At 49.8% G+C, this 127,625-nt stretch overlaps 4 protein-coding genes and 1 long non-coding RNA gene across 8 annotated transcripts; 2 read left to right on the forward strand and 3 right to left on the reverse strand.

The window, feature by feature from the left end:
• The first annotated feature begins 414 nt into the window (after positions 1 to 414).
• Positions 415 to 39,867, forward strand: CDC6 (cell division cycle 6). The gene is made up of 12 exons (XM_045888952.3): positions 415 to 589; positions 2,076 to 2,357; positions 2,482 to 2,681; positions 2,932 to 3,107; positions 3,515 to 3,621; positions 4,519 to 4,658; positions 5,655 to 5,755; positions 6,900 to 6,964; positions 9,989 to 10,191; positions 10,857 to 10,997; positions 11,520 to 11,700; positions 39,737 to 39,867. The coding sequence occupies exons 1-11, from the start codon at positions 415 to 417 to the stop codon at positions 11,607 to 11,609; spliced, it is 1,680 nt and encodes a 559-aa protein (XP_045744908.1). The 3' UTR covers positions 11,610 to 11,700; positions 39,737 to 39,867.
• On the reverse strand, positions 2,352 to 18,929 carry LOC123854023 (uncharacterized). Of its 2 annotated transcripts, none has more exons than XR_006793236.3 (3): positions 18,596 to 18,926; positions 15,044 to 15,223; positions 2,352 to 2,538 (listed from the first exon to the last, which is right to left on the reverse strand). It is a non-coding gene; the product is annotated as an uncharacterized LOC123854023 (long non-coding RNA). The 2 variants fall into 2 exon arrangements; XR_006793237.3 differs by lacking the exon at positions 2,352 to 2,538 and adding an exon at positions 14,195 to 14,265 and having other exon boundaries at positions 18,596 to 18,929.
• Positions 39,868 to 40,101: 234 nt separating the features above from the next.
• Positions 40,102 to 62,128, forward strand: RARA (retinoic acid receptor alpha). 3 transcript variants are annotated; one of them, XM_045888954.3, is made up of 8 exons: positions 40,102 to 40,279; positions 54,217 to 54,365; positions 55,624 to 55,765; positions 57,669 to 57,829; positions 58,070 to 58,246; positions 59,571 to 59,775; positions 60,606 to 60,764; positions 61,362 to 62,128. In XM_045888954.3, exons 1-8 carry the CDS (start codon positions 40,102 to 40,104, stop codon positions 61,577 to 61,579), a joined length of 1,389 nt encoding a protein of 462 aa, XP_045744910.1. In that variant the 3' UTR covers positions 61,580 to 62,128. The 3 variants fall into 3 exon arrangements, with proteins under 3 accessions (XP_045744910.1, XP_045744913.1, XP_064438462.1); XM_045888957.3 differs by lacking the exon at positions 40,102 to 40,279 and adding an exon at positions 48,279 to 48,679; XM_064582392.1 differs by lacking the exon at positions 40,102 to 40,279 and adding an exon at positions 48,528 to 48,683.
• A 4,417-nt stretch (positions 62,129 to 66,545) lies between these two features.
• Positions 66,546 to 70,746, reverse strand: GJD3 (gap junction protein delta 3). Its single transcript, XM_045888072.3, has 2 exons — positions 70,657 to 70,746; positions 66,546 to 69,824 (listed from the first exon to the last, which is right to left on the reverse strand). Exon 2 carries the CDS (start codon positions 69,818 to 69,820, stop codon positions 68,984 to 68,986), a length of 837 nt encoding a protein of 278 aa, XP_045744028.1. The 5' UTR covers positions 69,821 to 69,824; positions 70,657 to 70,746; the 3' UTR covers positions 66,546 to 68,983.
• An 8,576-nt stretch (positions 70,747 to 79,322) lies between these two features.
• On the reverse strand, positions 79,323 to 109,452 carry TOP2A (DNA topoisomerase II alpha). The gene is made up of 35 exons (XM_064583590.1): positions 109,287 to 109,452; positions 107,852 to 108,007; positions 107,549 to 107,639; positions 107,216 to 107,279; positions 105,424 to 105,569; positions 105,179 to 105,276; positions 104,742 to 104,954; positions 104,217 to 104,390; positions 103,927 to 104,028; positions 103,684 to 103,821; positions 101,097 to 101,235; positions 99,112 to 99,269; positions 98,703 to 98,828; positions 98,316 to 98,426; positions 98,071 to 98,176; positions 97,870 to 97,979; positions 97,534 to 97,626; positions 96,678 to 96,792; positions 96,454 to 96,575; positions 94,929 to 95,077; positions 93,000 to 93,231; positions 92,671 to 92,805; positions 92,341 to 92,541; positions 91,965 to 92,160; positions 90,182 to 90,273; positions 89,917 to 90,081; positions 89,704 to 89,787; positions 88,343 to 88,525; positions 87,918 to 88,008; positions 83,246 to 83,398; positions 82,888 to 83,014; positions 82,723 to 82,766; positions 82,182 to 82,319; positions 81,540 to 81,739; positions 79,323 to 80,420 (listed from the first exon to the last, which is right to left on the reverse strand). Exons 1-35 carry the CDS (start codon positions 109,305 to 109,307, stop codon positions 80,292 to 80,294), a joined length of 4,602 nt encoding a protein of 1,533 aa, XP_064439660.1. The 5' UTR covers positions 109,308 to 109,452; the 3' UTR covers positions 79,323 to 80,291.
• Between the last annotated feature and the right edge of the window lie 18,173 nt (positions 109,453 to 127,625).

The raw sequence follows: 127,625 nt of genomic DNA on the forward strand, positions 1-127,625 counted from the left end.
AATAAGGGTAATAAGAGTGCTGACCTCTAGGGTAGTTGTAAAACTTAAATGAATGAGTGCCTAAGGGGCGCCGGGGTGGCTCAGTCGGTAGAGCGTGCCACTCATGATCTGGGGTGGGGGTGGGGGGTCGTGAGTTCGAGCCCCACGTAGGGTATAGAGATTCCTTAAAAAAAAAAAAAAGAATAAAATAAAAGTAAAATGCATAACAATAGTCTTTCACATAGTAGGTAGACAATAAGTGTTTATTATTGCTCAGATTTGGCTGTGAAGCAGAACTGAATGCTAAAATATTGTTATAATTTACTTATGAAATGTTGATCATTGGTATAAATTCCACGTTAGCTATATTTCCTTCATTCTTAGCTATTGACTGGCTGTCCTGTTCTTTTTTTTGTACCCAGCCGTGTTGCTGTCATGCCTCAAACCCGATCCCAGTCACAGGCTACAATCAGTTTTCCAAAAAAGAAGCTGTCTCGGACATTGGACAAAGCTAAAAACTCTGGTGACACCAAACTAGAACTGACCTATGTCCAGGCCACCCACCGTTCTAATGTAAAAATTCTGCCTCTCAGCCCCAGAAAACGTCTGGGTAAGCAATCCATTGAATATAAGTACAACTTTTGGGCTGGTAGCTGTTGACCCCTCTTTTCTCAATAATAAGATGCCTAGTCCTTTGAAGCAGCTTCCTAAGTTCGGTTAAGACCACTTTGTTCACTTTGGTTATTTTCAGAATGATTGCTGTGTTCATTTACTGAACTTCAGAGTTAAGCCTCTTGTTGAGACCATTTTCTGAACTGCTTCACAGTTCTGGTGTTCAATTCCTTAATTTTTTTTTTTTTAATATTTTATTTATTTGACAGAGAGAGACACAGCGAGAGAGGGAATTAATTCCTTAATTTTGAACTTAGTTCTGTCAGTATTGTAAGTGACTTTGCAGTTAGCTACCTAGTATTTTGAAGCTTTCACCTCATTAGTGGTGAAATTAAGAGAAGCAGGTGATATTCTTGTTTTAGAACACTGGTTTTTTGTTCTAGATCATTTTTTTTTTTAAAGATTTTATTTATTTATTTGAGAGAGAGACTGAGAGAGAGAGAGCATGAGAGGGGGGAGGGTCGGGAGGGCCAGAGGGAGAAGCAGACTCCCTGCTGAGCAGGGAGCCCGATGCGGGACTCGATCCAGGGACTCCAGGATCATGACCTGAGCCGAAGGCAGTCGCTTAACCAACTGAGCCACCCAGGCGCCCTAGATCATTTGTTTTTAAAGATTTTATTTATTTATTGTTAGAACAAGCACAAGCAGGGGTGAGGGGCAGAGGGAGAAGCAGACTCCCTGCTGAGCAGGGAGCCCAATCAGGACTCAGTCCCAGGACCCTGGGATCATGACCTGAGCTGAAGGCAGACACTTAACTAACTGAGCCACCCAGGCGCCCAGATCATTTGTTTTTAATGAAGGGTGATGTGGCAGTATCTGAAGACATTTTTGGTTGTCACAACTGAGGGAGTGCTACTGGCATAGTGGATAAAGGCCAGGGATCCTGCTGAACATTTTACAATGCACAGGACAGCCTCCAACAAGAATTAATTGGTCCGAGATTACAATGGTGCCAAGATTGAGAAACAGGGTTTTAGAACAATCTTAGCATTTTCATCTCACTTAAACCCCTTTGCTCTCTACCAAATAGTTGTAAGATTCAGTGGTGCCATCTGGTGACCAATATTTGCTTCTTGATGAGAGGCATTCTGTTTTGGTGGTTTTGACTATAGAGATTTGCCTCTTGGGGGACCTGGGTGGCTCAGTCACTTAAGAGTCTGTCTTCGGCTCTGGTCATTATACTGGGGTCCTGGGATCAAGCCCCACGTGGGGCTTCCTGCTCAGCTGGGAGCCTGCTTCTCCCTCTTCCTCTGTCTCTCCCCCCTGCTTATGTTCTCTCTCTCAAATAAATATATAAAATCTTAAAAAAAAAAAAAGAAAGGAAGAAAGAAATTTGCCTCTTTCTGGGAAAAGCAGAGATCTTTGCAAGTCCTTTCACTGTCCACTACTACGAATGACCATGTTTTGATTTTAATATATTTCAGGTGATGACAATCTGTGTAACACTCCCCATTTACCACCCTGTTCTCCACCAAAGCAAGGCAAGAAAGAGAATGGCCCCCCTTGCTCACGTTCACCTAAGGGGCGCAGATTGGTATTTGACAATCAGCTGACAATTAAGTCTCCTAGCAAAAGAGAACAAGCCAGATCTCACCAAAACAAAATCCATTCCTCAGTTCGAAAAGGTCAAGAGATCACAACAAATTCTGAGCAGAGATGTCCAGTGGAGAAAGAATCTGCATGTGTGAGACTGTTCAAGCAAGAAGGTTCGTTCTTACATGGCAACCGTTAATGCAGCCTTGAAAACAAGGCTGTTGACTCCAAATGAAACCCAGTGGATCTTCTCAGTCATCTCTGTTGTATCTAATTGTCCTTTCACATCTGACACAGGCACTTGCTACCAGCAAGCAAAGCTGGTCCTGAATACAGCTGTCCCGGATCGGCTGCCTGCCAGGGAAAAGGAGATGAATGTCATCAGGAATTTCCTGAGGGAGCACATCTGTGGGAAAAAAGCTGGAAGTCTTTATCTTTCTGGTGCTCCTGGAACTGGAAAAACTGCCTGCTTAAGCCGAATTCTGCAAGACCTCAAGGTACCCTAAGAGTCTGAAATACGATGCTCTTGCTAAAATGACACTTGGTTATTAAGGGTTAAGAAAGGTAGACGCGCTTAGGGGATTGAAGTCTCCCCTCAAATAAGATGTTTTTAGTTTCATTGTCTAAATCTTCCCAAATGAAAGTAGAGTTTATTCTCTTATATGCTGTTAACTCCCCAAAGACACTTCAGGTTCCATCAAATCCTTATCTGAGGGCAAAATATCTCTCATATTTGCATTTTTCTAGAAGGAACTGAAAGGCTTTAAAACTATCATGCTGAATTGCATGTCCTTGAGGAGTGCCCAGGCTGTATTCCCAGCTATTGCTCAGGAGATTTGTCAGGAAGAAGTATGCAGGCGAGCTGGGAAGGACATGATGAAGAAACTGGAAAACCATATGACTGCAGAGAAGGGCCCCATGATGTAAGTACAGCTCTGCTGCATGTTGTTCCATGAAAATCTGCAAGGTCTGCTGCCCACAAACTCACATTCTAGTCTCTTGAATTTATCAGTTTGTACAAGAAAAGAACATTTCCTATATTTGCTGTATAAGAGATAGTTACATATGCTTAAAGGGAAAGAAGAGAGGAAAAATACACCTTCTAATTTTAAATTGGAAAAAATGTTCTTAAACTAATTGCTTGAAAAACCTGTATGTTACTTTTGTGTGATGGTAGGGGTATCAGTGTAACAGTGACTGGAGAGAGGATAGATTATGACCTTGAAACTGGTGTCAGCTGTAGGAATGTGAGCTGCAGTCAGCCCTGATCTAACAGATGGGAAAGTTAAGAAGGTGAACATGGATACTAATTGTTTCTCTTTCTACGTAGTGTGTTGGTGCTGGACGAGGTGGATCAGTTGGACAGCAAAGGGCAGGATGTATTGTACACACTGTTCGAATGGCCATGGCTAAGCAATTCTCGATTAGTGCTGATTGGTTAGTGCTCAGTTGCTAATGTTACAGGATGGGTCTAAGGAATTCTTTTTTTAATCATCTGTTCATCTTACTTATCACCTATTTTATCTTAAGCCAGCTTTCTGCTTTTTTATTTTTATTTTATTTATTTTTATTTATTTTTAAGATTTTATTTATTTATTTGACTGAGAGAGACACAGCAAGAGAGGGAACACAAGCAGGGGGAGCGGGAGAGGGAGAAGCAGGCTTCCCGCGGAGCAGGGAGCCCGATGCGGGGCTCGATCCCAGGATTCGGGTATCATGAGCTGAGTCGAAGGCAGACGCTTAAGGACTGAGCCACCCAGGCGCCCCTCTGCTTTTTTATCAAAATGAACAAATTATTATAAAGTAATAGTAGTTTTAATCTAAAATCAATTTTGTTAAGTCTGAATAGAAATGACATAATACTTCATTTCAGAGACAGTTGATTTTTGGAGTATCTGGTCCTGCTTATCAGTGAACAATTCTAAACCTAACTTGAAAAGAGCATTCTAGGGGCGCCTGGGTGGCTCAGTCGTTAAGCATCTGCCTTCAGCTCAGGTCGTGATCCCAGAGTCCTGGGATCGAGCCCCGCATCGGGCTCCCTGCTCAGCGGGAAGCCTGCTTCTCCCTCTCCCACTCCCCCTGCTTGTGTTCCCTCTCTCGCTGTGTCTTTCTCTGTCAAATAAATAAATAAAATCTTAAAAAAATAAAAGAGCATTCTAAAATGGCTATGTATATCTTACCTAATAAATGTGGGGGTGGGGGTGGGGTGGCGAGTAGGAAGCAACAGTTAGAATGCTGGATTATAACTGGAAATTGTATTAAGCTTTCAGAGGGTTTAGTTTTCTTTTGAGATGATTTGACTGTGATGATTGGTAGTATTTATCTCCTCCTCAGGTATTGCCAATACCCTGGATCTCACGGACAGAATTCTGCCGAGGCTTCAAGCTAGAGAAAAGTGTAAGCCTCGGCTGTTGAACTTCCCACCTTATACCAAAAATCAGATAGCCACTATCTTGCAGGATCGGCTTGATCTGGTAAGTGCCACCCATTGTACTACATTATGTGTCCCTTGGATCACCTCTGGTGGGGAAACCAAACAGTCCTTCTAAAATATTTTTGCGTAGAGAGGTGCCTGGGTAGCTCAGTCAATTGAGCATCTGACTCTTGCTCTCAGCTCAGGTCTCAATTTTAGGGTTGTGAGTTCATGCACCACTTTGGGCTCCACACTGGGCATAGAGCCTACTTAAAAAAAATTTTTTTTTTTTTGCTTAGATTGCTTTCCTCAGCAGGGAGTTCTTATGGGCCATCGTGAGAACATTTTTATATGAATTCCCACCCAAGGCTCCATTTATTGGATGCCTCAGTGTTGGAATAAAAACAAGAGAGGAGGGGCACCTGGGTGGCTCAGTCACTTAAGCACCCCACTCGATTTCAGCTCAGGTCTTGATCTCAGAGTTGTGAGTTCAAGCCCCACAGTGGGCTCCACGATGGGCAGAGAGCCTACTTTTAAAAGGGGAGGGGTGGCATCTGGGTGGCTCAGTCGGTTAAGCCTCTGACTCTTGATTTCGGCTCAGGTCACCATCTCAGGTTCTTTTTTTTTTTTTAAGTTTATTTTTAGTAATCTCTACACCCAATGTGGGGCTTAAGCTCACAACCCCAAGATCAAGAGTCGCACAGTCTTCCGACTGCACAGGCCAGGCACCCCTCAATACTCTTATAATGACCTGTAACAATAGGGCCTGCGAAAAAACTTTCTTTTGAAAATGACCAAAGAAATTTTAGTTTAGTTTAGTTTTGCTGATTTCTGGTTTCCTTTTTTCCCACTACTCATGAGCCTCTACCACATGCCTACAAAATGTTTAATTGTGTGAAATTTCCATTTATTTATGAACAGAAAAGGCATCTCTTAGACCCTAAGGGGAGGCCAGTCAAATTTAAACTTAATGTGAAAATATTTATGTCTGGGACCTAAATTACAGAGAGGGAGAATCTTATAGTTCATGCTGTCATCTCCTTTGTCTTGTCCAAAGGTATCTAGAGCTCAGGTTCTGGACAATGCTGCAATTCAGTTCTGTGCCCGAAAAGTCTCTGCTCTTTCAGGAGATGTTCGAAAAGCGCTAGATGTTTGCAGGTGAGTTATGGCACTGTTGGCTGCTTTTATTAAAAAAAGAGATGCTGTTAATTGTCTCATGTAACTCAAGTGAATATGGCTTAAGAGGCTGTATTCTGCCACTTTTTACACTTGGAAAGGGGGACTTGTTTCTCAGTGGGGAGCTCTGCATTTCCACCGTGTTAATGTCTGAAACATTATCAGTCCATTACCTACAGAGGGAGAAACAAATGAGATGTTGCTGGCACTCCCTGTGGTGATTATAGATTGGTTAATTACATTTGTATTAAAAAAGACTCCAGTTTACTTTTCCATTAGCTGGTCTCAAGCAGGTTTATTTATGGACCTGAACCATCTTTGCCTTTAGACTTTTTCCTTCCTTTGCTTTTGTGAGCACCCCTTCCCCCGGTTGGTGGTCTCCCACACTTGTACTCCAGACCTCTCTCTCCCTTCCCATCCTCTGCCCCTCCTGCTGGGGAAAGCCTCTGTGCTGACGGATGAAATTTCTTCTTCCCAGTAGGGACACTGGGTCCATTAAAATGATACTTACTGTGCTGGCCCACTGGTCCAACCTCCCCCTACTGCCATGCAAAAGATCCAGGTCTGGCTTATGGCTTCCTGTGGGCAAAGTGCTTTGGAGACAGCAGTGGGAGAGTAAGCTCTTCCTATTGCTAGATGGCATGATCCTGGATTTGAAAGTTTCCCCTAGTCAGCAAACTACTTGAGTAAAGACTGCAGCTATGAGCAATAGTCATGTAGGCTGGTGTGGTTTAGCCTACACATAGCATATGTATATAGAACTGAGGACTCCCCTTTTAGGTCCAGTGTGTATGGGTGGTACTGGGTCTCTGTAGGCAGTCACCCGCCCACATAGCCTCTCTGCTATCCATGACATTTTTTCCTCCTTCAAAATGTTATTATTGGCTTAATGTATGATGACCTACTTGGCATCTATAAGAGGAAACCATATCGTGTTGAAAGTTTCTCAGATTCCCTGGTCCATGAATTATTTCAAGCTAACTAAATCCCCTTTAGCTGAGACATAACCCAGTTTTGTTTGGGGGCTTTAAAATTATAAAACATGTGTCTGTTTTTGAGCTTGGTGGTTTGGTGGGGTGTTTGGTTTGGCTCAGCCTAAATTAATTTTAGAAATTTTTTTTTATAGGAGAGCTATTGAAATTGTAGAGTCGGATGTCAAAAGCCAGACTGTCCTCAAACCGCTGTCTGAATGTAAGTAGTTTATCTCTTTCCCGTCTTCCTTTATAACTGGAAGCTTAACTTTTCTGGGGAAAGAGGTAGAAAGATGAAATGAACATAGTTAAATCCATACTTACCCTTTCCTGTATGTCTGTGTTTTTTGTCAATTTCATCTACTTTACTTCAATCTGGCCTGTCTGTGCTATAGTCCATGCATTGCTGGAAACAAGTTCCCCAGGGTGTTACATAAAAGGCTGGATCATAGTAAGTTTTCTTTCTAAGCTCTAGAAATGAAAATTGTGGATGGTAAGGCTTGATCAGCTTCTCTCTGCGTTCTTCTGTTGAGTTAACTTTAGGTCTTGATATAGGTGAGAGGAAAGTTAAGTAAGAGTCAGACAGTGAAAGAATCCAGTTCAACTTGGGATATCTCAAGCCTTTAGACAAGTCTAGGAGGGTGGAGGTACAAAGATGATATTGCTATAGTAGGCTGTTAGAAAAAGGACAAAATTATTTTCCTTTCCGTTAGCCTTGTTCTCTTAGTCATGGCAGATGTAAAATGGCCATGAACTACATATCTTGTCAGTATTTAATATCCAGTGTTAATCTTTAGAAACAGAACAGTCTGATTTGATTGTTTCTTTCCTCTTTCACTCCTGCACTGGTTGAGATTATCAAAATTGTTTCTAGCACTACAGTTCGACAGAAAACAGTTTCTTTCTTTCTTTCTTTTCCTTTCTTACTTTCTTTCTTTCTTTCTTTCTCTTTCTTTCTTTCTTTTCTTTCTCTGTCTTTCTGTCTTTCTTTCTCTCTTTCTCTCTCTTTCTCCCCCTCCCTCCCTCCCTCCCTTCCTATCTTTCTTTCTTTCTCTCTCTCTCTCATCAATTTGTTGAAAGAAAATTAATAAAAATATTTCAGAAGTAGGGGCACCTGGGTGGCTCAGTCATTAAGCGTCTGCCTTCGGCTCAGGTCATGGTCCCAGGGTCCTGGGATCGAGCCCTGCATCGGGCTCCCTGTTCCCCGGGAAGCCTGCTTCTCCCTCTCCCACTCTCCTTGCTTGTGTTTCCTCTCTCGCTGTGTCTCTCTGTCGAATAAATTTAAAAAATCTAAAAAAAAAAATCATGTAAAAATATTTCAGAAGTAGCCAAACTGCTTAGGCTGACAGTAGGTAATATATACCAATGCATAGATGAGATACTGGTTTCTCTTTAACTTTTCAGATTATTCCTTTTTCTCCTACCAACGACATTTAGGCTTGTCATTGTCCCTGTGAGCACCACTGGCATACACATAGCTAAAGGAGTTTGTAAGTTTCTGGCATAAGTTATTAGACTAACCTAATTCCTGTCTTTTGACCTCTGGTATGTGTGATTAGTTTTTGATGGTTCTGGAAAGCTCTATGGAGGCTGACTTCAATTAAATATAAGAAGGCACTTTTTTTTTTTTAAGAGAAGGGGAGAGAGGGAGTCCTCAAGTGGGGAGGGGCAGAGGAAGAGAGAGAGAGAGAAGCTTAAGCAGGCTCCACACTGCGGGGCTTGATCTCACGACCCTGAGCCAAAATCAAGAGTCAACACTTAACTGACTGAGCCCCCCAGGCACCCCAGGATGGCACTTTCTAATAAATAGCACTAACTGGGCTTCTGTAACACATAGGTGGGTTCATTAGCTTTGAAGATGTTCAAACAAAAGCTGGATAGATGATCACTAGTTGGGATTGTTTTGGGTAGGGAGCAAGAAGAGAACTCCAAATTCCTTCCAACTTTAAGATTCTGCTACTTGATCAGTGATGTCTAGTTTTCCCGCTACCGTTAGTTCTTTTTTTTTTATTTTTTATTTTTTTATTTTTTTTTAAAGATTTTATTATTTATTTGAGAGAGAATGAGAGACAGAGAGCACGAGAGGGAAGAGGGTCAGAGGGAGAAGCAGACTCCCTGCCGAGCAGGGAGCCCAATGCGGGACTCGATCCAGGGACTCCAGGATCATGACCCGAGCCGAAGGCAGTCGCCCAACCAACTGAGCCACCCAGGCGCCCCTACCGTTAGTTCTTTGCAGCATCCCGGTTATGGTCATAAAATAGAAGCAGATTGCTTTGGGGTAACTGCACAAGGTCTAAGGAAGTAATTTAGGCAAAGGTTGTTACAGAGCAAATCCCTCCTCTGTCTTGCAATTCATGCATCTCCAAACAATGAGGCCACAGGGCGCCTGGGTGGCTCAGTTGGTTAAGCGACTGCCTTCGGCTCAGGTCATGATCCTGGAGTCCCGGGATCGAGTCCCGCATCGGGCTCCCTGCTCGGCAGGGAGTCTGCTTCTCCCTCTGACCCTCCTCCCTCTCATGCTCTCTGTCTCTCATTCTTTCTCAAATACATAAATTAAAAAAAAAATCTTTTAATAAAAAACAAAAAAAAAACAAAAAAAAACAATGAGGCCACAGTCCTAGGCATCTTGTTGGCAGTTCCCCAACCTCCGGCCTCTGAGATGGTGCTATCTGCTAAAATATCCAATGACATTTTCTCAAGTGTTGCTCTATTGTGGATCGTCTTAGGCAAGTGAACCTACTCAAGGGTCATTTGGGGAAGCTATCTAGAGGACTTAAGTAGGATTCACTTTACTATCCACATTTAGCCCCTCATTTGAAAGTATTAGGTAATTCTTACAACTTTTTTTCCTTTCTTAATTAGCAGGCACAATCATCTTTGCTTCACGGTTCTATACTTTTTCATCTTCAGGATACTGAGAATTTCCAAGGCAGAATACAGTAGTCCTCTGTCTAGTCCTTATTCTTTCATGAGGTGGATTTTGTCTGTCTGACATTAAATTGCATTCTACATGACCTAATAGCCTACCATTCTGCTCAGAAAAAGGATAACCCTATTTTCCAAGTCATCGTCTTTCTGAAGGTAGCACCGTCTCTCATCCTTTGGCTTCTAGTTACAGAGTTGGAACCTGCTTTGCCACCACATGACTGCACTTGAATTTCCTTCAGCTAAAACTTAGTATCCTCTGTCTCAGTATACACAATATTTTAAAAATCTAATGAAGCCTGATTTATTTACTTTTTAGGCAAATCACCCTCTGAGTCACTGGTTCCCAAGCGGGTTGGTCTTATTCACATATCCCAAGTCATCTCAGAAGTTGATGGTAACAGAATGACTTTGAGCAAAGAAGGAGCACAAGATTCCTTCCCTCTTCAGCAGAAGATCTTGGTCTGCTCTTTGCTGCTCTTGACCCGGCAGCTAAAAATCAAAGAGGTCACTCTGGGGAAGGTGAGTTGAGAATCTCAGCAGATGGAACTGGGGTGGAGATGAGACTGCTTTGCGGAGCAGATATTGTCCAAAGGGCCTGTTATTATGCTCCAGCTGATAGGAATTAAAAATGGGTTTTTATTTTTATTTATTTATTTAAAGATTTTATTTACTTATTTGACAGAGAGAGAGAGAGACAGCAAGAGAGGGAGCACAAACAGGGGGAGCGGGAGAGGGAGAAGCAGGCTTCCCGCTGAGCAGGGAGCCCGATGCCGGGCTCAATCCCAGGACCCTGGGATCATGACCTGAGCCAAAGGCAGACGCTTAACGACTGAGCCACCTAGGCGCCCCTAAAAGTGGATTTTTAACAGTAAGAATAAATACTGGTCCCATATAAAAGGCAAATGATTTTATTTCCCTTAGGTTGTGGTTGAAAATTTCCCATTCATCTCCTCCCCTTCTTTTCTACCTCTCCCTAAGAAATATATAAAGCTCCTCTTCTGCCTTACAGTAGAGGTTTTGGCAATATCTACAGAATGCCCGTTCAAGGATTTTATTGAAAAGAGGGAAAACTGTGGTATTCAGATAACTTTTACAAATGCAAATTCACATTTTTAAAAAAGACTCTAAGGTGACAAGAGATAGAACTTTTAAACAACTTTTGTGTTCTCCCTTGTTCCTCCCAGTTATACGAAGCCTATAGTAACGTCTGTCGCAAACAGCAGGTGGCAGCTGTGGACCAGTCAGAGTGTTTGTCACTTTCAGGGCTCTTGGAGGCCAGGGGCATTTTAGGATTAAAGAAAAACAAGGAAACCCGCTTCACAAAGGTACAACTAACTGCTTCTTTGTGACAATGCTCTTAATTGTCCTGTTCTGGAGAGCTTATCTTTTCTTGCTATTTAAATATGACCACAGTTAGGTAAACAATTTGGTTTTTGTTAGGTAGAGTTTAAGATCTGTGAGGATGGGACTGTGGTATGAATGAGGTATTTTCTTTTTTTAAATTTTTTTTTTTTAAGACTTTATTTATTTGCGAGAGAGACAATGAGAGACAGAGAGCATGAGAGGGAGGAGGGTCAGAGGGAGAAGCAGACTCCCTGCTGAGCAGGGAGTCTGATGTGGGACTCGATCCCAGGACTCCAGGATCATGACCTGAGCCGAAGGCAGTCGCTTAACCAACTGAGCCACCCAGGCGCCCTGAATGAGGTATTTTCTGCAGGCCATTGAAAAAGCAGTGTTTAACTTGCTTGCCTCTCGGGACAAAAGTTCAACATGGTAGAAGTTTATGTAATAAAAACTTGGCTTTTGTGAGTTGTCCACCATGAAAAGTCCTTTTCTCTTCTTTCCAGGTGTCTTTGAAGATTGAAGAGAAGGAATTAGAGCATGCTCTAAAAGACAAAGCTTTAATTGGAAATATCTTAGCTACTGGATTGCCTTAAATTATTTTCTTTTATACTAATATGCTACCTGAAAGTACCCAGCTGGCGTTGAGAGCTCTGGAGTCTTCATTTTAGTACTTTATCCATTCAGGTCTGAAAACAAATATGACCTTTTTTTTTTTATTTTTTATTTTTTATTTTTTTTTATTTTTATTTTTTTTCTTTTTTTTTAAATTTATTTGAGAGAGAAAGAACGAGAGAGAGCACATGAGAGGGGGGAGGGTCAGAGGGAGAAGCAGACTCCCTGCTGAGCAGGGAGCCCGATGCGGGACTCGATCCCGGGACTCCAGGATCATGACCTGAGCTGAAGGCAGTCGCTTAACCGACTGAGCCACCCAGGCGCCCGACCTTTTTTTTTTTAATCTTAAGTAATCTACACCCAACATGGGGCTCGAACAAAAGTTGCATGCTCTTTTGACTGAGCCAGCCAGGTGCTCCTAAATATGACCTTTTTTAATGTGAAACTGATAAATTTTAATCTATAGACTGATGAATATTAACACAATAATAATTTTGGGTCTTATTTTTATGCATTAAAAATCACCAAGTAGACTCTTTTTAATTATATTCACTATCTCCACCTCTTGTGTCTCGAACCAGTATGCTTGTATTACAGTATACAGGATTTATATGGTGGAATGTGCCTGTATTTACCTCTTAGTTTCTTCAAACATTGGTGTATTTTAAAGAACTTTGGGGCTAGAGTAAGAAGAATGAAAAAGGATGTTCCAGGAAAATAAGCAAGTCTACGTGGAGATCTGAAGACACTTTGATCAAAGAATTTCTTTCTTTTTGGAGTATACTGTGTTCACTTCACACATACTTCCACACTGTGACATTTTAGAGACTCATTAAGTTTCTTGGGCACTCCTAAGGTTGTGGGGGTGGTGAAAGGAATGTAAATGTACGGATTGTGAATATATTTATTTCCTAGTTGCATTCTTTGTCTTTTTAAGCATGCACATTTCAAGAGAGCTCCAACTTTCAGCGAACAATGTGAATATTTCTCCCCAGACTGTCCCACAGTCTTAGGTGCCCTCAGATGAAGCCGCTTGTTTCCAGATGCCCTCATTTGGGGTTGGATTTTCATCTAAAACCTCAGATTTTTCCAGTCTTATTAGATAAATTAATCCATATGGCTACTCAAGTCTCCCTTTTTCTGAGTTTGGCTTCCAGTGGCATTCAGTGGTAATTTGCGGCGGGGACACCAGAGGGCACCATTCTAACACTGAGTGCCTTGAAAATTCAGGCAGCGGGGCTGGGGTAGTTTTGAGGGAAGGGGGAGAAATCGTAAGTTTGATCCTTTGGGGAGATGGCTATGTTGTATAACTCCAGCAGATGCCTGGAATGCAAACCATGTGCGATAGGAATGGTCTGAGAGCCAGTGACCAAGTCTGTGCTGCTCCCTGAGCGCTTTGGCCTCTCTGACATGACTTGAGTTTAGGAACTTGATATTGTACAAATGATCTGTTGGTCACTGTTTCATTCATGCTGCCCACTGTATCCTTGCAATGTGATCTGGGCCGCAACAGATGGTATGGGCTAGAAGGACACACAGAGAGAGCCCTCTGAAATGAACACCACCCGCCAGTGGGTGTGGCAGAGCAGTCCATAGACGAGTCTGAGTCTGAATCTGAATGTCATTCTCGCCCTCTCACCTTGACTAGAGCACTCACTCCCTGTGAGGGTCATTTGTGAGTGGAAAACACAGTTCCATACCTAGGAGCCCGAGAGTGTCTGGGGCTACAAGGGTTAACAAGCATAATTGCAAAGACTGTCCGAAGGCTGATGGAAAGCAGAGACTGAATGGGATTGAGAACAGATGCGGGGCTTGATTTAAATTACATTTTATTGGATGCTGCAGCCTTAAGAGACGTGACTGCTTTACAGTTTGTTTCCACACTGTGGGCAGCTGCTGTCTCTTCTGTGTCCACAGTAGGATCCTGCCCAGAAAGGAGTGGCCTCCCCACCTCGTTGTGTTTGAGGCTTGGCGCCTTCCTCTTAACTGTAGGGCTTGAGTCAGGAACATGGCTTAACTCGCAGTGGGGCTGCTATGTATCCTCCGTGGCTCGGAGCCAAGATCGCATTTGCAGATTCAAAAGGGCCAAATTTCTTTCCCCTCTACCTCTTTTCTCCCCCTTTCCCCTGGTATTTGGAAATAGGGTTTTCTCTGTACTGGGTTGTTAGTTTCCTTTCCTTCAGTTCTCCCCCCACTGTCAATTTCTAGGTCATTGCTGCTCTTAAGACTTCAGCAATTGGAGCAGGGTTGGTTCTGTCAATGATGCGTGAAGCAGACTTAGAGTCCCTGCTTGGCTTCCGCTGCCCTTGTGGGAGCAAAAGCTGATGTATGTTTGTCAGTGAAGTCTTAAGGGTAATTCACATAGCCAGGGAGCAGACAGAAGAGGAAGAAAAGTCCTTTTCTTGCTGGCTTTTCTCACTGAAGCTCAGAGCTATGGGAAGCTAGTGGGATTTTTAGAAGGATGGGCTGGGCTTGTGGTTACTGGTTTCTGCCAGGATCGTAGCCTGTTTCACATGGAGTAGAGGCGAAGATGCTGACCCACATTCTTCCTCTTGAAGGTGGTGGGGTGTGTGTCTATATCCTGATTTATTTTTCTTCAAAGAAGCAGATGAAGCTTCCATAGAATGTTAGTGGGTACTGCCATGGAAAGAACATAGACGCAATAAAATTTTGGTGTGAGTTTCAACCCCAGAGCTGCCACTGACATTTCTGGCTCAGTGAAGACTTGCCTGTGGCTAGATAACTAACTGGGAAGAGTGTGTGAGGTCCGGGCTTCCCAGAGATCAAAAATGTTGGCAGAGCTCTATTTGCTACCCACCCTCCCACCCGTTCCATTGCTCCCTGCCTTTATTAAGTGCCTTTTAAGATCTACCAATGAGGGTCGCCTGGGTGGCTCAGTCGTTAAGTGTCTGCTTTCCGCTCGGTCATGATCCCAGGGTCCTGGGATCGAGCCCTGCATCGGGCTCTCTGCTCCGTGGGAAGCCTGCTTCTCCCTCTTCCACTCCCCCTGCTTGTGTTCCCTCTCTCACTGTCTCTGCCAAATAAATAAATAAATAATCTTTAAAAAAAATCTACCAATGAGGGGTGCCTGTGTGGCTCAGTCGTTAAGCGTTAAGCGCTTCCTTCAGCTCAGGTCATGATCCCAGGGTCCTGGGATGGAGCCCCGCGTCGGGCTCCCTGCTCTGCGGGAAGCCTGCTTCTCCCTCTCCCACTCCCCTTGCTTGTGTTCCCTCTCGCTGTCTCTGTCAAATAAATAAATAAAATCTTAAAAAAAAAAAAAAATCTACCAATGAGACCTGGAAGGGAGGGAGGATGGAGATACATCTTGGGGATTTTCAAAAATATCTGTTGAGAGGTGTTGCCTTGACTACCGACGGAGACCAAAAGAAAGAGCCAAGTTTGAGATGTTACTTACATTTGTGTCTGTCCCCAGCACTTAGGACAGTGTCCGGGACCTGGTAGGTATTCAGTAAACGATTGTTGAATGACTGGACAAATGAACTGAGGAAGGCGCTGCTTTTCCCTCCATCTCCGGGTCGGTTCTCTTCAGGAGGTACACGTTGCTGGTGTTTCTGCACGGAGGTGGAGTGGGCCCCTGTAAAGGAAGGGCGCTCCATTGTACAAGATGTGTCTTGACATTGTGGAGCGTTTATTGGCCTCACAGATGCGTACCCATCGCTCCTGATGTAGTGGCATTTTGCTTGAGGCAACTTCCATGTTGCTCCCAGGAAGCCTTGGGTTTGGGGACAGTCCTAGTCCTACCCGTGGGCTGGGAAGATGGGGGCCTGTCTGGAGGTTCCTAGTGTCCCCAGAGATTGGCCAGAAGCTGTGCCTCTCATTGGAAAGGGATTGGGGAGGAACACACCTTTGGTGTCCCACTTTTTAACTCCTGAGGGAAGTTGTGGTCTCGGATTCCTCCTGAAAATGTAAGGTACCCTCTAATACATTCTCTTGTAAAGCTGCAAACAGCGCAGTTCTCCCTCTTCTCAGAAGTGCATTCTGTAGGGGGAGAAGGTGTGCCCTCTGGCCTCCCTTGATTTTCAACCCCAGCCCCAAGGAACTGGCAGTAGAAGCTAATTGGGTGCAAGGGGCCTAGGTAGAGGCTGTCTGAAGACTGGCGAAAGGAGAGAGCCAGCTCCTTTTTAAAAAAGCTCTAATTGCGTTCTGAATCAGCCTCCCTCTCTTTGATCCCTCCTCTGTTTCCCACACTGCCTGAAAGAGCTAGATCAGCACTTTATAACAAGGGTGCGCCTGCTCCCCGCACAGCCCCCCTCTCCCGACGCTCCGCTGCCGCTGCCGCCATCCACTGCTTGTCTCCTTCAGTTAAGATAATGAAGATGCTGAGAGATAAAATGTGTATTTAATAAGGGTGGGGGTAGGGAGGCGGAAAGGGGCAGCCAGGGCCTTCCCTAGTTTGGGGCCTAGCCAAGACTCAAGCTGAAAGCAAAGCTGGAGTAAGACTTGGCCCCAGGGTGTGGGGGTTTCTGGGCCTCAATCCAGCTGACTTCACTGCCTGCTGTTTGCCCTAAATTCCCCCACCTCCACCCTCTCATCCCCACACTCCTTCCTTTCCTCTCTCCTTGCTCCTGATGGGGAAAGGGAATCTTGCTTCTACTTTATTTTCAGCTGGTGACTTGGCCTTTGGTGCGGTGCCCCCCACCCCCACCCCCGAGTCAGCTGCAAGGTCGGGCTAGGGCAGCCCCCTCTAGCCTAGGCCTGTAGAAGCCATGGGTTCACTGTGGGGGGTGAAAAAAAGCTAGAGTTAATGAAGACCAGCTGCTAGTCTGGGTTCTGCCTGCAGTTAGCTGGAGGCCAGCCTTTGGTGGTGGTTGGAGGTACTGGGGTGTGTGACCTCCATCCCTGGGCACCAGGATATCCTGTGGCAGCTGAGGCTTGTGCTCCTCTCTGAGTTTGGTTTTATCCTTAGTTTGTAAGAGAGTAGTCTGTTTCCCTGTTGCCCTACTCCTCCCCTCTCCAAATAACACTCGGCCTTATTGGGCTTTATAACTGTTGTGGCGGCCCAGCTGAGATCTGAGGATCTCCAAGTTCTTTTGTAAACACTCATTAACTGCCTGGGAAGAACCAAGAGCCCTGGTTAACAGCTGGGAGGGAACTGAGGCACGTTAGGGAGAAAGGCTTGACCTGAGCTCACCCCATGGACTCCACCCTGGGGCCTCCATCCTTCCTATCTGGCTCCTTTCCTCAGTTCTTCCTGAAAGACCGAGAAAGAGGTAGATGCAACACGGCTGCCCTCTCCCCTTCTAGGCCATGCTTTCTTCCTGCCCTCGAATCAGTCCCTGACTTCCCCCGGCCCTTCACCCCATGACACTTTCCCTGCTCTGCTGCTGGAGATCTGTGCAACTCTCCTTGCAAAATATTCTCACTCCAGCCCTCTGCAGCCCTCCCATCCATCTTTCCCTGGCTCACCAGACCCAAACCCCAGTGCCTCCTTTTGAGCTGCTGAGAAGATCGTCTGTCCTAAACTGGGTCTGTAACCTTGAAGTTGATCTAATTGTGCTAAGAGGCCCCTCTGCCCCCTATATTTATCCCAAATGATACCTGGGAAAAGATTCTCTTTCTTTACCGTATTCATTCTGGTAAAGTTTCAGGATCCTATTCAGGGCTGGGTAGCAGCACTAGGGCCCTAGTGGACCCCTAGGTTCTACATCTCGTTCTTCCATTGACAATTGCCCTTTCTGGTGATGGGTGTAACTCAAAGTCCCCCAGCTCCACCTGCTCACACTCTCACCTGTTTGTGCATGTCTGCCCACTTCCGACACACTCCCAGGTCCACACACCCCCGCCAGGGTACGAAACTACACAAGTCTCCAACTGTCATCCATGTCTCACCGCCCTGTTGCCATGTAATTTGCTGGGGGTGGGGCTGGGGGAATCGCCCCCCTCCTCCCCTGGGTGGCCTCCTAGGTATTTAGGAATAGTGAGGAGGGATCTGCAGACTGTGCTATGTCTATGAGGGGGAGGATAGGAGTGAGCACCTGTCCAAAATGAATGCCTCTATCCCCAAATTCTCAATGGCTAGGTGGTTTAGCAGAAGTGATAAGGAAGGAAATCTTAACCCCCATCTTCAGCACCAAAGCCCAAATAATCCGCTGGGGACAGGCAGGAAGAAATGTCTTTTTCCTCCTGTTGAATATTATCCTATCCTCGGCTAAAGTCATCCCTGTGCTGTGTATTTGAGACTGAGGACTGTTCCGGTCCCCAGCCCATGACTCAGACCGCCGGCTTTCTCCCAGTGAGTTCCTTCTGCCCCATCAGTCAGCTCTGTACCCGCTGACCCAGTCAGGGAGGGTGGAAGAGGGCGGGGAGAGCCTCCTCTCTGGAGAGTGGGCTTTAGGACCCAACGGGAACCCGTGCCTCTTGCAGCAGCCTAACCCAGAAGCTGGGGGGAATCCTGAATCGAGCTGAGAGGGCTTCCCCGGTTCTCCTGGGAACCCCATCGCCCCCCTGCCAGCAAGCACCTGAGCAGGTAGGACCGCGCGCACCCCTTCCCAACTCCCCCTCGGCCGCCTTCCGTCGGGCTTCCCCGCTGCTGATCTGGTCGTTTCCCTCTCGCCAGTTCAGGCTTTCCCCATCCCTCCTCCCCCACCGCTCCCTGTGGTCCTGGGAGGTGGGGGCCTGGGAACAGTGGGGTGTCTGAGAGCTCGGAGCCCCCGCGCCCCACAGCGCCCTTCCTGCACTCCCCCCCAGGCACTGCCGGATCTCAGGCTAAGAATGGAAAGTGGGGGGAAGGTCTGCCCAGGCCCCACGCCCTTGCACCCTCCTTTGCAGTATTGCTTAATGCCCCTTCCCCCACCTCACCTCGGCGGGTGGAATTGGCAGTGCCGGCCGATAGCTGACCGAGCGGGAGAGGGACCCGAGCCTCCCTGGGGGATTTCTCTCGGGCTTCCTCCCGGCCTCCCAGCCCCAAGAGCTTGGGACTTCGGCAGCCCCCCAGCTCCCTACTCACCTTGTAGGGGACCTAATACCCCTTTCCAGGCTCCTCTCACACTTGGATGGCTAAAGGCTTTGCTGGAGGGCAGTGGAGCTTGTGAGTGGTTTTTGGCGACCTGTTCCTCTAGGGAAAGTTCTTTCAGCTTAGAGCCCCCATCCCTGCCAAGACCTCAGCACCTATTGCAAAGTCCCCCACCGCCCCCGTGTTTGTGTGTGTGTGTGTGTGTGGTGTGGACCATGTGGTTTTAAGATCTATAAGCTTTGGATAAAGGTGGCTGTGTGCATTGAAGGCGACAGGTCCCAGAGTGTGCCCAGGCCAGAACAGGCTCAGCCCAGATGGCTGGGGAAGGGGGTGTGGACCAGATCTGGGAGGCCACCCAGCCATGCCAGCTCCCTGGGTTCCTTGGCTTTCAGAGCCTCAGGCTCCTGGTGGTGTCCCTGAAGCTTCTGCCCTCCTGCAGGCTCTCTGGGAAAAGGCTGAACGGTACCTACTGTTTACAGTGGCTGATTTTTCCCTCCAGTTGGGGGCTGACAAAGCCTGCTCTCTGAAGATCTAGGGCATCTCATTCTGGTTTAGTGGGTTTGCAGGAGGGGTGTAGGACTTGTCTGAGTAACCGTGTGAATGTGTGTATTGCCTCTGAGCGGAGCTGACTGGGGAAGAGAGTGATAGGAAAGACTGGTCACGCTTTTGGGGAACCCCTCTAGCTCTCTGTTTGGTGGAGTGGGCGGCATGTCCCCACCTGGTAACTCTGTCGGGGTATGGGGTGTGCTTTGCATCTCTCCATGACTCCCCAGGTCCCCTAAGGGTTGGTTTTGGAGGAAAGGGTGGATAATGGAGCGACTTCAGACCTAATTCTGCTCTTGACCCAGGAAGCAGAGATTCTGACCGTGAGTGGGTATGTGCATTTATACTGAAGACTCAGTCTTTTTTTCTTTCTTTTCTTTTTCTTTCTTTCTTTCTTTCTTTCTTTCTTTCTTTCTTTCTTTCTTTCTTTCTTTCTTTCTTTCTTTCCTTTTCTTTCTTTCTTTCTTTCCTTTTCTTTCTTTCTTTCTTTTCTCTTTCTTTCTTTCTCCTTTCTTTCTTTCTTTCTTTTCTTTCTTTCTTTTCTTTCTTTCTTTCTTGTTGTTGTTTTGGTGAGACAGGAAAATAATTTATTTCAGTGAGGCCCACACCAGGAAGACAGCTGACTTAGTTTCTTCATTTGTAAAAATGGCTATCAGTAGCAAGCCCCACTGGCCTGATAGCGACACCAAAATAAAGACCCCATAAGACAATGTATCAGACAGACCAGTGCAAATGGTAGTTATGGCTAGGGGGGGAAGAGTGGGACTTCTAGGACGGGATTCTCTTCCTAAATCTAGGTCAGTCTCTCTGCCTTGGCTTTCCTTCCCCCATCCATGCCCATCTGTGGGATGGCAGAACCAGGCAGGCCATTGCCCCCAGGGCTGCGGAATTACCCTAATGCAGGTGGTAGCTGTCGCCAGAGAGCCTGTGGTCAGAGAGGACAGATCTCTCCACCAGGATTTTCTTCGTCTGGGGCTCCACACCTTCTCCCCCTGAGCCCTGTCTCTACCTTCCTTCTGCCATTCCTGCTCAGCGTCCTTGTCCCCGTCTCCCCTGCCCAGTGGCCTCCTTGTCCGGCTCACTGGACAGGGGCCCTAATCGGATTGGACAGCTGAGATCTGTGTGACGGCTGAGAGCAGGCGGGAGGGAAGCCAGTGTGAGGACCGGTATGAGGGCTGCCCCTGGCACTGTCCAGGCCTCCCAGGCACCACCTTGGGCCCACGGACTCCAGGCTTGGCTTGGCCCCGGGGAAGGGGTGCCAGAGGACGCAAGGAATGAAGATTAGGGGAGGGGGAAACCCCAGGACCTCTTTGATCTTTGGTGGCCTTAATGTCGCTATCTCTGACCGTGACCTGGAGGAGAGGACAGCGGGTGAGAACCAGGCTTGCCCTGCCCCCTCCCCCGTCCCCATGGCCCCACTTTCTTCTCTCTTCTTGTTGGGAAATGTGTTCACTTTCCCCATCCAGCCCCTTTGGCCAGTTTCCCCTTACGGGTCACATCTGGGAGCTGCTGGGGGCACCGTGTGTCTGCCTCACTGTGGGCCATTTCCTCCCCTCCAAGGTATTTCTCTCACTCACTCTCTGGGCTGGGCGCCAGGACTCCTGGGTTTCCCGCCTGCCTCCTGGTGCAGGGCTGCCCTGCAGGCCTCCAGAGAGTCCCTAAGCTGGTTTCCTTCCTCCTGTGTGGGGAGGGCCTTCTCCCTGGGCTGGGAGGCGTCAAGAATCCCAGGTGGGATAGGGGTGGGGTGCCACAGCCCCTGTGCGCAGCACCCCGGCTCCTCCCTTCTCGCCTCTAACTCAGCTTGGGGGCAGCACATGTCCTGCCTGGTAGGCATGGCCTGTTCTCGCCTCCAGCCAAGGATCTTGGACAGCCAAGATCTTCTGCTCTTCTTTTTAGCTTTTTTTCCCCATGGTATCTGGGGGTGGCCATTGAAACCCCTATGTCTGTACCCACACATTTTGGGGAACAGGGGATTAGCATCATTGAGGCTAGGGCACTATTTTGTCTTCTCTCCAGCTGGGCCAGGATGAAGGAAACCAGCACAAACTTCCCCATGCCAATTCCCTCTGCCCTTAAAAGACCAGTCAGTGGAGCCAGGCCCTGCCCTCTCAGTGCCCACAATGTGGTTGGCACTGATTTGTCAGAAATTGGGAAGGTTTCCCTCTAGACTGCTTGCCTCCTCTCTCCTCCTCTTGGAGGGCAGGGACAGCTCTAGGATTGTAGGCACTTATGGGCAGGCCTCCCCCTAGGGAAGGGGTGTGGGATGCCCCTGAGATGGCCAAGTTGGCAGGATCCCCAGGCTGGAGTGCTGGACTTGGTTTGGAGCTGGGAGTTTATGGGGGAGAGCAGGACATGGGCCTCCCTGCCCCCCTCATTTCCTGCTCTTTGGGCAGCTGTGGGCGAGAAAGGCTACAGGGACTATTTTTAGTTGGTCTGTCCCCTGGCAGGAGGGACGTGCAGAAAAGCACGGGGCAGCAGAGGGACTGGCCAAGGTGAGGGTGAGCAGGCAGGCGGAGGAGTGAGGAAGAGCCAGAGGGGCAGCAGACCGGGCAGAGAGGCGCGTCAGGCTGGGGCAGGGCCTTGCAGAGATGGTCCTGACCCAGGTAGATGGGCCAGGCTGGGCGGAGGAATCCTGGGGACCCCTCAGGGCTCTCTGTCCTACTAGACTTAGAACCGGAAGGGGCTTTAGGGACTGCCTAGACAATCCCTCCCCGTTACAGAGGGGCAGACAGGCCTAGCCAGGGGGATGTCTCTTGCCCTAGGACACTCAACCAGTCCTCGGTCTGCACTGGGGCCCCAACCCAGACCCCTTGCGCCGATTTTCTCCTGTCGGGGTCCCTCACGGCACCTGGTTGTGCCTCCCTCCCCTACTGGTCTATTTCCCTCTCTGCCTGTTTATGCAGGGTCTCTGGTAAACCCCAGCTTGGTTTGTTTATAAATCTCCACCGTGTGGAGAGAGCCTGTGTCCGGGCTGGAAGGAGGTCAAGTGTTGGGGTTTGTTTCAGTGGCCTGTGGCCACTGGTGTGAATCAAAGTGCTGGGCATCTTCCAACAGGCTCACAGGCTGATGAGCCTGGGCTTGGAGACACCTTAGGGAAGGGGCATCTGGTCTTCTTCCATCTTAGAGACCCAGAGAGGGCCTGGATTTGTCCACAGTCCTAGGAAGAGTTGAGGACAGACCAAGGACTAGGATGTAGTTTTGCAGGATCTCCAGAGCCCCCATCCTGCCCCGCCTAGGTCCTTCTGGTTGTTTGCCAGTGCCCCCAACGAAGGAGGGGAGCAGGCCGAAGAGTGGGTAGATTACCACAGGCTTCCAGTCAGAAGTCAGAAGTGAAGTCTCCTCTGAGGCCTGGGGGCAGGGGCGGCTGGTTGAACTTCAGGAGAAAGTTCAGTGGAGAATTATGGTCCCTCAGAATTCAGTGTCCTGCCTCGGCCTCATCCCCAGGGCCGCCATGTTGTACACGGACTATGCTGGGAGTGGCGCCCCCTGGAGTTGTTCAGGGCCCTGCCTATGGAGCCAGAGGTGGCGCTTCTGTCCTCCACCTTCTTTCTTCCAATCAGCTGCAGAGGCAGCTGGAAGGAGGTGTTCCAGGTAGGCTTGGGCCCAACATGCCCCCCCCACCTCCTGCCACTCCGTGTCTCCCAGTCCTCTGTTGCGCACCCCCTCCCCCCCAAGCCCAGCGCAGTGGGCCACAAATTGCGGCACAGGAGCCCCTCCCCCTCCTCCACTCAGTCTCTCTGTCTCTGGGGGGCTGATTTATCATGCCCCCCCTCCATCAGGCCTGCTGCAGTGTGTGAGAAATCAATAGCGCAAATGGATTGAGGTTGTTCAGCCTGTCGACTCCCCTTGGGCCCCCCCCCCCACTCTCCTGGGACTTGGCGAGTTACTCAGTCCCTTTCCAGCTCCACGTACACGGAGAACTACACACCTAGCGGTTGTGGGTTGTGGCTGGGGCACCGAGCGCAGGAATGACTCTGTCCATCTCTGTCTCTCTCCCTCTATTCTCCCTTTCTCTCCTAGACTGGGCTGGCCTTAGCATGACAAATACTTTTGAACATTTATTTTCTAGCTTGGGTGGAGTGGGGGTGGAGGGGCTTAAAGGGCAGTAGGCTGCCAGCCAGAGGTGGGGGGAAGCAGGTGGGTGAGGGAGATTGTGCCCAGGGAGGACTAGCTGGGGAGGGATTGGGTGACAGCCCACCCCATCAGCCTCTGGTAACCCAATCCCCGCACCCCCCCCCCATTCCCCTCCTGTTCAACAGCTTCAGCAGCTGCTGGCTGAAGCAGGGCTGGCAGAAGTGTGAGTGCATGTGTGTGCGCTGGGGGTGGAGAAGGGCTGTGGGGGCAGGAGGTGCTGCCAGGACATGTTAAAGGAGCCGCATAGCCCGGGTACAACTTGGGTGGCAGGAGGAGGTGGGGCTGGTGGGAGAGTGGGTGGTGAGTGATGGGCAGGGGGCAGGCCGCAGGGGGGCAGGGCAGCCTAGGGGTCTCACAAAACTTGTCTGCACTGGAACAGGGCCTGGTGAGCTGGGGGTGGGCCGTGATGGGGGGGGAGGGCAGGGGCGGGCACAGCCACGGCCCTGGGACGCCTGTTCTTCGCCAGGGGGCGCCTGTAGCCATGGAGGACGCAGCCTGCCCCTGTCCCCAATCCCTGGGCTGTGCCTGCTGGGCATTACAGTCTTGGTGACTAAGTCACTTCTGTCCTGGGGCTGGCAAGGTGCCAGGCTCAGCTCTTCTCGGTAGGTGAGTCACTGCCCTGGCATCTCCCCCGGATGCAGCTGAGTCACCCGGCCGTGCCTGCTGGGCAGGTGGGCACCATGCTTGGGGTGGGGTTGGAGGGGGGCCATGTGTGTAGCCCCCGGTGTCTTCTCTGATCTGTCTCTGGCATGTCCTGGCGCCACCCACAACCCTGCAGCGCTCGCACAAGGATGGTGTTTGTCCCATGTGCTCTATGGAGGGGGTGAAGGAGGACGCAGGAAGCAGCAGGGTACTGTGTGGAGATGTTTGATTCAGAGCGGAGTGGGGCGGTTGAGGAGGGGACTGTGGGTCAGAATCTTAGCTCTGCCGCTGGCAAGCTGGTGACCTTGGGCAAGGCAATTTCCTTTCTGCACCTCAGTCTTCTCATCTGCACAATGGCAGCAGGATCCCTGCCCCAGATGACCCTTCAGGACAGTGTTAATCAGATGGAGTGGGGCAGGAGTGTGCTTGCAGGAGGAGCTCCCCTTGGGATGAGGGGGCTGGAGGGCAGCCAGGGAGGGGAAGAAGAGTGAGGGGCTGGGCAGGTTCCAGCAGACATTTCCCACCCCGCCCGCATCCAGGTGGTCCTGCTTTCCATCCTCTCCTCACCCTACCAGGAGTGCTATTCTTTAGGAGTTCCTCAGAGGCTGTGAGAGGGAGGCCTTGTTTTGCTGGAAGTGTGGGCCTTCCTGGGGGGCGTCTCAGGGCTATTTTGTATCTCCTTTGGCTGCTGGGCGCTCTCTAGGGTTTCCTCTAGTTTGGAGAGGGATCCCTGTCTTGGGAAAAACAGTGGCTCGGGCTCCTTCCCCAGCCCATCGCCCTCTGTGTGCGGGAGGAGTAGGGCAGGCCCCAAGAAGGAGTGTCTTTCTTTCTTTCTTTTTTTTTTTTTTTAAATTATTTATTTATTTATTTGACAGAGAGAGACACAGCGAGAGAGGGAACACAAGCAGGGGGAGTGGGAGAGGAAGAAGCAGGCTTCCCGCAGAGCAGGGAGCCCGATGCGGGGCTCAATCCCAGGACCCAGGGATCATGACCTGAGCTGAAGGCAGATGCCTAACGACTGAGCCACCCAGGCACCCCAAGGAGTGTCTTTCTTAAAGAGTGAGGAGCCCCTGGGCCTGTGGCTTTTCTCGGTCTGTTTGCCTCCTGCTGCCTCCTGCACTTTTCTCCCCTTCTGTGTGAGGGTCCCTGCAGGTTGGGGGTGCGGACCCTGCTGTGGGTCCAGCACAGCTGGAGTTCAGCTGCTGCAGATTGAAGACTCCTCGCGTCCCACCTGGGGACCTCTCCTGTTTCCTGGAGTCAAGCCTGGGTAGGGCTAGACACTGGACAGGCAGGACTGGGTGCCCTGAGCAGGGGAGGGGGGGAGGTGCCCCAAAGGCCTGTGGGCTGTGCGCTTATTCTTATGGGTGTCTTGAGTGTCTGGACCCCTGTGGGGAATGGGTGTGTGGGTGCATGAATTTCTTCCTTCATCTGCACATGGGCCTATTCTATGTCCGTTCAGGAGTCTGCCCCGTGACCTTGTGTGTGCACAAATGCATCTTATATGAGCTTGTTCCGTTCTACTCAAGAATGTGGATACATGTGTGTCCTGCGTGTGCATGTGGGGGTGCACAGATGTGTGCTCTGAGGGTGCACATGGGTGTGCACATATGGGTGTCCTGCATGTGCGTTTACACCTCTGAATCTCGGTGTGCACGGGTGTACATGACTATGTGCTGGGGGGTGTATGGGAAGGCTGCCGTTCGCGGGAGGCAGCGTACCTGTGTTTATGCATACTTGCCTTTTTGTGTTCACGGTCCTTCCCCTCTAGCCTTAGCTGGAAGGGATACTGGTAGAATCTGGGGCAGGAAGAGCCTGCGCGGGCTAGGGGTGGCTGGCGCTGAGCCCCCTCCCAGGCTGGTTTCTCACCCCCCGGTGACGCCCCCTGCTGCTGGTTAGGCTCAGGCTGGAAGGCTTGGTGGGGGCGGGGGGGCGCTGGGGGGGAAGGGGTTAAGCGTCGGCGTCCACATCTGGGAGCCATTGGCGCATTCCTGCCCGCTGAGCGCATGTTTGCGGATGGATCTGGACGGGACAGGACGGGAGGGGCTGGGCGGGCGGTTCGCACCGGTGGACGGAAATCCAGACGAGAGCGAGAGACAGCCGGGCCTGGAGGGCGGGCAGGGGCTTGGAGAAGCCCGGGCACCCTTCCCCGGTGCGGAACCTCAAGCAGAGCATCCCGCCGACCCGGCGTGTCCTACCTTACCAAGGCTAAAGCTGGAGGGAGGCAATCAGATACCTCAGTTCTCCCCCCAGCCGTGCAGCCAGTGCGATGGCGAGCAGAACCCCGCGTCCGCTCCCGACCTCCGACCTCGGGTTCCTAGTCTGTACAGCGGGGGCCCCGTCGGGCCGGTGGCTTTGAGAGCTCTGCCAGCCGGGTCAGCCTGAGAGTCTCCTCACTGGGGTGGAGGCCTGGGAGTGTGACACTTCCCCTTCCAGTGGGAAGTCCTGTGGGGGCACTTGTGGCCACTTCTCTGACCAGGGAAGCGGGGGTTGTCCCTTAGTGATTCTGCTTTCATCCCCCAGTAGGCTGCTAGAGGTGGGGACGTGATCCCTCCAAACGGAGCGGCAGGCTGGGAGGCTGCCTGTGGCTGTGTTGGGGACTGGGGTCTCTGCAGATGGAGAGTGATTCAGATCCTGTCCCCCCTAAAACCAGAACGTGAGCTTTCCTGGCTCCTCCAGCCTGGGCCAGAAGAGAGAAGCTGGAGTCTGAGAGTCCTCTGATATGGAGGGGTGCTCCTGAGCGCCCCCTGCTAGCCTCTTGGAAGCTCCAAGGGCCACAGCCCTTTCGGGGGAAGGGTACTTGGCGGGGAGATGCTGGGGATTGGGTTGGGACCGAGTTCCTGCGACAGCTGGAGAGGTGTTTGGGGGAAGAGGAGAGCAGTTTTTACTCGAGGGAGGTCTACCTACTCTTGCACTTCCTTTTTTGCAGATGAGAAAATTAAGATTCAGAGAAAGGAAGCGACTTATTCAAGGTCGCACAGCTCTCAGTTCCAATCGATCCCTGGAGGATTATAACTATGGGAGCCAGGGGCTTGATAGCCAGGGCCAGAGTCGCTGTATTCAGTTCCATATTATGCCCTCTTCCCGATTTAGGTGTGGGGCGTGTGTGCGCTGTGTGTTGTGTGTGTGTGATCCGTGCCCCTGCGAGTGTGGGTGTGTGTGGTTGGGGGCAAGGGATTGCGACACCACACACTGCTGTCCTTTCTCTACGGAGCCCTCTTTCCGTTCTTTCTGCAGAACTTCTCCTCGCTCTGAGTCTCCTTTTGGGGCAGAGGGAAGGAATTCTCCCAGATTCCCACGGTTCAGCCTTCTGCTAGGCACGTCTCCTTTAAGACTCGCCCTTCCCTGGGTCTGGTAAGGAGAGGGGGCGTGACCCTGTGGGCCCGCCCCTGGCTGGTGATAGGTCAGTGGGCGGGCGGAGGCGGGCCGGGGGAGAGGGCCTCCCCTCTTGCTCCGTACCCTCCGCCCCCGCGCCCCCCCCCCCGTCTGGGGCTCCGGGTAAAGTTTCAGCCTCCGCACGTGACTCGCCATGGCCGCTGCCTTCGCCCCGCGCCCCTGAGCCGCGGCCCCCCAGACGGCTCCTCTCCCGGGACCCCGTACCCCTGACGCTTAGCAGCACCGAGGCGCCGGGTCAGGGCAGACGCCGAGCCCGCGTGCTCCCTGGACGGATTGCTTCCTCCCGCTGTGAGGTAACCTCTGCCCCGGGGATTTTGGAGAGCCCCCTGCTCCCGCGGGCTTCGGGGCCCCGTGGCCGGCCCCTGATAGGAGCTGCGGACGGGGGACCCGGTGCCGGGCGGGTTCCGACGGAAACCCGGGGTTTCCTGGGCTTCCTACCCCGCCGCCGCCGAGCCCAGGGTGGGGGAGCCCGGTCTGTGCGTGTGTCTGCGCCCGAGTGTTCGCGCGCAGCCGTGGGGCATCTGGGGCCGTCTGCCGCGCGTGTCCCCGGCGCCCGAGCTGTGGCAGAACCGCCGCTGGGAACTCCCACTCTCTCGCTTTTCCCTTCAAAAACAAACAAAACAAAAAGACTTTCAAACCTGTTTGGGAAGAGATCGGATGCCCAACGGACTAGCCCCCTCCTTTCCCTCCTGTTATCTGAGCTGCCCTGTGGTTTGGGGGGAATCAGCCCGGAGGCCCACCCCCACCGGAGCAGCGGGCTGGGGGGCGGGGCCCGCTCAGCTGGTGTCCCCCGTGGAGTGAGGGGAGCCGACTGAATTGGGTGCGGGAGTCAATGCAGTCAGGGGAGGCAGGTCTCTGGGTCTGGTGCTACCATGGGGTTGTGGGAGCTTTTTGGGATGTGGGGAGGACGGAATGGACTGGTTGTCTTTGCTCTGCTGAGGGTGTCTGGGACCTGGTGCCACCCACAAGGAGGGGAAGCTGCTAGCCAGATGTGTATGTGGAAGGGGGGGCGCTGGAAAAATCAGCTTGGCTGTGCCCCCCCTTCTCTGGGCACTGCCCTATTGTCAGGCTGCTCAGTGGGAAGGGGGGCAGGCCACCAGTGTGCTAGGCTGGGGATGGGGACCAACTCCTATGGAAATCAGACAGGAAAAGCCCGGCAGTCTTGGGAGAGATTTCTCTGCCTCTCTCCATCCTCTCTTGGATAGGATGCCCATGTGCTGGCATGATGGGGTACCCTCCACACTCACCTGGTGCCATCTCCCTCCCCTTTTACCAGATTGCCTTCTGTCTGCGGGCTGTGTGCACTTGTAGGTATTTATATGTTCTTAGAGGGACTTGTTCCTGAGAACACTCCCCCACTCCCCCACCCTCTGCTGCTAACTCCCCCTCACTTTTGCTCCTGACCACCATCCCTCCTCCACTTCCCTGGGTGGCAGATTCAGGGATGTCTCTTGTCCCCTTCCCTGGCTGCAGTGGTCATAGGGCAGGGTCGTTCTAGGGAAGTAATTCAGTAAGGATGCCAGGTCTTGCTATAAAAGTGCGCTCAAGCCCCAAACTCTCCTCCAGGGCCTTGTGCTTGATGGGGAGGCTGGGTCGGGGAAGCCCCAGATTGGAGTGGAGGTGGCTTGGCACCTTGGGGCTTCCCCCGTGGGGGGTGGAGATGAGTCTGGGGTAAGAACAAGAAAAAGAGTATTTGGAGCTGGAGGAAATTGGGGAGGGGGGTCAGGGAGTTTGCGGCTATGAAAGATTTTAGTGCACTGGGAGGGGCTAGGACATCAGTTTGCTTGGGAGTCTGGGCCATGTTGGTCCTGAGATGGAGCGGTCGCTAGGGTCAGACTGCAGTAGGCCCTTGGGAGCTGAGGATCTTAGCTTTGGACTTTGAGGGTGTGAGTGAACATGCATGAAATGGTCAAGGCAGGAATTTCCCCACCAGACTGGTGAGGGCAGTGCAGATGAAGTAGCAGTTCAGAGAAGACCCTGGGCTTGGAATGGCTTAATCAAGGCCATTTCCTCCTATAACCCCTAAATCTCCATCCTTTGACCCTAAATGCCCCTGCTACCATTCTCGGACACTTCTCTGGTCCACCTCCTACTCCCAACCATGTGGCAGCCTGGCAGGAAGCTAGCTGTGGGCAGCCCCATCCTGATCACCCTGTGCCTCCCCCGCTGGGCACAGTCACCCACATGTGCCATGACGTGGTTCCTGCCACCCCCGTCTGGTGTGGGGGGGAGAGGACACCATCTGAGTGGCCCTTCAAGTCTGTTTTCGGGGCATTGACCCAGACCCTAATTAATTAGCTCCCCTTCCCTAAATCCTTTGGTCTTAGAAGCTGGCTCTGCTCTCTGGAACCTTTTCCCCCAACCCACTTCTTGCTCAGACTCTAGGTTTTTTAGTGGGGTAATTCTCAGAACTGTGCCACATGAGGGTGGGGCCTGCTCCAAAGTATAGAACCTCAGTGCCCAGTTCCCTGTCCTTTGGGCAGCACGGGCTGGGGCAGGGCAGGGCAGGGCCGGACCTGGGCTGGGCTGAGGGGTAGGTGTGTTTGGGCCTTTCTGGAGGTCTGTTTAGGAGCGGTGTCTGAGATCTAGGGTGGTGGGCATCTGGGGAAGGTAATCCTATCCCTGTGACGAATGAATGTGGTAATCTCCACTTGCCCAGTGCCCCACGCCCCTTTCTGGTGGCAGTGGTTCTGGGACTGTGGGAAGCTGGCAGGGTCCCTGGCAAGACGACCAGGGTTGTCTTGACTTACTGGGTTTTGGGAAAGGAGTGTGGCAGCTGATACCCCAGCTCTCGGGGCTTTGGCTGCGTATCCCCTCTGCTGCTGCTGTCTTTCTTCCCTCTGTTCCCCTCTCCACGCTCGCTGCTGTCTAGAGCCCACACGGTTTGTAGGGGGATGGAGGGTGGGGGCGAGGGCCTGGATCTCTGCGTGTGTCCAGGGAGTGTTCTGGGGATTGGCAGGATTGCCTGAGAATGTCTGGGTGTCCCTGCAGGGTGGGCGGCGTGCGGGGACCAGGCCCAAAGTGTGAGAATGTGTCAGCGTTGGTGTGTCTGTCCCCCGTCTGGCTCGGGTGTGGGTGTCTCTTGCTCGTCTGGATCATGCCTCCGCTCCAGTCCCCACCCCCCCACCCCCCAGCTGGGACCGCCTGCTTGCTCTCCCTCTCTCTCCGCAACTGGAGCCTCCCTTGCCTGTTCCTGGAATTTGGAGAGGAGGAGGAGGAAAAGCAGGCAGACAGACCTCCCACACTCTAGCCCGCCCGCCTGGCATCATGGGGAAATGAACTAGGTGCTGGAGAACGCAGGTTTCCCTGCCTTCTCCAGACCCACTGAGCCAGGTCATACAGAAGGGCCTTGAGCTGTCCCCACCTCCACCTGCCGGGCAGTGATGCCTCCTTCTTCTACCCAGCATCCTGCCTGCCTGGCCCCTGCCGGGACCTCCAGGCACCACTGTCAGCCCTGGGGAGCCGGTGGGGGATTAGACTGCTGCCAGCCTGGCCAGCACCTGTTGCCAGCCCCCAGCCCTGTAACTGGAGCCGGCCATGGAGGGGGCTACAAATGACAGGTGGAATTTCTGCAACCAGGCAGCCCCCCCCAAACCCTCTGGATATGCTTTTCCCTTCCGGCCGGAACAAGGAAAGCCTGCTCCCCCAAGTGTCAACCTGATCTCATGGATGATGTCCCAATCCTGCCTGTGGGGGCAGGGCCTGAGAGATGGGCAAAGGAATGAGTTTATTGGTTTGCCCAGTGACCCCCCACCCCCTTCACTGGCTGCAGAGCTGGGCTGGCCTTGTTTAACTTAACTGAGCTCTGCTGCTCTGGGAGGACTGGGGGGCATGGGGGTTGTGGATGGGGGTGGTTCTCTGTTAATGTTTTAATTGCATAAAAACTGGGAGCTCAGCTCCCGACCAGTGGGGAGTCTGGGTCTGGCTGGCCGCCCGGTTTGGGCTAAATATAGTCTGGGACATCTGCAGAGAAGGGGAGGGGGGTGGAGGGAGGTTCCATTCCCCCCACCTTCCGCCAAGGTGCCCTCGTCTGGGCGGGCACCTTGGAGCAGGGAGGGGGGATTCCTCAGCACAAAAGGCAGGGGAGAGGCGGCGGGGGCTGGGTACAGTTGGGATCTCGCCTGTCTGGCCGCCAGTAGCTGCCTGAGATGAACCCGGAGGCTCAGGACAGGGCTGGAGTGGGGCGCACGGGCTGGATCCAGCGGCTCTGCTCCCCTCCCCCCAGAGCTGCTTGAGGTCAGGCAGTCTCTGCGTGTCACTGCGCCGGGCCCGTGTGTCACTGTGACCCACTCGCTATGTGCCTCTGTGTACACACCTACCTAGGAGTGGCTCCCTCCCGGCCCCTCCCCCGGAGCCTTTGTCCCCTGGGTCCTACCGCAGATCCCCAGCCCTCCTTCCTTCTGTCCCTCGGCCCACGGTGAAACCTCCACCCCAGGAATCGAGACTTGAGAAGGGGAAGCTGCGGTGGGGAGTTCTCTGATCTCTAGTCACGGCAGGAAGTGGAGGGGAGGGGGAGCCAGGGGGAGAACCGTGAGTGGCAGGCTGGGAGGGAGGGCACGTCAGCCCTGCGACCCACCTCGCACGCTGCACGCTGCGGTAGGGGGTGGCCACCCTCCCGGCTGCCCCCTCCCATCCAGCTCCGAGTGGGGGAAGCTTAGGGCACAGCTGATTCTCCAGGGGCTGCTAACGATCATTATCAACCCCCCCACTGAAAAAAAAAATGTCTTCCTGTCACGTGCCTGTCACTTCCTGTCCCACTGTGGTTCCTGGGATGTTTGTTGTTGGTTGCCATGGAGATGGCTGCCGTGGGCACTACCCTGGTTCTTGTGGGGAGGGAGCTGCTCCTCCCCCCAGACCCACAGTTGTGGGGGGGCACTTGAGGGGCCTGCCTTGGGGGCTATTTCAGGCTGAGTGTGTGTGGTCTCTGATGCCCCAGATCTCCCAGGGCCCCCCAGATTTCTGTCTGTGGGAGGGAGTCGTAGCCACCTACTTAGACCGAATGTTGGGGAGAGTGTGACCGCGTCTGGCTGTGCCTGACTGTGGCTGACTGTGAGTCTGGCCGATTGTGCAGACGCTGTCCCCTCCAGCCTGGGTCGTGCTGCCTTAAAGATGGATCACGGAGGTTCGAGGAACCTCTCTCGGCTCCCAATCTCCTTTTACCTTTGGAACCTTCTCCCATCTTGTGTTCTCATGGAAACTGCCTTCCTCAGGGAGCTTCTGTGACTTCTTGGGGTACAGGCTGGAGTGGGAAGGGGCTCTGGGCAGGTTGCGTGTGTGTTTTCAGGGGTGGGGAAGTGGTGGTCTGCAGACCATCCTCACTCCTGCACATGGCCTGTACTAGCTTCTGTCTGGGCGTGCAGGCCCTGTACTTTAGGGGGAAGGCCGTAAGACTTTGTGACCCATTCTTCCCACCCCCTCGTGGGCTTCCCTTTTCAGCCAGGGATGGAGAGGAGAAGAGATTCCCCCTAGTTCTAACCCCCAACTGGTAGGCGGGTGTAGAGGAGGAAATTCCTGGGGGGGGTCGCTGAATGGGGGGTATGTGGGGCGGGGTACAGTCTGACTCAGGCCTGGTCTGGGGTCAGAGCCAAAAGGATATCCTGAGGCAGGAGGGGGGGGGCGTTTCCAGCTTCCCTGCAGTCTGGGTCCCCAGGGAGGGGTGCTGGGAGGGGACTGGTAGTACACTGTCCTGCTGACTGTCTGTCGTGGGATTCAGAATCTGGCAGTCTCAGCTGTAGGGCAGAGCTGAGGGGATGGGCGGGGGGATCGTAGACACACACACACACATGCACACACGCATGCACACGCACACCCACACCCTTGCTCTGTGCTCCCGTGGTGAGAGAGCTGTGCTTCCTGCATGGCGGATGGGCAGACGAGTGGTGAGGGGGCAGTTGCCAAGGTGAGGGTGGGGAAAGCCCCGTGCCAGGCTGGGTCTAAGGACGGTGGTTTCCAAGCTGGGGGGTCCCCTTTGTCTGTGCCCCTTTGGTCCCCCCCAGACAGAGGTGCCTTTGTTTGGTCCACACACTCCTGTGGTCTGGCTGTGGCTTCAGCAGGCTCATCTCTTCCTCTTCCTGTTTTCTTCCTTCCCCGGAGGTTGCTCCCTCTCCTTGAGGCCTGGGCTGCCCCCTGCCCTTTCACCTACTCTCTGCTCTGAAAGAAGACCCAGTGGGTTCTGGGTGGCGCCTCAGCCACCCTGAGCCTCGGAGGTCCTGAGCACAGCTCCCAGGGGGCTCTGGGGTGCAGTCCCTGGGGATGCGGAGTTGGAGGCACCTCTATGCCCTCAGAGATGAGCATTTCCTCCCCCCAGCACCTGGCCTGTCCTGGGCTTGGGCTTTTCCAGTTGCCCTTTCTGCTTGGTATTCAGTTGCTGCTGAGCCTGTGGCATGTGCAGGTCAGGTGGCCCTGTGTAGCTGGGGCAGAACCTTGGGCCAGGCGGGGCGCCGAGTGAGGAGACATCAGACGCACTCTTCTGGGGCTGAGTGCGGCCTCTGGAGGCACTTGGGCAGTGGCAGCATCCCGAGGAAGATGCTGGACTTGAGCCTTCCCCGAACCCCGTCTGAGGATGTGCTCAGGGCATGTGCAGGTTTGGGGCAGGTTTTCAAACAAGTCCTAGCTCCAGTGAGGCAGGCCTGGGGTCCCAAGGGTCTGGTAGAGAAGAGGTGCCCTGCACCTGTTCTAGCAGAGCCCAGGTGATCCTACTCAGGCCCTCTTGGGCTGCTGATCTCTTTCCAAGTGGGGCTGGCCTTGCTGGCCCCCTGCAGCTGGGACCCTGGTGAGCAAAAGATAAACAGAGGACCAGAGTGGCCAGATTGTGGGCTTGTGGGGGATGAGAGGGCTGAAAGCCTTGGCCAGAGGAACCTTTGGAAAACGGAAAGGGAATAGTGGTCATCACTGCTCCCCAAACCTTGCTGAAGATCTGAAGAACTTGGAGGAGGGGAGAATTGTGGCTCTGTGTGTGTGTGTGTGTGTGTGTTTTCCTGGAAAGTTTATAAATAGTTCCAGCCCACTGTTCTGGTTTGAAATCTGCCCCGTCCCGCCCTGTCCTGCCTTGCCAGCTCCTGGTAGGGTGGGGGGTCCAAAGGGGCAGGTCTTTGTTTTCACCAGGGCTCATGTTCTGTGTCCCCTTGCCCCCCACCCAAGTTGAGCTGAGCTTTGGGTGTCATTTGCCTATATGATTCACTGACTGTCTAGAATGCTTAGGAAAGTCCCTGTCTCCCCTTCTTTTAAGCCCCCCAGTCCTGATCGCCGTCTGTCAGCCCCTCCTGGACTGCCTGACTTCTGTTCCTTGGGAGCCACTGTTGGAGGGGAAGCCTGGGGAGCTGAGAGGAGGGAGTGAATGAAGGAGGGAGGCTGGACCAGCGGGATCTGGGGACCCCTGGCTCCTCTTCTCTGGGGATAGGAAAGGAAATAGTCTATTTCTCTTCCCCTCCTCCCCTCCCCAAATCCAAAGGTTTCCCTTTTTTGGTTTGTGAAATGAAAGAAGGGAATTTGAGAAAGGGTTGTGGTTGGGCCTCCACCCACACCCGAATATCCCTCACCCACATCCCTCTCCTCAGTCTGGGGGGAAGCAGACCCTGGAAAATGGGTAATTCTCTGTCCGGGGCCTGTCCACAGACGCTAGCCCTGGCTGGGGAGAGGGAAGGGAGAGCAGACACGTGGCCCCGGGAGGCACGGGTGGTGGGGAGAGGTGTGGGGACAGGGGCCTATGGCCCAGCACCTCCTGCGTGCCCAGTGCTGTGCTACAGTGCTTTCCAGACTTGTCCATCTGAAACCACACCCCCAGTTGTTGCGGGGGAGCAGCTCACAAGTGAGTAAACAGATGCTTCGAGAGGTTAAGTGACATGCATAAGGTCACCCAGAGTGGCAGAGCTGAGATTTGACCCTTCAAACCTCTTATTCTCTCTACCACCTTCATGGCTCAGCCAGCTCGTCTTCTCTGGGGGTGTGAGTCTGGGGAGGTAAGGACTGGGCAGCTGGGGACGCCTGGCAGCAGGGAAGGTATCCTGGCACCTTTTGGGAGTGAGGGACGCCACCGTGGGCTGGGTGTGTGGTTGGTGGCCGGCACTCCAGCCCCCAGCCCCTTCTCCTGTGCCCAGGCGAGGCTCAGCGTATTGGAGGCATGGGCCTGTGGTTTTCTTTCCCTTGAGGGAGGGTACCCATGGGCAGTGAAGCTGGCGGGCATAGGGTGGAGGTTGGATGTGGGTAGTTTGTTTTCCTTTTCTTTGGTGCTGGTTTTGATTCTCTGACCGCATCTTCTCTCCCCCTGGGTGCAGGGAGCTGGGGCCCACGTGCTACCCCAAGGGTCATGGCTCTGGAGGGATGAGGCAGGGCCTGTGCTCTTTGCCCCTGCCCCATCGTCCCTGCCCTCGCCCATCCCTCTTCCCTGACCAGCCTGGCTCTTGGCCCATTTCTGTGACCTTTACCTCCTCCCATGGCTCAAGGCCCTCCCCCGGGAGCTGAGTAACTCTGTACCAGAGTTTGCAGGCTGAGCTGGGTTAGGGATAGTGAGGCTCTGATGGGTTTGGGGAGGCCTTTCAGTCTCTCCCTGGCGTGTGGATTTGGTGGTGGTGGTGGGGGCGGTTTGAAGCTTGGTCCAATGCCTAACTCCTCACGGGCAGAGTTGAGGCATTAAGGTGGCTATATTTCTCTCTCCTCTGGAGGCAAGGGTGGGAGGCAGAGGGTCCAGATTGGACTGACTGAATCCACCCTCCACCCCTAAAAGCTGGGTCAGGATGCCTGGGGTCTGGAGTGAATGGCTTTTGGGCCTCAGCCTCCTAGGCCTTTCCTCAGGGAGGCAGGCCCCTGTATGGATGTGAACCCACCTGAGTATTTGTCAGCGGGTGCACCTGAGTGTGTGTGTTGGGGGCTGGGCCCCCAGGGAGGCAGATACAAAGGCCAGCCTGGCTGTGGAGGGCCAGGTTGTGTGTCTGTGGGGAGCTGTGTCCTGGGGCCGTGCACACAAGCCCCAGGACGTATTCATTGTGTGATGAAGCCCAGGTGTGGAGAGATGGTATCTCCAGGTCCCCTCTCCTCACGGGCACACGAACATGCTCTTGGCCCCCCCCCCCCCACACGCTTTCCATAGACCTATGTGTGTGGGTCTCTGAGAGAGAGAGAGAGAGGGAGAGAGAGTCTGTGTGTGTGTGTTTGTCTGTCAGCGCTGATGAGGCTCAGCCAACCCCTCCTTTCCTTGCCTGGCTCCCTCAGCTCGAGAGTTCCCGTTGTGTGGGGCCCCACAGGGGTGTGGGGGGCTGGGGTGGCAGCTGGCCCAATGGGTGGGGCCCCTGTTCCTCCGACGTCAGCCTTCTCAGCCTGGGAGGGAATCAGCAGGGGCCTGGGGAGGGAAGGGGGCACCTCATTCAGGAGTAAGGAGAGAGGCCTTATGGTTGTCATAATTAGTACCAGTAAAAATCATGGTCATTAACAAGGTCCAGATTTCACTCCTGGGGGAGCTGCCCCCTCCCTAGCAAGTACCTGTCCCCGCCTCCCCCTCCCTCAGCCTGGCCCAGCTGGGCGCAGAAGTCCTGGCCTTGTCCACAGTGGCCTTGGCAGGAACTCCTCCATCCTGGGCATGGTGCTTGGCCCAACGCTGGCCGTGTGCACATACCCTGGACTCCAGGTTGGAGCCTGGAGCCTGGTGCTTAGGACCTGGTACAGCCTGAGCTTGGGAGGGGGAGGGGGGGGATTAGGGGTTGGACATGGAGGCAGTCCTTAGTTTGGGTCTTCAGGGCCCTATTTTTTCCTTTTTCCTCTTTCCTTTTCCCTTCCTTTCTTCTTTTTTTATATTTGTTTTTTTATTTTTAAGTAAACTCTACCCCCAACATGGGGCTCAAACTCCTGACCCCGACATCAAGAGTTGCATGCTCTACTGATGGAGCCAGCCAGGCATCCCTCATTTCTTCTTCTTTCTTTTTTATTTATTTATTCATGAGAGTCAGAGAGAGAGAGGCAGAGGCAGAGGGAGAAGCAGGCTCCCCGCCTAGCAGGGAGCCCGATGCGGGACTCGATCCCAGGACCCTGGGATCATGACCTGAGCCGAAGGCAGACGCTTAACCATCTGAGCCACCCAGGCGCCCCTCTCCTTTCTTCTTTTTAACAGCTTTATTGAGATGTAATTCAAATACCATAAAATTCACCCACTAAAGTGTACAATTCAGTGGTTTTCGTATACTCACGGCCTATGTGGCTGTTCCCACGATCCATTTTAGAAAATTGTCAGCACTCCAAAAGAGCCCCCATAGCTATCAGCAGTCACCTCCCATTTCCCTCAGACCCACCTCCTAGCCCCTGGTAACCGCAGCCTACTCTCTGTCTTTATAGATTTGCCTACTCTGGACATTTCATATAAATGGAATTATCAGTATGTGGCCTTCTAGAACTAGCGTAAGGTTTTTAAGGTGTATCCATGTTGTAGTAGTATATATCGGTACTTCATTCCTTTCTATGACAGAATAAGCTTCCATATGGCTGCTCAACATTCTATTTATCCATTAGTTGATCGACATTTGGGTTGGTTCTACTTTTTGGCCATTATGAGTAACACTGGTATGAACATCCGTGTACAAGTTTTTGTGTGAACTTGTTTTCATATCTCTTGGGTAGATACCTAGGAAGGGAACAGGCTGGATCATAGGGTAACTGTTTAACTTTTTGAGGAACTGCCACACTGTTGCCCAAAACAGCTGGCCTATTTTATATTCCCTCTAGCCATGGATGAGGGTTCCAATTTCTCCACATCCTCGCCAACACTTGTTATTAGTCTTTTGGATTATAGCCACCTTGGTGGATATGAAGTGGTATCTCACTGTGGTTTTATTTATTTATTTATTTTAATTTTAATTTTTTTAGATTTTTAAAAAAATTTATTATTTGACAGAGAGATAGCACAAGTAGGCAGAGCGGCAGGCAGAGGGAAAGGGGGAAGCAGGCTCTCTGCTGAGCAGGGAGCCCGATGCGGGGCTCGATCCCAGGACCCTGGGATCATGCCCTGAGCCGAAGGCAGCCACTTAACGACTGAGCCACCCAGGCGCCCCTCATTGTGGTTTTAAATGGCTGTGTTTCTTTTTGTCTGTCTCTTTTGTTTCGGTTTTTCATAAAGGTTTTTCACATATATATAATGCCATATATATGTCATATATATGTGATTATGTATTCATATATAAATATATCCACGCACATGTATTTGTGTATGGATATCCTATACCCCAAGTGGATTTGATCTGAAGCATCCTCTTGTGGATGCTTCTCTTTTTCCTGCTCTCTTTGCTCTCACTGCCGCCTGTCTCACTGTGTCGTGGGATCTCTGGGTTCATCTCTGTCTCTCTCTGTCCCGTGGTGTTATCAGTGCATGTCCTCTGGTCCCAGCTGTTCAAACAGGGTATGGATCTGTGTTCACACTGTTGGAGGTGGGCATCTGGTCCTTCATCTTGTGCCCACCTCCCACCCCCCGTCCAGGGATGTGGCTTCTGCAGACAGAGTATGTGGGTGAACTTTTTTTTTCTTTTTAAAGATTTTTATTTATTTGAGAGAGAGAGAGAAAGCACAAGCTGGGGGAGGGGCAGAGGAAGAAGCAGGCTCCCCGCTGAGCTGGGAGCCTGACGATGAGCAGGGAGCCTGACGTGGGGCTCGATCCCAGGACCCTGAGATCATGACCTGAGCCCAAGGCAGACGCTTAACCGACTGGGCCCCCCAGGCGCCCCTATGTGGGTGAACTTTGAGTTCATCAGTGCCCCTACCACTTCATTCCCTGGGGGTAGGAGGCTTCCACCCTGGGCAGTCCCTGCCCTCCTGACGCCCTGCCCACCGGTGGCCCATTATGCTGGTAAGCATCGGAGGTGACACCCAGGAGTCCTGGGTTCCCATTTCCCCATTTGTGTGTATGGCAGCGGGCCTCCTCCCTGGGCCTGTGGGACAAACCCATTTGGGGTGCTGGGGCTTGGATTTTGGGGGGAAGTGGTGTAAGAAGGGCCACCTGGCCTAAGAGTCATTTTTCTGAGAAGTGCCAATGCTTTAGGGAAGCGGCTTTTCCTCCCCCTCCCTCCTCCTCCCCTCAAGCACTTGGTTCTTTGCATCTTGACCTCAGGTAACCCACACTGCGGGGAGGAGGGCCAGCAGCCTGCCTCTGCTACAAGGATCCTCTGGGGTGGCAGACCCTGACCTTTCCCCTCAGGACTGTGGGTGAGAGGCCCTTTGTGGCTCTGGGCCCTCTGCTCGTCTCCCCAGCCGGGCTGTGCTAGCCTGCCACCCCCAGCAGTGTCTGGGCCCTGCTCCCAGGCTGTCTCTGCCAGCCAGGCATGGTGCCAGCTGTCTGCTCAGCCGGGTGCCACGGGAAAATCTCCGGCCGCCCAGGTTGGGGAGCTCCACGGGGAATGCCCATGTACCTGCTCCTTGGTGCCCACTCACCTGTCTTTTCTTTTTCTGCAGTGCCACAGGACATGGCTCCCCCAGCAGCCTAGCCAGGGCCCATCTAGGAGAGGCATCCTCTTCGGTGTCCCGAAGGCCAGCTCCGGACCTGCCTAGAAAAGTGACAGATTACAGAACTGCTTGACCAAAGGACCAGCTCTTGGGACGTCCCCCAAACCACCCGGCCCCCAGCTAGAGTGGGGGATCCAGGAGGCTGAGATTAGCCTGCTGGCCTTGGACAGCAGCTCCGGGACAGAAGGGGGGGTGGGCTGACCACCCAAACCCCCTCTGGGCCCAGGCCCCATGCCCCGAGGAGGGGCAGCCTGAAGCCCGCCAGAGCCTCCTGCCAGACTGCCTGCTTACCCTTCTGACTGTGGCTGCTTGGCATGGCCAGCAACAGCAGCTCCTGCCCAACACCTGGGGGAGGGCACCTCAATGGGTACCCGGTGCCCCCCTACGCCTTCTTCTTCCCGCCTATGCTGGGAGGACTCTCACCGCCAGGCACTCTGACCACTCTTCAGCACCAGCTTCCAGTTAGCGGCTATAGCACGCCATCCCCAGCCAGTAAGTGGGGTGGCGGGAGGCTCGGTGGGAGGGGACTGTGGAGGGCAGCAGGCCTCGGGGCTTGGCCTCTGGGCACATCTGTTCCTCTGCAGGCCACATCTTCTCCAGATGAGGAGGACCATCGTGTGTGTGTGTGTGTGCGCATATGTGTGTGTGTGTGTTGGGGGGGGTGTCAAGGATGTCAAGGGTTTGTAGGCTGATCACAGTGGTCGCGTTTGACGTCGGGGGTGGCAGAGGGAGAGCTGTTCCTCAGGGCTCCTGGCGCCCCTCTCCTGCGCTGTGCTGTGGAGGGCCTTATAAATAGCTCCAAGGGCTGGACACAGAGGCCGGAGGCTGGTAAACAAACCTCTTGACATTTGGTGGAAATGGCAACTCTAGTGAGGGTGGCACCCCACCTCCGCCCCACCCCAACCAGTGCCTCTGAGGGAAAGGGCTTGAAGGAGCAGCCTGCCTGGCCGGCTGGAGCCCCCCCCTCCTCCTCTCCCCCTGCCAACTCCTCCCACAGTTGCCTGGTGGCTGGGGCCCGTGGCCCAGGAGGGGGCGCTGGGCCTGGACTCCGGCTGTGTGCGCCTGCATGCTCTTGGCAGGGCCCGTGTTTTCTCTGGGACTCCACCCTCTGCCACGGGTGTCGCCTGTCGGCTGGACGGGGGTCTCAGTACCCTTCCCCAGCTGGCCGAGCCAGGTAGTGGGAGGCGGCAGCAGCTATGGCCAGCTGGCAGAGTCCAGGCCTCAGGCCTGCCAGGCCGCTTACAGTAACTCTGGCCCCCAGGGCCCGGCTGGGCACCAGGCCAGGGCTTGGGGAGGGGTGTGGGGGGGAGGGGGGAGGAGGGAGCTGGGGCCTGGCCTGGGGCGGGAGGGGTTGGAAGCAGCAGAATGGGCCATGGACAGCCGGCTGGCCGGTCAGCTGCTGACCTGGGAAACGTGGCCCACCTCTCCTGGCAGGCAGGGATGAACGCCCTGCCCCGGGCACCCACCGCCCCTCCCACGGCCGCTGGCCGGCTGCCTGGTACCACTGCCCTGAGCGCCCGGCCGGGCTGGGTCAGTGTCCCCGTCCCGGTGTGGGGGCAGCACTCTCTCCCCGGAGCCAGGGAGTCTCTTTGTCCCTGGGGCAGGCCCTGGCTGGGCGCCTCGCTGCCCGCACTGGCCGCCTGCCCACCGCCACCACCGCTTCCTGGACCTCCTCCTGGGGCTCCGCCACGGCCCTCCCTCCCCGCCCCCCCCCCCCCCCCGGCCGCTGGAGCAGGGGCTCGGCGTCTGTGCTCCTGTAGGCTCCCCCTCCCTATGGCCTGGGACCGGGGCAGGCAGGACGGCGTTTCCACTGTCATGCCATCCACACTCCATCTTCTGTTTTCTCACACAGCAGTGGCGGATAGCAGTGGCCTAGTCTTCCAGTCTGTGCTAGGTGACCAGGGAGGCCAGGCGCTGGGTTCAGAGTTGCTGGGGAATGGGTGGGCATGTCTGTGCTTCATTGTGTCTACGGGGACTGGAATTTGTATTCTTGGCGGGGGTGGGGGCTGGCTGGGTAACTGGAGCGTCTACTTCCTGCCAGGGTGGGATTTTTAGGGAGGGAGAAGTCGGGGGCTTATAACCTGGTACCTGTGGATAAGTTGTCCTTCCCCAGGTGATGGGTACAGAGCCCCCGGCACTGCTCGGAGTTGGAGGGGCCCGGGGCCTGGCCTGGGTTCTTGCCCACCCTGTGTCAGATGAGCAAATGCCATGCCCTCCTCTAAATGTTTCAAGCTTCTTCCTCTTTCTTAGAGATGGGGAGGGTTTCCGGGTCCCCCACTTCCCACCCTGGTAACCTTTTCTCCCCAGGGCGGGGTGCCCACATTTCGGGCAAGTGGAGCCTTCTCTGGCTTTCCCCACCCAGGTTAGGCAATGCCCCTTTCCTGCCCCCTCCCGCTGTGAGCGTGTGGGTTTCCCTACCCCTCCCCTCTTCCTAGTAAACAACTTCTCTTCCTACCCAGACCCCCATCTTCTGAGCTTCTCCCTGACCTTCTCCGTGACCAGAGGCGTAGCCATGGGCCTCAGGGAGCCAGGCATCTCCCTCCTTCTCGTGCAGGGCTGGGTGGCCTGGTGACCCAAGCTCCTCAGTCCTGGGTAACAAAGCATGACAGATCAAAATTTACATGTGTTAGAGATGGAGGCAGCCTCATTACCCTGCTCTCCCTGCTTGGGGCTGGTGCCAGGGGTCAGGCAGTTCCTAGGAGAGGGAGACCTTGGTGGCTCCCATTCCTGCAAGGAGCAATGGTTACCCTCTTTGTAGGAAACCTCCCAGATGAGGCTCTTTCCTCCTACTTCCCACCAACAGAGGTGTTTGGATAATCCCCCCTCCCTTTCCCCTCCCTCTCCCCACGTGAGGAGGAGGCTGGACCTTGGTGTCTTGGGTGTCCCTTTCAGAGACGTGGGTGGCCTGTGGAATGACAGGTCCAGGTCACTGTGGGGAGGGGTGGGTATTTGTCCTACTCCAGTCAGGGAGCCAGAGTGGGAGGTCCGAGAGATGGTACAGGATTCCCTCTCCACCTCCCCAGAGCCCCTGGGGCTTGATCTCTGAGGACTGGTATTTACTATGAAGGGTTGGGATTCTGTGTACATTGTGAGGAGGGTCAGGGTTGTGTGTGTTTTAGGGTTGTGGGGGGGGTCCAAGGCTGAGTGTGTGTTGGGAATGGGGTTAATGGTTTGTATGTATGGGGTGAGAAGGTCAGAGGGTTGAGTGTGTTTTGGGAGAATCAAATCCAGAGCCAGGAGGGGGTGTCCGTTCGTCTGTGTGCTGGAGGGGGCCGGTGACTTAGGGCATAGAGTCTTTAAAGGGGAGAGGTCTGTGGATTGTGCTATGTGTTTGGGGAGGTCAGGGTCTCTCTCTCTTATCGCTAGTCTAGGCTGGAGGGGAAACCGCCCTGCCTTTTTGGTTGCTTACTCCCGGAATTCCAAGCGGGCTGTGGAGGAGGCTGGGGTAGCCGGAGTTCGGGCTTTGCCACTTACTTCGTAGGGAGCGCGTTTCCTGGTCTCTAAAACAGGGATATTACCAGAACCTCCCTCAAAGGTTGAGATTAGGCAAGATCACCGACAGATCACCGACGTATCACCGACGTAATGCCCTCAGCTCTGCCCCTTGCTTGTTGCATCCTTCCTGTCTCATTGTGTGGTACCCTTTACCACAGTGAAAAGGGACCAGGGCCCCTTCTAGGTAGGAGTGGGAGAGAACGGGATGCTAACATCTGTGGAGCATCTACTGTGTGCCCCGACTTTATCTCTGTTTTACAGACCTTAATCCCTAAGATGCTGGGAGGGGGTCAGTATCCCTGTTGCACATGAGACAACAGGGTGGGCGGAGGTGAAGCTCACTGGGTTAAGTGAGCGGTAAAGCCGACCTGTTTTCCACCATCCAGATAGGCAGCTGCAGGAGGGTATTGTGGGGGGCACTCCTGGGTGGGGGGAGCTTTGGGGGGGCAGTGCCAGTGTTGAAACCCCCTCCTCCACGGCTGAGGCCCACTCCTGCCTGAGGACCTCCTGCCTTCCCCCAGTAGGGGGCGCAGGGGAAGGCAGCCAAGCCACGCCCCCTCCTCTGTGTTTTGGATCCTGAAGGCTGGAGGGAAAGAGCGCTGAGAGGCCTGGGCCAGATCTCCATCCTGTCCTGGAAATTGCGGATACAATCTGTTCACACCCATCCCCACCCACGAATCGGCCCGCTGCAGCCCACAGGAGTTTGTAGAGCTCAGGAGCCCTCCCCCCACCCAGACACTGTAGAAACAGAGTGTAAAAGCCACAGTTCTTATTATTTTGTTTCAGTACGTAGGGTGGGGGCAGGGAAGTTGGAAGCAATCAGTAGATGGGGCAGAGATGGGAGCCCCTTTCTGTCCACCTATTGGTCGTGTGTGTGCCTGGAGCTTGGGGAGACCCTCTCTTCCTCTCCTCTGCCACTCTCTTCCCTTCGTCTCTGTCCTCCATCCCTCCCTTCTCTTCACCCTTTCCCTGGACAATAAGAGGGACAGCTCAGGGAGAGAGGGTACTGCTAGCAATGCCTTTCCTGGGGTCTAAAGATGCAGAGTCAGCCAAGCGACTGCTGGATGGGATTTTGAGTGCAAATGGGGCCCCTCACCTTTTGCCTGGTAGCACTGATGATGCTGGGCTCCCTCGGGCAGGACTCAGGGAAGGAAGCCTGTCCTCTTGGCCTGAGACTTGGGTCCACCCCACGCCACAGCCCATGTGCCCATGGGGATGTGCCAGTGCAGGCCAGGACTACCCTTTAGGGGGTAGCGTCTGTGGAAAGAGGAAGTGTTTCCCTTCTCCAAATCACCCTGGAGCGGTGCCCACACTACCTCCTTCCTCCTCCTCCATGGAGTCAGGCACAGCCTGCGGAGCTGGGTCTCCTGGGGTAGACTGGCTAGATCAGCCTTGGCTAGGTCAGCAATAGAGGCCCTCCCCTCCCCAGTTTGATTTCTGGGTTGCCGGGAACCTCTCTCCGCTCACAGACCAAGGCACCACGGGCAGAAGTCCTAAAAAAGGACTGTGCAGCCTTGGGCAGGTCACCCATCCTCTCTCTGAGTCTGTATCCTCCCCTTTAAAGCAAAACTGTTATTGCGTTCCTGGCTGGAGGAGTTGCTCTGAGGCCACGGTGACCTGCTGGCTGATGAGAGCGGGAGTGAGCTGCAAGTGCCCTGCAAGAGCAGTGATGATGAGGCGGGTGGAGCCGGGCATCGTTGTCTTGGGGGATGGCCACCCTGTACTGGGACCCAATGTCTGTCTGGCTCCGGGCCTCCTGATTTCCGGTTTGTCATGCCCTCCAGATGGGGTTGGGGATGGGAGGGGGCCTGGCACAAGTGGTGGCCAGTTCAGTTCAGCCCACACCTGCCGAGGGCCTGCAAAGCACACAGCCCTGGAGGAGCTGTGGGGAATGTGACAAAGGAGCAGCAGAGGAGGACGGGGCCTCGGGTCTGCAGGCAGCTGCCCCTGGAGTTCTCCCTCAGCCGACAGAGCCTTCCTTTCCACCCCCTCTTCTCTGCCCCAGGACACTGCTGTTGCCCAGAACAGGTATCTCCCCCTTCTCCAGCTCCAGAAATCCTATCCATCCTTTCAGGAATATCCTGAATGCCGCCTCTTCCCAGAAACCTTCACAGCCGTTCCCCCTTTCTCACGACACTCTTGCGCCTTTGAATGCCTGTGGGTCCTTTTTTTTTTTTTCTTCCAACACTCATCTCTCTACCACGAAGTGACTTCTTCCCACCTAGCTCCTGCCGTGAGCTGTAATCATTTGGGAGATCTTTTCCGCAGGGTCTTTGATGGAGAATCCCTTAGTACCTCGCAGCAGTGAACACAGAGCCTCGCACGTACCTGGTACCCAGGAGCTAGGTCATTTGGGAGGAAAGATACCAAGGGCTGTGGCAGCAGACTGCCCTCTTCCCTGGCACTCACCCGCTGCCAAGGCTTGCATATGTGCTCCAGACCCCAGCGTTCTGTCTGCAGCCCAGACTACACTCAGGGGAGACCTCACGTGGGAGCCCCACAGCCACCTGTCCACCAGGCCAGTAGAGGTCTGTGCTTTACAGTCTTGGGAACTTTGCTTCTGCACAAGCCACACGCCAGAGTCCTCTTTGCTGCCTCCCCCAGCCCTGTTGTACTGCCTGGACCATTGCAGCAGCTACTCACTGGTCTCTCTTGCCCTCCTACAAGCCATTCTTCACACAGCTGCTCCAAAGATCTTATACCACTGTAAATCAGATCTTGCTTCTCCTCCGCTTGGAAGCTTTCTGTGGCTTCTCCTTGCATTTAGGATAAAATCCCAGTCATTTGAGGCCAACAAGCCCACCTGGTCTGGCCTCAGCCCACCTCTCTAGCCTAGTCTTGTGTCTGTTTTCCTCTTGAATTTTAAGCTCCCGCTAACCTAGTCTTCTGTCAGTACCTTGAATGGAAACCCCCCCCATCTCTAACCCCAGGACCTTTGCACAGGCTCTTTCCTTCACTGGGACCACATTCCTTCCTACTTTTTGCCTAACTTATCTAAACTTCTACTCTTTCTTTAGGTCTCTGCCTTGAGGTCCTCCCTGACTCTTCAACCTAAATTAGGTACCTACATCAGTTCTCCTTCAAAGCATGTATTATAGTTGTTTCATAATACCAGTTACCTCAGTTTGTAATTACATTTATATATATATTTATGATTATATGCTTAATGGCTGTTGCTCCCTAAGGTCTGCAAGAACGGGCTTACCAAAGTATCCACATAGGAGGTGCTCAGAAAATACTTTTTCTTCAATCAGCCTGGCATAGTGGGAATATGGGCTTTGGCAGCAGAAAGTTCAAATACTCTACTCCTTATTAGCAATGTGGACTTGGGACAACCCACCTAGCTTTGCTAAGAGCTCAGTTTATCTGTAAATAGGAATAATGCCCACTTATCTCTTGGGAGTTGCTTGAGGATTAACTGACAACATAGGTTAAGAACCTGGCTTCTAGAGGAATATCCTTGGGAAGCATGTCAATTCCTATCCCCTTTTAGAGTGAGGGAGCTCTGCTGCAGGGTCAGTGGGAGTAACAGGATACCCTCTCCTCTAGGGACATCCCCCTCCTTCATGGGCCTTCCCACCCTAGGCCTTTCCTCCACTGAAAGAGGCATCCCGAGGGCTTCCGGGAGGAAGTGGTCAGCTGGAAGGCACCAGCCCCTCCTCTAAGCTCTCCCGGGCCGGACTGCGCGGTGGGGGGCCGATCCTGGTTGCGCGGCTGGGAGACACCCTGGGCGGGGCTTTGCTCGCCGGAAGCACGCAGAGCTTGGGGAGGAGAGCCCCCCTCTGCACGCGTTTCTGCCAAAGCATATCCGCGCTGCCGCGTCGGGTTCTGGCGGGCGGGCGGCCGGAGTCACACATGATGTCACAGACAATGACACAAGCCGGGTGTTTCATCCTCACACAGCGCCTGAGCTGCACAATGTCACACCCGGGACGCCCGGCACGCCGCGTTCGTGGCGCAAACACTTGGCCCCGCGCACCCTGGCCCTTCGCCTCCTGCGGCCACTCTCCGCGTCTCCCGGGGCGCTCGCCCGGCCCGGGGGGGCCGGGGGCCGGCGGGCGAGCCCCGCGGGCGGGCTGGCGAGCGGGTGATGTCACGGGCATTGGTGGGTGGGTCACCCGGAGGTGAGGCGCCGCCAGGCGAGTTCAGCGAGAGTTCAGCCGCATTGCATTAGGCAAATGAGGCCCGGGCCGGGTGGGGGGTGTGTTGGGGGAGGACACCGGGACCACCTCCTCCTCCCCGCCCCATCACCTCTCCTCCACCAGCGCCGGGCCGGGGACTGACCAAACCAAGGGGGAGGCTGGGAGCCGGAACTGGGATGGGGGAGACGCCCGCCCCTCTTCCGTCCCTGCCTCCGCGCGCAGCCCCCACGACAACGCGCGCAGCCCCCACCTCTCCGCGTACCCTGCCTCCGGCCGTCCCCCGCGTACTCCTCCTCTGGAGCCTTTCCCTCGTGCGTCCCCCCTTCTCTCCTCCCCCTTCCCAGGCTCCCCCCACTCGCCCGCCACTGCCCGCCTCTCTCTGTTAGTTCTCTGCGTTTCGCCCGCCGCAGCCGGAGCCGCCGGGCAAGGGTTAAGTCAGGGGCGGTGCCTGGACTGGACGGGGCGGAGGGAAGGGGGTGGAGCCGCCGGGGAGGGGGCGCGCAGGCTCGGGGCGGGGGGGCGGGGGCAGCGGCGCGCACCTCGGAGACCGAGCGTCGGCCGGCTGCCCCGGGCCTGGCGGAGGCGGAGCCGCGCGGGGTCCCCACCCCCACCCGGAATCCTCGCCCGGGAGAAGCCCGGGAGCCCCGGCGGGGAGGAGGAAGTGCCCGGCGCGCCCCCCCCACCCCCCCGCCCCGCGCGGATCCCGCCCCCGGCCGGCGCACTTGGGGAGCCGCGGGACTCTGCCTCGGACAGCATGCGACTCGAGACGGGAGCCCCCTTGAGGTGGAGCCGCTGAGTTCCCGGGCCTCGGCCGGGCGTTCCCGCGGGGGGGAACCGAGGGACCCCCCCGCCCCCCCACACAACTTCCCCGCTGTTCACCTGGGACTGGCGGAGCGGCCGGCCGACTTTGACGCGGGACTTCGGGCGACGGGCAGCCCCCGGCTCGGGTTGCCGGTCGCGGCTGGGGGGGTGGGGGGGGGACGTGCCCCTCGCCCCCAGCTGCTCTCCGCGGATGGCGCCGCCGGCTGAGTGAGGGAGGCGGCGCGCAGGACTTCCCCGCCCCGACCTCTTGTCTTCGCGGGGAAGATGTACGAGAGTGTGGAAGTGGGGGGGCTCACCCCCACCCCCAATCCCTTCCTTGTGGTGGATTTTTATAACCAGAACCGGGCCTGTTTGCTCCCGGAGAAGGGGCTCCCCGCCCCTGGTCCCTACTCCACCCCGCTCCGGACTCCGCTTTGGAATGGCTCAAACCACTGTAGGTACCGGCCTCCCCTCTCCCGTTGTAGGAGCTGGGGCTGGGGGTGGGCGGTGGGGCTTCCACTCCCACGGGGGATGCGGGCCTGGGGCGTGGCTGGGAGGGCTTGTCTCTACTCTTCGCTTTCCCGTCTCTCTTGCTGAAACTCGGGTGCCCTTGCTGGACAATTGGACTCTTCCTGAGTAGCCCTGGGCGCTCTTTCTCTTACATCAGGGCAGAGGAGCTTTGGGGGTTTCTCCCTTCAGGAAACGTTTGTTCATCTGTCCTGCTACTTCGGCAGGGGAAGTGAAGCCCCTTGCCCCTTTTATATCTTCTTGCTTGGAATCCAGGCGCTTCACAGCAGAGTGGTCCTTTCTCCCACCCTGGAGGGTGGGGTAAAGATCCTATCTGTGGGCTTATGCGCTCAGGAGGAGGGGCCTCCTTCCCAGATCCCAGCCGTCAAAGCCTGGGGGAGAGCCCCCTCCTGTGCAGCAGCTGCTGCCTCCGCCCTCGCCCCGGTGTCATTAGAGTCGGGGTCAGGGGACCACTCGGTGTCTTTGGTGTTGGCAGTGGGGTGTGGCAGGAAGGGGCAACTTCATCTGACAGCCGTCTGCCATCCTAATCAACCCTTACTTCTTGGGGAGGGGCACCTGTCCACAGGAGGGTTGTTCTGGCTCTGGACACTTGGCTGGCATCTTTGAGGTTTCTGTCCCAGGAATGGGGTGGGGGGTGGAAGAGGCTGCTCTGGTGGGAAGAATATCCCTCCTCCTGATCCTAATTTGGTTTGTTCTCTGGGGGATGAGTTTGGTTTTTTTTTTGTGGGTCTGGGGCTGCTCTGGAAATGAGGGATGCATCCCCTGCCAATCCAGCTGTGTCCTTTCGTTACCCTGTTTACACTTAGGGATAGGGGTAGGCACTGGGTTGTCTCTAAGAGGGGCGCTGATGAGAACCCTGGAGTCCTGACAGCCTGCTCACCTTCCCGCTCTCCTCCATCTGGGTTCAGGCTCCTCTGGAAGGGAGGGGCTCTGTGCACCTGCGGGAGCTGTGAGCGCCTGGGGTGCACACCTGGGCGTGTTCGAACCCAGCTGTGAGGTAGTGTACCTGGGTGGGAGGGAGCCGGCGCTAAGGGGCTATTGTTACCTGGTCGGGTTTCTTCCCTTTCCCTGCTGGGGCTCCACTCTTCCCTGGAGCTTCACCCTCCCCACCGGCTGCCTCCCTCCTGCCTGCCAGGGAGGAGGGGCGGAATGGGTCCCTGGAGGCCTGGCAGATTGGAGAAGGTTGAAGGGCAACCCCCAGCCCCTTTGCTCTAGGAAGAGGGAGACCTGGAGAGACACCCCACCTCTGCCCCTCCCAGAGCCACCTCACCCCCAGCCTTTCCTATTGTCCTGCCCCCTGACCTTGGCCTCTGGAGCCTGGTGGCTGGGAGGAGGCACAGCCTGCAGACGGTGGGAGGCCAGGGGGTGGGGGTGTGAGTGTCGGCTGACTTTAGCCAAAGGGGAGAAGTAAGAGGTGTGACACTGGGACCCTTCTTCCCACCTTCCAGACCTGGAGGAAGGTGTTTCTCCCCAGTGGGATCACTGGGGCACAGCTGCCATGGTCACCCCCGTCACCATGTTGGCCGCCTTTGCCAGAGGACTGGGGGGAAGCTGGGATCAGAGGCCTTGGGCTCCAACCCCATCTCTTCCTTCATTCTATGGGGGCAGCTCAGCTTTCCCTGGCCCCAAACTGGTCAGGGAGGAGGAGCATGCAGTCCAACAGGCCTTGGGTTTGGTGAGGCTGGTGATGGGGAAGTGGAGGCCTGTTTCCCACACTCTGTCTGGGCTTGGCCAGAGCTAGAGGTCTGGGCTCCCCTGCTCCCCTAGTCGCTGTGTAGGTGTGTGTATATGTCATTGGGTGCCAGTGGGCTCAGCCCCAAGACTGTGGGCTGGGAGTGGTGGGTGTGGGAGTTGTTCGGAGGGACAGGAAAGACCTGGAGGCTGCTGGGGTGGGGGTGACTTGACCCTGTCTAGTACGGGGGTCACCACCACTGCCTTGGGAGGAACTGCCCTGGTGTATGTGGAGGTCCTGTGGTGACAGGAGGCCTCCAGCCCCCTCACCCGAGTCCTCCTCGGTGGCCCCCCTCTACCTGCACCGAACGAAGGTGGGAAGAGACTGCAGGCTGGCTCGGGAAGGAGACCCTTTCAATCCTGCAGGGCCCTGGGAACCTTGCCTCCTTCCCCAGAGCCCCAGTTGGGGGGCACTGGAGGACAGGGGGTACACAGGATGTGGCTCCCCATCTGTCCCCCACCAGTCTCACTGCTCACGCCTCCACCCGCTCCCAGACGTCCAAGAATGTGAAGCACGTGGATGCCCGTGGTGGGGGGGAGGGGGAGAGATGCTTATCGGGGCGCTGGGCTAGGGGCCTCCTTCCACCGCTACACCCAGAGCTACCCCACCCTCCCCCCTGGGCGGGGTGTGGGGGGAGGAAGGGCGGGACGGGGGGGACCCTGCGCCCCCTCCCCAGCCCTCCCCAGGGGCTGCGAGGGGAGCTGCGGAGGAGCGCGCGCGCCAGCTGGATTGGGAGGGGAGCCGCTGGCCATGGGCCCGGGTGATTTCCTGCTGATCTGCTCCAGGAAACCGGCCCCTTGTACGAGGCTGTGAACGGCTCTGGGGCGTGGGGAAGCCGGAGCGCTGTGCCCCCTGCCCCCTGCCCTCCAGAGGGCCGGGGGAGGGGAGCCTGGCAGCGCTGGCGGGAGGGGACGCCTGGCTTCCTGGGCCGGTTCCAGCCCTCCGCGGGGCGCTGGGACTGGGAGCCGATTAGGTGTGGTGCTTCTGCAGCCGCCTCCTTCTGCAGGAAGAGGAGAGATTTGTGGGCTGGGGCCTCTCTGGGAGGGAGGTGAGCGGGGAGGGACCGGGCCCTGACAGTCCTTCCCCCAGAGGTTGGGTGTGCAGAGTTAAGGCTGAGTCCCAACTCCTGCAGAGGCCACAGGGGTCCCCCAGTGCCCCGGGCTTCCCAAGCCCAGGCTGCTGGCAGGAGGCCTGGGGAGGTGGGGACTGGGCCAGGGCTCTGGGTTCAAAGGGCACAGTGCAAAACCTCTGGGCTGTTACCTGGGTAACAGGTGGGGATGTGCTGGGGGTGGGGGTGCAGGGCTCACTAGAGCCTCAGAGGCAGCCAGCTGCGGTGGGGTGGGCCTAAGCTGTAGCTCCCACCTGAGCTCATCTCCCCCATCCTGCCGCAAAACAATTTTAAAAAGCACATTCTTTAAGTTTTATAAACACTCTGGACTTTGCCTTAGCTCCAAATTTTTTTTTTAATTGGGTTCCATTGTATTTCTTTTAAAGATTTTATTTATTTATTTGACAGTGAGAAAGGGAACACAACCAGGGGGAGTGGGAGAGGGAGAAGCAGGCGGGTCTCCATCCCAGGACCTGAGTTTAAGGCAGAACTCAACAACTGAGCCACCCAGGCGCCCCTTAGCTCCAAAGTTCTATGGGTTTTTGCGGCTTTAGTCAGTCTCTGGCCTTAGAGCTGTCTGTCCTTCGTCCTGGTAATCCTGTGTGTCTCCCCATACCCTCCCCTCCCTCTGCCCCACTCTGTACCCCAAAGCTCTGGCTGTCCATTTTAGAGGTGGGGCGGGTATTGGAGGGGTGGGCCCAGGGCAAAGGGTAGATGGGGAGGGCAGGGGAGGGGAGGTCAGTGCCTTCATCCTGTGCTTATTGGATTCTAGGCCATGGTCCCTCCACACCCCCTTGTCCTTGACCCCCCTCCCCACCAGTCTGGATTGTCTATTGTTACTCCTTTTACGTCTTGGAAAAAGTTAGCACAACAAAGGGCTCCTTTGTGGCTCACCCCTCTGCCTCCTGGCCTCACCCAGGCCCCCCAACCCCAACCCCCCCCCCCCCCCCCCAGCAGCAGCTGTTCTCAGGCCTCTCGCCTGTCTGATTTGCTTGTCTGGCCTCAGGGAGGGTGAGGTGGGGTGGAAAGCTAGGCCAGGGCAGTTTAGAGTTGGGGTGAGAAGCAGAGGGCCAGGGGAGGTCAGTGAAGAGGCTGTAGACTGGTGGGGGTCTGGGTATCCAGTATTCCTTTGCTGCAGGCTGGTCTCTGGGCAGGGACAGGGGCACAGCGGTGCTGGTCAGGTCAGACAGGCTGACCAGGGAAGTGGTGCTCGGGCCCCACTGAGAGCCAGGAAGGCCCTGCCAAGGTTGTTGGCCTGGTTCCCTGTCATCACTGCCTGGCAGTTCCTGGTGTGTCTGCAGGTAAGGGGGAGGGGGGTCATACGCAGCCAGCCCCCCATGTCCAGCTGCTTTTCTCTGTGCCTGCACTTGGGGGCCACATGATTCATGGCTTAAGAGGTGCTAAGACCAGGAGCTCTGGGACTCTCTGAATTCCAGAACCTTGTGTGCTGGAGTTTGGGGTGAGAGTAGGTGGGATTCTGGGGTATGGGAGGAGGCTGGGCTCTTCCTACTCAGGGAGACATCCTTGCCCCTCCTTGGCCCTGGACAAGTAGACTTGGCAAAGGCCTCTGGAGGATGCCGGGTGGTACCTTGGGAATCTGGGATTGCCTCAGCCATAGTTCTCATCCAGCACGATACACCCCCAGCGGCCCAGGCTTTGGGCACAGACAGCACCCACCCAGCCCAGCTCTGGTCTGCCTGGGGTGATGGGCAGGGGGCCAGGCAGTGGGGAGGATTTGGCCAGTGGGGGCTGCCCCTGTTGGCTGGGTCACCCCCCCCCCCCCCGCCCCGCCCTCTTGGAGCTGAATAACAGGAGGGGAGGAGGGTAGTAACCCGGACATAGTATTGAGGGCAGACAGACAGAGCATTGATAGGAACAAACCCCCCTTTGTCATGCTGCTTCCCCCCCAGACAGTGGGCACCCAGAGCAGTGGGCTTCCGGGGCTCAGAGGGACTCTTCTCCCTGTCTCCAGGGGTCCCCCTGCTTATCTCAGGGGAATCCCCACCTGCTCTGTTCCAACATTTGCGACTCTTCTTTGCACACCCTGCCTTGGGTCCCTAGCCAGGGGATTGTTTAGGTGGAGGAGGGGCTGTGGCTACTGGTGGGGTGGGTGAAGGAGGGAGCGGAAGCAGAAGGGGTGGGGGAGTGGCCGCTTTGAATATCCTGTTGACCCCAGTTTCCTCTGCCCCCAGCTTGTGTCCTCTTCCCTCCCTCCTTACCAGGCCTTAACTCCTTCCTAACTTGGGGGAGATGGGGCCAGGCTGCCCTGTGGGGCCAGGACTTGAGAGCCAGGCTGACTCCTGCCCCCACCCCCCAATCGTAGTCCTGTCTACATGCAAATCTGATGGTTTATCCTCTGATCGTTCTGGTTTTGAAGGTGGGGTCCTGGGGGAGTAGGCAGAGTGATGGGGTGCTGGAAGCTTCATGGGCAGCTCATTGTCCAAGTCTGGCTGAGGAGTCCCAGCTTTCCTGAGACTGTCCCTGCCCCAGACTGAGAGTCCTAGTAGCAGTGGTGAGGCTGGGAGAGGCTGGGGGGGCGTTGGGAGTTCTTGAGGCAGGGTGGGCGCGGGATTAGGGATGGCAACCTGGGTCTCTAACCGCCCCTCCCCTCTTCTCTCTCTAGCCATTGAGACCCAGAGCAGCAGTTCCGAAGAGATAGTGCCCAGTCCTCCCTCGCCGCCCCCCCTCCCCCGCATCTACAAGCCTTGCTTTGTCTGTCAAGACAAATCCTCAGGCTACCACTATGGGGTCAGCGCCTGTGAGGGCTGCAAGGTGAGTTGAGGGGGTCACTGGGAAGGACAGTCCTGATTAGATAAATGGGATGCCCCCCCCCCCGCCTCGTCCTGGAGTATGCCGTTGGTGGGGGGGGATGTCTCGGAAACTGCCGCTCTTGCTTCCTTCCCCGCAGAAGGTGGCAGAGCCTTGGAGGAGAGGAAGCCTGCATTAGATGATCAGGGACCCCCAAACTGGAGGTCCCCCTCCCACCTGAGCCCCTCTCCCTGTCTCCACCCTCCAGCAGGCAGGGCATACCCTCCCGCTCGGCTCCTGCTTGCCGCCCAGGTTGTCACAGTGAGCTGGCTGCCAACTGGCTCTTGGCCAGGGACCCAGGAGGCCTGCCCCCGATGGCCCTGCTTGAGCCTCACCACAGCAGCCTGGCGGAGGCAGGGAGGAGCCGGCGCCCTGCCTTGGCCTCTCCTTCAGGCCCAGGCTGTGGGATCCCCAGGGTCTGACTGGCTTTCCCCGTGCCCGTGCTAGGCTCCAGAGGACAGATGTGGCTGCCACCTTCCCAGCAGCTGTGGGCCTGGCTTCTTCCCTTCTCCCCAGTGCCCGAGCCTCTGTATCGGTGTCTTCCCCAGGGACTGGGGCGCAGAAGCTGCTCGGCTTTGAGGCTCGAGGCACCAGGCTGCCCCTCAGCATGGAGTGGCTCTCCCCAGGTGTGGGGCAGAAAGCAAGACAAAGTACAAGGCTTTGGGTTCTGTGTGTCTGTCTGTCCTGTCTGGTGGGTCCCAGTTTGTCTGGTTTGCTTGTCTCTGGTCAGCCCGCGTGTAGACCCTGACCAGCCCCGGCCGGCCTGTGATCATGCACCTTGGCCGGGGTCGTGAGCGCGTGTCTTGTCGCCTCACTCCTGACCCTGTGTGCATCTCCACCTCCCCGGCCAGCCTGTGTATGGCCTTCTCTGGCCTCTTCTTCCTGTGCCCCGAGCCCAGGGCTGTGGCTTGCAGAGCCCTGCCTCTCCCATCGAGTCCCGTCTGCCCCTTTTCCTGACTCACTAGCAGCCCTGAGGTCCTTTTCCCCGCGAGGGAGGAAGCTAGAACTGTGGGGAGAGCCTGTGGGAAGACCGCTGCCCACCTGCCCTGTGAGGCAGGCACTGGGACTCTTCTGGGGCCTGCGGGGGGCGGGGGGTATCCTTGTAGGTGGACCGTTTTCTTCACCTTGTCAGGCCCGCCCAGGTAGGTGATGGCCGAAGGCCCGGGGCAGCGGCTGGCCTGGCCCTCTGCGGCTGACCCGACTCCTTTTCCTCCGTACCCAGGGCTTCTTCCGGCGCAGCATCCAGAAGAACATGGTGTACACGTGTCACCGGGACAAGAACTGCGTCATCAACAAGGTGACCCGGAACCGTTGCCAGTACTGCCGACTGCAGAAGTGCTTCGAAGTGGGCATGTCCAAGGAGTGTGAGTGCGCCGGGCCTGCGCGCCCTCGGAGGCCGGGGCGTGCGCGCGGGTGGGCGGCGCGCCTGGCTGGGAGCGTGCGCGCGGCCGCGAGGGCCTGTCCAGCTGTCCCCGCGGCTAGCCAGCTGCGGTCCGTGCGCGGGCCGCCGGCCGTGTTGGCACGCGGTTGGCCGTGCGTGTCCGCTTCCAGGCCCCGCTTGGCTTTGGGCGGGGCCCGGGGCCTACCTGAGGGCCTCTGGATTGTGCCTCTGAGGGGAGGGCTTGCGCTAGGGGTGCAGGCTGGGATTTGTGTGTGTGTGGCCAGGGGTGTGGCAGGCACAGGGACCTAAAAGCCATTGTCTGGTGAAGCCAGGGCCCTAGAGTTGGAAGAGAGAATTGGGACTTCTCAGATCCCAGAGGAACTGGGGGTTTCCAGTTTGGGCTCAGCTGAGGCCCGGTGGAAGGAGGGAGGGAGGGAGGAAGGGCGGGCTGGACAGGGAGACCCTCTTGTGTTGAATCATGGGTGTTGCTGTGGTGACCGGTGATTGATGATGTCAGAGATAAATGACGCTGACAGACGCCTCCTTGTCTGCGTGGCCGTTGCCATGGAGCCTGAGCCTTGGGGGATGGGGTGGGGGAGGGGGGGCTGCAGGACCCCCTAGCCCTTTGTGGAGAGGGCAGTGGAAGAGGGAAGTGGGGAGGGGACGTGGGGGGGGGCACGTGGAGCCCCACATGGGAGCAGAGGGGCCCTGCAGCAAGCAACGCGCCACCTCCTGCCACAGGAGGCAGAGGACATGGGGTCTGGTGCCCAGGAAGTGCTGTTGAGTGGGTGACAACTTGGGACCCTTCCCTTCAGGGCCCAGCGCCGCTCCTCCCGCGGCTTCTGCCACCTTCCACTCCCAGAGCGTTTCAGTGCCGAGGGACCAGGGTGGGGACCCCCCTCCCCCCTCCCCCCCACCAACTCCCCCTTTCCCTCCCTCCTCCTCCTCTCCGGCTGCTCAGTGCCCCGAGCTGAGCAGCTGCCAGTTCAATAGAATTAAAGCTTCCGAATGATAAACGTCTTGTCACAGCTGCAATTTTCTCTTCCCAAATTATCCCCCCACTCTCCCTCTCCCTCCTCTCCCTTGCACTTTATTGAATTTGCAGAATCGACATGAGTGATCTCCAAATTATGCCAGCTCCCCTCCCAGCCGCTGCCCCCTCCCCGGCCCCCCCCCTTCCTCCAGCGTCAGCAGCCGCCACCGCTGGTCTTGTGAGTGATTGTGTGTCTGGGATAATCGGCTGGTAACGACCCCATCGCTTCTTTAAAGCCGAGTGGTGTGTGCGGCTCAGCGCCCCTGGTGATTTGTCAGCTCCCCCAGCTAATGGGCCGAGAGATTCTGCCGCCCGGGCCCCCCGCTTTCAGGCTGGGAGCTGCTCGGAGCCAGTCCCAGGGACCCCCAGGGAGGCTGCTGCCCAGGAGGGCTGGGGGCCAGTGGAGGCAGGAGCCGGCCGAGGGAATGGGGGCAGGGGAGGCGGAGCACAGGGGTGGGACCTTCTGCACACTTGCTTTCAGCCCCGGAGCCCTGCCCGCCCGGAGTGTGGGCCGGCGCAGACGCGTGGGGTACAGGGGCCGCGTGGGGTACAGGGGCCGCGGGCCGGCCAAGGGGTGTGCGCGTGTGCGCGATGGTCACGTGCCGGGGCCGGGCTTGGCGTGGGAGTCCGGTGGGCGTGGAGGGGTGGGCCGTGCATGCACACCTTACCTGCCTGTGCACTCGTATGTGCGCAGTCACACGTGCGCGCCTGCGTGCGCATCGCTGTGGGCGTGCGCGAGGCCCGGCCGGGTGACTTCGCTGGCAGCCACAGCGGCTCAGTCTGGTGGGAGGAGCTCGGGCGGGGACGGGCCGCTGCCCGCACCTGCTGTAACCCTGGCCTCTGCCCTCCACAGCTGTGAGGAATGACAGAAACAAGAAGAAGAAGGAGGCGCCCAAGCCCGAGTGCTCCGAGAGCTACACGCTGACACCCGAGGTTGGGGAGCTCATCGAGAAGGTGCGCAAAGCGCACCAGGAAACCTTCCCTGCCCTCTGTCAGCTGGGCAAATACACTACGGTATGGTTTCCCCCAGCCTGGCAGGGCGGGGTGCCCCCGGTGCCACAGGGCCCATCCTGCCCCTCCTCACCCCCGCCTGGGCTTCCGTGTCCTTTCCCCTCTTCTCCCTCCTCCTACTGCTTCCTGATCAAGGAGCTCTCAGGAAGTGAAGCGGGTGGAGGGCAGGCCCGTGGGGGCGGCAGAGCCAGGCCGAGAAGGGGCACACGAGGAGAAGGCCCTCACTCTCCCCCGTCCTCCCAGAACAACAGCTCAGAGCAACGTGTCTCTCTGGACATTGACCTCTGGGACAAGTTCAGTGAACTCTCCACCAAGTGCATCATTAAGACTGTGGAGTTCGCCAAGCAACTGCCCGGCTTCACCACCCTCACCATTGCTGACCAGATCACCCTCCTCAAGGCTGCCTGCCTGGACATCCTGGTGAGGGTCTGCACCCTGCCCGCCCGGGCACTGCCCCTGAGTCCTTGGAGGAGGTCCTGCCATTCAGATAGCCACCTTCCCCGAACACACATCTGGAATCGATCTGTCCAAATGCCCCCCACCCAAGTGCCCACCCTTCCCTTCCCCCACGTGTTCCCATAGCCCCTCAGCATCTGGATGTCCACTGCTTCACCCGTTCACCCACACACGCGTCTATCCACGCTCACCCCATCTTTCCACTGAACCTTCCACCCTACCACCCATCTGCCCATCTCTTCCGTCTAATAAAGATTCACCTAGGACCCTGTGTGGCCAAGCCTTGAGCTGGGTGTCAGGAAACAGAGGTGAACACGACACCGGCCCCTCTCTTGAGAACCTTCTGTGGGTGGAGGCAGCAGATACGTAAACAGGTTACCAGACCTTGCTGAGTGCTGGCTGGAGATGGGGGCGGGCTGTCCCTTCCCTGCAGGAGAGAGCCACAGCTGCGAGCCCCTAGGGCAGGCGTCCCGGAGGAGGGAGCACCCCGGGTTGTATAGAAGGGGCACGTGAGAGGGCCCTAACTTGGGGACAGGGTGTGACAGGCCCAAGGGTGTGAGGCCAGCTGGATTCAGGGGACTGCAGGGCATTTGGCGGAGCAGAGGGTGGCCAGCCTAGAGGCAGGATGTGCGTGCTGGGAACTGTCAAAGTCAAGGCTGGAAGGACTCTGCTCCTTCACTTCCCTAATGGGCTCAGCTCACCTGTCCCCTCTTGGCCACTTCCAGGGTGGGGAACCTGAGAGGTGACAAGGCTGCAGCTTCCTGGTAGGGGTGGGGCGGGAAGAGCAGGGCGTGGCATTTCTGGGTAGTCCTCTGTTCCCATGCCCCAGATGCAAGAGTTTCAGCCCTGGATCAGGGTTTGAAATGGTTGGAGCTGATACACATTCATGGAGTTCTGCTGTGTACCCAGTCCTGGGGACTGGAGACCCAAATCTGCTCTGCAAATTCTAGTTTCCCTCTAGATTCTCTTCGTGGAGACCGGATGATCTAGATCTGCACTGCACAGCAGCGGCTTGCTGTGTGGGGCTCTTCAAATTTAAATGAATTAAGGTTAAATTTAGTTCAGTTCCTCAGCGGCACTGACCACATTTCAGGGGCCCAGTGGCTACGTTGGCTGGTGGCTACTGTTTGCGGGGGGGGGCAGACCTAGAACATTTCTATCATTGCAGAAGCTTCTATCAGACAGCACTGGTTTGGCCGCCTGCCTGGTGGTCCTGTGGGGGATGCTGGTACTGGAAGTGCTGGGGAGATGGGTCTAGTCCCTGAACTCGTGCATCCTCTGCTCCCAGATCCTGCGGATCTGCACGCGGTACACGCCCGAGCAGGACACAATGACCTTCTCCGATGGGCTGACCCTGAACCGGACCCAGATGCACAATGCCGGCTTTGGCCCCCTCACGGACCTGGTCTTCGCCTTCGCCAACCAGCTGCTACCCCTGGAGATGGATGACGCTGAGACTGGTCTTCTCAGTGCCATCTGTCTCATCTGTGGAGGTGGGCAGGGGGCCTGGGACTGGGGAGCCAGGCCCAGGGTGGTGGGGCGGCCCCCGGAGTTTCTTCCAGGGAGAAGCCCAGGGTCAGATCGGAAGGGGGCCTCTGTTACGCCCCCTCAGAGGGGCGAACGGAGAACACAGAGGGGCAGGGTCTGGTCTGCGGCCACACAGCAAGGGAGTAGGGGCGGACGCCTGATGCCTGTTTCCCTGTTGGTGGGTTGTGCCCCTTCCAGGGAGCTTAAGAGTGAGGGCTTGAGGGTCAGACCACCCAGGTTCAAATTCTGGCCAGCTTGTGACCTTGAGCAGGTTGCTGAACTTCATTGAGTCCCCGTTTCTTTAAAATGGGGCAGTAAGGGTCTCCATCTCATAAAGTTGATGGGGGCTTAAGAGGGTAATAAAGAAGGCACGGTTTGCCTACAGTAAGGCCCAGTAGATGTTGGCCGCTGTTATTATTCGACTGTTAAAGAGTTTTGACATATTGTGCTCGTGTCCATAATAACAGGTGGGAGTGAGACCTACCCGGGCATCCTCCCTTTGCCTGAGGACGGCACTGCCTGTGTTCAGGGGTCCCGTCCCTATGAATTGGGCTGTCAGAGAGCGCCCCGGACGACCCCCACCCCAGTTCCTCTCTGCTCACATTTAAGAGCCTCTTAGGGCCTCTCTCAACAGCACACAGACCCCAAGCACTGCCCTGTATGGGGAGGTCCCAGGAGCAGAGATGCTCAGCCTGTGGCCTGGGCAAGCGCGCCCCCCAGTGGCCGAGGCTGGGAGCGTGGCTGTGTGCCTTGCTAGTCCGGGGCAGAGCTGCTCAGGGGGCATCTGCTTCTGCAGACCGGCAGGACCTGGAGCAGCCAGACAGGGTGGACATGCTTCAGGAGCCGCTGCTGGAGGCGCTGAAGGTCTATGTGCGGAAACGGAGACCCAGCCGCCCCCACATGTTCCCCAAGATGCTGATGAAGATCACAGACCTGCGAAGCATCAGTGCTAAGGGTGAGGCTCTTGCCCTGTGTGTATGCCAGAGCCGGACCCCAACACCTGGCCCAGGACCCCTGCCCGTGCCCAGAGTCAGGCCCCCCACGTGGGAGCCAACACCCCACGTCTTCGTGCCCAAGACGATGCCCCACTCATCTGGACTTCCCCGTGCCCAGGTGACCCCCTGCGTGGGAGCTCTGAGGGGGCATTGTCCCCTTTGCGCGCTAGTTGAGGGCATGACTCTGTAGCCAGACCGTGTGGGTGTGTGTTGAGCAGCTCTGCGCCTCAGTTTCCCACCTGAGGAATGGGGATCATGATGTGTTTACAGAGCTGTGTGTGAGGCGTCAGGAGGAGACTCTGTAACACACAGCATGTAGGAAGGGCCCCGGGTCCACCCCAGGCAGTCTGACCCCTGAGCCTGGGTTTGCAACCTCTGCTGCCCCTGGACATGGGGGCCTAAGAGAGCTGACTTATGTCAGAGAACTGCGCCCCGAGTTCAGTCCGTAGAGGATGCCGATATGGGTAGAACGGGCCCTCCTACCCCTGCACCCTCCCTCCTGGAGCTTTGTGAGGCCGGGGGCCCATGTGCTGATCTCTGCTCTTCCTTTCGGGCAGGGGCTGAGCGGGTGATCACGCTGAAGATGGAGATCCCGGGCTCCATGCCACCTCTCATCCAGGAAATGCTGGAGAACTCCGAGGGCCTGGACACTCTGAGCGGACAGCCAGGGGGCGGGGGGCGGGATGGGGGCGGCCTGGCCCCCCCACCTGGCAGCTGCAGCCCCAGCCTCAGCCCCAGCTCAAACAGAAGCAGCCCGGCCACCCACTCCCCGTGACTGCCCGTGCCCCATGGACACAGCCCTCACCCCACGCCCTGGCTTTTCTCTGCCTTTCTACCAACCGTGCGACCCCCACCAGCCCTGCCCCCCCCCCACCTGTCCTCCTTTTCCTCGGGGATAGGAGGGAGGAGGCGGCGACTCTTCGGAGGGAGGCCTGGGCAGGATGGACTGCCTGCTCCTGCAGCCTGGGCTGACGTCAGGGGCAAGGTTGTGAACTGAGTGAGGACCCCTGGTCCTGGGCCTCAGGATGGAGCCTGGGGGCCTTGCGTTCATCAAGACAGCCCTCTGCCCCCCTCGCCACATCTTCATCACCAGCAAATGCCAGGACCTGGCTCCCCCATACTCAGAACCCACAAGCCATTGCCCCCCGGTCGGGAAACCCCCCTGCCTCGGTTGGTGACAGAGGGGGTGGGCCAGGGGTGGGGGGTTCCCCCTGTACATACCCTGCCGTACCAACCCCCAGGTATTAATTCTCGCTGGTTTTGTTTTTATTTTAATTTTTTTTTGGTTTTGATTTTTTTAATAAGAATTTTCATTTTAAGCACATTTATACTGAAGGAATCTGTGCTGTGTATTGGGGGGAGCTGGATCCAGAGCTGGAGGGGGGTGGGTCTTGGGGGAGGGGAGCGGCTCACAAGGGGCTCCCACATTCTCTCCATGTCCCTGCACCCTCTAGCCCTCCTCCCCAGCCTTTTTCTCCTCAGTTTTCTCTTTAAAACTGTGAAGTACTAACTTTCCGAGGTCTGCCCTCCCCTTCTCCCTCTGCCTAACCACTGGGCGGGGACAGTTTCAGGCAGCCCCCAGGAGGAGGGGGCCCGCCATGAGAGACAGGGCAGGGGGCAAAGCAAGGGGGGGCCCTCAGAACATGCTCGTGTGTGTTTCTCAGCCCTGTGGACTTGGCAGACCTGCCTCTCCCTCATCTAAGCCCCCCAGCCCCCACTGTGAAGGGGCTGGCCAAGGAGTTCGAGCTGCCCCGTCCCCCAGCCTCACAGCCACCAGCACTGCCCACAGGGCCCCCAGACAGACACACACAAACGCGCGCGCGCGCACACACACGCAGCGGACCGATGGGCCAACGGACACACTTGGCCCGAGTTCCTCTGTTTCCCTGGCCTGCCCCCTGCTCCCCACCCCATCCCCGTGCCCCCTCCTTGCCCCGCAGGACGGGCCTACAGGGGGTTCCCTCCCCTCACCCCCTGCACCCCCAGGCTGGGGGAGCTGGTTCTGCCCTGCCCTCCTTGCCCCGGGGTTGGGGTCTCATCCCCCCAGAGCCCGCTGGTGCACCTGTTACTGTTGGACTTTCCACTGAGATCTACTGGATAAAGAATAAAGTTCTATTTATTCTACACATGCCTCAGAGCCTCACTGCCTCGCTGCCTTCTTGCCCCGTGTGGGCAGGGAGCTGGGGATGGGGGGCAGCTAGGAGCACCGGGACTAAGCTGTCTTCGGGGCCTGCCTTGCTGCGCTGGGGTCTTTGGTGGAACAAGATAGGCCTGCCCTTGGGAGGCCCTCTGCCTAGGGGTCTACATAGCCCGTGTCAGGGAGCTCTGGCTGGAGGTGGGGCGGCGGGGGGGAGAAGAGAAACTGTTCCCGCCTTCGGGGAGTCCCCAGTCTGAGGGAGGAAGCCAACCCCAGCTCTCTGGGAATCTTGGTCTGAGGGAGGAAGCCTGCCTCTGCCTTCAGAGAGTCCTGAGCCCTTGGAAGCCAGAGCTTGGGTCTGGGGGTCACTAAGTGGCAGAGGAGTTCTATTCCGGACTTGACCTTCAGGAGTGGCAGTTGGCATGGGTACCCAGGTCAGGAGCCCTTGGCAACCTAACAAGAACGTAGGATTGGGATGGCCTTAGAAAGCCAGCCCCTCCATGCCTGTGCGTCCAAGAAGGACTGTCTTGCCCTCCCCTGCCTACCCCTAAGCTCACTCTGTGGGCAGGAGGCAGAGAAGACAGCTTGCGAGGGAACTCGGTTGCTCCTGGTGGAGAGGATCAAGTGGACAGGCCTGTAGTGGCATCAAAGACCAATTCTCTCCACTCTTCACCCTACACATCAAGGCCCAGAGAGGGCAGAGCCCTTGCCCAAGGGCACACAGCGAATTCATCGCAGATGGGGGCCCAGTACTCAGGGTTCCCACCTCTCAGCCAGAGGTCTTTCCTGGAACCCTGATGCCCCCAAAGAAGCGTCAAGCACTGAGGTCTGAGGGCTCCAGGGAGGTGGCAGTGGAGGCTGTGTCTGGGGCGGGTTCTCAGGGCGCCTGGGCAGGAAGAGATTTCCCGGGCAGGAAGAGCTCCTTCCACAGGGGCCTGCCTGCCATTTCTATTTCAGCCACCAGGTGGCGGCAGCTCCTCACTTATCTCGCCGTCTGGGCGGCCAGAATGTGCGCGGGGACAGAGGTTCTCGTCCTCCAGCAATTTTTTCCTAACATTTTCTTTATGTATCTGACGGAAATTTAACATAACACACCTACCCACGTGCTTTACAAAAATCACTATACTATCACACTGTAGCGTAGCTGTAGCTGAAGGGAAAGGTCTATGAATTTCAGTGTGTTAATGCACACAGCTGCATGGGTATCGTCCTAATACATTGGCATTTAAAAGAAGTGAGAAGAAAATAAATAAATAAATAAAAGAAGTGAGAAGGTTGGAAGCCATTCTCTACAAGAAGCCCAGGAAACTTAAGGAATATGGGTGAATGTTGAAATAAAAGCTGACAATGTATAATAAAACCATGCCCCCCCCCAAAAATCCACAAACCCCTAATATTTTACATGTAGAACAGAATCAGGTTTTTTTTTTTAAGATTTTTAAATTTATTCATTCGAGACACAGAGATAGAGAGAGAGGGAGAACATGAGCGGGGGAGAAGCAGAGGGAGGGGGAGAAGCAGAGGGAGGGGGAGAAGCAGAGGGAGGGGGAGAAGCAGGCTTCCCGCCGAGCAGGGAGCCTGCTGCGGGGCTCGATCCCAGGACCCCGGGATCATGACCTGAGCCGAGGCAGACGCTTAACCATCTGACACCCAGGCGCGCCCCCCCCCTTTTTTTAAGATTTTATTTATTTATTTGACAGAGAGACACACAGCGAGAGAGGGAACACAAGCAGGGGGAGTGGGAGAGGGAGAAGCAGGCTTCCCGCGGAGCAGGGAGCCCGACGCGGGGCTCGATCCCAGGACCCTGGGATCATGACCTGAGGCGAAGGCAGACGCTTAACGACTGAGCCACCCAGGCGCCCCCCGCCTTTTTTAAGTAAGCTCTGCATCCATCGTGGAGCTCGAACTCAAGACCCCAAGATCAAGAGTCACATGCTCTTCCGACTGAGCCACGGGCGCCCCCACGCGTGATAATTCTGTATTGCAAGAGGGCATCTTGGCATTTCTAGTCTGTGCCTACCAAATGCCAAGAGGGTCGCCCTCATTGTGGCGACTAGAGCAGTCGCCCCGAATTTACAGAGCGCCCCCCCCACCCCGGGGTAGTACCTTTGACCCTGGGGCTTGAGGTTGCCCTCTGAGGCTCACAGTTCATTGCTGATGAGCAGTTTCTTAACCACGGCACAAGTGGCATTTTGGGCCCAGGAATTCTTTGTTGGGGTGGGGGGCGCTGTCCTGTGCATTGTAGGGTGTTTAGCAGCATCCCTGGTCTCTGCCCACTGGATGCTAGTTGCACCTCCCCCCAGCTATGACAACCTAATATGTCTGCAGACATTGCCAAGTGTCCCCGGGGGGCAGAACTGCCCAGCTGAGAACCCCGCTGTGGAGTCTGATCACTGAGGTCTGACATGTGCTTTGCACGGGGTCCGGTCCCCTCCTCCACAGGAGAGACTGACCCAAGGACGGTGACTGGGGTACAAGCTGGGGAAGGCAGTGACTAAGTCTTGGGCATACGGGAGTGCAGGGCATTTAACCAGGCCTGGGGCAAGTTTCAGAAGGCTTCCTGGAAGAGGTGCCCCCTCCCAGCTGAAGGTCTAAGGGGAAGAGTTAGCCAGAGGTGATAAACAAATAGCGTCATGTGATCAGAAACTGTCACCAGCTCTGTGCTTTAACCATTTTGGTTGGAATGCTGGAAGAAGTAAGTTGGAGAGGCTGGGATGGGCTCAGGCCAGGTCTGGTTCAGGAGCTGGACTTGACCCTGAGGGCGATGGGAGTGAAGGATTTCAAGCCAGCCAGTGAGCTGTTCGGATTGGAATTGCAGGGAGCAGAGCAGAAGCTGTGGGAGCACTCCAGGTCACCGGGGACAGGGCTGACCTTGGGCAGCCCCCAAAGGGTGAGAGCAGATAAGGGGAGGAAATGCTTAGGTGGCAAAATGGGAGGACCAGGTGATTCACAGGACATGGGAGGCGGGCAGAAGAGAGGCTTTGGCAGTAGAGGGTGGACGTGGCCTGGGTGGATGAAGACAGCAGCACGGAGAGGGGAAACTAAGGCAGTTGGGGTTGCATTTGAGGTGCTAGTGACCCTCCCTCCTGTCCCTTACTCCACTCCAGCCACATGGGCCTCCTTGCTGGCCTCAAACAACCCTCAACGTATTCCTGCCTCAGGGCCTTTGTACTTGCCATTCCTTCCACCCAGAATGCTCTTCCTGGAGCCAGCTTCATGGCTAGCTCTGTGCTACTGTCTGTTCCAGTGTCACTCCCCAGCGATAGTAACTGTCTTGCCTTACTTTAAACGATACCTGGCAGTATATTCTATTGCCTGCCCCTCCAGTGGTTTTATTCACCACTGGAGCCCAACATCTGGATCTGCTCTGTTCAATACAGCAGTCACTAGCCACATGCGGTGACTGAGTCTTAAAAATGGGGTTGGTCCTGGGCGCCTGGGTGGCTCAGTAGGTTGGTCATCTGCCTTTGGCTCAGGTCATGATCCCAGGGTCCTGGGATTGAGTCCCACGGCGGGCTCCCTGCTCAGTGGGGAGCCTGCTTCTCCCTCTCCTCCCCACGCATGCTGTCACTCTATCTCAATCTCTCAAATAGATAAACAAAATCATTAAAAAAGTGTGGCTGGTCCAAATTGAGATGTGCTCTAAGCATAAAATACACACCAGATTTTTTTTTATATATATTTTTCAAGATTTTGTTTATTTATTTGACAGAGAGAGACACAGCGAGAGAAGAACACAAGCAGGGGGAGTGGGAGAGGGAGAAGAGACTTCCCGCAGAGCAGGGAGCCCGATGTGGGGCTCGATCCCAGGATCCCAGGATCATGACCTGAGCCGAAGGCAGACGCTTAACGACTGAGCCACCCAGTCGCCCCAACACACACCAGATTTCAAATACTTAGTACAAAGAAAAAATAAATATCTCTTTAATACTTTTTTTTTAATATCGATGATGTGTTGAAATAACATTTTGGATGCAATGGGTTAAAGAAAATATGTTATTAAAATTAATTTCATCTGTTTACTTTTTTTTAAAAAGATCTTTATTTATTTATTTGACACAGGGAGAGAGACAGCGAGAGAGGGAACACAAGCAGGGGGGAGTGGGAGACGCAGAAGCAGGCTTCCCGCGGATCAGGGAGCCCGATGTGGGACTCGATCCCAGGACCCTGGGATCATGACCTGAGCCGAAGGCAGATGCCCAACGACTGAGCCACCCAGGCACCCGTTTCCTTTTATTTTTTAATGTGGCTACTGAAAAATTTAAAATTACACATGTGGCTCACATCCTATTTCTACTGAACAGCGCTGATCTTGAACATTGCCTGGCATATAGTATGTGCTCAACAAATATTTCTTGAATGAATACGTCTGGAAAACAGCTGGATATCCACTTCTGAGTTTGTTGGAGGTCCAGGCTTTGCACACATAGCTGACCATCATCAGAGAAATGTTGCACAGCACGCGCGTGGATAAGCCCTTGGGCCTCAGGGACACCTTCAGTCCCTCATGAACGCAAATTGACGAAGCACCTCCTCTGCGCCAGTGTGGAGGGGCGAGCAATGCCATCCAGCAGGCGAGCTATGCCTGGGGAGGCAGGGGTGCCGCGGGGCGTCTAGCTCCGCCTTGGGGGTGGACAGTGTGAGGGACGGCATCTATTTCTTCCCAAATGAGACCAAAAGGTAGGTAGGTATTAGCTAGGGTGGGGAGGGGTGCTGCAGAGAGGCAGGCTCCTCCAGGCCAAGAAACAGCACGTTCAAACATTTGGAAGGAGATGGGTCACTGTGCCTGGCAGGAAGATTAAACTCGGGATGGTTTGGAGTACAGAAACCATAGGAAGCCCAGGCCATGGGGCGGGGGCAGGACTGGACAGGGCGGGACTTCAGAAGCCTCATTCGGGTGCTGGACTTACCCCAATGACAGGGAGCCCCCGAGGGCGTAAGCAGGAGGACTAGGAGACAGTCAGGCAGGGTGGGTGGTGGTGGCCTGCTCAGCAGGGTTGGATAAAGCCCAGGGCAGGGTCAGATGGTGGCCCCTGGATGTCACTTAGGTCCTGGGTGATCTTCGGGAGAGCAGCCCCACTGGGGTGGCAAGGGAAGAAGACAGATGGGGGCAGAGAGGAGGCAGGAAGGGGACAAGAGGAAGCCACGTAGGTTGCTCTTTGTTTTCCCCCAGGAGGGAAGATGGTCGTGGCTGCAGGGAAATGCAGGGCCGGGGGCACGTTTTGGGGCGGATTTCTTTCCAGGATGGAAGGAACTTGGCCACGTTTATGGACTTGGGGAACAGCAGCAGGGTGTGAGAGTGAAGCTAGGACAGAGTCCGGCCTTCTGACCCTACTGCCCACCCCCACTCTACTTCCAACAAAAGGGACCGCTTGGCCACCCTGCCCAGGCCACACGGTCGAGGGTGTGGATGGTGCCCACAAGCCCTCCACACCGAGTCCTGCCCAGGGTGAAGGGGCACCTCTCTCCTCCCTGTGTGGGCTCCATCAAGCAGGGAGAGCTTCCTACAATACCCCTGCAGGTAAGGGGGGAGCCATTGTGCCTGTTGCTGGCACCTTATCAGATCTCTCCCCCCCCCCCCCCCACGCAGTCACCCAGGGCATACAGATGCATGCACACACGTAGAACCCACACAGGGCATACACATGCACACACCGCGAGCCCACGTAGGATGCACCTGTGCGTACACACATGCACACACGCAGCTCACACTCTACATACGTGTACATGTGTGCACACACGTAGGGAGCCCGCACCCGGGCCGCACCTCAGTCTGAACAAGGAGAGGCCCGCGCGCGGGAAGCTGGTATCACGATGACTTTTCTCTGAGCACCACCCGAACCCCCACTTTCCTCTCTGCTAGGTCCTCCTGTGCCCTTCCTCTCAGCCCCGGGCCTCCTTCCCCGCCACCTGGAGCGGGGAGGGCATCCGGACCCGCCTCCGTTCATCCCCCGCGCCCTCACCCGCCCAACCGAGAGCACCCGGGAAGCGCCCGCGCAGGCTCGCGGGGCCCGTTCTCGCGGAGGCACCCGCCGCCCGCCTCTAGACGGCCAGGTCCTGGCGGACGGTGGCCAGGGACGCCTTGCCGCGGCCGCTGCCGCCCTCGCTGTCGCCGGCGGGGGCCGGGGGCGCGTAGGCGGGCGGGGCGCGGGGGGCGGGGCGCGGGCGCCGGGAGGGCGGGGCCGGGGGCGGCGGGAGCGGCTGCCGCGCCTCCCCGCGCGCGCGGTGGCGGCGGCCGTCGCGCTCGGCCCCCTGGCGACGGCGCCCGGCGCGCGGGCGGCCCTTCCAGAGCAGGTGGCCCAGCTCGGCCACGCTGAGCAGCGCCGAGAGCAGCCCCACGGCGAAGTAGAAGAGCACGAAGACGGTCTTCTCGGTGGGCCGGCTCACGAAGCAGTCCACGGTGTGCGGGCACGGCGGGCCGGCGCACGCGAAGTGCGGGGCCACGCGGAAGCCGTAGAGCAGCGCCTGGCCCGCCAGGAAGGCCAGCTCGGCCAGCAGGCGCAGCGCCACGCTCAGCAGGTAGCAGCGGCGGCGCGGCGGCGGCCCGGGCCCGGCGTCCGCGCCGCCCGCCTCCTTGCCGGCCCGGTGCACCGAGTAGATGACGAAGAGCACGGGGGGCGCCGAGAGCAGCAGGATGTGGAAGAGCCAGAAGCGGTAGTGGGAGACGGGGAAGGCGCGGTCGTAGCAGGTCTGGCGGCAGCCCGGCTGCAGCGTGTTGCACACGAACTCCTCCTGCTCGTCCTCGAACACGGCGCCGCCCACCGTGGCCAGCACCAGGATGCGGAAGATCAGCATGACCACCAGCCACAGGCGGCCCACGAGCGGCGACTGCAGCTGCACGGCGTCCAGCAGCGAGCCCAGGAACGCCCACTCCCCCATGGCGCTGCGGACGCGGGGGCGTCAGAGGCCGGCCCCATCAGCGTCCCCCCCCCTTCCCACCCCGGCCCATGGGATGAGGTCAGCTGGCCCTCCTCTAACTTTGGGGCGAGGCAGGGGCTCAGTGAGGCCTGGGTTTAGCTGGGATTTGGTGGGAACTCGGGAGTCGGGGCTGGGGTGGCGGGCAGGAGGCGTTAGGAGATTCTCCACTGTGGGTGCCCTTCTCCTTGGGACCGACAGGTGCGGGGGAGGAGCCCCACCGTCGTGCTCTAGCTCTAGACCCCCATGGGCCTGCTTGGTTGGACCGCTGGCTCCTCCAGAGTCCAGATCTGTAGGGTGTGAACTTGGACATCAGGAGGGGCAGCCACCCATCGCACTATAGAAGCAGAAACCCAGGGGTGCCCTTATGTGCTCCAGGATGCTTTCCATGGGCAACCATGGTGCCTCCAACCCAGGACTCCAGACCCAACTTGGTACCCCTGGGAGAGCTGGGAGCCAGTAGACCCAGAGGGACCTCACCTCCTTCTTTCTCTGCCCACCATTTCTCTTGCCCTTCTTATTGCAGTGAACTCCTCTCAGAATTGGGGGGTGGACACAAAAGTAGTCCCACTTCCTTAACTCTATCCTTTGTCCTAGGTGTCCCCTGCCATCCCACCGCAGAGTGGTGGGAATACGGGCCCAGCCCTCTCCCATCTCCTCCCTCGTGTCCCTCAGCTTCCAGGCTCCCACATCTCCTGAGAACCTCCCCCAACACACACACACACACACACACACACACACACTCACATGGGTCCCACAGCCCCCTGGCGCCCCCCAGACCCTCACCTGACCCCACTCACCCTGGAGCTGGAGCTGAGGTTTTAGAGCTGAGGGAGGGATCCTGGGAGATGGCTGGGACTTGTTCCTCCTAGGCCCTTTTTCATTTTCCCTTTTGGATTTGGCCAGGACAGATGACAGGACAGAATGGATGAGAGGGGCTTGCTCTCCGCCTTCTCTTAAAGGGACAGGGTGGCCCTGTTGGCTGGCTCCACCCTTGGGAACAGACACAGGGCCATGCCCCTTGCTGGGCTTTGCCAGCCCTCCCTTTCTCCCTAACCCACTCCTACCCCCATCCCACTGCTGTGTCTCCTTCTGGGAATGGGGGAGGGGGTTAATCAGAACCAACTGCTTTTGAGGGGGGAGGTTATGGAAGCCCATGGAACAGACTCCCTCAAACTGGAAGGCCTAGATCCACTATCAATTGACTGCCACCTTTGAGGCTGAAGAGAGGTTTGGTGCTGAGTTGGGGGCAGCAGCTCTGTCACTGATGGCCTTGGACAAGTTACTGAGCAATTCTGGGCCAGTCTCCTGGCTTGTCAACTGAGGATGCTGGGCCATCTGACCCCCAGGTTTCCTTCCAGCGCTTTGTCTTAAAGCAAAGGTCCCAATCATATTACGGAGAACAAAGAAAACCTGTGCCCAGAAAAAAAAATCCCATATGGAAACCATTAAGGCATCAGGAGTGGTCAGCATTGGTGGTTAAATAAAAGCTTTTTCTTTCTTTCTGCTTTTCTATAATTTCCAGATTTATTATAATAAGCATGTTATTTTATAGTGGGAAAAATAGACTTCTCCTAGAAGGCTCTGAATCACATCCTATGACTCTAGGTGGCAGAAGCTGTCCCTTAGGGGAAGAGTTAGGATGACTCATGCTGACCTGAGTGGCCAGGGAGGGGACACTCCCAGGTTGAAACATTTTGTTCGTCCCCTGTAGGCCTTTCTAGGAATCCACCCAACACACACACCATTCCCCTCCACCTGTGCACCTGCTCTCTGCCAGGCCCAGCGCTGAGCCCGTCACACAAATTAGCACATTTAATCCTCTTGATGACCCTGGCAGGAGGGAAGCTGAGACTCGGAGGGTCTCAGCCACTTGCCTACAGTCACACAGCATGTAAATAGCTGTTCCCTGTCTCATGCCTGGCTTGACTGGCTGGGAGCCCATGTGCCTGAGCCCATCATGGAACTGCTCTCCCTCTAGCCTGCTTGGGTTTCCCAGGGCCCGACAATTCCCAGGGCTTTTGTTGGGTCTGGTGGGCCCAGACACTGGAAGTGGACCATGCCTGCCCGGCTCTGAGTGGGGAGGCCCAGACTCTCCTCCTCCACGACATTTCCTCTTCCCTTCAGCCATGGGGGCCTGTATAATTTTCCATGTGTTGACAGGGACCCCCTGACCTGATTTCAGGAAGAGGTTGGAAACGGGCGCTTCACCCACACTGGCTCAGGGGTCCAGCCCAGCCTGGAAAAACCCTAGGTTAATGATGGATGTGCCGGGGAAACCTGCCCACCGTCATGCAGAGTTCCCTTGGGAGTGGGCCTGGGTGGGGAAACACTGCCTTGGACAAAGTCCAAAGGAAAGCATGTGCTGGGGCCCCACATTCCAAAAACAGGATGTGGGGTGGGGGCATGGCCAACCCTGACCTCTGCCTGCTCCTGGCAAAACTGCTCCCCGACCCCCAAACCCCAGCCCCAGGTATGGGGGCTCAGGGACACACCTCGTCTCTCCTGGCTGTCCAGGATTGGTCCCTGCCCTGTCCTCATGGCCCCTGCTGGGTCAGGCCACCGGCCTAGCCTGGAAAAACCCCATCAGACTGTCTGCCTGTTGGGAGTGGAAAATGGCAGAGGTGGTGGGCTCTGGTGGGGCAGGAGCATGGTCTCGCTGTGCTGTCCCCAGCCCCTGATGCCACAGGGCCAGACACAGGAGACTGTACAATCTCTGGGGCCCAACCTCCTTCCCAGATAGTGCTGTCCAGCCTGAGAGGAGGTGTCACTGATGCTGCCCAGGGCTGGTGACACATGGCCCCATTCTTGGCCATACTTAAGATCTGGAGCTGGGCTGAGAAGCCCATCCTACACAGGGTCACGGTCAATCTCCGCCCCAGACACTTCAGGTCGCCCGTCTGGAGGCTTTTCAGGCCCGGAAAGGGTTTGAAGGGTCAGACACTATGCAGCAGAAGGGGTGGGGAGTGGTAGAGAGGTGCGGCAGGGTAACCGGAAACCAACGCACCCACCCTCGGAGGCCAGCACCGTTCCCACCCAGGCTGAGGGGGCAGGAAGGTGAGGGAGGAATTGTACCATTAACCTGTTTGGGGGTTTTCATTTCTACCCAGGACTGGACATGCTGATTACTGATCTCGGACCAAATCGGCCATTTAAGTGATCACAAGCTTTAGAGGAGATCAGAGTGAGCAACTGAGGCAGGCGACCCACCAGCGTTCTCATGGTCTCGGGGCACAGACGATCCGCACCCTCTGCAGCCCTCCCACCCCACTTCAGGAAGGGGTGGGAAACGAGCTAGGGACTTCACCCTAGCCGGTGGGACTGTGGAGCCAATTCCCGTTCTGTCACACATGGACACACACGTGCCCCTACTGCATGGTTGTACCCGGTAAGTGCCATCAAGACACGATTGTATTTTCTCTTCCCTGTGCCCCTCTAACAATTTTTAGTCTTTACAGAAATGTTGCCTTTTAGTGAGGCCTTCCCTAGCGGCCCTCACTGGAATTAACCCCCTACTTCCTGTCCCCTTTCTCAGCTTTGTTTCCTTTGCACTGATCACTACATAACATACTCGGTATTTTTTTATTTTGAGTTTTAATCATCCGTGGCACCTGTCTCCTCCATTAGCATGTCAGCTCCATGAGGGCAGGGCCTCTGGTGCTCTGTTCACTGCCCTGGGTCACCACCTACAACAGTTCCTGGCACCTGGTCTATGCTCAGAAAATATTTGTCAGGTGGATGAATGAAGTGGGGTGGGAGGGCTGCAGAGGGTGCGGATCATCTGTGCCCTGAGACCATGAGAACGCTGGTGGGTCGCCTGCCTCAGTTGCTCACTCTGATCTCCTCTAAAGCTTGTGATCACTTAAATGGCCGATTTGGTCCGAGATCAGTAATCAGCATGTCCAGTCCTGGGTAGAAATGAAAACCCCCAAACGGGTTAATGGTACAATTCCTCCCTCATCTTCCTGCCCCCTCAGCCTGGGTGGGAACGGTGCTGGCCTCCGAGGGTGGGTGTGTTGGTTTCCGGTTACCCTGCCGCACCTCTCTACCACTCCCCACCCCTTCTGCTGCATAGTGTCTGACCCTTCAAACCCTTTCCGGGCCTGAAAAGCCTCCGGACGGGCGACCTTCTGTTCACAGGTGGTCCCCGCTCCTCTCTTCTGCCCTGGCCTTCAGTCTGCGGCTCCCAAATACACCCCTCCGGCTCTGCCCCCTCACCCACGGGGACCCGCTAACCTGCTACCTCCTCCCTTAGCTCTATAATTATTTAAGATTAGGTTCGGCTGTAACAGAAACAGCAAGAACAGTGGCTTAAACAAGAGAGAAGCTTGTTTCCCTCTCATTTGAAAGGAGGAGGCCGGTGGGCTGTTCAGCGGTGGCGGGGCAGCTCTGTGCTCCAAAGTCCTTAGGGGTGCAGGCTCCTCCCCACCCCTCCCTGGGTGTGGCCCAGTTCTCCCCGATCCTGTGCGCCCCACTCCAGGCAGCGCCTGGAGGAAGGGATGAAGGCGGGAGAAATTAAGTGCTGGGACGTCTCTCATAAAGTCCCGGGAGCTGTCACGTGACCGACTGCTCACATCTCATTGGACAGGATGACCTTCCGCAAGGAAGGCTGGGAAATGTAGTCTTTTTTTTTAACCCCCAGGTGGCCTTGCACGCAAGAAAGGGGAATTTCACCTTCACGGTCACAGATCTGCTTCTGTTATTGGCCCTCTCCGCTGAGGTGGGGATTCAGAGAAACTCGGTTCCCTCAAGTCTGCCCCCGCCAGCTGAATAGTTCTATTCAGGTTCTCAGCGGTTTGGATGATGTCCACCGCGTAGGTGGTGATCTTTACTTAGTCTACTGATTCAAATGCTAATTTCTTCTGGAGAGGACACCCTAAGAGACATCCCTATCTGGACATCCCCCCTTTTTTAAAAAGATTTTATTTATTTATTTGACAGAGAGAGACACAGCGAGAGAGGGAACACAAGCAGGGGGAATGGGAGAGGGAGAAGCAGGCTTCCCGCGGAGCGGGGAGCCCGATGCGGGGCTCGATCCCAGGACTCTGGGATCACGACCTGAGCCGAAGGCAGACGCCCAACGATGGAGCCACCCAGGCGCCCCTGGACATCCCTTAATGCAGTCAAGTTGACACATACAATTAACCTTCACATGTTCCTCAGATTTGCAATGGTGCTGCACCTGAGTGAAAGACACCCGAGACTGAGTCCTGGAGTAGTTCAAGTTCAGCGTCATATCAGAACTGGAACCCACATATTACTTTTATAACCTGAAAAAAATTATGGTTATTTTCATTTGGAAGGTAGACATGTAACATTTACTATTTTTGTAAACTGTAGGAAGATGCAAAAAAGAAAAAAAAATCACCCAAATCTCATTCTCCAAAGAAAAGCAGATGACATTTTTTTTTTAAAGATTTTATTTATTTATTTGAGAGAGAGCACATGAGACGGGGGAGGGTCAGAGGGAGAAGCAGACTCCCTGCCGAGCAGGGAGCCCGATGCGGGGACTTGGTTCAGGGACTCCAGGATCATGACCTGAGCCGAAGGCAGTCGCTTAACCAACTGAGCCACCTAGGCGCCCGCAGATGACATTTTGCAGCAACTTACAGTTGGCCTTTCATTTTTTTTTTTTTTTTTAAGATTTTATTTATTTATTTGACAGAGAGAAACACAGCCTCTCTTGGAGAGGCTTTCTTTCTTTCTTTTTTTTTTTTAATTCTGATGTTGCTTTTATTTTTAAAATCTGGTTAAAAATATATTTTTAACATCTTTGCATTGAGAACATTATAAGTATCTGACAGTTCAGCCTGAGCTGGGCGGTTTTTAAGGCTCTAGCTTGGTGGTGCACTTGAGCGTTGGAAGCACCTTTGTTTCTGCCTGGACTCATGGCCTGCAGGGCCGGGTCCCCCAGGTCAAGGGTAGGTGGAGCCAGTTCACTTCAGTTTCTGACAGACCACACAAGACCATGCAGCTTAGGTTTAACAATAAACAATTAATAAACTAATTTAAATAAACATTCTAGGAGTTTTGAAGACCCTAATCTCCTTTCCACTCCCTCAGCACTGTATCTGTAGTTCAGCAAGATCCCTAATGGATTTGTTAGTACAAGTTTGAAAATTACTGGTTTATATTTGAGCCTCACGCTGTCTAAAAGTTAACTTTTAAAAATTTATTATTTTTAAAGATTTTATTTATTTGAGAGAGAGTGAGTGAGGTAGAGAGCACAAGCAGGGGGAGGAGCAGAGGGAGAGGGAGAAGCAGACTCCCCACTGAGCAGGGAGCCTGATGCCAGGCTTGATCCCAGGACCCAGGCATCATGACCTGAGCTGAAGGCAGACGCCACCCAGGCGCCCCTAAAAGTTAGCTTTTTATTGCAGTATTTATACACAATAAAATGCACCATTTTATAATATAATTCAATGAGTTTTGATACATTATATAGGATAGTTTTTGTATCTTCTCCCTGCTACCCAACAGGACTTTGGGTTGTTAAATGCTCTGGGAAAATATGACTTTTATTGACTCTGTAATACATGGTAAGGGTGTACCAGTTTAACCAGTTCTTCCATTGTAGGACACTTATTCTGTTCCCAGTTTTTCACCAGTGTGAATAATGCTACAATGAATGTTTTTGGACACAAACTTTTTGTTTTTTGGACTTCAGAATAATTTTCCAAAAGTGGAATTACTGAGGAAAGAGACACTGGGCAGGTCAGGACAGATATCCATCATTCTAGGAGCCAAAGTTAATGACTTAAAAAATTTTTGTCTTTGGGTTTTAGGAAAAAATGGCCAGAAATCACTTAAAAAAATTCCCTTGCAGCAGGAACAGTGGGCTGCAATGTTTTGTTTTTGTTTTAAATATTTTATTTATTTGACAGAGAGAGACAGCGAGAGAGGGAACACAAGCAGGGGGAGTGGGAAAGGGAGAAGCAGGCTTCCTGCCGAGCAGGGAGCCCGATGAAGGGCCCAATCCCAGGACCCTGGGGTCATGACCTGAGCTGAAGGCAGTCGCTTAACCAACTGAGCCACCCAGGCGCCCCTGCAATGTGTTTTAAAAGAAAAGCCTTAGTATGCTTATTGTATTATTTATCAATGGATGTATTTTGAATTTTGAATTTTCTCAATAACTATTCTTTTGTAATTCTGATTGGTGTAATATGTATTTATCTAAACAATGTTTCATGTGTAGGAAATAACTATTCTATAAAGGGTCTAAATGTACATAACTAGGTTTATTAGCACTAGAATTTTTATCTTCTAGAATGTTAATTGGTTTAAGGAATGAAGTCAAGAGATGTATTCATGGGCGCCTGGGTGGCTCAGTTGGTTAAGCAACTGCCTTCGGCTCAGGTCATGATCCTGGAGTGCCAGGATCGAGTCCCGCATCGGGCTCCCTGCTCGGCGGGGAGCCTGCTCCTCCCTCTGACCCTCCCCCTTCTCATGTGCTCTCTGTCTCTCTCATTCTCTCTCAGATAAATAAATAAAATCTTAAAAAAAAAAAAAAAAGAGATGTATTCATTTGGAGTCTTAGTTAGCAAGTGCTTTACTGATCAGGAGCAAACTTCTACTTTTAAAAGATAAATGTTTTGGACTTTTTTCTTTCTAAAGAGGGTTTGTATGCTTTCCTTCTATCAACAAATGTGTACTTACCGGACAGGGACTTCAGCTCTGATTTGTAAACCTTCTTTCTTCACATCAATCAATAATGTATATGATCATTCTTAAGGAGTACCTTGTATTCCTCATTGTACCAAATTTGTTTAAACTAATTTTTTTTTTAAAGATTTATTTATTTATTTATTTTGAGACAGAGAGAATGAGAGACAGAGACCATGAGAGGGAGGAGGGTCAGAGGGAGAAGCAGACTCCCTGCCGAGCAGGGAGCCCGATGCGGGACTCGATCCCGGGACTACAGGATCATGACCTGAGCCGAAGGGAGTCGCTCAACCAACTGAGCCACCCAGGCGCCCCTAAACTAATTTTTTTTTTTAAAGATTTTATTTATTTATTTGACAGAGGGAGGCACAGCGAGAGAGGAACACAAGCAGGGGGAGTGGGAGACGGAGAAGCAGACTTCCCGCCCAGCAGGGAGCCCGATGTGGGGCTCAATCCCAGGACCCTGAAATCATGACCTGAGCTGAAGGCAGACACTTAATGACTGAGCCACCCAGGCGCCCCTAAACTAATTGTTTTATCCGAGGTCTCTTGTTGGACATTTAGGTTATTTTCAATTTTATTAGATACTTCAATAAGCATCTTTGCATGTGGCTTTTCTTGAGATAATTGTAGATTTACATGGAATTTTTTTTTAAAGATTTTATTTATTTGGGAGAAAGAGCATGAGCTGGGGGAGAGGCAGATGGAGAGGGAGAGGCGGACTCCCGACCAAGCATTGGAGCCCCCCGAGGGGCTTGATCCCAGGACCCTGGGATCACGATCTGAGCCAGGAAGGCAGACGCTCAACCGAGCCACCCAGGCACCCCTTATATGTAGTTTTGAGAAACAAGAGATCCCTTGTATACTTCGCCCCACTCTCCCCTAATGGTAGCATTTTGCAAAATTATGTGACTAGGATATTGAGATTTCCTGTTTCTGTGCGTTTACAGGACTTTTTACACATGTCCCAATTCTTATCTTTAAAAATTTTTTGAGAGAGAGGGAGAGAATGTGGGGGTGCAGAGAGAATCTTAAGCAGGCTTCACACCCAGTGCAGAGTCTGATGTGGGGCTCAATCTCATGACCTGAAGTAAAATCAAGTCAGTCGCTTAACCAACTGAACCACCCAGGCACCCCATGTCCCAATTTTTCTCTTGAACTACATTTCTTAAAGTGAGAACTGCTAAGACAGAGTTTGACCTTTTGGCCGATTCTGATTCAAGGGCTCATTTTTCCAGATCTTTGTCAACCCTGTGGCTAGGTTTAGGATATCCCTCTGAAACTCAACATTACTTTTCTTTTGGTACATTTTTAAATGGTTTTGTTTTTGACATGTCTGTTTGAACTTAAACTTTGGTATAAGATGTGAAGAAGGGATTGGATTTATCTAATATTTCTTTTTTTCTAAATGATTGGCCAGTTGCCTAACGTAATTTATTGAGATCATCAAGTAGTTGTCCTGATTATCAAAATAGTCATTAAAGGGATCATTAAAAAACCAAACCAAAACGGCACAAAAACCACGCATATTTGAAACTACTTGCTCATGGTGGGGCAAGGCCTTCTGAGTGTGAAGGAGATGAATAACTTTGTACCCATGTATAAAAACCTGGGGAAAAACCTGATTGCCCTTGATTAGGTCAGGATGCTTATCTCTTAGACCTATTACTATGGCCAGGGGCTGTTAGGTAGGTACATCAGCAAATGATCAGAATTTCTCTTTCCTCAAAGGGAAGTAAAGACGGATATATTTTAGAGTAAGGAAAAGGGTATACTGCAAGGGGGAAAAAGGGTAATCAATGGGTTGCAATGTTTAGAACATTTTATTAAGTAAAAAATTGTTGAAATTAAGTGAAATAGAAAAACATAGTAAATATTTACAAAAACACTGAAAACACCACTCAACTCACACACATGTAAAAATGCAGAAATATCGTAAAAAGTTTGTAAGTTGAAAATTATGGAGATTTCTCAAAATGGATATAACCGCTCACTGCTGAGTATGGATGGCACTGATATAAGATCTTTGAATGGATGTTGTCCCCGACTTTTTTGCAATCCAATCCTCCCTAGAAATTTGTTCTTTGGGAGATTTGAACTTGGAGACAGCCCGAGGGGACAAGTCAAGAATTGAGATAGTCACAACAGTAATTTTCTTCACCCTATTGACTGTGTTGAGGTTATACAGAGACAGCCAGGCTATTTTTCTTCAGCCTCTGCTAATATTCAAAAGGATATGGAGAATAAGAGCAATTTCTCACTGCTTGAGCAAAAATTCAGCACATAAAAGGCTGAGTGGGGAGTATTTGTACTAGAACTATAAAGTTCTATCTGATGGAAAATTACCTATAAAACTAAGGTAAAACAGAATTAATCATGCTCTATCTGTTATTTACTGAAAGTATGAAAAGAGGCAGAGTAGACATTTATAACAATTTTAGCTTAATGAGTGGTCAAGAAACTATGTTATGCTGAAGTGACCACACAACTATCTCCAGAGTCCAGAAGAACTTAAAATCAGATTAGAAAGACAAAAGAAAAGACACTCCAAACATGGACAAAGCAGAGAAGAAAACAATGCCCACGGTGGTCACTACTTAGACAGTATTATAAAACGGTAATAGATACTTGGGCTCTACACACTTCACTTTGATGGTTCTGGATTAAAACTACCTTCCCCAAACAAAATTCAGAGGGGAGGAAATTAAGGGACTCAGGTAACTCTAAAACCAGTCTTGGGCTCAATAAGACCATTACTTAAAATTATCCCATTTTAGAACAGATCATCTTCGTCTGATTCTTCGAGGTACTTTATAGGTTTCTTTGCCCGTCCAGATTTGGCCCGAGGAGCCACAGCTGAGTCTAAGTCCAGATGGAAGTCTTCACTCTCCCCCTTGGATTTCTACAAGAGGAAGTCCAAGTAATTTGCACAATGTTAGTCTGACAACAACATTTCACTGTAAAAAATGTATCAACAGACTACAATTTAATGGGTTTCCCTCCTTCTAATAAGTAGTAAGAAATAGATCTAAGGCAACTCTCATTGACTAAGTGGCATATATATATATATATATTTTTGAAGATTTTATTTATTTGTCAGATAGACAAAGAAAGAGAGCACAATCAGGGGAAGTGGCAGGGAGAGGGAGAAGCAAGCTCTCTGCTAAATAAGGAGGCCAATGTGGGACTCTATCCCAGGACCCTGGGATCATGACCTGAGCTGAAGGCAGACACTTAACTGACTGAGCCACCCAGGTGTCTCATAAGTGACATGTTTTTATTTATTTTTAATTTTATTTATTTACTTGACAGAGAGAGAGCGAGAGAGGGAACACAAGCAGGGGGGAGTGCGAGAGGGAGAAGCAGGCTTCCCGCTGAGCAGGGAGCCCGATGCGGGGCTCGATCCCAGGACCCTGGGATCATGACCTGAGCCAAAGGCAGATGCTTAACTGCTGACTGAGCCACCCAGGCATCCCAAGTGGTATGTCTTTACATATAACTTTGTTACAACTAGTAAAAGCTAAATGGATTATGAGATTCACATTTCTTTCCTTTTTTTTTTTTTAAAGATTTTATTTGAGAGAGAGAGAGAAAGCACGAGCCAGGGTGGGGAGGGAGAAGCAGACTCCCCAGTGAGCAGGGAGCCTGACGCGGGGCTCGATCCCAGGACCCTGAGATCAGGACCTGACCTGAAGGCAGACATTTAACAATCTGAGCCACCCAGATGTCCCTACATTTATTTTCTTAAAAATGTGTCAGATTGGGGCGCCTGGGTGGCTCAGTTGGTTAAGCGACTGCCTTCGGCTCAGGTCATGATCCTGGAGTCCCTGGATCGAGTCCCGCATCGGGCTCCCTGCTCAGCGGGGAGTCTGCTTATCCCTCTGACCCTCCCCCCTCTCATGTGCTCTCTCTCAAATAAATAAATAAAATATTAAAAAAAAAAAGTGTCAGATTATTAAGAGCAAATCTTGGTTATGTATTTTAAAACACCTACAGCAAAAGGACGGGCTAGGATAAATACCTTGTTTGTGACGGCTTTAGAAATCATTTTCTCAAAATTAGAGTCGGAATCATCAGACGTGGATGGCTTCCTTTTGCGGCGAATTTTGGTTTTGGGGGCATCAGGCTTCTGGGGTACATCAGAATTCCAGCCTGGATCCATTTTGGGTCCTTTTGGTGCAGCCCTTTTTTTGGCACCTGCACTGGAGGTGGAAGACTGACCTGCAAGTCAACACAGGCATTCATCATGTGTCCACTCAGATGAATTTTTCTCACTGTGAACTTCTTTTAGCAAGCTGTTGATTGCTCCTATTTAATACAGGAAAAAATCTAATACAGCTGAAAATACATTAGAGAATCAAAGTATTCTTAAGCATCTAACTTTTTTATAGGTTTATGTTTTACATTAAACTTCCGCACTGTTTATAAACCCTGTCCCTGTCATAGAAATGAGCTAGATAAGGCCTTGCATTTTGAGAAATACGCTGATTTTAAACCTTTTGACCACCAGTTTTGATTATAAAGATCTAAATATTTGCTTCCATTTGGAAAAGGCTTAATTCCACTATTAAGAGTAACTTTTGAGAGTAAAAAAATTGAAATTGACTTGTGGCAGCCAGCTACTTAATCCTAATATTAACCCATCTCAAAGACTGAAGCTCACTTTTTGCTGCCGTCTTCTTCACTGCCACCTTCTTTTTAGAAACAGGGTTTGGGATTTCAGTGTCAGCTGAGAAATCAGCAGCAGAACCTGCAGGAAATGGTACACTGTCCTTGGCATCATCAGCATCAAGGTCCATTACTTCAAATGGGAAGGAAAATAGTACATATAAGCAACACATAAAAATCTGTTTCCTGCTCTAAATCCCCATTTAAACACCAAGTCCGTGACTCTTCTAGAATATTTAAAACATACTCTTATAACTTTGATCTGATTTCTGTATTCTTCATCAGCAGTTATTTTTTGTACCTCTAGCACCCAGCAGAGTAAACAGCAAGCATGTGATGACTTTCAGTATATTAAGTGTAGAACCCCTTTCTGTGCAAAACTAACCCTAATGAACAACAGCAATATAATGCTAATAAGGACCCACATTTATCTTCCAAAGCAGGACTTAGATAAGGTAGTCAGATTAGAACCCAGCTGGACCTGTTTGTCCCAGTGAAGCAGACATCTCACTACTTTTACTTAAATACATACATACCTGACGTGGCACTTTTCTGCGGCTTCAGTTCTTTGGTAGTATGTCTAGAATAAAAAACCCAAAAAACATCCTGACAACCAATTCTAAATGTGTCAAGTAACAAAGACTGTATCATTGACTACTGGCAACAATCATGATAAAATCCACATTGGAGAAGATACTTACTTTGGGGAAGCTTTGGTCTTAAGTGGACTAATATCTGATGATGGAACAAAATCCTCATCTTGAGTTTTTTCATCAAAATCTGAGAAATCGTCATCTGAATCCAAATCCACTGTGAATTTGGTTTTTGCTATAAAAAACATACATAGACAAAGAATAAAAGAGGGTAACAGAAATATTTAATCCACAGATTGATACAACATTTCATGAAGATTTAAGCTTTAGTTTAATCTCCTAAAAGATGCTTTCGTTTTACAAAAACTTAATAATAACTGCTCTAAGATATAAAAATTTCTGGGATTAATGCCTTGAAATACACTGGCCACTCAGATCTTTCAACACATTCAGCACTTTTCCTTACTTGCTGCTCTCCGTGGCTCTATCTCTCGTGGAGGGACATCAAAGTTACTTTCGTCACTGCTCATATCTGATTCTGAATCAGACCAGGGGTTTCTCTTCTTTCCTTTTTTGATTGGTTTAAATGGCAATGTAGTTTGCTTTTTTGTCTTGGTACCTAGAAGCGAGATAGGAATGAACCAACTTTACACGTTCTTTGACTCACTTTTCTCCATCTATCATCCATCTGTCTTTCAAATATTTATTGAGCTCTGTGCTAGTATTGAGAATACAGTGGTGAACAGAAACAAACATAGTCCCTCTTCCTGTGGAGTTTATAGCTTGGTCATCTAATCCCATAAATAAGTTGTTGTCACCTCTACAATGTACATGCACCCACACTAATCTCACCTTTCTCTCAGTCCCTACAATGGCTAGTATATACTGCTTTAATTTCTGTTATTTATTTATTTATTTGTTTGTTTGTTTGTTTGTTTGACAGAGAGAAAGCACAAGCAGGGGGAGCGGGAGAGGGAGAAGCAGGCTCCCCACTGAGCAGGGAGCCCGATGTGGCACCCGATCCCAGGACCCTGGGATCATGACCTGAGCCGAAGGCAGACGCTTAACCATCTGAGCCTCCCAGGCGCCCTTAATTTCTGTTCTTCATAAACCTCTTGAAGGTAAAATGCCATGCTCTCCCACTTCTTGTGCCCACACATTATTTGAGAGTAATCAAACTCATGGGAACATGAAGGCTCAAAATACTCAACTGATTCATTGGTTTTATATGCTAAAAGATCACTAGCTGGGTTTAAAGTTAAAGGTGTGCTGCATTAGGTCAATCTATAATTTTGCACAGTATAGCATACTTTTATTATTTCTTTAGTTTAATACTAAGATGTTTCTATTTATTTTATTCATCTTTGTATCCCCCACAGAACTGAGCACACATTATCTATTAAAAGTAGATACTCAAGGGCGCCTGGGTGGCTCAGTTGGTTAAGTGACTGCCTTCGGCTCAGGTCATGATCCTGGAGTCCCTGGATCGAGTCCTGCATCGGGCTCCCTGCTAGGCAGGGAGCCTGCTTCTCCCTCTGACCCTCCCCCCTCTCATGTGCTCTCTCTCTCATTCTCTCTGTCTCAAATAAATAAAATCTTAAAAAAAAAAAAAGTAGATACTCAAGATTAGACTTATAGATCAATCAATGGAAGAGAGTGGAGAATCCATAAATAAACTCTAATACTTATGGCCAATTGATTTTTGACAAGGGTGAAGACAATGTAATAGGGAAAGGTTTTCAATATGGTGCTGGACAACTGGATATCCACATGGAAGAGAATGAAGTTGGACTCCTTCCTTATGCCACATACAAAAATTAATTCAAAATGGATCACAGATCTATAAAAGCTAAAACTAAAACTCTTAGAAGAAAACATAGGGGGGCACTTGGGTGGCTCAGTTGGTTAAGCAACTGCCTTCGGCTCAGGTCATGACCCTGGAGTCCCGGGATCGAGTCCCACATCGGGCTCCCTGCTCAGCAGGGAGTCTGCTTCTCCCTCTGATCCTCCCCCTCTCATGCTCTCTGTCTCCCATTCTCTCTCTCAGATAAATAAATAAAATCTTTAAAAAAAAAAAAAAAAGAAGAAGAAAACATAGGGTAAATCTTCATGACCTTGGATTTGGAAAAAGATTAGACATGATACCAAAAGCACAAGCAACAAAAGGGAAAAAAAAAGATAAATTAGACTTCATCACAATTAAAAACTTGTGGTTCAGGGGCGCCTGGGTGGCTCAGTCATTAAGCGTCTGCCTTCGGCTCAGGTCATGATCTCAGGGTCCAGGGATTGAGCCCTGATGCCCTGCATCAGGCTCCCTGCTCGGCGGGAAGCCTGCTTCTCCCTCTCCCACTCCCCCTGCTTGTGTTCCCTCTCTCGCTGTGTCTCTGTCAAATAAATAAATAAAATCTTTAAAAAAAAAAACAAGGGGTGCCTGGGTGGCTCAGTTGTTAAGCATCTGCCTTCGGCTCAGGTCATGATCCCAGGGTCCTGGGATCCAGCCCCGCATCAGGTTCCCCACTCCGTGGGAAGCCTGCTTCTCCCTCTCCCTCTGCCCCAACTTGTGTTCCTGCTCTCGCTGTCTCTCTCTCTGTCAAGTAAATAAAATCTTAAAAAAAAAATAAATAAATAAATAAAAAACCCAAAACAAAACAAAAAAACTTGTGGTTGAAAGGACACAAGAAAATAAAGAAGTAATCTATAGGAGAAAATATTTGAGAATCATATATCTGATAAGGACTGGCATCTCGAATACATAAAGAAATCTGGGGCACCTGGGTGGCTCAGGTGGTTAAGCCTTCAACTTGGTTTTGGCTCAGGTCATGATCTCAGGGTCATGAGACTGAGCCCTGTGTGGGGCTCTGCGCTCAAGGTGGAGTCTACTTCAGATTCTCTCTTTCCTTTTCCCTCTGTTCCTCTCCCACTTACGTACCTGTGCTCTCTCTCTCTAAATAAAATAAAAATCTTAAAAAAAATTAGAATACATAAAGAAATCTTACAACTAACTCAACAACAAAAGATAAATAACCTAATTAAAAAAATGGGCAAAGGGTCTGAATAGACATTTTTCCAAAGAAATATAAATGGCCAATAAGCACATGAGAAGATACTCAACACCATTAGCCAACAGAGAAATGCAAACCCAAACCACGAGATACCACTTCATATCCACTAGAATGGCTAGGAAGAAAAAAAGTGACAAGGAGTTAACTGTGCTGGTGAGGATATGGAGAATTGGAACCCTCACACATTGAGTGTAAAATGGGGCAGCTGCTCTGAAAAACAGTGTGGCAGTTCCTCAAAAGGCTAAACATAGAAGAAATCATATGACCCAGCACAATTCCACTCCTAGGTATCTACCCAAAAGAAATAAAAACATTAAGTCCATATAAAAACTTGTATACAAATATTCATAGCATTGTTTACAAAAGTCAAAAAGTGGAAACAAGCCAAATACCTATCAACTGATAAACAAATAAAGTGTGGTATATCCATACTATGAAAAACTATTCGGCAATAAAAAAGAATGAAGTATTGATACATGTCACTATATAGATGACCCTTGAAAACATTATGCTAAGTGAAAAATACCAGGGACAAAAGACCAGATATATGATTTCATTCATATGAAATGTCCAGAATAAGTAAATCTAGAGACAGAAAGTAGATTAATGGTTGCCTAGGAGGAGGAGAAATTGGTAGGAAATGGGGAGTGACCATCAAGGGGTAGAGTGTTTGTTTTGGGGGCAAAAAATGGTTTTAAAACTGTTGAGTATACTAAAATGATTGAATGGTACAATTTATTTATTTATTTTAAAAAGATTTTATTTACTTATTTGAGAGAGAAAGAGAGAGAGAACAATCAGGGGGAGTTGCAGAGAGGGAGAAGCAGGCTCCCCGCTGAGCAGGGAACCAGACATGGGGCTTGATCCCAGGACCCTGGGATCATGACCTGAGCCAAAGGCAGACGCTTAATCGACTGAGCCACCCAGGTGCCAATGGTGTACTTTAAATTAATGAACTTGGTATGTGAATATCTTATTAAAAAAAGTAGATACTCAGTAAGGGTATAATCAAATGGTTAGTAGAGTTTTTTTTTTTTTTTTGAAGATTTTATTTATTTATATAACAGAGAGAGATATAGCGAGAGCAGGAACACAAGCAGGGGGAGTGAGAGAGGGAGAAGCAAGCTTCCTGCCGAGCAGGGAGCCCGATGTGGGACTCGATCCCAGGATGCTGGGATCATGACCTGAGACGAAGGCAGATGCTTAACGACTGAGCCACCCAGGTGCCCGGTTAGTAGAATTCTTAATTCTATTTAATTTATTGAGTGCTACTTATATCCCAGGCATGGTGTTCAACTTTAGGGATAATACAAACATGACTAAGATGTGCTCACTATTCTCAAAAAGCTTTAGTTTTATAATTGGCTAGAAAGTGGAATTTAATAAACTGAGTGTGTTTTCTTTAGATCCCACTAAGGAATTCAAATTGCCAAATTAACAAACTATTTCAAAATGATCTCTTCTAAAATAAATCATATCCAAGGACAATATCAGGGAGGTTCAAGTAAACTTTAGACATAGTATCCCATCATGTTACTCACTAAGGACTTACTAAACATCTATGCGGAATGTACTGGGTAACAGACACAATTTTTTTTTTTTTTAGATTTTTACTTATTTATTTATTTGAGAGAGAGAGAGAGAGAGAGAAACAGCATGAGAGGGGAGAGATCCAGAGGGAGAAGCAGGCTCCCTGCTGAGCCGGGAGCCCGATGTGGGACTCGATCCCAGGACTCTGGGATCATGACCTGAGCCGAAGGCAGTCGCTTAACCAACTGAGCCACCCAGGCGCCCCCTAGGTAACAGACACAATTTAATCTCAACTCTATACTATTTTACTTAAAATATTTTAATACCGGGGCGTCTGGGTGGCTCAGTTGTTAAGTGTCTGCCTTCGGCTCAGGTCATGGTCCCAGGGTCCTAGGATCGAGCCCTGCGTTGGGCTCCCTGCTCAGCGGGAGGCCTGCTTCTCCCTCTCCCACTCCCCCTGCTTGTGTTCCCTCTCTCGCTGTCTCTCTGTCAAATAAATAAATAAAATCTTAAAAAAAAAAAAACCACTTTAAAGTATTTTAATACCTGGTTCTCTTTTCTGTTTTTTCTCCAACCTTTGTTTCAGACCTTCTAGTTCGATACTGTCTTCTGGAGGGCTCCCTTCAGTGTTTTCATTCTAAAAGAGAGCAAGACAAAGATGGTCAAGTTCTGTTAACTTATTATTTGGAATAAGGTAAGGTCAAATATACAAATATATATCTGGTCAAAGAGTGATTTTATTTCTTTAAATTTTGCTTAAGAGCTCTGAATAAAGGTATAGGTATGACTTTTTCAATATACTTAAACATTAAAAAAAAAATATCAGGCTCACAGGAAAGCAAAGTTATGATTAGATATAGGATTCTCTAACCCTAACTGCAAACTATGGGATTAGAAATTTTTTATCATTTGTTCAATTTTAAGCCAAAATAAGTTTTAAGTATTTATGTATAACTTTTCAAGAGTAGTACCTTAATTTTCTTTTTAATTTTCTTTTCTGCCTCTGCTTTCATCTCTACGGTCACTCGGGGGATGACTCTTTTACCGGACGGAGAAGGCAAAACTTCAGCCATTTGTGTTTTTTTTCCCTTTGCTTTCCCCCCTTTCCCAGGAAGTCCTATTTGTTCTTCTTGTTTTTCCTTTGTTTCAACAGCCTATAAAAGGGGTAAAAGAAAGCAAGTTTATAAGTCAATAAAGACTACAAAATCTAGGCTACTTTATAGGAATAGAATAAAAGGCCAGTTAAACTGATTTCAATTTGTTACATCTTAAGATAAGTTTTTTTCTTTGATTTATGTATGTATGTAATCTCTACACCCAGTGTGGGGTTTGAACTCACGACCTTGAGAGATCAAGAGTTACATGCTCTTCTGACTGAGCCAGCCAGGCACCCCACATCTTAAAGTAAATTTGTGATAAGCTGTGCCAAAACTAAGTATGCCATCAGTAATAGTGAAGATATAATTAAGGCCCACTTTGACAAGTGTGGACACCAAAGATTGGGTTCTACTCTTGATTCTACCATTTAAGCTTTCTGAAGATAAAAAGGGGAAACTGTGTTAGGGATAAAATACTTAGATACATATAGACATATTTGTAAACTCAAATAAGAAGTGAAAGGATGGGATTCCACTTGCACATCCATACTGAAGTATAATAATATAAAACTGCATGTTAAGCATTTTAGCTTAATTTATGAAATGTTTTTTCTTATCTTAAAATAGTGTTGGAAAACAAAGCGTATTAGTGAGATTTAGGTAAGAAAGTATCTTCTGAAACTACTGATTAGCTAGCCCTGAAGGTAAACATCTTTGTCCTTTTAGATTGACTTGGGAGACTGTGTTGGTCTTTTTCCATATTTAAGTAAATATTCTTATTCCATACTTATTCCCACTAAGTCAGAAATCAACTACCCTTTCCTCTCTTTGTCCAAAAAATTCTAGGCAGTATGCTTCTGGCCATCATTTACTTTATTCTAACAATCTGTTCTTTCATGTGTTATCTTGGAATGTTTCCTTATGCCTCTTGTATTCTTTTTATTGCTAACTATGAAATTTCTTTTTTTAAAGATTTTATTTATTTATCTGAGAGCGAGAGAGAGAATGAGCACGAGTGGGGGGAGGGGCAAGCAGACTCCCTGCTGGGCAGGGAGCCGGACTTGGGGGTCGATCCCAGGACCCTGGGATCACAACCCTGAGCTGAAGGCGGACGCTTAACTGACTGAGCCACCCAGCCGCCCCCAATTGTTAAATTTCTTGACAAAGAGGTATATTGCTAGAATATACTATTTCATTAATAAAAACTCTAACATTGGCAATTATAAACTACACACCTCCAGCTCTTCAATAAAAGCAGCCAAGTCTTCTTTCCACAAATCTGATGGACTCTTTCTCTTTAATGTTTCTAGCTCTTGCTCCTTCATAAGATAGTCAGAAAATTAAGAGTTAATTTACAGGCATAAATAGCACACAACTTTCATGAAGCACAGTTTGTCTTTCACCATTTGAATAACTGAGCAATATGTTACCCTCCACCAACAACTCACTTTTTCATTTCTCAGCTTGCACAGTTCATCCTTCTTCTCCTTGGTGAGATACCAAAGAGGCATATCAAGAAGGTAGTTGAAGGTTGGTCCAGAGTCTCTTATAGAGTCACTCTTTTCAGCTTCATTTTCATTGTCACTCTCTTCATTCTCTTCTTCATCTGGTACCTAGAGAAATTAAAATGTAGCTTTAACAGGAATTATGAAACGGAGACATTAGATTATACATAGTCTTTAATAACATAGAAAATGCTAACCGAGAAATTACCTTTAGCTGGGCTTCTTTCCAAGCCTTCACGGGATCTGAATCATATCCCCTCTGAATCAGAACTTTAATTAATTCTTTCTTAGGCTTATTTTCTATTAAAAAATGTAAACAGAGATAATGGTTTTGAGCAATATTTTAGGAAAGGAATAGGTTTTACCATATTAATTCAAAAGATTAAAACTAAAAATTGGGGCGCCTGAGCCGAAGGCAGTCGCTTAACCAACTGAGCCACCCAGGCGCCCCCTAGGTAACAGACACAATTTAATCTCAACTCTATACTATTTTACTTAAAATATTTTAATACCGGGGCGCCTGGGTGGCTCAGTTGTTAAGTGTCTGCCTTCGGCTCAGGTCATGATCCTGGAGTCCCGGGATCGAGTCCCACATCGGGCTCCCTGCTCGGCGGGAAGCCTGCTTCTCCCTCTCCCACTCCCCCTGCTTGTGTTCCTGCTCTCGCTATCTCTCTCTCTGTGAAATAAATAATCTTAAAAAAAACAACAAAAACTAAAAATTAAACTGTCTTTATCTTGCATAAATCTGTACATCCTGGTTTAGAGAGAAGTCTTTTTCCTAAACCACTGACAAATGTAAATTACCACAAGTGGGACAGTCAAATCACATTATGAAATTGTTGACCTAATTATAATCTTAAAAGAACAGAAGACAATCAAACCTTTATTTCTGATATGTCTCTACCTCAATTATACTCCCTTTTTAAAATTTTAACATTTGATTGGGCAAGATTTCAGTGCCACCAACCGAACCATTGATTGGTTGCAACACGCAGATTGCACCCATTCCCTTTTTCTAGAGTACCTCTCTTCCAATGACTATTGCAGTCAATTTATTACACTCTGAGGGATATTGAGTTACTAGCTACAAGATATTTCAAAATGAATTTCTGAGTACCATCTTTTATCAATTAACTTGACACAGATTACATGTTTAAGCCCTCTATATTTTTATACTCAAGAAGACTGCATAGTGCCATTATTCCTTAAATTCCTGTCAACAAGACACAACTTTTACTTTCTGTTCTTTGAAGCATGTCCATTATCACTCATTTTAGCTTTGCCTTAAGCAATAATTCTATGAAATTAAGGAGTGGTTATGCTAGTGTTATTAGTTTTAAAAAATATTCACGAATTTGAACATGTAACTATTAAGTTAAACATTTTTGTGTACGACCAGAAAATTATTCTGTGATCACCAGGAACTCGTGTTGCCATGTTTTGGAATTTGCTACTATAACCCATAAGTTAGTTGCCTAGCTTTCCTAGTTAGCTCTGGCCAGGGTTGAGCTATTTTTTTTTTTTTAACTTCCTTACAACCCAGTTTTTATCAAAACTGTTTCCTTCCTGGTCACTTAAACCCTGACTTAGTTGCTTCTAGAATGTCTTAAAAAAAAAAAAAAATTCCGAGACATGACTCTTTCAGTCTTCAGTACACGATTTAGTTGTAATATAAGCCATTTATAATCTTCCTTCTGGCCTTTTTCTCCCCTCTCAGACTTAATCTTGATCACTTTACACAGGTTACCTTTCGATCTCTCTATTCTCTGTCTAAATGTCAACTAAATCTTGATTTATCAAGATGTTCAATCTAAGAAAAGCTATCTTCTCCAAACTGTAAATGACTGGGTATTTAAAAGAAATGCTTGTATAAGTGACCAGCTGAACTAAATGATTTTGCCCTCCCTCCCCACCATTACTCTCTTCCAAAATGTTTAAAGTTTGGCATAACTGTAGTTTTAGTACAGACAGTTATTAATCCAAAAACATACCAATGATTATTTTGCCATCTATTTTCTCTAAGATAAAGCGAGCCTGATTGTTCAGTTTAGCAGATTCAGCACCAAGCATTCCTAGAAGCCATTCTTTTCTTAATCCATAATATTTAAGCCTGAGTTCAAAGAAGTCTCTTAGAATATCCAACACTGTGTCGTATTTCTTTAAACATCCTACATGGTCAAAAAGTACCTAGGAAAGAAAAACAAGATTATAAAGCCAAGAACAGATAAATTGGCTAAACTTTAATGGTTTTAGAGAAAATACTTTATTCTTCAAAAATATAAAAGTATTCTAGGATTTCCTTTTAAAATTGATATTAAACTTCAATATAAATTGAAACATGAGCACCTCTCATAAAATAAGACATACCATAGAGTTGCATGTGAGACTAGTTTGGAGTTTGAATACTTTGTGTAGTCCCACTCTCTCTGCCTCTGCCAGTTTCTCTTCAGTCATTTTCACAACAAACTTCACAGTAGTGTCTGTATGGTATTCCCTATAATCTGTTATGAGAGGTGGTGTCTTCTCAGTTCCATTCAACATAGGTTCTAGAACCTGTTCTTTGTATGTCTAAAGAAAGATATAATCCTTTTGTAAGTGTCTAAAATACAGGCTTAGGAGTAGTCAATGAGTAGTAGTAGTACAAACAAAGTGTTTCCCCAATCACAAAAATCAAAGAAGAAATCCACAATTACTTGCCTGGGTCCAAGTTCTGATAGGAAGCTCTGAGATTTCAATGGTTGTGGAATTAAGAATAGCCACTTCGCCGCTAATCACATATTGATTTGGAGCCAGCTCTTCAATAGTACCCCTGAAGGTCTTGTAACTTGGAAGCTAAATTGGTATTTTAAAGAAGAATAGGTTTTCTAAATGGGACACTAAAAAATAGAAATCCCAACAGCATTAAACAATAAATCTAATGAACATTAAAGTATGAAATAAATTTTGTATGTGTCCTCTTTAACTATATAGTCTACTGAATTGAAACCGGAGAAAAATGAAGGATCCTTATTACACAGAATAGTTACCATTGGCAAAGGTTCTTCCCCATCCATCAAACGCCTGATATTATTTACAACTTCACGAATATCAAAGTTGGGGATTTTGCAGGACCACCCAGTACCGATTCCTTCAGCACCATTTATCAGCACCATGGGTATAATAGGAATGTACCATTCAGGTTCAACACGTTGATTGTCATCATATAAAAACTTCAATGTATGATCATCTTTTGGTGGAAATAACAACCGAGTCAAAGGGCTAAAGAAAACAATCAAAGAATGTTATTTTACAAAAATACTGACTTTGATACTTAACTTGTGAAAGGACATGTGTTATCTCATATCTATGCATGAAAATTACTTTGGCTTTACTTGCTGACTAACAGTATTTATTTAACAGTATTTAGCACTTTGTATGTGCCAGGTACTGCAGACATAAAGTCTCTAAGGAGCTCACATTCTACTACAGGGAGATAGACAATGCACATACATTTTGTCAGGTGGTGGCTAAATGCTAAGAAGAAAGAAAAAAATAGGTAAAAGTGATTGAATGATGGAAGGTGCTAAGGAATGGTAACACTTTCTGAAAGGATGACATTAGAGTGAAGAAATTGAGAATGAGCCACCATGCGGTTATCTGGAGAAAGGGTATTGTAAGCAGAGGGACCAGTAAGTAAAAAGCCCTGAAGAGAGAGTGTGCTTCGCGTCTTTGAATATAGGCAGAGGCCAGGTGTTTTTGAAACAGAGACAGTATGAGATGGAGTCAAAAGATATGGGGAGTGGGCACATAGATCATGTAGGTCCTTTAGATTTTACTCTAAATGAAAAAGTTGGAAGGTTCTGAACCAGAGTGATCTATTTGAAAAAAATTAGTTGGCTGCCATAAGAAAGCAGGATGGTAGACTATATTATAGTACTTTAGATAAATGGGGTGCCTCAGTAAATATTGAGAGGGTAGTCAGCTATGAGATTCAGGGTTGGAGCTGTTGAAACTAGATGGATGGGTAATCATCTACGGATGGCAAGTGAATGTGGCTAGTGGAAAGAGAACTAATGAAGGAGCTTTGGGGCAGGCCAGTAGTTAGAGGCTGGAAAGATGAGAAGGACCCAGCATAGACGACAAATAAGGAAGAAAGCCAACAGTCTGGTATCTTGGAGGACAAATAAGAGTTTCAAGGAAGATGAAGTGATTAGCTAATGCTGCTGAAAGGTTGAATAAAATGAGAGTAGAAAATTGACCATTCATAATGTACTTTTCATAGACTTATAAAGAGTAAAATTTCAACTGTGGTATTTAGGAAGAATTAAGCTCTTCTTTACTCTGACCCCAAGTCTACAGCAGGGTTTCTCAACCTGGGCATTATTGATATTTTGGGTCAGATAATCCTTTGTTATGAGGGATTTAGCATTGTAGGGTATTTAGCAGTAGCTCTGGTTGCTGCCCTCTAGATGTAGCACAGCTCCCCTAGTCACGACAACTGAAAATGTTTCCAGACATTACTACGTCTCCTGGGAGATGGGGTGGTGGTGCAAAATCTACCCTGGTTGAGAAACACTGCTCTGCACGATGGAAGTGAAGAAAATATAATTAATGGAAGTAAAAACATTTAGTTTGGCAAGGAAACAATACTTTTAAGAAATTCAGGCACGGCTATCAAACTAAAATAGACTTTAGACTTTCTGCTTCTTGTAAGGAGTAGCAAAATTAAACTTAAGTGAGCTAGTTTTTAAAAAGTTAATACTGTAAGCATCTACATCAAAAGTACATTTTCTGATTAACTGAATTTTTATATTTTTTGTCAACTAAATGTCACACTAGTTCAAAATTGGAAATGGCAATTCACTAGAAATTTTTTTTAAAAGTTGAATATATTTTTTTTAATTATGTTCAGTTAGCCAGCATATAGTACATTATTAGTTTTTGATGAACTCACTAGAAATTGAAGTTATACCCACCTGAGCATTGTGAAGATGTATCGAGGACTAGCAGAATCCTTGCCACCATGCAGCCTAGTACCAAACTGACCAATGGGCTGCAAGAGGTTCAGATTATTGCTACCCACAAAATTCTGAGCCAAATTGATAATGGTCATCATTAGTGACATCTGGGGGTGAAAAATGATTTGTTAATCTGATCTGTAGGCTTCTAATAATATATGTCCATTATTATGACTAAGCCTCACTATAATCCTATAAGGTTTTATGATATAGATGTTTATTGCCTCTTCCCAGATAATTACATGGCAGATGTACCTAAACTCAAGACTTCTGGCTCCAAGTTCAGGGGTCTTGCCTTCCAATAATTTCTATCAAGTCCTATTCAACCTTGAAGGCATAGCTCTTCTCTTCACCTCAGCAGAATGAAATATTTCCTCTTTGTGTTATAACACTTTGCTCATTTCTTTTTTTTTTTTTTAAAGATTATTTATTTATTTAATTGTCAGAGTGAGAGAGAGCGCTAGAGAGCACACAGCAGGGGGAAGCATCAGGCAGAGGGAGAAGCAGGCTCCCTGCTGAGCAAGGAGTCCCATGTGGGACTCAATCCCAGGACGCTGGGGTCATGACCAGAGCTGAAGGCAGACGCTTAACCGACTAAGCAACCCAGGCATCCCGACACTTCACTCATTTCTATTCTAGCATGTATCACTTTATTCTATAGTGTGTGTGTGTGTGTGTTGGCTGATTAAACTGTGATCATATCTTGAGTAAGGAACACACTTGTTTTTATATACCTGGTACATGGTAAGCATTCGACAAATGTTTGTTGTGTGAACATTTACTAAACGCCTATGTTTTGATTGAAAGCAACAAGCAAGACGATCATTACATTTAAAGCTCTAGAAACCTATAGGCAATCTAGTTCTTTAAAATAAAATGAATGCAAAAAAGCAATTTAATCAAAAAATAAAAAAGGAATATATGTTTGTATAAAATCAAACAACTCAGAAATACAAAAAATTGGCAAGTTGTCCTTTTTAATTGACAGATTTAACCAAAGTTAACAACCTGGAGCACACCCTTCTAAGCATTTTGCTTTAAGTACTGGTCTGGCTCTTTTTCTCCCCACTGACAATGGACTATGGATATTCTCAATGTTAGTACACACAGATTTACTTCAGTTATATAATTGATTCCAGGCATAGATGTGTCACAATCAACAACAATTTTCCAGTTGATGGACATTTTTAATGTCTAAATTTTAGCATCACAAAGGTATATTAAACATCACTAAATATCTTTGAACATAGATCCTTACAGACTTATGAGTCTCCTTACCAGAATATTATTTTTAGAAATAGATTTGTTAGGTTAAAGGATAAGCACATTTATAGTTTGACAGATTTTACCAGACTTCACCAAATTGCCTCTACTATGGATGAACAAGTGTTCATCTCACCAAGTACTCTAAGTGTTTGGAAAATAATTTTGCAGGTATCATTGCTATAATGCTTTCTGGAAACATTATGGATTGTGTGTTTACCTCACCATGATGATAAGAGGACATCTCAGCCACTGACCCAGCTAACTGGGCAACTTTCACCTCTCGCTTGTCGTTCCGTTTGAAACAGGTAAACAAAACCTTTCTTTGACCTGGTTTCAAGCCTTCAAAATGAAAGAAGTACAAATATTAGTATACTCAACCTAACCATTTATGGACATTGATTTCTGTGTACGATAAAAACAGGCTAACATATTGGAACTTACCATCCACCATAGATGGGATAGATCTCTCGTTATCAGAATTTGAGAACAGGATAAGTTCCTTATTTATGAAGTCATTGTATGTCAGATATGTGGTAGTTTGTCCATACAAGTAATCCTGAGGGACCAAAGAGAGTTATTACATGATCTAGTTTAAAAAAGATAATTGATCTTAACAATGCTTAACATCAAAAATAAAGAAATCTTTCAGCATATCAATTCTATGATAATTCTTAAGTCCCTCAAAGATAAAGAATTATGTAGAAGTATTTTACAGGTTTTTTTTTTTTTTTAATTTATTTATTCATTTGAGAGAGTGAGAATGAGAGAGAGTACATGAGAGGGGGCAGGGTCAGAGGGAGAAGCAGGCTCCTCGCCGAGCAGGGAGCCCGATGTGGGACTCGATCCCGGGACTCCAGGATCATGACCTGAGCCGAAGGCAGTTGCTTAACCAACTGAGCCACCCAGGCGCCCAAAGTATTTTACAGGTTTTAAAGATAAAGCAAATTTAATTGCTGCACAATTAGGAAAAACTGCATTGCCTTTTTAATTTTTCAGTCCCCATACATTTATGCAGCAGTCTAGATAAGCACATTCATATATAATTATCTATTATTAAATTTTTTACTGAAGCAATTAGTCATTGTGTTGTAAGATATATAAGATTTTTTTTTTTTAGATTGAGAGAGCGAGCGAGCAAGCACGTGAGCGGGGGTGGGGAGAATCCCAAGCAGGCTCCTAGCACAGAGCCCCATGCGGGGCTCGATTTCATGACCCTGAGATCACAACCTGAGCCAAAATCAAGAGTTGGACATGCCCGACTGAGCCACCCAGGTGCCCAGATATATAAGACTTTTACCTCAGGAAGGCCAAGTAACTTCCGTTGCCTTCTATCCTCCATGAAATGAGTTAACCATTCCTTTCGATCATCGATCTGTTTCTTGCTAAAGGCCTACACATTAGAGATAAAAAAGATGTCACTGGTATGAACAATCTCCCAAAATCTCTTGTATAAAAACTAAACAAAAATAAACTCAGTTTCCTAAAACATGTCCCTTTCTCTAGGACATGCTTACTAAAAACATTCTATATTCTATAAAACATTCTATTATATAAAAATTTATGTTTCAATTGACTAGCTAAAGTAGTGACTTACAAAACTAGAATGTATGTATGAAACAGAACTCAAACTGACCAGGCTGATGGCAGCATCATCTTCAGGACCAGAATATTTGAATTGAATACGATGTCTTTTCATATCTGCAAAGTATTCTTTAGCTTCTTTTGATGTGCTGGTGCCCAAACCTACACAACCAAGAATATCAAGTTACTCCATATAATCTTGTACAATGGTATATAACAAAATGAGAAGTTCTATATGGGTTTCCTTACAAACCTTTGTAGTACTTGACTTTCCATTTTTTATGATTTGGAGTAGAACTCTTCCATTCTTCAAATTCAGGAAGGCTATAGAATGCCATTTCTTGTTTGTTTTTAGACACCTGTGGTAAAGAATATGTTGCTGTGGTTTTGCACACTGCTGAGTCCCCTGTATACCATATAACACTGGGGTTGTATGTGTATAAAACGTTGAGTAAGGGCCTTAAAATATCCATTATGGTAATTTAGAAGTTAATATACCTTTACAATGGGAGTGATAAATTCTTCCAGAAAACGATGCCGTAGAAGAGAGGGCCAGTTGTGATGGATAAAATTAATCAGCAGGCCTTTGATATGGGAACCATCTTGGTCCTAGAAATATGTGGAAAGCCAAAACACAAAAGAATTATTTTGAAACTAAAAAAAAAAAATTATGATTGACCTACTGGTAATTTCTCTAAAATTTTTCTATGGGGATTAAAAAAAAGAAAAAGGCTATTTAAATCCACTCACTTAACCTATATATGTAACACACATGTGATGAATAAAGCTCCAAGTTAAGTAATTTCCTTCCACAGCAGGAAATGCAACAATTAAAACATATTTAATTTAGTGTAACAATCTAAAATATTTGAAAGCAAATCTGACCTGATCTGTCATAATCATTATCTTTCCGTAACGAAGAGTCTTCAATGAATCTTCATCTTCATAGTTTTTCTTGTACTGAAGACCCACAATCTTGATGATATTGTTAATTTCGGCATTTTCCATGATCTGAAATAGACATATACTAAAAAAGGTAATGTTTTGTTTATAAATTTGAAAAGAAATAGCAGAGTATACGTTGTTTGGGTTTTCTTGAGCTCCAGTATTTTCAGTTATTATTAGCCTATATTTTAGTCAGAAAGATCTGTTAAGATATGCTACAATGTACCCAATTTCTTAAAATAAGAACAATAAACTAAAACTTATTTCATAATGCCCAGTGAAGGGAATGAAATACAAGCATGAAATCCTGCATTATAAAACTGGATTTAGATTTTAAAGATGGTTCTACCTGTTTATGAGAAGCTTCTCGAACATTGAGTATTTTTCCTCTAAGTGGGAAAACCCCATATTTGTCTCTCCCAACTACACCAAGGCCTGAAACAGCCAAAGTTTTAGCTGAGTCTCCCTCAGTCAGGATAAGTGTACACTCATTGGAGTTTCGACCCCCTAAAATAAAAATACACAAATTAATATTGGCACATTTAGTTCAACCTCAACTCAGACGTGCTATCAATAGTTTTGTGATAAAAACACTAATAGATATTAGAACTAATGTTCATAGTAAAAAAAAAAAATCCTAGTTTCTTAGACTATTTTTTTTTTTAGATTTTTTATTTATTTGACAGAGAGAGAGATAGCGAGAGCAGGAACACAAGCAGGGGGAGTGGGAGAGGGAGAAGCAGGCTTCCCACCGAGCAGGGAGCCCGATGTGGGACTCATTCCCGGGACCCCGGGATCATGACCTGAGCCGAAGGCAGACCCTTAATGACTGAGCCACCCAGGCGCCCTCTTAGACTATTTTTTTTTGAAAAGACTTTATCTCCACACCCAACATGGGGCCTGAACTCACAACCCTGAGACCAAGAGTTACATATTCCAATGACTAAGCCAGCCAGGCACCTCTCTTATGCTAATTTCTTGTGACATTTATACTGTTGCTGAACACTCATTTGATCATATTATGTTAAAAATATTTGTTAGTGGGTGCCTGGGTGGCTCAGTTGGTTAAGTATCTGCCTTCAGCTCAGGTCATGATCCCAGGGTCCTGGGATTGAGTCCCGCATCGGGCTCCCTGATCAGCGAGAGTCTGCTTCTCCCTCTACCCTTCGCCCCTGCTCGTGATAGCTCTCTCTCTCTCAAATAAATAAATAAAATCTTAAAAAAAAATTTTTGTTGGGCGCCTGGGTGGCTCAGTTGGTTAAGCGACTGCCTTCGACTCAGGTCATGATCCTGGAGTCCCTGGATCGAGTCCCGCATCGGGCTCCCTGCTCGGCAGGGAGTCTGCTTCTCCCTCTGACCCTCCCAACCCTCCCCACTCTCATGTGCTCTCTCTCTCAAATAAATAAATAAAATCTTTAAAAAAAAAAAAATTTTTTGTTAGTGATGGGGTTTAGAACACACTACCCCAAAACAGGGCACTTGGCATATTGAATATTTTAAGCTGAAGGAGTTTGAGAAAATGCTAGAAGCAAGTTCTCTCTGACCTCATTCCCCAACTTTCTACCGTGAAGCAGGTCACGAGGCCCTCATGTGAGAAGTGCCCTCCATATACCACAGAGGAAGGGAACATTCTTATCTCTCAGGGTGACACTGAAAAGAATGTGAATGAACAGTCCTCAGAGCTTCCCCCAGTTTACTATACTTAGTTCATACTCTGCCCTTATCATATCTTTCCACTCTTCCTCACACCTGACAAAAACGCTCAGGTTTAACACTTCTTTGGGTCTTCATTTCCCTATGAAAACTCCTGTGTCAAGTAAAGTTTATATTAAATAAATTTGTATGTTTTTCATCATTTAACCTGTCTTTGTCAGTTTCATTTTCAGACCCAGACAGGAACTAAAAGGGTTAAGGAAAATTTTTTCCTCCCCTACATTAAGTAATAGATCACTACATATTCTTTTTTTCTTTTTTTTAAAGTAGGCTCCACACCCAGCATGGAGCCCAATGCAAGGCTTGAACTCACGACTCAAGATCAAGACCTGAGGTGAGATCATGAGTCAGACATTTAACCGACTGAGTCACCCAGGCACCCTAGATCACTACAAATTCTTGTTTTATACTCTTAATAGTCATCTCAACATTACTGTAACAGCCAAAATTAGAAATGATCTAAATGTTCAATAACAGGGAATTGGTTGATTCTTAACCATATAAAAACATTCTGTTGAATATTACATGTTGAGTGGGAAGTATCCACGGTATGCTGTTAATGAATAAAACAAATACCTGAACCACAAGATTTAAAGTTTAGAAGCATTATTAAATGTGTACCTGCATCATTGGCATCATCGAGTTTGGGAATTCCCTTGATTCTGTTATGTTTTACAGCTGAACACTTCTTGTTTAATTGGACTTGGGCCTTAAACTTCACCCAGTTTAGTATGCTTTCCACAATACCACAGCCAGTTGCCTGAAAATGAGAAGATTCATGTTAGGGAAGAAGCATCTAGAATACAAATGAGCTCCTATAAAAATAATTCAAAGTTTTAAAGGAGGTAAAAAAAATAATAATTTTCAGACTGAGTGTGAGGATGACATGTCTTCCTGTCTTAGGTTATCATAACTGAGGGAACTGGTTCCCTTGAGTTCATTCATTCAGTAAATATTCACTAACTACATATTTACGTTGTGCTAGGCACTGAGATCCATGTTGGAGATTTAGTCGTTAAAACAAATTGGTCATGGTCGTTGTCCTCATGGACTTTAAGATAACAATAAGGAAGATGGAAATAAAATGAGAAATTCCGAGTGTGATGAGTGTTATGGATAAAAGTATGCTACATCTAATAACGTATGTCCAGGGAGAAGGGTAGAAGGTAAAGGCTTTCCTGAGGAAATGACATTGAAGATCTAAAGTAGCTAGCTATGTGAGAAGCATTTCAGGCAGAAGGATTACCAAGTGGAAAAGCTCTAAGAAGGGGGAAGAGTACTAATGCTTCTGAGTAATTTGAAGGCAGTAGGACTGAAGCTTAGACAACACAGGAAAAAGTGGTACTGAGATGAGGTTGGAGATGGCAGGGTCTTGTAGGCCACATTAAAGAATTTGGACTTGGGGCGCCTGGGTGGCTCAGTCGTTAAGCGTCTGCCTTCTGCTCAGGTCGTGATCCCGGCGTCCTGGGATCGAGCCCCGCGTCCAGCTCACTGCTTGGCAGGAAGCCTGCTTCTCTCCCTCTCCCACTCCCCCTGCTTGTGTTCCCTCTCTCGCTGTGTCTGTCAAATAAATAAAAATCTTAAAAAAAAAAAAAAAAAAAAGAATTTGGACTTAAAACATTTTTCTTTTTTTTAAAGATTTTATTTATTTGGCAGAGAGTAAGAGAGCATAAGCAGGGAGAACAGCAGAGGCAGAGGGAGAAGCAGGCTCCCCACTGAGCAGGGAGCCCTATGTGGGACCCAATCCCAGGACCCTGGGATCATGACCTGAGGCAAAGGTAGATGCTTAACTGCCTGAGCCACCAAGGCACCCAAAACTTTTTTTTTTTTTTTTTAATTTTTAAAGATTTATTTGAGAGAGACAGAGAAAGAGTGTGTACAGTGGGGGGAGGGGCAAAAGGAGAGGGACTAAGCAGACTCCCCCATGAGCAGAGCCCAACATGCAGCTCTAGTGCAGCTCCATCTCACAACCCATGAGATCATGACCTAAGATAAAAATCACAAGTCAGATGCTTAACCACCTGAGCCACCTAGGCGCCGCCCAAGTCATTTATTTTTTTTTAAAGATTTATTTTTAAGTAATCTCTATACCCAACATGGGGCTCAAACTTACAACCCTGAGATCAAGAGTCACATACTCCACTGACTGAGTCAGCCAGGCGCCCCTGGACTTTTTCTAAGAGTGGAAGTTACCAAAAGACTTCAAAAGAGAATGAAGACAAAAACATGTGCTTTAAGACAAAAAGATTACTCAAGAGCATTGCAAAGAAAGGACTGAAATGTTATGAACATTAAGAATCGTTACAGTAATATAGAAAAGAGATGACAGTGAGAGGCTACTGAGGTATCCAAAAGATGAATTTTACTGATTGGATTAGAGGAGGCATGGGGTAAAGAGAAGGCTCCCAGGTTTGTTTATGCAACCTAGTGGTTGGTTGGGGCCTTTTACTAAGACAGGAAATAGTTTTGTTTTTGCGGTGTGGAGAAGCTCCTTGTGTAGAGGTGAGTATGGAAAGAACTAATTCAGTTTTGGATGTGTCGACTGGGAGCCAACTTCAGGCAATGTTTAGTAAGCAGTGAAATGGACTGAATGGTGACAAGGTAATGGGGAAATACAGGCATATGGATGGTAATTGGCTGTAGTAAGTCCAGTGAGGTGAAAAGCTATTTCTTTTTTTTTTTTTCAAAGATTTTATTTATTTGAGAGAGAGAGAGAGCATAAGAGAGAGAGAGATCACGAGCAGTGGGGAGGAGTAGAGGGAGAAGCAGATTCCCTGCTGAGCAGGGAGACCGATGCGGAACTCGATCCCAGGACCCTGGGATCATGACCTGAGCTGAAGGCAGATGCTTAACCGCCTGAGCCACCCAAGTGCCCCTCGTGAAAGCTATTTATTTCCTTTTCAGAGGCAGAAGACATGTAGGATGAATCTTGGTTTTTGCGGAGCAGAGAAGGGCAATGGACAATAAAGCAAGGTGCTTCTATTTCTTATTTCCCTGTAAGTATTTACAACTTTTTTTAAAAAGATTTTATTTATTTGAGAGAGTGAGCAAGCGAGAGAGAATGAGTGAGCATGAGCAGGGGAGGAGTAGAGGGAGAGGGAGAAGCAGATCCCCCGCTGAGGGGCTCAATCCCGGGACTCTGGGATCCTGACCTGAGCCGGAGGCAGACGCCCAACCGACTGAACTACCCAGGTGCCCCAGTACTCACAGCTTTGATGAATTTTTCACTTAATTGGCATGTCGATCCAAAGCTCTTGACTTGTAAAGTCATGTTTTCTTTTGTCTGAGAGTCAAAGGTTGGGTTTTCAATTAAGGCATTCACAAAAATCCACATGTGATTTTTCACCTGCAGGAAAGGTTGATATTACATAGCTAAAAACTTATGCTTTATTTATAGCCTTTCTCTTCTTCCTTGACTTTAGAAAAAGAAAACTGTGCTAAAATACCATACCTGATGTGCTTTTACTGCAACACCACCCTTGTTCTTCTTCTTCACAACATCAACAAGTTTAGTCACAATCTGATCAGCTACATAATCAACATGTCTGCCACCCTAATGGGGAAAAATAACAAATTGTAAAGCTCAGGATCCTCAAAATTATAATAATGATCAAATACTAAAAAATGTAATTTAGCTTTCTTTATGCCAGGGCAGCCAAATATTCAAGCTCATTTTATTTATGAAAAACAGTAACACTTCTATGTAAAGATAAATCATGATTAATACAAAAATAAAATTACCTTGGAAGTAGCAATGCTGTTGACAAAGCTAATTTGCTGAAAGCCTTTTTCACTCATTGTTAAGCATACTTCCCACCTGGAGTTTACTTGTTCGTGGATAATTTTCAGTGGATTGCCAGTTTCATCTACCTTATCCTTCAAATACATATCTACATAGCTACGGAATCCTTTTACCTGTACAGGAATTAAAAGTTATGGTATTAGAAAAAAGTTATAAAAAGTATTCAATGATAGACCATGAGGATTTTTCAAAACTAATGAAATGATGTTCACTGATGGGCATAAGAGAATGGTCATTAAAGGGCACAAAAGGATTCATTTAGGAGACTGTTTGAGAAAGACATTTCTTTAGTGAGTTTAAAAGAGCTAAGTAAAAAATGTGGCATACTGTTTTCTTTTCAGGAACATATCTGAGAAGTGGTGTAAAAAAAAAAAATATATGGGAGGAAAAAAAAAATCAATTTTGCCTCTGACAATGATCATATCAAGTCCCTCATTGCCCTTAACACCCTGGAAAATGCTTACTGGCAGCTTATTTCCATTGAGAAAGACTTTGACATCTTTCGAGGATCCAGCAATATCATATGCTCTTCTAACCATTAGTGCAACAATATCTTTATCTAGGCTTTGCATTTTAAACTTGGACAAGTCAGGCTGGAAGGTAATACATGTATAATCTTCCCCATTAAAGGGTTTGAGTTCCATCTCACCAGCTCTCCCCATGTTATCCATCCATGTCTGTGGAAGTAAAAAATAGGAAGATAAAAATTCAAGTCTTTTCACAACAAACTAGAACTAAACACAAATTTATAAGTCCTAAAAAATAACCTAATTATGTTCACGAATAGTTTTCCATGATTTAATAGCCTATAAATTACGTTAAATTAAACCAACCACTAATGCTGTTATAAATTGCTAAAGTACAATTATAATTGAGGCACAAGATATTTATTTATACTTGCCTGTTTGAACATTTTCTTGTATTCTCTACTGGCTGTTTCCACAGTAAATTTGGTACTGAATATGTTACACAATTTGGCCCCATAGCCATTTCGACCACCTACGCAAATAAATTTAAAATACTTTGTTATCACTGGAAATGCTAATCAATTATAGAGATTCATTCCAATATTTTTAACTTTTATGTCACAGTCATTTAAAAGATGTGTTTTCAGCAACAAATATGTTATTTTCCTCCATACTCTACCTGTTACTTTCTTTTCATCATCATCATAGTTACTAGAAGTTAAGAGCTGTCCAAAGATGAGAGCTGGGACATACATCTTCTCAACTTTGTGTTCAACAACAGGAATACCTTTCCCATTATTCCATATACTAATTAAATTGTTTTCCCTAAGAAAAGAAGAATGAAACTTTTATTGTTAAACAAATGGTAAACTAGTGCTTGATATTTTTTATACTTAAATATCATTATTCTTAAAATACAGAAATTCACAAGTCTCAATTTCTTTGACTCTTTTTCATACATATCTTCTGAAATTCAGCATCAACTACCTTTCCCACCATGCTTAGTTCCTGACATTCCTGAAATAGGAGCCAAGAGGGGAAAAAAAAATTAATCCTTTTCCAACACCTGGGCAGACACTGATAATGTTGAAAAAATATGAAATTTTAAAATGTTAGGATAAACAAAGGGAAATGATTTATGCCCAATGGAAAGGAAAAATTTGGAAACTGTTATTTATACTGCTTTCTTTTTTGTTTTGTTTTTTAAGATTTATTTATTTGAGCACGAGTGAGCGAACGCATGCACATGAGTGGGATGAGGGGGCGCAGAGGGAGAAGGAGAGAGAATCCTCAAGCAGACTCCTTGGAGGGAGGAGCCCTACTTGGGGCTCGATCCCAGGACCCTGAGATCATGACCTGAGCTGAAATCAAGAGTCTGACACTTAACCGACTGAGCCCCCCAGGTGCCCCTATTATACCACTTTTCAGAGGATCATCTATCTGTACTGTCCTAGCTCCCTTAGCTTTCTCACCCAACAAAGCACATTGCAAAATAAATATGAAAGGGAAAAACATTACCAATTGTAAACTTCCCTGCTCGCCAAAAAAATGCTAAAAATTTATTTGGACTTATTTCTTAGTTATTTTAAGTTAATTCTTTTTTTTTTTTATAATTTTTTTTTAATTTTTTATTTATTTGCGAGAGAGAAAATGAGAGACAGAGAGCATGAGAGGGAGGAGGGTCAGAGGGAGAAGCAGACTCCCTGCTGAGCAGGGAGCCTGATGTGGGACTCGATCCCGGGACTCCAGGATCATGACCTGAGCTGAAGGCAGTCGCTTAACCAACTGAGCCACCCAGGCGCCCTTAAGTTAATTCTTATAAGATAGTACAGTTTAGTTATAACCAGACAAACACTATGGATCTTATTCCAAGTAGTGCTCAGTATTATCTACAAAAAAGACTAAAACTAGCTCAACATTTTTTTAGACTTTGGTATCAAGCCCTTAGGAGCATTCAGTACATCATTAACATACTTCCCCCAAAGAAGCTAAAGCATAGTTTATGTCATAACTGATCAGGCTAATAAAAAGGTGAAACAAGCACCCAGAGTACCCACAAAGGGACACCCAGCATTTATAACCAGAAATGATGGATCCAATTATTCTCTATCACCACCTGCTGGTTTACTATTTGAATAGCATCATGAGAAAAAGTAAAAGCTCTAGACTCCAGAATGCTTAGACTGAGCAATTATTGGAGATGCTTACTGAAAAATTTAGGGATGAAGTGTCATATGTCTGTAATTTATTTTGAAAGGACTCAAAAAATATAGATGGAGCAAATATGGCAAAGCATTGATAACTTGGATCTAGGTGGTAGGTATCATAGATTGTTCATTTTAGCATTCTGCTTTTCTGTGCTTTTGCAGAATTTCATTTACTAAAAAGGCCAACATTAGTATAAATCAAAGTAAATGTAACTAACAGTAACAATGAACTATAACAAACAGAAGACCATGCAAGAGACTTACGGGTCAATTGTGACTCTAATACAAGACATTTTTGGGTCCCTTTGTTTGTTGTCTGCAGCATTGACTGAAAGAAAATACACATTGGTAAGAAATTAAATTAAAAAAAACTAAGATATAGAAAGAAAAAAGTTGTATTAATGAGGCGTGAATTTAACATTTATTCACAGTACTATTTCTAGGAAAGAATTCAACTTGTTAGACTCCAGTAAACTGCCTCACCTTGCCAGCTATTGTTTGAAAAGATAGGAGCTCTGGTTATAGAGGGTTTGCTAGAAATGATACTTCTTATGAAGGATTTGACCAGTAGATCTTTATGTGAAAGAATTTACTCACCTAGGATCTCATCAAAGATTTTGTACAACCCAGGGACAAAGGTGACTTCCCTATAGTTAATGCCAATATCTTCATCGTAAACCCACATTTGCTAGAAATAAGGCAAAGAAATATAGTTACTTTTACCTTATATTTATTGTTTTATCATCATTACTATAAAGTCTTCTGGATTAAATACAATATACATACGATAGCTTAGGCCAGTTCCGGTGACATTCAGAGTACATGGAATACATAGAAAATTCACCTGGAAAAGTATACATTTTAACTACTTCGTAACTGCATTTAATTACTTGGTTTTACCTGGGTCACTAATTCCACAGAGCCAATGTAGGTGTCTGGGCGGAGCAAAATATGTTCCAGTTGGGTTTTCTTTTGATAGATTCTTTCAATAGACAGTCTTTTCTTAGCATCTTCATTTTTCTTTGTTTTGCTGATTTGCATATTTTCATTTACAGGCTAGCAATTTTAGAAAATTGTAGAAAAGGGATATTTAATCAGAGGTTTATTAAAAACTACAAACAAAACACCCACCGTAATGATTTACGCACTATGTGTCATCACACATAGTGATGTGTAATCACAATCTTTTTTTTTTTAAATGTTTTATTTATTTATTCATGAGAGTCAGAGAGAGAGAGAGAGAGGCAGAGGCAGAGGGAGAAGCAGGCTCCCCGCCTAGCAGGGAGCCCGATGCGGGACCCGATCCCAGGACCCCGGGATCATGACCTGAGCCGAAGGCAGACGCTTAACCATCTGAGCCACCCAGGCGCCCTAATCACAATCTTTAACCAGGTATTGGTGCAGTTTACATCATTTTGTACCAACACGGCAATTTAAGTTAACTGCAGCCAAGTTCCCAGGTGTCAGTTTGAATAAACATATATTATCTCATCCAAGTGCATGTGACATGGAACTATTTTCCTTGAATGTTTTAGATGTCATCAATAAAATACACCCACTTCTTCCAGACATTCCACAAATATTTTCTGAGTGCCTGCTATGCCCCAGGTACATAACAGATTCTCGTCAGCAGCAGTTTGGGAGCCCATCGATTCAATCCTTTGAATCGTTTTGAACACAGGAAGGACATATTTTGAGCAAGTCGGGCCTGCCGGCTCCTCACTGGGAACATCGTGCCATACTCTGCACCTTCCAAGGTCAGGGGCATTCAATCCCATTTTCTTTCTTTTTTTTTTTTTAAAGATTTTATTTATTTATTTGAGACAGAGAGAATGAGAGACAGAGAGCATGAGAGGGAGGAGGGTCAGAGGGAGAAGCAGACTCCCCGCCGAGCAGGGAGCCCGATGCGGGACTCGATCCCGGGACTCCAGGATCATGACCTGAGCCGAAGGCAGTCGCTTAACCAACTGAGCCACCCAGGCGCCCTCAATCCCATTTTCCACCGGAGGGTAGGAAAGTATCTGACTGTGCTGCTTGAAGTCACACGCGGGCCATAATAAAACGGGCCAGTTGAATACAGGCCCTAGAGACAGGAAAACAGAACCCAACACCCCAGAAGCCAGCCAGCGTAGCCAATATTTCACTACTAGCACCATAAAGAGGGGCTATCCACTTCACGATCACTCCGAGCCCACGAGACCGGGGCCGACGCGGAATACCCGCTCCCAGCCGGCGGCGAACGGACCACAGCCCAGGAGCCCAACCCTTCACCGGCAGCCGGAGGGATGCGGGGCAGCGCTGAGCCTCCACGACCCGCCCCTTCCGCGAGCTGTACCTGCAATGGTGACACCTCCATAGTGACAGTCGTGAAGGGGCTCGAGAACCCTGCAAGCGACTAAACCGGCGGGACCCTCGAGACCACCGCGGAGCAAGCCGCTTCTCCACAGACGCTCGTCGGTTAGAAGAGCCTTTCCAGTCGCAATTGAACCTTCCTGTAGCCCGCCCAAACCAGATAAGCCAATCTCTGACTCGCTCTCACAGGTTCCGTCCCGAGGAGCCAATCGTAGCTGGCTTTTTATATTCACCAATGAACGTCTGAGTTGTCCGGGGGCCTGTTTGAACAAACCAATTACGCAAAAGAAGGCGGGACTAGAGGGCTTTCAAAAGGCACCACTCGGAGTCGTCGCGGACAGACTGACAGGAAACCTGGCCAATGAGGGGGGGCTTATTTGTTCTCTCGGGGCCGACAACTCTGAAGAGACTCGCGATGCCAGCGGGAAGGGGTTTTCTGAGGTGCAGGCTGCGGCAAAAGGAGGAAGGAGACGAATTACTCAGTAGCTGCTAACTTAGTTCAGATTCTTGAAATCTAGAAACTGTTTTCCGTCCTGAGGCTTTTTAGCGAGAGGAACCGGAGTCCTAGCTTCGTTTTCCTGAGGAAATTTTGAGCGCCGGCTTTCTGGACGGGCAGCCCGGTGATTTGGTGTAGCGAACAGATTCTGGCGTCTGCCTCAACCTCCCCTCCCAAGAATTTATTTTCGAAGAAACGGAAGTGCTACAGCTGTGGTTTTGGGATATAATAGTAGGGCGTGGTGAGGCCACGCAAAATAGAGAGCAGTATTCAAGTCCCCCAGTAGAGCGACGTTGCGCGCAAGCAGGTCAATCGAAAGGAATAGTTTGTAGTTACCGCCTCAGGAACGGGGAATGGGGTTTAGGGGCCATTCTAGGACAGACAATTTTTCCTCAGAAAGCCAGTAGGATGCCCTGCTGCTTGTTACTTTTCTTTCCTCTGTTAAATTCCCTGAATTCTGCTGTCCAGAAAAGTTGTTCACATTTGACGAGAACATGCCAAAGACCGAAGTTGTTTTTTTTTTTAATTTTTTATTCTGCCGTGTAAATGTTTGAATGGGTTTATTCTGTCCTTGTCAATCCACAATGTTAAAATGACAAAAGAATGCGTTTACAAGATGCTTGAAAAAAGAACTGCACGATTTGAATGACTGCTAATTCTGTCATCTGAACCATCTCCTTCCAATCATTATTACCTGAGTTTCTAACCCTGCTGGGCAGTTTGCCAGTCGTGCGGTCTTGATGGAGGCAGGCTTTTTGGTGCTTTTGTTTTCTCTGCTGAAAAAAGAATAAAAATAACAGTAGTACCTCAGGGGTGCCTGGGTGGTTCAGTGGGTTTAGCGTCTGCTTTGGCTCAGGTCTTGATCCCGGGGTCCCGCCTCCTCGGGCTTCCTGCTCAGCAAGCAGTCTGCTTCTCCCTCTGCCCTTCCCCCCGCCCCCCTTGTGCTTGCTGTCTCTCTCTCAAATAAATAAATACAATCTTAAACAAACAAACAAACAAAAAGCCCCACAAAAAAACAGCAGTACCCAAGAGTTGGGTGAGGATTACCCGAGATAAATGTAAGGTGTTTAGAATAGTAGGCTAACAGTATCAGAATCAGGAAGCAGGAATCTTCCTTAGGCTTGCATGACAATTTGTGGCTTTAATTCTTTTTTTTCCCCCTTCTAAAAGAAACCAGAGGTCAACCAATTGTTAAATCACCCCAGCATATCCAATGCCTACTCTGCTAGCAAAGCTCCAAAGAGGGCCAGTGTGGAGGTTGGGGGTGGGGGGATGAGGGGTGGGGTGTTGGTGGTGGTGTGACAGGAAGTTGAGCATGGGAGGTAGCCTATGGGCTAGGGTGATTTTTTTTTTTTTCACCTGGCCTCCAGTAATTCCAGATATTTCATTCCACTCTCCTCACTGCATGTGTTGATACAGATAGGCAACCTCCAATGCACAGGATCACCCAGGGTCTCAGAGCAGTTGTAGGGAAGCCCACCCAAACCAGGAGCTTCTGCCCATCCAAAAGGCTGACCAGGCCTGAGCTCTAGGGCAGCCTCTCATTCTCTGCACTCTCCCCAGAACAGAAGATGACTCTGACAGACACCAGCCATTCTACTTTCTGCCTCCTCGAACACAGAGACCCCACATGGTAGTGGTAGGTGGGCATGCTTCCTCAAGGATGGCAGCCCAGCCTCTGCCTTTCTTGGTCTCTACCCTGTAGCTCATCCTAGCCTGCAGTACCTTGTAAGACCCATCTGGGGATGAGGCAACAGGAATTTAATAAGCAGCTCCAGTCCTATTTTCTGGGACCCTGCTGTTGAGCTGGACCCTGATTATGTGAGGCTCTGTTCCAAAACCCAGAAACAGAACTGTGGAGTCAAAAGGACTCTGGAGTCACACATGCTTGAGTAAAGCAAAGCAAAACAAAACAAAACAACAACAAACCTCCCTGAGCCTCAGTTTCCCCATGTCATCATCCTTTATTAAAAGTACAGAGGGCTAAATGAGACATGGAAGCACTTAGGACAATCTTCCAGCCCTCTAGCAGGATGGTCTTGTGGGGGGTGGGGGTGGGATTGGGGCTTCTCTTTTGGACACAAGCTGTTTATCAACCCCTCTCCTTTCCAGAGCCTATCACAGAGTGTTCTACAGGACTTGTTGGGAGCCACGGAGGGAAGTCTGAGATGGGTGGGCCTGGGAGGCATTGTCCACAAAGAGGGAATTTCAGGTGCCTGCTAGCCACTACTCCTGGGAGGCAAGAAGGGGTTGGGAGTCAGTTCCAAGGGCTTTGATGGACTGAGGGGGCAGCTCCCGTATCCTCATTACCTACCCACAACTTTGCTAGCTACTTGTACCTTTTCCCCATCCCTACCCCTACCTGGGGGCAATATTAAGCACTAGAGTCAGATTCCTGGCCACAGTACTTGGCTGGGTGTATTACTTTGGCAAGTCACTCAGTCTTACTGTGTCTCCATTACTTTACCTAAAATGGGGATAATGAGAGTACCTCCACATAGGGGAGATAACACATGGGTAAAGTTCTTAGTGCATTGCTTGGCAAATAATAAATGCTCAAAATATGTTAGCAGTTATTACCTCTACTCCTTTTCAAGACCATCCCCCCCTTCCCTTTTCGATTCTCCCAAGTCCTCTCCTCCAAAACCAATTCAAAATTCCCCTTGTTCAGGGAGTCTTCTTAGATCTTTTTTCAGGCTTCCTTCAGTTGTTTGGAATACATTTGCAAATGCGAATGAGTTCCTTTGATAAATATTTTTTGGTTTTCTTATGGGTATTTGTGTTTTCTGTCTCTCCACTCAGCAGCAGGGGGAGGGGTCCTAAAGGAGCTGTGTCTCCATCCTCCACCTGGAAGTTCCTCTTGAAAGTGAATTATTTCTTCCCTCTAGCTGGCTGAGTGAATGGGGCTGGGCTGAAAATGTGGCTCTGGATTTGGGGGATGGAGCTGGTTAGGCTAGAGCTAACTGGGAATTCCTGAATGAAGCTGGGCTGGCCCAGGGTCGGGGGTGGTTAGGGCTGGGCCAACAGACCCTGTTTACCTTGAGGTTAATGACTGCAGGGTCCAATCAGTCCTTTTTACCAGGGATACCAGCTTTGGGTTGGAGGAGGCCAGGAAAGCCCAATATGTCCCATAGAGCTCAGCCTCTCCCTGCTGGTGGCACTGCAGGTCTGTTTCTTGGAACATTAATGGCCCCAGGCAAAGGGACAGTGAGGGCCACCAAACAGAGCTGGGAGGAGAGCAAGGGAGGCTAAAGTAGGGAGGAACTCAAGACCAGAGATTAGTCCCCAATAAGTCCACTCAGGGGTTTCCCTCAGCAGTCTGGCAGTCCAGTATCTATCAAAATTTAAAAGTGTACATACCTTTTGATTCAGTAATCTAACTTCTAGGAATACCTGACACACTCCTATAATTGTGTGTGTACATAAAATTATTGCGGTATTGTTTTTGTTGGAAAAGAACTGGCAGCATGGAATGGAATGATATTGTGAAAATTAGTAAAGGGCATCTGCCTCTTGGTTTGGGCTCAGGTCATGATCTCATGTGTCATGAAATCAAGCCCTGCATCAGGCTCCACATGGGTTCAATGGGGAGTCTGTGTGAAGATTCTTTTTTTTTTTTTTTTAAAGATTTTATTTATTTATTTGACAGAGAGAGACACAGTGAGAGAGGGAACACAAGCAGAGGAAGTGAGAGAGGGAGAAACAGGCTTCCTGCGGAGCAGGGAGCCCGGATGCGGGGCTAGATCCCAGGACCCCGGGATCACAAGCCGAAGGCAGACGCTTAACAACTGAGCCACCCAGGCGCCCCTGTGTGAAGATTCTTTTCTGCCCCTCCCCAACTTGCACTCATGCTCTCTCTCAAAAATAAATAAATAAATCTTTAAAAAAATAGACACATAGATCAATGGAACAGAATAGAAAGCCCAGGAATAAACCCACAATTATATGGTCAATTAATCTATGACAAAGGAGATAAGAATATGCAATGGTGTGAAACCGGACCACTTTTTTTACACCATATACAAAAGTAAAATGAATGAAACCGGACCACTTTTTTTACACCATATACAAAAGTAAACTCAAAATGGATTAAAGACCTAAATATGAGACCTGAAATATAAAAATCCTAGAAGAGAGCACAGGCAGTAATTTCTCTGACATTGGCCATAGCAATATTTTTCTAGATACGTCTCCTAAGGAAAGGGAAACAGAAGCAAAAATAAACTATTGGGACTACATAAAAAAAAACATTTCTGCACAGCAAAAGAAACAATAAAAAAAAAACACAAAAAGACAACCTACTGAATGGGAGAAGGTATTTGCAAATGATATATCTGATATGGGGTTAGTATCCAAAATATATAAAGAACTTATATAACTAAACATCAAAACCCCCGAATAATCCAGTTAAAAAAATGGGCAAAAGACATGAACAGATATTTCTCCAAAAAAGACATACAGATGGCCAACAGACACATGGAAAGATGCTCAACATCATTAATCATCAGGGAAATGCAAATCACAACCACAATGAGATATCTTACACTGGTCAGAATGGCTAAAATCAAAAACACAAGAAACAACAAGTGTTGGCGAGGATGTGAAGAAAAAGGAACCCTCATGCGCTGTTGGTAGGAATGCAAACTGGTGCAGCCACTGTGGAAAACAGTATGGAGGTTCCTCAAAAAATTGAAAATAGGGCGCCTGGGTGGCTCAGTTGGTTAAGCGACTGCTTTCGGCTCAGGTCATGATCCTGGAGTCCCTGGATCAAGTCCCGCATCGGGCTCCCTGCTCGGCAGGGAGCCTGCTTCTCCCTCTGACCCTCCCCCCTCTCATGTGCTCTGTCTCTCTCATTCTCTCTGTCTCAAATAAATAAAGAAAATCTTAAAAAAAAAAAAATTGAAAATAAAGTTACCATATGATTCAGTAATTCCATTACTGGGTATTGACCCAAAGAATACAAAAACACTAATTTGAAAAGATATATGTACCCTATGTTTATGGCAGCATTATTTACAATAGCCAAAATATGGAAGCAACCCAAGCGTTCTATCTATTGAAGAATGGATAAAGAAGATGTGGTACACACACACACACACACACCGGAATATTACTTAGCCACAAAAAAGAATGAAATCTTACATAATTTACAACAACATGGATGGACCTAGAGGGTATAATGCTAAGTGAAATTAGTCAGTCAGAGAAAGAAATACCTTATGATTTCATTAATATGTGGCATTTAAGAAACAAAACAAACGATCAAAGAAGAAAAAGAGACACAAAAAACCAGACTCTCAACTATAGAGAACAAACTGGTGGTTACTGGGGGGCGTGGGGGGGAAGGTGAGTGGGGGCATGGGTGAAATAGGTGAAGGGGATTAAGAGTACACTTATTGTGATGAGCACTGAGTAATGTATAGAATTATTGAATCACTATATTGTACACTTGAAACTAATATAACACTGTACATTAATTATACTGGAATTTAAAAATTAAAACATTTAAAAACAAAGAATTTTGACCTGATAAATACACATTAGACAACTAAGGTAGTATTCTATTCAAGGATGGGAAAAATCCAGGGTAAGATTTGTTTTTGATAAGTAAAAAGGAACAATTTATAGGAGAGGTGCTGATGTAAGAAAGTACCATGTAAAGAAAAAGTTTCCAATTAGAGCTGTTCAAGAATGGACATTCTTAGGACATAGGGACTTCTACAACTGGAATGTTGAAGAGTCTAGATGATCATTTTCTAGGTATGTTGTAAGAGCGATCTTTCCAGAGTGAGGGTTGGACTCAATGAGCTATAAGATCCCTTCTGACTTTAAGATGTTATGGTGATTTTACCTAGGAGTTTATGTTTCCATAAATTGTGCTCTAAATTGTTTATCATATTCAAACATAGTCTTATTTAACACTAGTATTTTACTAGTTTAACAAAGAGTGATTTTTCAGAAAGCATAACCAAGCAGAAAAATGTAACATAGTCCCTGTCTGGAGTAGCCTCTGCTTGGAATGACCTCTGTTAATGGTTAATTTTCTATGTCGACTTGGTTAGGTTATGGCATCCAGTAGTTTGGCCAAACAGTAATCTAGATGTTGCAGTGAAGGTATTTTTTAGATGTAATTAGCACTTAAAAAAAAGGCTTGTAGGGGCGCCTGGGTGGCTCAGTTGGTTAAGCGTCTGCCTTCGGCTCAGGTCATGATCCCAGGGTCCTAGGATCGAGCCCGCATCGGGCTCCCTGCTCGGTGGGAAGCCTGCTTCTCCCTCTCTCATTCCCCCTGCTTGTGTTCCCTCTCTCGCTATGTCTCTGTCTGTCAAATAAATAAATAAAATCTTAAAAAAAAAAAAGAAAAAGGCTTGTAATGCCTCTATAATGCTTCTGTAATGCACGTGGGCCTCATCCAATCAGTTGAAGGCCTTAGGAGGAAAAAATGAGGGTTCTCAGAAAAGAAAGAATTCTGCCTCAGGACTGAACAGAAATCCCACAAGAGTCTCCAGCTGCCAGTCTGCCTACATATTGCAGACCTGCCAGACCCCACTATCGGAGCCAATTCCTAAAAATAAATCCTATTACATATAAATTTTCTGAGTGCCAATTATATACTAGACACAGTAATAGGCACTCTGCATAATTTTCCCCCTAATCTTTATACCAACCCTTTATACTGAGGAAACTGAGGATTAGAGGAGTTAGGTAATTTCCTCAAGATTGTTAAATTCTACTTATCTTTCAAGACACAGATCCAACATCACTTCCCTTTGAAGTTCTCCCTAACCACACACTCTGGGCTCCTCTCTGCTTTCTTGGCATCCAGTACTTTTCTCTCTGTTACATAACACTGATCATGTTGTGTTTACCTGTGGTCTCCCACTTCAGACCACAAGCTCTTCTGAAGGCAGGGATTTGCCTGCTTCTTTGGAACCCTCAGTACCAGTACAATGCCCACTCCCCAGGAGACTCTCTGTGAATGCTATCAGTACTATCGTTGTCCACCTGGGGGCAGCATAAGCATCAGCCGGTCCCCTTATGCAGGAGTGCACAACTCTGGAGGGACAGCCCAATAAAGTCAAACCCCAAAGTGAAAGGAAAGGTCCACACATGCCTCTGTTTACTACCCCCTGGAAGCTGGGACTCACTGTACCAAGAGTTTGCTCCCTCCCTTTGGGATTCACTCGACTGAGTACCCATTGCTGACATTGGCTGGGCTGCCCTTTGGGACAGTGGGACTGTCCCAGGGCTTTTGCACCTTGAACTCAAAGACTCAGTGAGGGAGCTGATGGAATGAAAACCCAGAAGGGGCAGAAAGGGTCAGCTGCAAGAGTTCTACTTGAGGGGACTTTTCTGAAATACGGCTGTATCCCCATGAGGTGAAAGGGGAGGAGGAGAATTCTGCTGTAGGGTGAATGAACACTGCTCCTAACTGGAGTGGGTAAAGAGAAAGCCCAAGCAACCTCAGTCACAAGCCCCTTACCTCCAACCTTTCTCTTAGATGTTCTGCTCTTCCCATATCACTTCTAAGGATAGGGTAAGCTGGGGGTGTGGACAGGTGAGGTGCTCCTACATCTGAGCTCAGCAGAGAGGTTGTAGATCAAGTCTCTGTCTGAAGTACAGACAGGGCAGTCACAGGGGGTCTCTGTAGATACTCTCCTACTTCTCTTACTTGGGGCTACCAGGAGGCAGAAGGTATGTCTTGGGGGTGGTGATGGTGGTACTGGGGGCAGCAGGGAAGAGGGGGCGGGGAGAGCATCCATTCATGCCAGAGCACTTTGAGAGAGGTGGAACAGGTAAAGGAATGAAGGAAAGGCAAGGTATTGCAGATGACTTAAATTCTGAGCAAACAGATGAGAGAAGAACAGGTAAGGGAGGCATCTGGAATCATTTATCCAGAGAAAATAAAAATATTTTCATAGACTTCACTGACATGTAAGAAGTGACATGTCCAAGATCACATACAATTCTGTGTTTTGACTATACACACTACCTCCTCAAAGCTAAAGGAATTAATGATGGAAGGTGAGATTTAATAGGCATATGAGGATATTCCTTTAGGAAGGAAGAGGAGGTAGAATAGAAAGAGGGAGAACAGCCATGAAGGAGGGGTGCTCTGGCCTATTCTCTCAGGGAGAGCCATCTAAGCATAGATCATCTTTCCATTTGGACCCGGGGCTCCAGGAAGCCCCTGCAAGCCTTTTTCTCCAGGCAAAACTGGGCCACTTATTGAGCCTCTCTCTCCCTTTTGGCTCTGTACTGGGAAGGGGGGAAGGACACAGGATGAGACAAATGATTCAGCCCCAGGGGAAGGACCCCCAAGGGCAGAGAGATACAAGCAGAGGCAGGGTAGAGGGTCAGTGAATTAACAAGTGTTACTGAATATATATTATGTGCCAGCCCCAGACCACAAAGGATGTGTGGAGACTGTCTTGAGCACATTTATTGTAGGAAAGGGTGTAGAGAAGGATGGGGGATGGGTTGCTAAAGAAAAGGAGGGAGGGAGTGAAGAAATAAAGGGAAGAAGAGGAAAGAAAAACACAATTGTTGATGTCTAGTAACTCACATTCTAGTTATAGCAATAGGACAACTGGCTAAAAAGCTCAGTGAGAAGTGAGCAGTCCCCAGAAAGAAGTTAAAAAGAGCATTGATGGAGGTTGCAGGAAGGCCTAGAATAGAGGAGTTGGGCTAGGGTGGGTATCTTCCTCTTCTCCTTCCCCTTTTCCTTCTTCTTCTTTTTATTTTTTATAAAGGAGAGGGGATTCTAAGGTGGATGAATTTTAATTTTTTTTTTAATAGGCTCCACACCCAATGTGGGGCTTGAACTCACAACCCTGAGATCAAGAGTCACATGCTCTACTGACTGAGCCAGCCAGGTGCCCCTAAGGTGGACCTTCTTCTCACCTGTGGACCACGCTGGCTTGGCTGGGCTGGAGGAGACTTTTTTTTTTTTTTTTGAGAGAGAGAGAAAATGAGAGTGTGCATGCATTGCGAGTGTGAGATGGGTGGGGAGGGGCAGAGGGAGAAGGAGAAAGGGAATCCCAAGCAGGCTCCACTTCTAGTGAGGAGCCTGAGTTGGGGCTCAATCTCACGACCCTGAGATCATGACCTGAGCTGAAATCAAGAGTCAGATGCCTAACTGATTGAACTACTCAGGTGTCCCCTAGAAGAGACTCCTGCCCAGGGAGTCCCACTGGTCCCTGAGCTCCATGGGAGTCCATCTGGGCCCAGCAGCTTTGAAGAGCCAGGGTAGCCCTGGGTCCAGGAAGGCCTGGTGTTCCCAGGGTTCCTGGGAGCCCATCAGTCCCAGTCCCTAGGTATCCAGGGTGGTCCTGGGAGTCTTCATGGCTAGGATAGCCCTGAGGTCCTGGGAATTCTGGAAACCCTTGGCAACCAGGGGGACCAGGAGGTCCAATTCCATCCTGCACCTGGAAGGAGAGGCAGGAGAGGTGGAGGTGAACCACAGAGCTGGCAGTGTATATTTTGGGGGTGGGGGACTCTTATAGGGAAAGGCAATGGGGCCAAGCCAGAAGGTATGATAGGAGTAGAATGTGTACATGGGAAAGTGCCCTTGGCTCCGAGATTATTTAGGGAATTTTGAGATACCCTGGGGGTGGGACATTAATTGAGTCACCTACAGAATCATTAATTCTGGGTTCAAGGCCCTATTATAGTACTGGGCACACATATAGAGATTGTCTCAGGAGGAATCTGGTTCTTAGTTTTAGAGTCCTGTTGCTAACTTTACCGCAGCCCCTGATTCAAAGGACCCTCAACCAGCCTTCTACCCAAAGAACACTATCATTTCTTATCCATCCACCACTTACCCATTACCCACTCCACCCATTTACCATCCACCCAGCCCCATCCACCACTTACCCTCCCATGAACTCACCATCTACCCATTTTTCCACCCACCATCTATTTACCACTCACCTCCCACAACCCATATGCCTTCCACCCCTTACCTCTGGTCTGACTTCTCCCTTCAAAGGTGAGGCTGATCTGGGGCTACAGGATGTGCTGAGAGGCCAGGGATTGCTGGGGGTCCTGGAGGATTAGGGGGCCCTGGGCTCCCCATAGGCCCCTACTCACCAGGAAAGCCAGGAGTCCAGTCATGGGGTACTCCTTCCCCTTGCTCTCCCTGTTGGGGCAGAAGGGCTGGTAGTAGAGGTAGAAGTGGGGATGGGAGAGTGAGTTTTCTCTCTCACTCCAGCTCCTCAGTCTTCCTTCTGTTCCCCTATCCCACCTCCACTACCATCCCATAAGGTCCCAGAGTTCCTGACATTTCCACCCAGACAGGCACTTACCTGACATTCAGGGGGCCCAACAGAACAGACACACCTAAAAGATGTGACAGGAGCAGGGTTGGATCTCCTTGGAAGAGAGATTAAAACTGGCTCTTTGATTACCAAATTCAGTGTCCTCATTGTACAGATGGGGAAACTGAGGCCCAGAGAGAGATATAACTGTAGGTGACTGCAATGGCAGCCAGCCGGCCTGGAGGATGGGGTGAGAAAGCCAGTATGTCTCATAATGTGGGGAATGGGGTCACCTGGATCTGTCACTTTCTTTCTTTTTTTTTTTTTTTAAGATTTTTTATTTATTCATTTGAGAGAGAGAGAAAGAGAACGAGCATGAGCAGGAGGGGAGGGTGAGAGGGAGAGGGAGAAGCAGACTCTCTGCTGAGCAGGGAGCCCAAAGTGGAGCTGGATCCCAGGACCCCCAGGATCATGACCTGAGCCAAAGGCAGATGCTTAACTGACTGAGCCACCCAAGGCACCCCTGGACCTGTCATCTTCTACCCAGTTCTGAAATTGGCAGAAATCCCAGAAAATGTCCTTGGGAGGTGTGATGTTGTGATAAGAAAAATATGTTTGGTCTTTCTTTGATCCTGGCACAGTTAAACCCTTGGAATTTCCTAAGTGATCAGAGCCATAAAGGTGTCTTTTGTTATGTTAATGAGGTAACTTTCAGAAAGCCCCTAGGTAACCTGAGGATGGGGGCTGGTTGCCAGGGAGCCACCCCTGTGATCAGAGAGTGGGAACTGTTCCAACCCCCTACCTCCAAGGAGGGGAGAGGTGCTGGAGATTGAGTTCAATCACCAATGGCCAATGATTTAATTAATCATGCCTCTGTAATGAAGGCTCCATAAAGGATGGTGTTCCTCCTTTCTTTCTGGGCCCCACCCTAATGTCTTCTATGATTCTGATACCAATTCTGATGTGTGGGTTTTCCAAAACCATCAAACAATTAGTTCTCTGAACCCTGTCCTTTGGGGTGCCTGTCCCATTCCTTAATGAGAGTCAGGGTGGGAGAAGGGGGAGAGGACAGGCATTCCTAGGAGCTAGCTGCCTCTCTACCTCTGACTTTGGCTTGTGAACCCAGGGGTCTGATCTGAGGAAAAGGTTACTTGGAGCTGCAGAGATGCCCCCTGCCTTCCAGCCTAGTGCCTCTGAGAGCTCTTGGGTGCTGCTGGGAGAAAGCCTCTGGCTAGATGTAGGCTCTGACACCCTGTCCAGCTTGGCAGCTACTGCTTCATTCCTTCATCTGAAGAATGAATGAGTGAATGAATGAATGAATGAATGGAGAGAGGGAGTCTGGACTGGGATGTTTGGTTTCATATCTATCTATAAATCTCTCCCATCTCTCCAAGTTCTTCATTTCATCACATCTATTCATCTTCCTCTGCCTTTCATCGCTGTGTCCTACTCTTTATTCAATCCCTCCCTCTCCTGGCCTTCCCCTTGTTAGTGCCCTCTCCCCTTCTTTCTATCCTTCCACCTCAAAGCATCATAGAATCTTAGAATCAAAAAAGATCACAATAATGACACCACTCATTGGTAACCTGCTTTCAGTTATATATGTCCTTACACTTATATAGGTAGCCTCACCTGATCCTCCTTAACAGCGTTTTGGAGTGAAGTAGGGACTGACATTCCTATTTTACAGATGAAAAAATTGAGGATCATCGTGGTGAAGAGACAAGCTCACGGTACATGGCTAATCAGGACAGAGCTGGGATTTGAACCTCCAGCTTTGACTGCAAGACTAGCGCTGTCTGCAAATATTATTCTCAATGGGGAAAAACTGAGAGCTTTCCCCCTAAGGTCAGGAACGCGGCAGGGATGTCCACTATCACCACTGCTATTCAACATAGTATTGGAAGTCCTAGCCACAGCAATCAGACAACAAAAAGAAATCAAAGGCATCCAAATTGGCAAAGAAGAAGTCAAACTCTCACTCTTTGCAGATGATATGATACTTTATGTGGAAAACCCCAAAGACTCCACCCCAAAACTGCTAGAACTCATACAGGAATTCAGTAAAGTGGCAGGATATAAAATCAATGCACAGAAGTCAGTGGCATTCCTATACACCAACAACAAGACAGAAGAAAGAGAAATTAAGGAATCGATCCCATTTACAATTACACCCAAAACCATAAGATACCTAGGAATAAATCTAACCAAAGAGACAAAGGATCTGTACTCAGAAAACTATAAAACACTCATGAAAGAAATTGAGGAAGACACAAAGAAATGGAAAAACGTTCCATGCTCATGGATTGGAAGAACAAATATTGTGAAGATGTCAATGCTACCTAGAGCAATCTACACATTCAATGCAATCCCCATCAAAATACCATCCACTTTTTTCAAAGAAATGGAACAAATCATCCTAAAATTTGTATGGAACCAGAAAAGACCCCGCATAGCCAGAGGAATATTGAAAAAGAAAAGCAAAGCCGGAGGCATCACAATTCCGGACTTCCAGCTCTATTACAAAGCTGTCATCATCAAGACAGCATGGTACTGGCACAAAAACAGACATATAGATCAATGGAACAGAATAGAGAGCCCAGAAATGGACCCTCAACTCTATGGTCAACTAATCTTCGACAAAGCAGGAAAGAATGTCCAATGGAACAAAGACAGTCTCTTCAACAAATGGTGTTGGGAAAATTGGACAGCCACATGCAGAAGAATGAAACTGGACCATTTCCTTACACCACACACAAAAATAGACTCCAAATGGTTGAAAGACCTCAATGTGAGACAGGAGTCCATCAAAATCCTAAAGGAGAACACAGGCAGCAACCTCTTCGACCTCAGCCGAAGCAACTTCTTCCTAGAAACTTCGCCAAAGGCAAGGGAAGCAAGGGCAAAAATGAACTATTGGGACTTCATCAAGATAAAAAGCTTTTGCAAAGCAAAGGAAACAGTCAACAAAACCAAAAGACAACCGACAGAATGGGAGAAGATATTTGCAAATGACATATCAGATAAAGGGCTAGTATCCAAAATCTATAAAGAACTCATCAAACTCAACACCCAAAGAACAAAGAATCCAATCAAGAAATGGGCAGAAGACATGAACAGACATTTTTCCAAAGAAGACATCCAAATGGCCAATAGACACATGAAAAAGTGCTCAATATCGCTCAGCATCAGGGAAATCCAAATCAAAACCTCAATGAGATATCACCTCACACCAGTCAGAATGGCTAAAATTAACAAGTCAGGAAACAACAAATGTTGGCGGGGATGCGGAGAAAGGGGAACCCTCCTACACTGTTGGTGGGAATGCAAGCTGGTGCAGCCACTCTGGAAAACTGTACGGAGGTTCCTCAAAAAGTTGAAAATAGAGCTACCACATGATCCAGCAATTGCACTACTGGGTATTTACCCCAAAGATACAAAAGTAGGGATCCGAAGGGCTACGTGCACCCCGATGTTTATAGCAGCAATGTCCACAATAGCCAAACTGTGGAAAGAGCCAAGATGTCCATCGACAGATGAATGGATAAAGAAGGGGTGGTATATATATACAATGGAATATTATGCAGCCATCAAAAGGAATGAGATCTTGCCATTTGCAACGACGTGGATGGAACTGGAGGGTGTCATGTTGAGTGAAATAAGTCAAACAGAGAAAGACATGTATCATATGATCTCACTGATATGAGGAAGTCTTAATCGCAGGAAACAAACTGAGTGTTGTTGGAGTGGGAGGTGGGGTGGGAGGGATGGGGTGACTGGGTGATAGACACTGGGGAGGGTATGTGCTCTGGTAAGCGCTGTGAATGGTGCAAGACTGTTGAATCTCAGATCTGTACCTCTGAAACAAATAATGCATTATATGTTAAGACAAAAAAAAAAGAAGAAGAAGAAGAAGGTAGCGGGAAGGGAAGAATGAAGCGGGGGAAATCGGAGGGGCAGACGAACCATGAGAGACGATAGACTCTGAAAAACAAACTGAGGGTTCTAGAGGGGAGGGGGGTGGGAGGATGGGTTAGCCTGGTGGTGGGTATTGAGGAGGGCACATTCTGCATGGAGCACTGGGTGTTGTGCACAAACAATGAATCATGGAACACTTCATCTAAAACTAATGATGTAATGTATGGGGATTAACATAAGAAAATTAAAAAAAAAAAAAAAAAAGACTAGCGCTGTCTGCCTCACAGCTTGTGTCCTCTAACCTGAGGGCAACATTCTCCATCGCAGGCTGTCTGCCTTTCCCCTGGCTTGGTGCCCAACTTCTTCTGCTTTTTAGATCAACAAGACTGGGTGGGGGTGAGGAACAGACTGCACAGATCTTGAGGATTACTGGCTCCAAACGTCAAGCCTCTGGAAACAGTGAGGACTGAGGGGGTGGGGGTGGGAGGAATCCAGGTTTCAGTAGAGGAGAAGGTGGAGGCTATGTGAATTAGGGGTTCCAGGCAGGATGGCTCTTCTTTCTGGGCTTACTCAGCCTTGTCCCTTTGACCTCAAGTTCTCTCCAGCCCTCACCAGCCATCTTTAGGACTATCTCTACCTCTCTCGGAACAAGGAAAATCAAAGACCGCAGCAAAAGAGGCCCCTGGCATGGAAGGCCTTGTGGGCAATGTGGCTTCTCTCTGAGACCCTCTCTTCCCACAGCTGGGGCTAGATCTGGGTTCTGGGCTGCATCCCCAGCACCCCAACTGGAGGGTGCCAGAATTATCAGATTGGTGCTAGAGCTGGGCAGGCAGGGAAGGCACAACAGCCTCTGGACATACAGAACTCTGACAACTGGGGCTAGGAAGACAAGAGCTTCAGCTGCAGCAGGGCAGCCCTGCAGGAGCAAGAGGGGCTACTTGGGTTTGGGCAAAACTCTTCAAGGCTATGGTGCCTCTGGAGGTGGTGTGGGGGAGCCAGTTGGAGCCTGGGCTCCATCATCACACAAATGGGTTTAAATCACATTTAGTTGCATGTGACCTTAAACAGGATCTTTTTACTACCTGGAGCACCATCTATACAATGGGTTTATAGGGTTACCATGGTGATAATAATAATAATGGCTGGCATGGTTTAGTCTTACTCTGTGGCAGGCCCTGTGCTAAGGGCCTCTCTGCATTGTTTCTGTAAGTTCTCATATAGCCCGATCAGTCTGGGCTACCATTAGCCCTCCTTTACAACCAAGGATATTTAAGGATAAGAGGGAGGATGTCACTTGGCCGAAGTCATAGAGCTAGTAAATGGCAAGTCCAGGATTTAGTGCAGGCATTTTGGCTCCAGGCTCTTAATTTCACTCAGTTGGCTGGTCATAGGTAATGACCAACACTCCCCGGGCACTTACTATGTAGCAGGCACCACTGTAAGTGTTTTATACAGATTCATTCATTTAATCATTATAGCCACTCTATGGAATAGTCACTTAACATGAAAGCTGAGGACGCTGAAGCATTGAGAGGTGTGCTAACTTATCCTAAACATACTGCCAAGAATCCAGTCCAGGCAGGCTACTTGAGAGCCAGCATTCTTTAAAAATATAAACAAAAAAGTTTTTTCTTAAAAAAATTAAAGGGCACCTGGGTAGCTCAGTTGATTAAATGTTTGCCTTCGGCTCAGGTCATGATCTCTGGAGTCCTGGGACAGAGCCCCGCTGCATGGGCTCTCTGCTCAGCGGGGAGCCTGCTTCTCCCTCTCCCTCTGCCGGTCCCCCTGCTTGTGCTAGACCGGCAGAGAGAGAGGGAGAAGCAGGTATTTATTTTGTAAAAAATAAATAAATTACAAAAAAAACCTCTTACACAAATAAATAAATAAATAAATAAATAAATAAATAAAATCTTTTAAAAAATTTAAAGTAAAAAAATGAAAGTATATACAGAATGGTGCAGAAATAAGAAAAGTTTAGCCCAATGAATGTTCATATGGTGAATACACTATGTAACTAAATAATAAACATCACCTGTACCCCATGAGGCCCTTTCTAGTAACTACTTCCATTCTCCCCAGAAGTAACCCTATCCTGATTTCTAAACCGTAGGTTAGTTTTGTCTGTTTTTGAATTCGATAGAAATAGAATCCTACGGTAGTAATCTTTTGCTCCCTTTGTGAGCGTGGCTCAGGGCACTAAGTCTGTAGCAGGTAGTAAATACATTTGGCTTAAGTCTTGGCTCTGTTAATTACTAGCTGTATGCCCTTGAGTGAACCTCATCACCTTTCTGGGCAGTGACAGAACTCTCAAAGCACCCAACATCATTCACTTGGCTTGTCTCCTACACAGGCTTTGGCTAATGAGAAAGTGATTCCACGGGTGCCAATTGGCTTGGAAATAGTGCAAACTCTGGAATGTTGGGAGCCATGCCGGCGTGGGGCCTAGGACCATGCAAAAAGACTCCAGAGGTTCTAGATTCCTAGACTGCCCAAGCTGGAAGGGGGTACCCAATTCAATGAGTTCCCTGCCCCATTTTACAGATGGAAAACTGAAGCTAAGGAAGGAGAAGTGGCCACAAAGGAGCAAGTAGCTGAGCTGGTTGGACTGGAAATACGAAACTGAATCCTGGCTAGTCCAACTACAGATGGGCTCTCCTCTCCCCTCTGTGCATCCTCTGTCTGGACGTTCATTTCTGGAGCCACATGACCTGAGGGAAGGACCCAGGCTCTAGCCTCTGAACCAGACTTCCCCTGCATTGTAGGGTCTCTATGGAGATCCTAGCTCTCTTGATCTGTTCTCTCCAAGTATGGGGCCCTGGTGCACAAGAAGGCAGCTGTACTGATGTGCTAGTGCTCAGCCCACACCTGGAGTGACTGTGGAGGATGCTTCCCTGGGGTCTGGATCAGCAGACACGGAGGGGAGTTGAGCTCCCTACTCAGTGTGGGCACTGTGGGAAGTCCAGGGCAGCCCGGGAGGGGCTGGGAAGCCAAAGTTATGAGGAAGCCTGGGGCCTATTTCCATGCCACTGCCTCCTTTACTCTGCCCCCTCACACCAATCTTGCACTCTGTACCATAGTCTTTTGCCCTTGGCATTTGTTTAGAATACTTCTGACAGCTATTTTGGAGTCTATAAAACATAAAACATATAAACTCTGGAGCCAGACTGCCTGGGTTCAGTCCCTTGTTCTACTTACTTGTGTGACTTAAGTAAGTTACATACCTTTCTGTGCCTTAGTTTCCCTATCTTAAAAAGGGGATAATGATAGACCCTACTTCATGAGATTGTTGGGAAGTGCACCCGTGAAGCACTTAGAACCATGTCCAGCACATGGCCCATGCTCATTAAGTGTTAACTTTCATTATTATGTATACTTGCCTACTCCATCAGACAAGATAGTCTCTAGGGCAAGCCCATGAGCTTGGGGGTTCCCTGAGGGCAGGACTATCAATTCTCTAAGAAGACCAGACTGAACCCAGTAGAGGTGTGAAACCAAACCAACAAGGGAGCTAATTAGACTCTAAACAACAAGCCAACCAAGTTGTGGGCTGGAAAAAGTGGGTGGGGAGTGGGGATTTTTCTCATTTCTCCATCAGGAGCGTCTTCGCTGGTGCCCTGGGTGCCCAGGAGCTTAGGGACAGACAAGGATG

This window comes from Mirounga angustirostris, unplaced genomic scaffold, assembly GCF_029215605.1.
Source record: "Mirounga angustirostris isolate CCGP_5_RB_7025 unplaced genomic scaffold, mMirAng1.0.hap1 SCAF_17, whole genome shotgun sequence".
Classification (NCBI taxonomy): domain Eukaryota; kingdom Metazoa; phylum Chordata; class Mammalia; order Carnivora; family Phocidae; genus Mirounga; species Mirounga angustirostris.

Excerpts from the sequence above, each read along its gene's own strand:
- CDC6 (XM_045888952.3), top strand. The coding sequence starts at position 415 with ATGCCTCAAACCCGATCCCAGTCACAGGCTACAATCAGTTTTCCAAAA. Across the intron at positions 3,622-4,518 it reads TTCTCGATTAGTGCTGATTG|GTATTGCCAATACCCTGGAT; the intron begins GTTAGTGCTCAG and ends TCTCCTCCTCAG. Across the intron at positions 4,659-5,654 it reads TGCAGGATCGGCTTGATCTG|GTATCTAGAGCTCAGGTTCT; the intron begins GTAAGTGCCACC and ends TCTTGTCCAAAG.
- RARA (XM_045888954.3), top strand. The coding sequence starts at position 40,102 with ATGGCCAGCAACAGCAGCTCCTGCCCAACACCTGGGGGAGGGCACCTC. Across the intron at positions 55,766-57,668 it reads AGTGGGCATGTCCAAGGAGT|CTGTGAGGAATGACAGAAAC; the intron begins GTGAGTGCGCCG and ends TGCCCTCCACAG. Across the intron at positions 59,776-60,605 it reads CATCTGTCTCATCTGTGGAG|ACCGGCAGGACCTGGAGCAG; the intron begins GTGGGCAGGGGG and ends CTGCTTCTGCAG.
- GJD3 (XM_045888072.3), bottom strand. The coding sequence starts at position 69,820 with ATGGGGGAGTGGGCGTTCCTGGGCTCGCTGCTGGACGCCGTGCAGCTG.
- TOP2A (XM_064583590.1), bottom strand. The coding sequence starts at position 109,307 with ATGGAGGTGTCACCATTGCAG. Across the intron at positions 90,082-90,181 it reads GGAAAGAAGCCCAGCTAAAG|GTACCAGATGAAGAAGAGAA; the intron begins GTAATTTCTCGG and ends TAATTTCTCTAG. Across the intron at positions 81,740-82,181 it reads GAAGAAGACGGCAGCAAAAA|GTCAGTCTTCCACCTCCAGT; the intron begins GTGAGCTTCAGT and ends GTTGACTTGCAG.